At 40.5% G+C, this 144,179-nt stretch overlaps 1 protein-coding gene across 3 annotated transcripts; it reads right to left on the bottom strand.

The window, feature by feature from the left end:
* Positions 1-38,206: 38,206 nt before the first annotated feature.
* On the bottom strand, positions 38,207-142,971 carry LOC126457774 (fatty-acid amide hydrolase 2). 3 transcript variants are annotated; one of them, XM_050094353.1, is made up of 11 exons: positions 142,847-142,971; positions 135,054-135,272; positions 115,266-115,479; positions 86,680-86,897; positions 82,472-82,583; positions 69,030-69,184; positions 68,779-68,916; positions 51,286-51,381; positions 49,261-49,416; positions 41,764-41,946; positions 38,207-38,803 (listed from the first exon to the last, which is right to left on the bottom strand). In XM_050094353.1, exons 1-11 carry the CDS (start codon positions 142,892-142,894, stop codon positions 38,702-38,704), a joined length of 1,641 nt encoding a protein of 546 aa, XP_049950310.1. In that variant the 5' UTR covers positions 142,895-142,971; the 3' UTR covers positions 38,207-38,701. The 3 variants fall into 3 exon arrangements, with proteins under 3 accessions (XP_049950310.1, XP_049950311.1, XP_049950312.1); XM_050094354.1 differs by lacking the exon at positions 142,847-142,971 and adding an exon at positions 142,051-142,292; XM_050094355.1 differs by lacking the exon at positions 142,847-142,971 and adding an exon at positions 141,000-141,121.
* Between the last annotated feature and the right edge of the window lie 1,208 nt (positions 142,972-144,179).

Below are 144,179 nucleotides of genomic sequence, written 5' to 3'. Positions count from 1 at the left end.
CCTCCCGCTGCTCTTCCCTCGCATCGGCATGCCGTGAATAGATCACGCTGCTGCACAGACTGTGCTTCGCGCTCGGGCATTAGGTGGCTGTAGAGGGGAGGAGCGAGTGACAAATACCCGTGTGCCCGAATATTTTAGCTGCACATTCAGAAGGTCATAACTGCGTACTGTCACAATAATGGCCCAAATTTTCACTCGGGAACGATTTCTGGGGCCGACATTTCGCAAGTGTGCTTTTTTACTCCTTAAAATATGATATCAAGTTGGTGATGTTTCTTTGCACGAAACTCGCACGTTCTACGAAGTGTGGCAAGACGCTAGTTGTCTCACACTATTTGTGAGGTTGTGAATCACATCGCACAAAACAGCTGAGACGAATAATGTGTCCGGTTAATACAGCTTCAAAACAAATTCCTTACAGCATTCTACGCAACTGGCACGGTTTCCAGTATCAGTCTCGTTCGAAAAGTGATTAGATGCATATTCCTTATGTATACCAAGAATTTGGGAAATTTGCATGAAGCCTTCGTGTAAAAAAAAAAAAAATCCTCTCTTATCATTCCACTGGCAAAAGGACAGAAATATGTCGAGTGGATGGTCTGTTTGCTTGTTACTATTACAGGTGGCCGATACATTGCATGCCAAATATTCCTGTCACCAGGAATAAAACTACCTTTAGGTGGAGTGTCACTGTGTTATTGTGACCTAGCAATCTCGGAGGAGATTCAGTTCCCGCGCTGAGAACGAAAGAAGAATTTTTAAAGGGAGTTTGTTACAAATCAACTAACCTACTGTAATGTTACAAGGGACGTTCAATAAGTGATGCAACACTTTTTTTCTGAAAGCCGGTTAGTTTTATTCAGGATTCAAACGCAATATTATCCCCACTTTTTTGGCTACAAAACCCTATTTTTGAGCTTAATCTTCACTCAATGCGACGGTCTTACGCCACCTTACTGGGACGGCCGTACGCCCACAAGGTACCGCTCTACTGGTCGACGTCGGAGCCAACGTCTTGCTGTTTCAATAACCATCCCCTCATCCACGTATTGCTTCCCGAGGAGTGCATCATTCATTGGGCCATACAGCTGGAAGACAAGGTGCAAAATCCGGACTGTTAGGTGGATGAGGAAATAAATTCGAATGAAGTTCTGTGAGCTCCTCTCGGGTACGCAGATTTGGATGAGGTCTTGCGTAGTCATGGAGAAGGTGACAAACGTGCTGAAGTCGCCTCTTCAGTTTCCTGAGGGTAGCACAATACACTTCTGAGGCGATCGTTGCACGGTGAGGGAGGACGTCAAACAGAATAACCTCTTCAGCGTCCCAGAAGACCGCCGCCATAACATTACCGGCACAGGGTGCGGCTTCGAAGTTTTTCTTCGGAGGAGAGATGGTATGGCACCATTCCATGGATTGCTGTTTTGTTTCCAGTTCGAAGCGTTGAACCTATGTTTCATCGTCTGTAAAGATGTTCGACAAAATATTGTCACGATCGGCCTCATAACACGCAAGCAATTCCATACAGATGAACCTTCGTTGTTCTTTATGGTCTGCTGTCAGGCCGCGAGGAACCCAGCGGGCAGACACGAATGTGTCAACACTACCAACAGGCTGTTTGGCTGTCATCCGTTGATCACCCCGAATGAGAGTGTCCGCACGTTCTAACATTGCAGGAATCACAGCTGTGTGCGGCTGGCCGGCACACGGGGATCGGACAGGTTTGTGAGACCTTGTTGCGATGGTGATCGACGCCTCAGCCGACTCACCGTTCTTTTGTTCACTTCCAGGTCTCCGTAGACATTTTGCAAGCGCCTGTGAATATCTGCGATACTCTGGTTTTCGAGCAACAGAGACTCAGTAACAGTTCTCTGCTAGGGAATGCACCTCCGTAACAGACAACATTTTGAAGGCTACGTACAGCGCCGCCACGAATCGGAAATATTCACGCTGCCCCACAACAAATTCGGAATTTTTTTCAACCGTAATTGTCTGAGAAAAAATGTGTTGCATTATTTATTCAACGCCCGTCGCATTTCCATCTAGTTTACCATATCATACGAAAAAGTGGAATGAATGGACATGTTGAGAAGGTAATAATTTTGCACAAAATAGACGGAACACAGTGTGAAATCACAGACTGTATTTACCAGCTCGTTTTCCCCAGGCTGAGTTGTGAGTTGTGGGGTTTCTTCACATGCCTCATACAACTTCAAAATCAAAGTTCGCAGATCTCTTTTTTTCGAGATTTGGTGTTCGTTAGATACTTTAATCCATTACTATTAATTAGTCTTCTCGAATAATCTCCCATTCTTGAAGGACACTGTAAATATGGAACAAAATAGCACAGTAATGTCAAGAATAGCCTCATGTATGTTTTAGCTGTTGTTTCATGTCTCGCAGAATCTACTGCCGCCTTGGCGGGCTCACCTGTTAGTTTCGTAGCATTAGTGATACAGCAGGCCACAGAAGTGAGTTCGAAGCAAGTTTTCTTATTAAAAAAAACCTTATGTTAGGCCACATTACCCCTAGTATGAAGTAATTATACGGAAAAACAATACAGAGTTTATATTACACAATAATATAGAACACTGTGTAGTTTATTTCCATTTTGTCATTGGCGATACTTCGAAAATCTCACTTTGAGTAAACATGTAGTGCTTTGCATGTTTGGCACATCGTTGTCTAGTTGTAGCTGTTACATTTCTGTCTCGATTTTCCAGTTACTATGGCTATTGCACTACTTTTTCTTTGAATATGTTGTTGTACAGAGCTCATTGTTCTCTTGGATTGTAGTGGTCAAGCGGCAGAGGTTCTAACCGTGGAAATGAAGCATCAGCTGGAAACATGACGTACCATTTTTACAGTGTAACTGAAAAAAGGAAACACTGTGAAATTACAGAGTTCAGCTTCAGGAGCTGACACCTTCTGGAGCTCTTTGGGATGACAGCAGCAGTCAACAAACTGCCTAATCATTGTTGCACCACGCGCAGTTCGTGGTTTGGGGGGTCTTGGTGGTCGGTTCCTCTTTGAGCTAGGAACATGGGGTAAAAAATTTTTGGTTTAGCCCGGACCAGCGGCCATTTGTATAGCCATTCGAACATCTTCCTTACTGTAGCTATTTTACAAGGTTTGAACGACGAACCCGAGCTGTCGCCCAGGCAAATGGTGGGAATCGATTAATTCCTTTTGCAAAAGATTTTGATTGGACTGAAGTTAATCATAAGGTAATGGCACCATCTGTATCTGCACCGTATGGATTTTATGTGCAGAAACGTGCAAAAGAAAAGCGTTTTTCTGGAAGGTTTTTGAAGCGCATCACTTCTGTAATTTACACTTGTACAAAACGGTCCAACCTTTGCACGAAGGTAGATAGATGGATAAATTCAAAACGATTTTTTAAATCCAATAATCTATTTCCATTGTCGAGATACCACGGTTTAAGGTAGCTAAATGTAGCAGTAAACTTCGTTCTTTAAATTAATCAAATGAAGTAAAACACGCACCTTAAGATAAAATTGCAAACTTGCTTTCAAAAGTCCAACTTCATTCGGATTTTACGTGCAAAAAACACGTTTTTGTAAGTTTTTTTGAATACGCCACTTCCATCTTTCAGTCTTGCGTGAATCGGTTCAAATTTTATAAGAAGGTAGACAAATACATATAATTAATGGTAGTCCTGTTGTTTTGTGAAAGCTTTATCCGTTGCCGCAGTATGAGCAACAGGATTAGAAAGACAATTAAAAAACTCTATACCGGATCAGTCGTCGCCTAACTCAACAAAAATCTAAATGGTTGCCAAGCTGTGGCGATCTAAAAAGAGTTAAAGAATAAAAGTTGGGAACCAGAATCAAAAATGCTCCTATCATAGCACGAAAAAAGGTGAGTATGTCCTTCATAGAGTTAGGGATGTAAAAGAATGGACTAGCTTTCCCCTGGCAACGTCAAAGACACTTAAATCAAAACATAGTGACATATTCAAGCCTTTTTACGAGTTAACCCTACATCCCCAGTGCAGTGAGTAGTCTGAACTGCAAGCTGTTGGCACCTGCATCTTGTAGTTTATAGGGTGAAGTCCCTGGTCCTTTGCCCAAAATCTAGAAGATTCGCCAGCCATGTTAAACGACATAGAACATTATATGGCTGAAGAGCATACATGTTTTTCTGGGAGGAGGACTAAAATCCCAGCGGGTGGATTTGTTCCTGGGACGAAGCAAAAACAATTATTTTTATTTCTGTTGTGAGGGTTGATTTTTGTTCCCAGGGGAACCATTTCAACCCGAACCATTTCAACCCCCAAACCCAGCCACTGTTACATATATGGAGGGGCGTGTAAGAATTTGTAGTGTAGCGGCACTGCCGTTTAAGATGGAAAAGGTTAGCTTCAGTGCAAGATTTCTGAGCACACAAAAGTTACAGCCAGTTATGCTACCAGCAGTTGCGAAGTAGAATGGAGGCCACAGGGCTGTAGACCCGCTGAAAAGAGTAAATGCAGCGGTTTGCATGGTGCAAGTTACAGGCAGAAGGGACCCACTGGCCCAACCCAGGTGTTATGACCACATGACTCGGAGTGGCGCGTTAGCAAAACAGAGGCACACAGCCGCATATAAATAGGCGACAGTTCACTAACAAGGGATTCAAGTGTGACAGCTCTCCTGGACGACAGGGCGTGTCACACCACCAGCTACATGCAGCAGCAGATGGCGCGCCAGCATTCCAGTCCACGGCAGGTCGCTGGTTCGACCCTCTGAGGCCAATGTGGGGTCCGAGGCCAGCCAGTGGCGGGCCACGCCACGGCTCGCTACTGCGGGCAGTCTTATTGGCTCCCAACACACATCGGACGCATCCCGAGGCGAGGGCCGCATATGCGGACGCCGGATAGTAGGCGCTTTTTGCCACCGTGATCTTAGCCATGCTGGCGAGGAAGCACACCGCGGGCCATCTTGAAACTCCCAGCGGACGACACTGAAGTGGCAGGGACGGAGACTGCTGAGTCAACTGCCAGCGCATCCTGACGTCGTCACACTTCCGCAGCCATACGAGGCCAGCACACGACAGTGCACTGTGTGGGTCACTGAGGGAGCCATTCCATGCCAAGCCATTTCACAGACAGCGAAGTGGTGTCCTCAGCATTGCGGGACCCAGTGATGCACACCGAGAGGAATGGGGGCACTGTAGCTGGAAATAATAAATCACTTGGGAAACTCGGATGAGTTTTAACACGGCGCATCCTGACAACCCATTCTCATCCAACATTCCTCTACAGTAGACACAAATTTATGTGCTTTTAGATAGCAAGATGCATCTACAATAGGAAGTTTCCAAGAGTGGGTGATAATCTATAATAGGAAGTATCCGAAAGTGGGGAGGCCTGAATCCTAAACTATAATCACACATTGTGCCACTGGACGACATGACGAATGCCACATTGGATGATATGATGGCTTGTGTCGTGCTATGACATGACCTCATGTCACTTTACTTGACACTAATGCATTATATTACATGACATGGGCACTAATACGAGGGCCATTTTTTTTTTCAATCTCCGATAGGCTATAAATAAAAGACAAGTTCATAGAAAACAATTATCCTGTTACCAAATGTTTTGTACACTTTTCAACATATTCACCGAAAAGATTGAGACATTTATCGTACCTGTGGACAAGCTTTCTAATACCCTTTTCAAAAAATGTTGCCGCCAATGATTTCAAATGAGCATCGACGTTGTTTTGAAGATCTTCGTTGGTTTGAAAGTGCTGCTCCCCTAGCCACGTCTTCAGTTCAGGGAAAAGGTGAAACTCGCTCGTGCCAGGTCAGGACTATACAACGAATGATAGGCAATGTTCCATTGAAATTGTTCAAGGAGCCGTTGGGTTGTGCCAGCAGTGTGTGGACGAGCATTGTCATGAATCAATACAATTCCTGATGTCAGCATTCCTTTTTGTTTGTTTTAAATGGCTCTCCTCAAACATCATAAAGTTTCACAATAAGCAGCTGCATTGATAGTGGTTCCAGGCTACATAAACTCTACAAGCAACACACTTTTTTGGTCCCAAAACACGATAGCCGTAACCTTTCTGTTGTTGAATGTTTGTTTGTATTTTTTTGGTTTGTTTGCTGATTTTGGATGCATCCATTGTTGTGATTGTCGTTTTGTTTCCGGTGTGTCGTATTGGATTCAAGTTTCATCTCCAGTAATAATTGATTTAAAAAACTTCTCTCCTTCATTGTGGTAATGATCAAGGAAATTCAAAGCTGACGCCATTCGGTGACTTTTGTGGGCGTCCGTCAACATTTTAGGAACCCAACGAGCACAAAGTCTGTTGCAGCCTAAATGCTCAGTAATGATAGAATGTACGACAGACCTTGAAACTTCAGCAATTTCCATAGACAAAGCAGTTAAGGTGAACCTACCATTTTCTCTAACCATCCTGTCAACTCGTTCAACAAGGTCGACTGTAACGACAGACTTGCATCTTTGGCCCCCTTCATCATGCACGTCATTTCGGCCATCTTTAAACTTTCGGCGCCATTCACGCACAACACTGTCAGTCATGAAGTTATCGTTGTACACCCGGCTCATTCTCCGATGAATTTCTGCTGCACTATTCCCATCTGCTTGCAGAAATCGAATTACACTTCGTAATTCACACTTGGCGGGAGCAACAATGACGGCAGACATGTTAACGTGGCTGTAGTGCAATGCTGACTGATGCCTTGAGGTCGGCAATGGCGAGAGTTGGCGCAGTAGCCTATGGTGTTTGTCCACTTTCTGCCGCTCGCGTATCTTCTATACTAAGCGATCGGAGGTTAAAAAAAAGGCCCTCGTATTAACAAGTAAAAAACCGCGAGTATGTCAAGATGTTTTGATTTAAATGTCTTTGAAGCTACGAGGTAAGTCGAGAAGTTAGTTCCCTTCTTTTACATCCATAACTCTGCCCAGGAAGTATTCGCATTTTTTTTGTGCTATGATAGGAGCATTTTTCATTCTCGTTAGAAATTCTCTTATTCGTTGCCACGGCTAAAGGCGCTACACAATAACGCGTTAGATTTGACAAATGACAAACACCTTGTTAAGCAGTTACAAGTTGATTCTAAGAACCAATTGTAGTGCAGTTTTCTTAAGTTACACACATAAATCTACTCAGATGCTGGACCTGGGATACGCTTTACGCAAACAGCTCAAAAATATACGTAGCTTTACACACGCATTTGTCGAATTTTGTTTATGTCAGTGAATGTTAAAAGATGGAATACGTTGCCTGCGTTTTAATTTGTGTGTAATGTTATCAGTGGCATATTCTGACTGACGATTTTTATTCATGTGCAACGGTATTTCTTATTTCTGATTTTTAATTTTCGGTGTCATCATTATTAGTATATGTCTAAAAACATAATTTGTGAATATTTTAAACCTATTACCTTAACTTCTTAATCATGTTGATGGAAACATTCCGAATTAAATAATTTTTCTTTTTTAAGCCATCGGTATTTTGGCAGGTTAGATGTTGTTCTTCAGTTCTCTCTATCTTCTGTCAAAATGTTCATCTCGCTGTAACTACTACTCTAAAAATCATCTACAAGGTGTTTCAAAATTCCCGTTACAAACTTCTAGGACTTGAAGAGGAGACTGAGTACATAATATTTTTAACAGGAAACCATGACCGAACACGTACTGTTTCCATTCTACGACGGTTTCAATTCAGATGTTTAACTCATCCACGTCTGCTTGAGGAACTGAATTAGGCATGACGCAGTACAATTATTAGGTAACATTTAGAAAGAAAACATAACGAAACATCCATTTGTCACTGAAGCACATATGTTAGAATTAACACTTAAACTTTACGAGTTTCGATTATTGCAAAACAAAAAAGAACCCAGAATATTGAACATACAGAACGTAATGTTTAGTATTAACACAAACAAATTTCTTAAGTGACAAATTGATGTTTCGTTATGTTTCATTTCGAATATATCTGAATTGGAACCATCGTAGCCGGCCTCTGTGACCGAGGGGTTCTAGGCGCTTCAGTCCGGAACCGCGCTGCTGCTACGGTCGCAGGTTCGAATCCTGCCTCGGGACTGGATGTATGTGATGTCCTTGGGTTAGTTAAGTTTAAGTAGTTCTAAGTCTAGGGGACTGATGACCTCAGATGTGAAGTCTCATAGTGCTTAGAGCCATTTGAACCATTTTGGAACCATCGTAGAACGGAAATGGTACGTTTCCCAATGTGGGTTCCTTCTCAAAATATTATGTACTCATTCCCCTCTATAAGTCCTAGAAGTTTGTAACGGGAACTTTCGTACATCATGAATAACTATTATCGTACCAATATATGCCCCTACAGTTTTCCCTACCACCGTTCCTACCAACGTCGGGCTAAGGCCGCAACATTTGTCCATCGAAATCACAATCTTCTTCTGGTAAGTTTACAGTAGGACCAACCCTTCTTACTTCTACTTCCTATTTTATTTATTCACTTAGTTTATAAGATGTTTCGAGAGCATCACTTTTTAACAGCATCAGGTTTATTGTTCTCAGGTGTCCCGTAGTAAAAATTTCGCTTCCATACAGTGCTGTACTCCAGATGTAGACTTCTTCCTCAGCTGTTTACCAATGAGTGACGCCAGTAGTACTCTTTTATCGAACAAAGCTCTTTTCTCCTGCATCAATCAGCTTCTCGCCTATTTCTTTCTCCGACCACCTTTGTAATCTTGGCTCCTATATAGGAGAAAGCTTTCAATTCCTCTACGTCTAATTCCCAGTTATGACGTTATGCAAGTCTTTGCTGTTTTCTACACCACTAAACATCACCACCGTCTAAGTTTAGTTTATATTTTGGGCTAAATGTACTGTCCATGCCACTCAACTGGCCTACTGAGTCTTCCGCATGTTCAGTTAGAAGAAGTAACCTATGTCATCTGCCCCCCTCGCGCTTTCATTCTCCTTTCGAAATTTTCTTTCAGCCAGGGGATCCGTGTGAAACGTTAGCACTTTTATGGTTTTAAATAATGACAGTATTTGGAATAAGAGTAATCGTTGGGATAACAAATATGTTTGTCATTTCGGAACGTATATTCGTTTATAAAAGTCAGCTTGTAGTACGGGGAGGGATAAACAGACTACCGCAGAGGTCACGGTTATTATTTGTGCCAATGCTGTAACCATATTATCCCGTTAAAAAGCACCTAAAAGAAATAAAATGATATTTGCAATAAGATAATATGAAAAAGGAGCATCATACGTGATTAATAACTTCGTTTCGTAAAATATACGTATGAAACTGGACATCCATGGTGGCCTTTTGCCTATGACAGTTTTATGTTAAAAATTTCCATAGATAGTTTTAGCGGAAAATCGATATGAAATGTTAGGAGCCGGTTAAAAAATCTTTGTAACGATACCTCATTCATCCCTGTGCGATTAGTATGTGTTGAGAAAAAGGGATACTGACTTGAGAAATAATGTATGTAGGCCTATGATACGATGATTGTTCTTTGATCTAAAATCTAAAGATGAGAATATAATGTCAGTTTATTAACCTCAAAAATATATCTTCCACAACAACTTTAATAACACAAAAGGATGTACTGCTTACTTGTTGAGTGGGTAATTATTAGCCCCTTGATTCTTAGAGTATTACGCATCTTTAGACACGACTGTGTTACATAAAAACAGCGGATTTAGAAAATGGTACAGTGAGGCAGTTCACCAACACATTTCCCCTGGATTGGTTCGAGCAGCTCCATTACCAATCACGCACGCTCCTGAAATGCAGTGTTTTCTGAACTTAGTATGCTGTTCGTTGTCATCTGCTTATTCCATGCAAAATTGAGTTGGCTTATGCTGTATATTTTTCAGATTTCGGTAATATCGAATGGTGCACATAAATCGACAGGCAGCGTTTCTTCCCGGGACGTCGGATTTCTTATTGACAATCTCCAGGTTCCCCAGGTGACAGTATAACTTTTTCCCGACGATTTCTTCAGCTTCCCTGTCTGTCTACTTGACAGACACTGATGAACCAAAATACCGTGACCCCTGCTTACTGGCGTGTTGTTTCATTGTCGTAACGCATGACAGCAGTGATACTGTGTGGCGTTTGCTGGGCAAGTCCTTGATAAGTTTCCGGTGGTATGTGGCACCAGACGTCTTCACACGTCACACCATGCCCGCAAATTACTGGCCGGTAGTTTGGGCAAGGAGCTAGGGTTCAGACCAGGCGAATCTGACGTCCAAGACATCAACATGAGTTCTCTATCGTGCTTCTTAAACCATATTAGCACAATTCTGACCTTGAGAAACGTATAGTTAGCCTGATGGAAGCAGCTGTCTGAGTTAGGAAATACATCAAGCTTGAAGGGATGCAGTTAGTCCGCAATAATATTCACGTAGTCACGGCTGTCATGGCATCTCCGAATCTATTACCACCACAGGTCTCATGGAGGCCTAGGTGAATGTCCTTCATAGAATAATACTACCCCACTGAAATGCACCGACCAGGCGTAACAAGAATTGTGATTCATTTGATCATGTGTGACATTTCCGCCAACGGCCTTGCCGCAGTGGTAACATCGGTTCCGTCAGATCCCCGGAGTTTAGCGCTGTCGAGCTTGGCTAGTACTTGGATGGATGGCCATCCGGTCTGCCAAGCGCTGTTGACAAGCGGCGTGGACTCAACCCTTGTGAGGTAATTTGAGGAGCTGCCTGATTGAGAAGTAGCGGCAGCCGGCCTGTGTGGCCGTGCAGTTCTAGGCGCTTCAGTCCGGAACCGCGTGACTGCTACGGTCGCAGGTTCGAATCCTGCCTCGGGCATGGATGTCGGAGATGTCCTTAGGTTAGTTGGGTTTAAGTAGTTCTAAGTTCTAGGGGACTGATGACCTCAGATGTTAAGTCCCATAGTGCTCAGAGCCATTTGAACCAACCAGAGTCGAGTTAATTTCCCCATTTGCGGTTTGTACCCTGCTCGTCACTGTTACACTTACGTGCTTTCCTTACCGTGTCATGTGCACGCAATGCTACTAGGTGGCGTTCAGTCTAGCGGTGGACAGTGGTCATAATATTTCAGCTCGTCCGTGTATGTTGGGCATTCCTGCATATTGAGGTCGCTTGTTGTCTGGATTCCATAATTAAGAGCTGAAAATATTAACCTAATTGCAATGTATACAGAGAGATTTAACGATTCCTCCAGTGACCCATACTTAATATATGATACGACGTGAAGTACTCTCTGCCTTGCACTTCACAGTGGTTTCCATAGTCCAGATGTAGATATAGATGAACTGGATGTCATAACTCTTCGACCGAAAAGAACAGTTACATCATTAAAAGAAATTATTTGGGAATGAAGATATTTAAGTCACACTCCGCTACCGGGATAAAAGAGTCGCAATTTGTAATTCGCGACTGCGTGATTGTTAGTTATTACAGGCCAGTTTTATTCGTACTTGGACATCAGATTTCGTAGTGAATTAATAGCTGCCGGCTCTGAAAAAGTTTGCTGCCGTTCGTGGCATCTACATCAGATGTACAAAAGGTTGATAATTCTTCGTCGGCAAGCAGGTATCCCGTAAAACGATACCAGTACTTAACAGAAACTTGTGGTGCGTCGTCTGTGAAAATGGTGATTATTACTCTTAAAATAAACGTATGTACACCATTTTTAATTAACGCAATTATTATTAACTAAGAAATTACAAATGTTTACAAGTGCAGTGCCCAAAGCCTACTCGGCTAGCTGAAGCAGAAGAAAAAAAAGTGTACTGCTTAAGGCATCGATCTCCCATGTATAAAACAGCGTCAGCCCTCTTATTACAAACGAGTTGTGTGTTAAATATTTGCTGTAAGTATGTAACGAAGGAACGGTTCAAGAAAGTTTTGAAATTGTGCGTAAAGTTGCCAAGTGCTTTCATTATGAAACACTGGATGAATAGAAATTGGGTATTTTGAGCAAAAGCTAGTTTATCACGAGTCTCATTTACAGCCTCATACCTCCTGAACTGTGCGTCGTACAATGATACAATTATGCATGTACAGTCAGTGATAGATGCTCTTGCCGGCCGGGGTGGCCGAGCGGTTCTAGGCGCTACAGTCTGGAACCGCGCGACCGTTACGGTCTCAGATTCGAATCCTGCCTCGGGCATGAATGTGTGTGATGTCCTTAGGTTAAGTTAGGTTTAATTAGTTCTAAGTTGCAGGGGCCTGATGACCTTAGAAGTTAAGTCTCATAGTGCTCAGAGCCATTTTTTGATAGAAGCTCTTATTTTATTTATTCAACGTCTGTTGTGAATAGAGTTAATAGGAAAGACGTAATAAATTAAAACATCATGTCCGGTGTTTCAATTGTACTGTGTGAGACGAACACACAGTTTCTAACTGTAATGCCTGTCTTTTTGTGTTAAATGTTTAACACAACATTATCCTTCAATGAGTAGACTACGACACCATTTTAAATGCCATCAATAATTTTACGCGGAATATTGAAAATCAAATTTTTGTTCCCGTAGGGACCGTTAGATAGGCAACCTGCTTGCTCTGGGATTGTCGTTTAGGAATAACGATTTTCGTAACGAACGAAGGGAGGATGTCTATATAGCGTTCCGCAATATTTCCTTATACTTAAAATTTGAACGGTATAGCCGAGTCCCCCCCATGAACCATGGACCTTGCCGTTGGTGGGGAGGCTTGCGTGCCTCAGCGATACAGATAGCCGTACCGTAGGTGCAACCACAACGGAGGGGTATCTGTTGAGAGTCCAGACAAACGTGTGGTTCCTGAAGAGGGGCAGCAGCCTTTTCAGTAGTTGCAAGGGCAACAGTCTGGATGACTGACTGATCTGGCCTTGTAACAATAACCAAAACGGCCTTGCTGTGCTGGTACTGCGAACGGCTGAAAGCAAGGGGAAACTACAGCCGTAATTTTTCCCGAGGGCATGCAGCTTTACTGTATGATTACATGATGATGGCGTCCTCTTGGGTAAAATATTCCGGAGGTAAAATAGTCCCCCATTCGGATCTCCGGGCGGGGACTACTCAAGAGGATGTCGTTATCAGGAAAAAGAAAACTGGCGTTCTACGGATCGGAGCGTGGAATGTCAGATCCCTTAATCGGGCAGGTAGGTTAGAAAATTTAAAAAGGGAAATGGATAGGTTGAAGTTAGATATAGTGGGAATTAGTGAAGTTCGATGGCAGGAGGAACAAGACTTCTGGTCAGGTGACTACAGGGTTATAAACACAAAATCAAATAGGGGTAATGCAGGAGTAGGTTTAATAATGAATAGGAAAATAGGAATGCGGGTAAGCTACTACAAACAGCATAGTGAACGCATTATTGTGGCCAAGATAGATACGAAGCCCACGCCTACTACAGTAGTACAAGTTTATATGCCAACTAGCTCTGCAGATGACGAAGAAATTGAAGAAATGTATGATGAAATAAAAGAAATTATTCAGATTGTGAAGGGAGACGAAAATTTAATAGTCATGGGTGACTGGAATTCGAGTGTAGGAAATGGGAGAGAAGGAAACATAGTAGGTGAATATGGATTGGGGGACAGAAATGAAAGAGGAAGCCGCCTGGTCGAATTTTGCACAGAGCACAACATAATCATAACTAACACTTGGTTTAAGAATCATGAAAGAAGGTTGTATACATGGAAGAACCCTGGAGATACTAAAAGGTATCAGATAGATTATATAATGGTAAGACAGAGATTTAGGAACCAGGTTTTAAATTGTAAGACATTTCCAGGGGCAGATGTGGACTCTGACCACATGACCTGGTTATGACCTGTAGATTAAAACTGAAGAAACTGCAAAAAGGTGGGAATTTAAGGAGATGGGACCTGGATAAACTAAAAGAACCAGAGGTTGTACAGAGATTCAGGGAGAGCATAAGGGAGCAATTGACAGGGATGGGGGAAATAAATACAGTAGAAGAAGAATGGGTAGCTTTGAGGGATGAAGTAGTGAAGGCAGCAGAGGATCAAGTAGGTAAAAAGACGAGGGCTAGTAGAAATCCTTGGGTAACAGAAGAAATATTGAATTTACTTGATGAAAGGAGAAAATATAAAAATGCAGTAAGTGAAACAGGCAAAAAGGAATACAAACGTCTCAAAAATGAGATCGACAGGAAGTGCAAAATGGCTAAGCAGGGATGGCTAGAGGACAAATGTAAGGATGTAGAGGCCTATCTCACTAGGGGTAAGATAGATACCGCCTATAGGAAAATTAAAGAGACCTTTGGAGATAAGAGAACGGCTTGTATGAATATCAAGAGCTCAGATGGAAACCCAGTTCTAAGCAAAGAAGGGAAAGCAGAAAGATGGAAGGAGTATATAGAGGGTCTATACAAGGGCGATGTACTTGAGGACAATATTATGGAAATGGAAGAGGATGTAGATGAAGATGAAATGGGAGATATGATACTGCGTGAAGAGTTTGACAGAGCACTGAAAGACCTGAGTCGAAACAAGGCCCCCGGAGTAGACAATATTCCATTGGAACTACTGACGGCCGTGGGAGAGCCAGTCCTGACAAAACTCTACCATCTGGTGAGCAAGATGTATGAAACAGGCGAAATACCCTCAGACTTCAAGAAGAATATAATAATTCCAATCCCAAAGAAAGCAGGAGTTGACAGATGTGAAAATTACCGAACTATCAGCTTAATAAGTCACAGCTGCATAATACTAACACGAATTCTTTACAGACGAATGGAAAAACTAGTAGAAGCCAACCTCGGGGAAGATCAGTTTGGATTCCGTAGAAACACTGGAACACGTGAGGCAATACTGACCTTACGACTTATCTTAGAAGAAAGATTAAGGAAAGGCAAACCTACGTTTCTAGCATTTGTAGACTTAGAGAAAGCTTTTGACAATGTTGACTGGAATACTCTCTTTAAAATTCTAAAGGTGGCAGGGGTAAAATACAGGGAGCGAAAGGCTATTTACAATTTGTACAGAAACCAGATGGCAGTTATAAGAGTCGAGGGACATGAAAGGGAAGCAGTGGTTGGGAAGGGAGTAAGACAGGGTTGTAGCCTCTCCCCGATGTTGTTCAATCTGTATATTGAGCAAGCAGTAAAGGAAACAAAAGAAAAATTCGGAGTAGGTATTAAAATTCATGGAGAAGAAATAAAAACTTTGAGGTTCGCCGATGACATTGTAATTCTGTCAGAGACAGCAAAGGACTTGGAAGAGCAGTTGAATGGAATGGACAGTGTCTTGAAAGGAGGATATAAGATGAACATCAACAAAAGCAAAACAAGGATAATGCAATGTAGTCTAATTAAGTCGGGTGATGCTGAGGGAATTAGATTAGGAAATGAGGCACTTAAAGTAGTAAAGGAGTTTTGCTATTTGGGGAGCAAAATAACTGATGATGGTCGAAGTAGAGAGGATATAAAATGTAGACTGGCAATGGCAAGGAAAGCGTTTCTGAAGAAGAGAAATTTGTTAACATCCAGTATTGATTTAAGTGTCAGGAAGTCATTTCTGAAAGTATTCGTATGGAGTGTAGCCATGTATGGAAGTGAAACATGGACTATAAATAGTTTGGACAAGAAGAGAATAGAAGCTTTCGAAATGTGGTGCTACAGAAGAATGCTGAAGATTAGATGGGTAGATCACATAACTAATGAGGAAGTATTGAATAGGATTGGGGAGAAGAGAAGTTTGTGGCACAACTTGACCAGAAGAAGGGATCGGTTGGTAGGACATGTTCTGAGGCATCAAGGGATCACCAATTTAGTATTGGAGGGCAGCGTGGAGGGTAAAAATCGTAGAGGGAGACCAAGAGATGAATACACTAAGCAGATTCAGAAGGATGTAGGTTGCAGTAGGTACTGGGAGATGAAAAAGCTTGCACAGGATAGAGTAGCATGGAGAGCTGCATCAAACCAGTCTCAGGACTGAAGACCACAACAACAACAATAGCCGAGTACCGTCTTTTACGAACGCGATTATTTTTCCGCCCCGATAAAAATGTTTCATTTGCATATCTGTTCGGCACTCCCGGTTTCCGATTGATGTTATTTCGTAAGTGCTCAACCCAAACTGAACGCCGAAACCCACTCACTATTCACGTAAAAGAAAACAATCGTCCATTTTGAGTAATTAGCCTCGGCCACTTGCTTTATTAAACTGACGCAACAGTTCGAAGCCTCTAACATGAAGTCTGTATCCTAGTAAATCATTTCCTACTCACAGTTACAATATGTGATCAAAAGTATCCGGACACCCCCAAAGAGATACGTTTTTTTCATATTAGGTGTATTGTGCTGACACCTACTGCCAGTACTCCATACCAGCGACCTCAATACTCATTAGACATCGTGAGAGAGCAGAATGGGTCGATCCGCGGAACGCATGGACTTCGAACGTGGTCAGGTGATATGGTGTCACTTGCGTCATACGTCTGTACGTGAGATTTCCACACTCCTAAACATCCCTAGGTCCACTGTTTCCGATGTGAAAGTGAAGTGGAAACGTGAAGGGACAAGTACGGCACAAAAGCGTACATGCCGACCTCGTCTGTTGACTGACAGTGACCGCCGACAGTTGAAGAGGTTCGTAATGTGTCATAGACAACATCTATCCAGGCCATCACACAGGAATTCCAAACTGCATTAGGATCCACTGCAAGTACTATGACAGTTATGCGGGAGGTGAGAAAACTTGGATTTCATGGTCGAGCGGCTGCTCATAAGCCATACATCACGCTGGTAAATGCCAAACGACGCCTCGCTTGGTGTAAGTAGCGTAAATTGGACGATTGAACAGTGGAAAAACGTTGTGTGGAGTGAAAAATGATGTTACACAATTTTGCGATCCGATGGCAGGGTGTGGGTATGGCGAATGCCCGGTGAACGTCATCTGCCAACAGCAAAATTCGGAGGTGGTGGTGTTATGGTGTTGTGATTTTCATGGAGGGGGCTTGTACGCCTTGTTGTTTTGCGTGGTACTATCACAGCACAGGCCTACATTGATGTTTTAAGCACCTTCTTGCTTCTTATTGAAGAGCAATGCAGGGATGGCGATTGCATCTTTCAACACGATCGAGCACCTGCTCATGATGCACAGCCTGCGGCGGAGTGGTTACACGACAATAACATCCCTGTAATGAACTGGTCTGCACAGAATCCTATAGGACACCTTTGGGATGTTTTGGAACGCCGACTTCGCGCCAGGCCTCACCGACCGACATAGATACCTCTCCTCAGTGCAGCAATCCGTGAGGAATGGGCAGCCATTCTCCTAGAAACCTTCCAGCACCTGACTGAACGTGTGCCTGCGAGAGTGGAAGCTGTCATTAAGGCTAACGGTGCGTCAACACCATACTGAGTTCCAGCATTACCGATGGAGGGCGCCACGAACTTGTAAGTCATTTTCAGCCAGGTGTCCGGATACTTTGATCACATAGTGTAACTCGGAGCTTAACGACAGATGATTTACTTGGCTGCTGGAGTCGGTTTAATGTTGTTCGTCTTTGGATTTTTGTTGTACAGTTTTTAATAGTTTACCAATGTATGACATGGCACACGGGCACAGTATGCTTTACATACAAAGTTTCCGGGGGTCTAGATCGTGTTGGAGACAGACAGTTTTGTAGGAAGAACCAATGTAAACTATAAACCACACTTTTTAAGTTTCTCCCAAATTCTCTGTGTTGCCACCAGCGTATAGAAATCATCTGGAATTGGAAAGACATTTAGTTTGCGAAATCCAATTTGCATTCATTAGGTTTACACTTGGTATCCTAAGTGTACTAGGTAGAAATAACTAGGTAGGTTCACTGTTCCTAGAATTTCAGAAAGCTTTTAATTTAATAAATCATTCATACTCAGTTAAGCATAGACGTTAGTTCAGGCAGCTTGCCTATAAGGTATCGAGAATCAAGTTCAGTCGCTTAGAGCAGGCCATAGTCTCGCATTGTGCCATCACGTACGAATTCCTGCGCGTGAACGATCTCCGCTGTGCACGGAAATACGAGACTGCGGGCGGACACACCATTCTAGTCTAGCCTCAACGAAATACGTGCAAATGAAGCTTAGATCCGGACCGTGGACAGGCACTGGCTGTATATCTTTCGATTATTCCATTTTAACGTATAAATTATCGCATATTCTTATTTCCCATGTGAAATACAGAATTAATTTTACATAACAAGTACGAGTACATGTTATTGCGTACTCATCCTGAAGAGAAACGTCAGCTAAACTCAAAAAAGAAAAAATACTCGATGTGTAGTCGAGTCACTATCTTTTCTGCATTATAATTGGTGATTTTATCTATATATCATTATACTGTTATACGAATTAGTGTAATAATAATAATAATATTTCATTTCATTTCATTATCAATCAACAGTCTACAAACGGGAGAAAAATACTGACAGAAATACGACCTAAATCAATTATTACAATCAAGGTGTGTTCATCTACACTGATCAGCCACAACATTATGACCACCTACGTCCACCTTTGGCACAGATAAAAGTGGCGATGCTTCGTAGCACGGAAACCATGTGGCCTTGGTAGATCGCTGGAGGGAGTTGGCACCACATCTGCACATACAAGTCACCTAATTCCCGTAAATGATCTCTGATGCAACATTCAATCACATCCCACATGTTCGATTGGGATCAGATCTGGCTAGTTTGGGGGGGAGGAGGAGGGGGCGGGGGCAGCACAGTTGTTTTCCTCCAACCACTCTATCACACTCCTGGCCTTGTGCCATGGCGCATTATCTTGTTGAAAAATGCCACTGCTGTCAGGAAACGTGATTGTCATGAAGAGGTGTACGTGGTCTGCAACCAGTGTACGATACTCCTTGACCATGATGGTGCCTTGTAAGAGCTCTACTGGACCCATGGATGACCAAGTGAACATTTCCCAGAGCATAATGGAGCTACCGCCAGCTTGTCTCTGTTCCACAGTACACGTATCAATGAGTTGTTCCTCTGGGAAACGACGGATTCGCACCCTCCTAGCGACATGATGAAGAAGGTATCAGGAATCATCAGCCCACAATGCTCAGCCACTGTGCCAATGTCTAGTGCCAATGGTCACGTGCTCATTCCAGTTGTAGTTGCCAATGTCGTGGTGTCCACCTTGGCACATGCATGGGTTGTCGGCTGTGGAGGACCAGCATTACGAGTGTTCGGTTCACTGTGTGTTCAGACACTCTTGTACTCTGCTCAGCATTACAGGCTTAGTTCCACCACAGTTCGCTGCCTGTCCCATTTTACCAGTCAGCCTCCACCGTCCAACATCTGTAACAAGGAGAGGCCGCCCAACCCCATGATGTCTGGACGCCGTTTCAACCTGGTTTTGCCACGTGTTGAAGACCTTCACCACAGCACTCCTCGAACATCTGACAAGTGGTGCAGTTTCCAAAATGCTTGTCCCGAGCCTCTGGATCATACAATTTGCTCTCGGTCAAATTCGGATAGATTGCACGCCTTCCCATTCTACACATAAGACAGCACGCTCACTGTTACTACATGCACCATGCACGCTGCTATCGCCTAGACAGGTTTATATCGGAAAGAAGGAATTTGTGTCCCGTGTGAGCTGAAACCAAGAGACGTTGAACGGCGTTTGTGTGTTTGTGATCAGTTGCTTCAGAGGCAAAAACGGAAGGGATTTCTGCATCGCATTGTGACTGGGGACGAAAATGGGTTCATTACGATAACCCCAAACGCAAAAAATCATGGGGATACCCCGGCCAGGTTTCCACGTCCACAGCTAAACCGAATATTTACGTCTCCAGGATCATGCTCTGCATTTGGTGGGACCAGCTCGGCTTCATGTACTATGAAGTGAAATGTTAAAACCAAGTGAAACAATCACAGGTGCTCGTTATCGAACGCAATTTATGCGTCTGTGCAGAGCATTAAAAGACAAACGGCCGCAATCCAGCGAGAGGCACAATAAAGTGATTTTGCAGCACGACAACGCTCGACCTCACGTTGCAAAAGAGGTCGAAACGTACTTGGAAACGTTCAAATGGGAAGTCCTACCCCACCCGCAGTGTTCTCCAGACATTGCTCCCTCTGACTATCACCTGTTTAGATCAATGGCGCATGGCCTGGCTGACCAAAACTTCCGATCTCATGAAGAAGTCACAAATTGAATCGATTCGTGGATCGCTTCAAAAGATGAACAATTTTTTCGATGTGGGATTCGTACACTGTCCAAAAGATGGGAGAAAGTAGTGGCCAGCGATGGAAAATACTTTGAATGGTACATGTGTAACCAATTTGTTTCATTAAAGCGTCAAATGTTGGGGAAAAACGGCGGAAGCAAAGTTGTACACCTTGTACATACCTCAAAATATTGTTTTTTCTCGTACTGAGGACATGCTCTCATTGGCCTGTTGTGTGGCAGATCTCATACTTCAAGGGTTAAGGGTGAAAACTATGAGGGAATGCTGAAAATTAGTGCCTCTTAATTTTTTTTTATATAAAAACTCTTAAAGCTTTTAAAATAAGCAAACATTACTAACATTCCACATCTTTATTCTTCATGTCTACCCATTTGCACCTCTCTGCCACTGGATGGCTCTGAATTGTTGCATGAAACATGGTGGTGTGTAATGTAACTATGTTCATACATGAGAAACAGTGTGCTGTAATAAAGTTTTGAATTTGAAGAGCTCGTCCACACATGGAGCACTATTTCCTACAGCATGACAATGCCAGACCACACATGAGTGATGTGACATTAGCAACAATCTAACACCTTGGGTTCACTGTCATTGATCATCCTACAGACAATCCTGACTTGGCTCTATCCAGTTTTCATGTTTCCAAAACTTAACAAACACCTTCAAGGACTTCACTTTGATAGTGAGGAAGCGATGCTAATAGAGGTGAGATTGTGGCTCCATCAACAAGACAAACTAGTCTCTCATTGGGAGAAGCATGATTGTCACCAAGGTGATGACACTGTACTTTTCAGCATGTCATCGTGTATATATTCTTTAGCCCCTTACCCTGCATGCATCACCTCTTTAGAGACCTGGAAGATAAAGTTAGACTAATGACAGCTGTAACAGTGGTGCATAAGCCAGTGATTTTTCATGAAATCCACTGATGAATGGACTGAGAAGAAATCTCAATACACAATACAATATGAAGTACCAGTACACTCTGCTGATCACTATAAAGTGTGTGGCAGAGAATGATTGTTAATATAGATACAGAACTGTATAACAAATTCTCACCTTTACAGTACCACTGACTTGAAGAACAAAACTGTAATTATGATAGAGGTGTATCTGTCCTTCTGCTTGCAGCACTCATTCCTTTCTCTGAGCTTAGTATTGGCCATGAAACTTCATTAAATGCTGTGCTGACTAAAAGAGTCAATTATCTGTTACAGTACAGAGCTAAACGACCTTTTTATGTTGTTCCACACCTTTCAAGATTCCTCATGATGTGATTTACAGAATACAAAGTTTGTTTGTATGAATAATGAATGTAGGCTACATACATTGATTTGCCTTCACAAGCCATAGCACAAAAAGCTTACTATGGTATGCATCTTTAAGTGCAATAAATAGTATTTTGACAGTCAACTAAATTTCTTAATATCTGCAAATCAACCAGGCTCAGCAAAAATACAAGTCACTATGCATATAGCTTATATTTTTGAATCTTAAAATGTCTTCAGTTAACTGCTCACATTGCTTGCCTTACACTTGTTTTACAATTTTGAAGATAAATGCACAAAATCTGGAAGGTAGAGCTTACAGAAAGATTTTTTTAAAATTAAAGAGCTTCGTCATCAGAAACAATGCAATGCTCAAGACACAGCAAGATACAGACCACTATTTAAACTGCCAGCATGCCTGCTGAAGTCAGCTCGACATAGGCAGCCTCAACCATTTTGGTCTCTCATTTTTTGCATACAGCCTGAAGTTGAGGTCTGTAACTTGGTTGTGGCATTAAATAAGTCTAATCAAGACACTGGAGAGTGCATTCCATTGCATAGGGATAGATAGAAAGGTGTGGTTTGAGTAAGAATGTTCACAAACTCTTCTTTTTTATTTATGATAGCTATTAACAAAAATTTCCACCCACCAGCATATGGCCGGTGTGTGAAATCACTCAGACAGATCAAATCTTACATCCAAGTCCAGCTGAACTTCTAAACGCATTACGGAAGCACACCGCCATAATGTCTAACCAGCAGACAGTGGTACACAAAGTTCAAGGAATTCGGAAGCGTCATGAAGAGGACAAGTCCTGGACATCCGAGCAAGAGTGATGCAGATGTGTAACGGGTGCAACAGGCTTTTGTTGAGAGCCCAAGCAAATTAATCTGTCAAGAGTCTCAACAGTTGCAGTTAACACTAACCATGGAGCACATTGTACTACACAAGAGACTGAGGCTTGATGCCTACCAGGTGCAGCTGCTGCATGCACTTCAACCTGATGACCGGACTAAGTGCAAAGTGTTTTGCTATTGAGATTCTGAGTTGCATTGAGTATGATGCAGACTATCTGTAAAAGGTGATGCTCACCGACAAAGCTTGTTTTCAGGTGCCTGGTGTCACTGCTTAGGGGAGGGGATGGGGGGTGGGGTGGGTGGAAGGGGAGGGGGAGGAATTTGGAGGCACCACCTGATGTCACTACAGAAACGGAGCAGCTGATGAGACATCACTGTCAACTGCTGTGGGGCCACTACCCAGAGGGCACTTGTCATCGGAAACAACCTCTGACAAGACCATGTCAGATCATGGTGTATATGCTGACTCAGAGCCAATTCAGTAAGGTGTGATGCAATCTGTGGATGCACAGCAAAAGTGCTATTGGGTTGTCTAAGGTGTTTATATTGTGGACTCTATTTGTCATAGGCACAAATGTTATACAACAAGGATTGAACTTTGCTTTGGAATATGAATTTAAGGGAGCGTGTATTGTTTTCAAGTAGCATCCTGTATATATCTATTATTGTGAATAAACTGTGGTGAGGCCACATTGGCTGTGTGTGTAGATTGGCTTTTACAAAATTAAGTTAAATCATTAGGCTAGTTGTTAAATATTTAGGTTTGTTCATTGTCAACAGTTATTCCAAGATATTTTATTGTGTAAGTAACCTTAATGGGATGAATGTGGATGGGGAAGTAGAATTCAGGGTTTTAAATTGGAAGTGGATACATCTTTTAATTATTGCATGTAATTTGGGGGAAGGTTAGATACTAAATATAACATTTGATGAAACTGTTATCATGGAGTTAATGGGATCATTGGGAATTATGGACGGTTGGCTGTAAGATAAAGAAAATGTGCCTTTGGCATACAGGGGCAAGTGAAGAGAAATAGACACTTTTAAGTGATTGTAAAAATGTTTGTATTGAGCTAAGGCATTATATGCGCAGAAACAGCAGGTCAAGAAGTTTTTGTATCCTATTAACAAATGTTCAATGTGCAAACCTTTAGTCACTCAGCATGTCTCCACTCTATAGTCCAATTTGGCCCATACTCACCCCAAAGTGTTCATGTTGGTGTTAGTAACAGTTGGCCCGATATGTTCATCTTTACAAAGACATCCTGTTTCTTTAAACTTCTGTATGCATTCATAAATGGACTGTGTGGTAGGCGTAGCCTTATTGAATGTGATCCTCAATTTCTGATGCACTGCAGTTGCAGCAGACTCACTCTTGCAAAATGCCTTCTCCATTAGCTTGGCAGCCACATTGCTAAAGATCACTGTAGCAATAAAAAATAAATAAATATTCTTGATCTGATGTATCCATGCATGTGACCACATAATACCTTACCTCAAAACAAACATGTTTTGCAATCAGGTCATAGTGTCTACATCATTTTGAATAAATGTGATGCAAGTTAAGTTGTTATATCACTGAAGATGGTGTATGTTGTCCATGTTTGGTTAAGGTGTTGGTTGTAGGGGGTGTACTTGTGCTTCCTTGTTGACTAGTGTGTGTTGTTCTAGATTATAATGAGTGCTGCTTTGTGAAGTTAATCTCAGTGAGGTGAAGTAATTATACTGGATGACATACATATACCAGATTAATATTTTATGACCTGTAGGGGCTCACTGGATGTAACTCCCCTACAAGGGTACAGGACGGTTGAGCGAAGAGCTGGTTGTGGTGGTGGTGGTGGTGGTGGTGACGACCAGTGCCACATCCAAGGCGTCAGTGAGAGAGCATTATATTAACATCCATTTATTGCTCAGAATTTTACAACGAGTTAGTCTCTTCTCCAGCCTAGCATAGTAGAAGCTGGGCTGTGACCACTTTAAAGTAACGTGCTGAATGACATGTCAGAGCCTGTCATCAAATCTACAATTGTAGTTCTCGGTGTAGCACGTGATTAGTGCTGCGGCCTCATGCAGGACAGAAAGGCGGCTGGTGTCCCCCACAGTCTAGCGTGACTGTGGACACCTGTCAAAGCATCAGCACTCTCATGGAGTGTAGTTTGCATACCCTTCATGATGGTTGTCGCGATGGTGAATAAGCAGTAGTCCCAACAGCAGCACAGAGGACGACCTGAAGGGTGATCCCAGCATACAGCCTGTAAGGTGGTAAATGAACTGCTAAGGAGGGGCAGCACCAGATGCCCTGCTCCCATGTCAAATGGCTTGCAGTTGGACAGATTATTTCTTCATCTATAGAAGGTCTGCCTGGCCCTCATCTTCAGTCAGTCAACATTGTGACCTACAGGAATGGCAGCTGGAAGAGCTGAAGACCCCCTCCCTCCCTCCCCAAAGCCGGATGGCTGTGGGGTCATAGGTGTAGACTCTAAACTAGCAACAGCTGGCAACATTTCATCGTATGTCAACAGGTCATCAGCAACTAACGGAACTGACCTTCTGTAGGTAAACCATGATGTAGGCGGAAAGAACAGACTCTGAGCACTGAGTGGAAGGGAGGGGAGGTCTATATAGTGATGTGATTCCCCTCTATGGGTCAACAAATGTGCTCCTGTTTTTTAAAGCCTGTCAGCATTCTCTGCTAGACTGAAGTTTAATTTCAAAATTTCAGAGCATTCTTTTATCTAAGTCTGCAGTCTAAAAGACAGTCTTGCATATTTTTTAGGTATAGCTACACCATGCTGCCCTGTTAACAGAATATTGTTATGCATCCTTTGCAGTGATGCCATGGTGCTGAATCAGGTGTTCCTGACACCCACTTATTCACACAGTACGTGGTCATGCACTACTTACTTATTTGTGTTTTGGTGCTTGACCATTCTGGGACAGATTCTTCCCCACTTCCTTGAATACATTCAAGCAAATATCAGGCAATGCATGTGGTTCCAACATGATGGAGCATCTACTCATTTTGGAGTGGTTGTTTGAGGGCATTTCAACAGGTCATTCCTGTATTGATGGAGTTGGCTTGGTGGACAGGTTCCCTGGCCCCCACACTCATCACATTTATTGAGCCTTGATTTCTTTCTGTGTAGAGGCACAAAATCTCTCATGTATTGTGATCCTGTGGCATCTGAAATGGATCTCATCGCAAGAATCATCTGTGCAGCTGCTATAATCAAAGAAACAGCTGTTACGTTCATGTCAGGCAATAAGTGCTCTGTTGGCGTCAGCCTTGCGTGGCACCTGATGGTGCAAACTTCAAGCATATTTTGTAACATTACAGCTGTATTTCTATCATACACCATGTATACTTATTACATCCAATATGTGTTGCAAATGTATCAGTCTCTTGTTTCCCTTCTTCAACCTATGCTACCACTTACCCATGACATTTGTGGCCATCAGTTGGCATGCAGTTCTTTGTCACAACATTTCTGGAGCACCCTATTTGCTTTATACATAAACATTTTATTTAATAAATATAATTACTACTATACATTTTTGCAGAAACATTATTTACCCAAGGTAATATTAAACGTGAAACTCCACTGATTTCAGAATTGCTTCGATGTTTGGCCCAGTTTTTGTCTTAGCCAAGTGCAAAATTGAGTCCAAATTTTCATTGGTCAAGTGGTTGCTTTTTTGTTTTGTTTTTTATTAATGTTCATAATAGAGAAAGTTTGTTTCTAGATATATGTTGCTCCAAAAAGGCTAGTCCATTTTCATGCCTTACCTAGCAAAGTCACTCCATGAAACTTGGACCTCACTGAGATGGGGTGGCTTTCATGTCATAATGATATAGGTACAACCACAAAGGAAAAACCTGAAGAGGGGCAGCAGCCTTTTCAGTGATTGCAGGGACAACAGCCTGGATGATTGATTTATCTGGCCTTATAACATTGTCGCAAGTCTGCATGTTGGTAGACTTGCGAACTTGATATTGTGTTCTGGTAACAGCGAGAATTAGACATGAATGAATGTGTGGCTTGGAGTAACATTTTATAATGTTAAATAGCATGCCTTCATAGTCAACATAATAACCAGAAAATTCGATGACTTGCTAACACAAAAGCATAAGCTAGGTAACCCACTGAACAAATAAAAAAGGAAAGCAAAGAATACCGACAATATTAAAGTCACAGAATTCCGTGCTGCAGCAAGAAGGTATTTCACAGGGCTCTTGGTGGCCAGTGTATGAACCCTACTGATGTCTGCCAAACGATCAGGTGATCATCTGATGTCTGCCATGGCTGTAACCTGTCATCGTTACACAGCACCCTTCAGGAAAGGGGAGCATCATTCTTGATTGATGCCCGGAGTGCCATCCATGAATTGTGCCAAAAAGTCTATGCGTCACCCAGAACATGCCTGACATTGATCAGAGTCATTGAAGGTCTTGGTGGATGCTGCTTGGTAACAGGCAGAAGTTTCATCTGGTTGTGTGGAAGCCGTGGGTGTGAAGGTTCTTGTATGATGAATGTGGAGACAGTATTCATCTTGCTGTTTACGAAGATTTCAAATGTTTTGTCACCTCTGTTAATGATACGATGGGGACTGACATAAGGTGGTGGCATTGGCGGTTTGACAACATCTCTTTGCAACATTACATGCTTACAGTATTGTAACTCTCGATGTATGAAGATTCGGAGTACAATGGTGTGATGCTTGTTGCAGCCATATCTGCATCAACCTTTCTCTGAGGTGGTCAACAAATTCTGATGTAATAACATCATTCACCAAAAATGTGTGGATTGACGAACTCATTGAGAAGCAGTAAGACTTCCCCATATACTAGCTCTGCTGGTGAGGCATCCCACTCTGGCTTGCACATATTGCATAGGCCGAGAAAAAAACCAATGGTGAGGTGGATGTCTATTGTGATTCATGGCACATTATTGCGGATTTAAGTGACTGATGCCAGCATTACCAGCAGGGTGGTAAATTATTGTTGTGTGGTGCACTGCATTACAAAATTTATTACTTTGGCAAATGGATCAGATTTTAACTGCCATCCTCTGTCTGTTGTTACGTGAGGCAGACAACCAAAATGGAAGATCAAGTGTGACACAAACCCAGTGGCTAGTGTCTCAACAGAAATATTATCCACCAGAATGGCTTCTGCCAGCACGTGAAATAGTCTATTACTGGTGAGATATCTTGCTGTACTGGAATTGTACACCTGTGCAAGCCCATGTTCGACAGTCCATTTGTATTCTGTGCCACACAAAACAGCTAGCTATTAGTTTAATTGTTGCCTTCTCACTGGGGTGGCATAAGTTGCTGAAGGAATGAATGGCTGAGTTTTCCCATTGGAAACCTAAATACAACTTGGTGTTAGAGGCTCGAATGTCGATAGGCTTAAGTTGAAAACCAGATGTGGCATCTCCTAAAAAATCCTGAAGTTCCTGGTCAGAATGTTGCGTTCGGGCTACGTGTAAAGTCACCTCTTTTTATGATACTTCTCACTTGGGACAGGCAGTCTGCCACTACATCGTCAATTCCTGATATATACCTTACATCAGCGGTGATTTGTGCTGAAAGGAACAGGCTAGTAGTTTATTGTCTGTAAAAGTGTTGAAATCTCTCACTTCCAACTGCCTACAAAAATATTTAATGGACTCATAAACGGCCAACTGTTCGCCATCATGCACATTCCATTGTTGCTGAGCTGAAGAGTGTTTTCATGACAAGAATGTGAGAGGCTGCCAGGCCTTGTCTATATACTATTACAATGCAGCACCTATTGCTGTTTGGCTAGCGTCTACTACAAGCACTGAGATGCTGCTAAAGACAGAGACGCAAGAAGGGCTCCGTCTGTTATAATTTTCTTAGTTGTTTTGAATGCCTTTACCATTGACTCTGTCTGTTGCTCTGACATTTGGCCTTTAACCTTAGGATCAACTAAAGCCGCAGTAAGAGGCTCTTTGAGTTCTGCCACAAGATAAGTGACATTGCTAAAAAGTTAAGAATTCCTCAGCAGTTTTTAGCAGTGAATACTTAAAATAGTTTCAACTTTCTCCGGTAACGACAGTGATCTAGCTGATGAAATGAGGTGGCCTAAAAAGGTAACCTCTGCCTTTGATGTGTTCAACACTATTCCATATTTGTCAAGGTATTTAAATACCTCAGTCGAGTGCTGCTTGTCATCCTCTGAGCATGCTGAAAAAATGAGTATATCATCAAGATAGGCAAAGCAATACTGCAAGCCTTGTAAAACTGAATTTATAAATCTTTGCCATATCTGGACAACATTTCTGAATCTAATCATCATACACAGGCTTTCAAATACACCAAATGGCATTATAATAGCCATTTTTGAAATCTTTCTTTCAGCTATAGAAATGTGTGTGTATGCCTCTGTGTAATCTAGTATGCTAAACACCTTTTTCCCACATAAAGCATAATTATAACCTCTCAGCAGAGGAAAATACTAGTGATCTGGCATTTTCCTAACATTCAGAGTGCGGTGATCACTACATGGCCACCATGCATCATTAGTTTTTGGTACTAAATGTAGTGGTGATGAGCAAGGTCCATGAGACCGGCGAACAATGCCTTCCTTCAACATGGTATTAAATCCCGCTATGGCAACAGTGTCTTGATTAGGGTTGATACGTCTGGGCCTGCATGAAGTTGGTGGGCCTATGGAAGTATTGATATAACGTACAGTGTTGTGACACACCTTTTGTGGAGCCTAGAAGTTTGGCATACTCGTCAATTTGGTGTCATGTACTGCCACACTATGACGAAACAAATCAGCAGATAGTCCAGTGATGATGTCTAATAGACAAGCATTGGCAACGTCCGACAGCAAACAATAATGCACTAAAAAATTGGCTCTGATTCTAAGTTTGGTTACATCCACCATGGTGAAATTCCACACCAAGGCGTGTAGTAGTTCCAAGTCCAATTCAGTGTACTGCATTCCATACACCATGATGATTGAATTATTAGCCATTGAAAGACAAAATAAGGTGGCTGTTCTTTCAGCTTGTGAAAATTTCAATTTCATTTCTTAAATTCAGACACTGTTCGATTACCTTATCAAGACTTAATAATCCTATATCTGGATATAAAATCAAATCACCATACATGTCATCAATGTCTTCAAGAAATGTTTTGAACTGCCACGACTGAGACATGTTTTATGAATTAACTGTGGAAACCACAACTATCATGACATCTTCAAAACCTAACTTCTTTGGAGATGAAGTCTCCTGATGAGTTATACAATGTAACCACCATCACACATTCCATCATGTTGTTTCAATAACAATGCCAATCCAGAATTAATTCCTATCATGAAATAGTACCCAAAAGCTTTTTCAGATCTAAATCAATGTTGGAACACTGTTCCAAGAATCCAGTGAACATATTACTACCCTAGTTTGCTCTGATAAAGAGCTCGCCAAATACTTCAAACATGAGTGGTGCCCCATGTGCAAATACTGAAGACTGGTTTGTGCTCTTGATTGATTCATCAATAGTCAATGAAAAGTAAGCAAATTTCCTTGAGTTAATTGTTATGTGCTCATTTGTATTTTCCAAAGCTGCAGTAATTCTCATTTTCACCTCATCAAGTTTGATTGAATTTTCTCAAAATCTTTTGCCACCTCTGGACAATTTTTTTAAACTTCTATCTCTGAACAACTTTTGAAAAAATCTCTGTCCATAAATGGGTGACAACTTTTTGGTATAAGATGAGTTATTTCAAAATTTTTCCCTGTTGCTGCTTCTTAGTATTCAACAATTTTTTTAACAATGCTTGCTGACATGGCAATTCTTTTCTTAAGGATAAAATTTTATGATTATGTAGTAGTTCTGTCAGTTCTGGAAATGGAGAATCCAGGCTTTCATAGTGTCTCCTTATGCTGCAGTCCTTTGGGAAGTCTGCAAATACGGCAAACAACATTATTAAAAAAAAACAAAAACTATCCAGTAATCCTGATCCTGAAACTGTTGATTTCATTCTGCACTTTTAAGTTTCCTAAATTAGCCACTGCATGATTAATTTTTGACCTCCTTTGAGAGTTGATACTGAATCTTAGCAATAATGCCTATGAAGAAGGGGAGATGAAATTTATATGAAAAAAATTGTTATGTTTTATGTCATTCTATTGACTGATTATTCATGACAATATAAGGTCACTCACCACAGGCCAAGATGCTGCTCTTGTTGTGACTGCATTTTTACACAAGTGCAAAAGCACTACAGGATTATGAAAATTTAAAAATAATGTGCTATTAGCATACTAGTTACAACAAACAGTAAGTTGGGCCACCAGAAGATCAATGGAGGGCTGCATGTTGTCTGCTGCCTCTACGTCCCTGCACTAACACAACAATACTCTGGCACAGACCTCTGGAATGACTTGATGAAATAACAGGTATAATTATTTTATGTATAGTAAAGGTTGAGGTAACGTGTAGTGTGAAGGATTATCAAACTCTATTAAGGTGGCTATATACAAAAAAAAGTGTAACTGACTTGCACAATGTTCAGTGCTCTATATTACAGAATTTTATCACTATCCATATCTTATTGCTTGACACTTAGTTCGTAGAAGCTATTCTTTACTGGCTGATAAGCCTTCAATCTTTATGGTCATTATTGTCAATTTTGGTCTTGAGGAAGACCCTACAGTTTTTCTATCGCAATGCTTCTGTAGTGGAAAGATCAGCCGGCTGGGAGTAATTTCAACTGTTGCCCACGGGATGCCCGAGTGTACGAAAGTGCAAAATACACTCTCTCCATAGAGGCTAACATTTAGGAAGGACTACCTAAACATGAAAAAAAAAAATTATCCGCCAACAATAACATCACCAGAAAGCTCACAAGCAGCAGGTGGGGTGCCCAACTGAAAGTACTCATAATGTCGGCACTAGCATTACGTTACTCTGCCGCTGAATATGCCCGCCCTGTTTAGTACAGCACTGTACACGCTAGGCATGTGGATTTTGCCCTCAACGAGACATATAGAATAACAGGATGCCTAAGAGTAACACCTACCTACAAACTCGACAGCGTGGTGGGGATAGCTCCAACAGATATAAGGCTGGAAGTTGCCATGAACAAAGAGAAAAGCAAAATGGAACTATACACTGCTCACACACTGCATGAACAGCAGTCCCCCAAGAAGGCTCAAATCTAGGCAGAGCTTTCCAAAAATTTCCATTACAATATGTCACCGTTAGTGGCATGACAAAACCTGTGAACAAACAGAAACGCAGTTATCGGATCATGGATCCCACCTTCGGAGCCCCTCCCCCCCCCCCCTCCTCCCATGCAAAAACCTGCAATGGGAAACGCAGAAGTCCCTCAACAGACTAAGAAGTCGTGTGGGTAGAACAATGGATAATATGGCCAAATGAAACTACCTTGGGGACCTCTCAAATATATGTGAATGTGGAGCTGAACAAACAACCAAGCACCTGTACAACTGTTCTCATTGCCCAGTTTCCTGCATGCTGGAGGACCTACTGTGGGCCAGGAACAATGCTGCTGAGGTCGTTAATTTTTGGTCTGCTTGTATTTAGCGTTTGTAATCTGTTTATATGGCTGAAAGCAAGGGGAAACTACAGCCGTAATTTTTCCCGAGGACATGCAGCTTTACTGTATGATTACATGATGATGGCGTCCTCTTGGGTAAAATATTCCGGAGGTAAAATAGTCCCCCATTCGGATCTCCGGGCGGGGACTACTCAAGAGGATGTCGTTATCAGGAGAAAGAAAACTGGCGTTCTACGGATTGGAGCGTGGAATGTCAGATCCCTTAATCGGGCAGGTAGGTTAGAAAATTTAAAAAGGGAAATGGATAGGTTGAAGTTAGATATAGTGGGAATTAGTGAAGTTCGGTGGCAGGAGGAACAAGACTTCTGGTCAGGTGACTACAGGGTTATAAACACAAAATCAAATAGGGGTAATGCAGGAGTAGGTTTAATAATGAATAGGAAAATAGGAATGCGGGTAAGCTACTACAAACAGCATAGTGAACGCATTATTGTGGCCAAAATAGATATGAAGCCCACGCCTACTACAGTAGTACAAGTTTATATGCCAACTAGCTCTGCAGATGACGAAGAAATTGAAGAAATGTATGATGAAATAAAAGAAATTATTCAGATTGTGAAGGGAGACGAAAATTTAATAGTCATGGGTGACTGGAATTCGAGTGTAGGAAAAGGGAGAGAAGGAAACATAGTAGGTGAATATGGATTGGGGGACAGAAATGAAAGAGGAAGCCGCCTGGTAGAATTTTGCACAGAGCACAACATAATCATAACTAACACTTGGTTTAAGAATCATGAAAGAAGGTTGTATACATGGAAGAACCCTGGAGATACTAAAAGGTATCAGATAGATTATATAATGGTAAGACAGAGATTTAGGAACCAGGTTTTAAATTGTAAGACATTTCCAGGGGCAGATGTGGACTCTGACCACAATCTATTGGTTATGACCTGTAGATTAAAACTGAAGAAACTGCAAAAAGGTGGGAATTTAAGGAGATGGGACCTGGATAAACTAAAAGAACCAGAGGTTGTACAGAGATTCAGGGAGAGCATAAGGGAGCAATTGACAGGAATGGGGGAAATAAATACAGTAGAAGAAGAATGGGTAGCTTTGAGGGATGAAGTAGTGAAGGCAGCAGAGGATCAAGTAGGTAAAAAGACGAGGGCTAGTAGAAATCCTTGGGTAACAGAAGAAATATTGAATTTAATTGATGAAAGGAGAAAATATAAAAATGCAGTAAGTGAAACAGGCAAAAAGGAATACAGATGTCTCAAAAATGAGAGCGACAGGAAGTGCAAAATGGCTAAGCAGGGATGGCTAGAGGACAAATGTAAGGATGTAGAGGCCTATCTCACTAGGGGTAAGATAGATACTGCCTACAGGAAAATTAAAGAGACCTTTGGAGATAAGAGAACGACTTGTATGAATATCAAGAGCTCGGATGGAAACCCAGTTCTAAGCAAAGAAGGGAAAGCAGAAAGGTGGAAGGAGTATATAGAGGGTCTATACAAGGGCGATGTACTTGAGGACAATATTATGGAAATGGAAGAGGATGTAGATGAAGATGAAATGGGAGATATGATACTGCGTGAAGAGTTTGACAGAGCACTGAAAGACCTGAGTCGAAACAAGGCCCCCGGAGTAGACAATATTCCATTGGAACTACTGACGGCCGTGGGAGAGCCAGTCCTGACAAAACTCTACCATCTGGTGAGCAAGATGTATGAAACAGGCGAAATACCCTCAGACTTCAAGAAGAATATAATAATTCCAATCCCAAAGAAAGCAGGTGTTGACAGATGTGAAAATTACCGAACTATCAGCTTAATAAGTCACAGCTGCAAAATACTAACACGAATTCTTTACAGACGAATGGAAAAACTAGTAGAAGCCAACCTCGGGGAAGATCAGTTTGGATTCCGTAGAAACACTGGAACACATGAGGCAATACTGACCTTACGACTTATCTTAGAAGAAAGATTAAGGAAAGGCAAACCTACGTTTCTAGCATTTGTAGACTTAGAGAAAGCTTTTGACAATGTTGACTGGAATACTCTCTTTCAAATGCTAAAGGTGGCAGGGGTAAAATACAGGGAGCGAAAGGCTATTTACAATTTGTACAGAAACCAGATGGCAGTTATAAGAGTCGAGGGACATGAAAGGGAAGCAGTGGTTGGGAAGGGAGTAAGACAGGGTTGTAGCCTCTCCCCGATGTTGTTCAATCTGTATATTGAGCAAGCAGTAAAGGAAACAAAAGAAAAATTCGGAGTAGGTATTAAAATTCATGGAGAAGAAATAAAAACTTTGAGGTTCGCCGATGACAATGTAATTCTGTCAGAGACAGCAAAGGACTTGGAAGAGCAGTTGAATGGAATGGACAGTGTCTTGAAAGGAGGATATAAGATGAACATCAACAAAAGCAAAACAAGGATAATGGAATGTAGTCGAATTAAGTCGGGTGATGCTGAGGGAATTAGATTAGGAAATGAGGCACTTAAAGTAGTAAAGGAGTTTTGCTATTTGGGGAGCAAAATAACTGACGATGGTCGAAGTAGAGAGGATATAAAATGTAGGCTGGCAATGGCAAGGAAAGCGTTTCTGAAGAAGAGAAATTTGTTAACATCCAGTATAGATTTAAGTGTCAGGAAGTCATTTCTGAAAGTATTCGTATGGAGTGTAGCCATGTATGGAAGTGAAACATGGACGATAAATAGTTTGGACAAGAAGAGAATAGAAGCTTTCGAAATGTGGTGCTACAGAAGAATGCTGAAGATTAGATGGGTAGATCACATAACTAATGAGGAAGTATTGAATAGGATTGGGGAGAAGAGAAGTTTGTGGCACAACTTGACCAGAAGAAGGGATCGGTTGGTAGGACATGTTCTGAGGCATCAAGGGATCACCAATTTAGTATTGGAGGGCAGCGTGGAGGGTAAAAATCATAGAGGGAGACCAAGAGATGAATACACTAAGCAGATTCAGAAGGATGTAGGTTGCAGTAGGTACTGGGAGATGAAAAAGCTTGCACAGGATAGAGTAGCATGGAGAGCTGCATCAAACCAGTCTCAGGACTGAAGACCACAACAACAACAACAACAATCTGTTTATACATAACTATTATTATATGGCTCTATTTGCCTCACATTGTATCTATATTTCCTTTGTATGTATTAATTTTACATATTTAGTCGGCTTTTCTCCTTTTGTCTATTTTTTATGCAATGCTTATGACACGAATAAATAAATAAAGGATATAAATTCTCAAGTATACACAACATTTGCACTTGACTGTTACAAACTATCCTCAAAGTGAATAATACTGCTTCCAAATCAGATTTGATGAATGATTCATTGATAGTAACTACAGGGATGATCAAGTCACTGGAATGATGATTGATGGGAAATGCAAGATTAGACTTGTAAAGCATTTCTTAGCCTCTAGTGGACATCACTGGCTTCCCAAACAACGTGTATGAATAAAAACAGTTTTTCAATCGAGTATATTTTCTATGAATACTTTTTATTGAATACATCGATTTCTGTAATTCTTCAGTGCGCTTATGAATTACTGTGCAAAAAAATACCTGATAAGTTGTAAAACTGGAGCAACCTATGAGCCAACCATCATTAAAGTATAAATAATACGAGAGTGAGTCAAACGCAAACCTTAAAATTGTAATAACAATTCGAAATTTCGCACCATTATCCTGTAAGTTGATAAGCACGCTGCAAACAGCGTGCAGAATGGTCTGTAGGTGGCAGCATAGTGCAGATTCACACGTACCGTCACAGTATCAATATAAAGATGGCCGCCCCCACTTGCGACTTGCACCAGGGAAGAACAGCGTTCTGTTACTCGGTTTTGCGTAGTGAAGGTGTGAAACCTATTGAAATTCATTGACGAATGAAGGTTCAGTAGGGTGATGCATGTTTGTCACAGCAGCAAGTCTACGAATGGAGTAGGAAGTTTGCAAATGGTGTGACTTCAGTGGAAGATGCTCCTCGTCCAGGTCAGGCACGAGTTGTGACTCCACAGAACATTGCAGCAGTTAAAGCCATAATGAAGGAAAACCGCTGAGTGACACTGAATGATATTGCAGCATTTTCACAGATTAGTCATGGGTCAGCACACCACATTGTGCATGATGTGTTCCAGTTGCACAAAGTGTCTGCATGATGGGTGCCACGGCACCTGACTCCTGAAATGAGACAATGACGTGTTGATGCTTGTGAAGAACTTCTTCAGCACTTTGAACGAGAACATGGTGGTTTCCTTGCAAGAATCATTACTGGGGACAAAACCTGCATTCACTTCCACCAACCGGAAATGAAGAGAGTGAGCAAGGAATGGCGCCATTCCTCATCACCAAAACCAAAGAAGTTTGGAACAGAACTATCAGTAGGGAAGGTTATGCCGACTTTCTTTTGGGGCGAAAAAGGCGTCATTTTGGAGCATTACATGCCTAGAGGGACCACAGTCACCAACGCATCATACACACATCTCCTAAAAAAATCATCTGCGGCCTGCAATCAAATCAGAGAGATGTGGATTGCTGTCAGCAGGTGTCCTTTTGCAACATGACAATGCAAGGCCCCACACTGCCCGTACAACAGTTGCAACAATCACAGATCAGCATTTTGAGTGTCTTCCTCATCCAACATACTCACCAGACCTTGCCCCCAAGTGATTTCCATATGTTTGGACCACTCAAAGACGCAATGGGAGGAAAGAAGTTCCATTTTGATGAAGAGGTACGCCATGCGGTGCATGAGAGGTTGCACGGACTACCAAAAGAATTTTTTTCTAAATTAATTTATGCACTTTGTAAGTGCTGGAGGACTTACATTGAGTGTGGGGGAGATTGTGTTGAAAAGTGATACAGGTTTGTACCACTTCTGCACAATAAATAATATTTAAAAAAATATTTAAGGTTTTCATTTGACTCACCCTCGTAGTTGCACTAGAGTACTGCACAAGCAGTTCTAAGTGGGATGGTGGAGTAGGGCGCTGAAGGTCAGTGTGTTAGGAAAGGGCAACCAGCTTCGTTTGCTGCTGCATGCTACTCTGGCTTCAGTACAGACATGAGTATACAAGACGTTCCTTCATCTATTGTGCACCACATTATCATTAAGTTTTTAACCGATAAAGGATTAAACCCTCAGAGATTTTAACTTGTTTAAAGGCACAGTTTGGGGATACTAAACTGTCACAGAACCAAGTGTTTACTTGTGCCCGAACATTTAGGGGCGGCTGAGAAAGTGTAGAAAATGAAGATCCTACTCGACACATAGGTCAAGTATCACAGATGACAACATTCGTGCTGTTAAGGAGCTTATTGAAAGTGATCGCTGGTGCACTGCTGAAGAAATCACAGCAGAAGTGGGAATCAGCAACAGAAGTGCTCACACCATTATGAGTGAACAGATTTGCTTTAGAAAAATTAGAGCACAATGGGTTCTAAAGTCGTTAAAGGAATAGCAAAAAACATGTCAAACTGGAGATCTGTGAGAGACTTCTGAATCAATTCTGCCATGATGAGAATTTTTTGAAGTGCTTCATCACACATGGTAAGACATAGGTCCATTATTACACTTTAGAATCCAAAATGGTGAGTAAGGAGTGGCAAAGAAAGGACGAAGCCTACCCAGTCAAGGCCAACATCTGTGCCTTAGCCAGAAAACTCCTTGCGACCATGTTGTTTGACTACAGAGGAGTGTTACTCATTGACTTTCTTCACAGTTGAGATATGGTGAATGTAGCTTACTACTGCCAGTTGTTAACATCAGCGAAAGCCCCCTTACTGAAACAAAATATGTGGAATGCACGTCAGAGATGCTATCTTTCTCCATGACAATGGTAAGCCTAACACCGCCTATTTGACAAGGGACAAACTAGTGGTCATGCACTAGGAAACCCTCAACCATACACCCTACAGTCCAGATCTGCCCCCCCCCCCCCCCCCCAATGTTTTTTGCTTGCATCCATGAATAAAACCACCCAGATGGGAACAATTCAAAAATAATGAAGAAGTCATCAAGGAATGTGTGCACAATTGGTTGATGCAGCCTCAAACTTTTTATGATGAAGGAATGTCGAAGCTTCCAAATTGTTGGCAAAAGTGTGTAGAACATGCAGGAGGCTATCTAAAGAAAAAGTGAAGGTTTCAGTTGTGTAAATAATTAATCAATAAATGTACAAAAATAATTACCATTTATATTTGAATCGCTCTAATACAATAATCAAACATAGTAAGAATAATTTTCATATATTGAAAAAAAAAAAAAAAAAAAAAAAAAAAAAAAAAAAAAAAAAAAAAAAAAAAATGAAACAACTGTCTCTACTTTTTTTTTTTAAAACCTCTTGTATCACTTCATTTTATTTTCAGTGATTAAGTTTCTGTTGTAATACTTCCATGTGAAGGACGAAGACATAAAATCCGTCCAATACAGCACAATAAGAGGGACAGTTTCATTTATATCAAGTTATTTTTGTGCTTATAAATTTGTAATGGATTACATTATTATCCACTGCATATGTGTTCATATTAAAAAAATGAAGCAGATATAAAAATCAGTCTCTTATTGATTGTTAAGCTTCTTCTTCCATAATGTGTAAACATTTTTCAATGTGGAAATTTAAATAAACCTTACCATTAATACCGATAAAGATACATGAGCTCCAACTCGCATAAAATGCAGTTTGTAATACCTGTTCCACAACTGATCATATTACTAAATTAACAATCTGCATACCAATATACAACATGAATACAGTCATTCATAAGTTGACAGAAGAAACTTCACCATGATTATGGTGTGTTTCTCACATTTATGGCTTGGTTGGGAATGGGGGAACCCAACCATGAAATGCTTTTTCCAATTCCTCAGCAACCGCAAGGCACAGATGATCATTGTATGGTGCAGCAACTACCTATTAAGAATAGTACATCAGTTACTACAGAATACAACTAAAAGATGTATAGCACACATCGACGAATATGCTTATTCAAGAAATTACTGAATTTTCATGCCATGGTATAAATATTTTGAAAGGAGTATTACAATCTATTTTATGGCAACTCAATTTAGTGATAAATAATCCATTTATGTGACCTGATATTATACAATAATTCACATCAGTAAGTCTTACTCTGTTCTCTCTCTTCTATTGCTATACTAGGGTATATGATGTACTTTTCTTAGTACACCCAAATGTAAATTTCCATAGGAAATACATACCCTTAAATGGTTTGTGGGCTATAAAAAATGAAAGTTAACCAGAGTACTATTTTGCTGTTTAAATTTTTCCTTCTCAGTTAATTCTTTAAGACTGCCAGGGGAAAGACTGAATTTTATGTTTCCCCATTGTGACAGCACAAGATGAAAGTATGAAGTTAACCAGAGTTCTACGAGGGGGGACCCAAAAGAAACTGGCTTGTTGTCATAAAAAATTTATTGATGAACCTTTTTACAAAATTACTTCAGTCACCTTTAAAATACTCTCCATTACATGCGATGCACTTGTCAAGTCTCTTTTCCCACTGTTGGAAGCATGTTTGGAACTCTTCAAGTTTGCCATTGTCCAGTGCCCTTTGCGAAGCTGTTTTTACCGCCTCCACATCGTCATAACGCTCCCCTTTTAGCGTTTTTTCATTCGTGGAAATAGGAACAAGTCGCACGGGGCTAGGTCCGGTGAATACGGAGCATAGGGAATGACAGACCACCTCTGGGATGCCAAATAGTGGGTCACTCGTAAGACCATGTGTGCTGAAGCGTTGTCATGATGCAGAAACCAGTCACCTCACCTGATCGCCAAAGTTCTGGGCGTTTCCTCCTCACAACCTCTCGCAGATGGGTCACTCGTAAGACCATGTGTGCTGAAGCGTTGTCATGATGCAGAAACCAGTCACCTCACCTGATCGCCAAAGTTCTGGGCGTTTCCTCCTCACAACCTCTCGCAGATGCCTTAAAACATCCAAATAAAAGTGCTGGTTAACAGTCTGGCCAGGGGGTACGAATTCCCGATGCACAATTCCACGAACATCAAAAAAGACAATGATCATCGTCTTCGCATTTGACCTCACTTGCCTTGCTTTTTTTGGTCTGGGAGAGCTGGGAGTCCTCCACTGGCTTGATGCTTGCTTGGTTTCTGGGACATACCCGTAACACCAACTCTCATCCCCTGTAATGACTTTATTCAAGAAGTTTGGATCACGTGCAATCACTGTTTTCAAGTCCTGACACACATTCCTGCAGATGGTTTTTTGCTCCTGTGTGAGAAGGCGCAGAACAAATTTAGCAGCAACACGTCTCATGTGCAAATCCTCACTCAAAATCCTCTGGCACGAGCTCCGACTGATTCCTGTCTCTGCTGAAATTTGGTCGATCATTTGGCGACGATCCTCGTTGCTCTTTTGGCAGACCTTTTCAATGTTCTCCTCATTTCGCGACGTTGAAGGGCGTCCAGAACGAGCTTGGTCTTCAACACACATCTCACCATGTTTAAAGCGCCCAAACCACTCGAAAACCTGTGTGTGGCTCATAGCGTCCTCCTGGAAAGCTTCCTGAAGCATTTGGTGTGTCTCCGTTGCAGTTTTTTTTAAGCAGGAAACAAAATTTCACACACACTCTTTGTTCTTTTAAAGTTGCCCTAACGACTTTGCAGAGGTAACCCGCCAACAGTCAGAGAAACACAATGCCACACTTGCACGTTCAGCTCTACACTGACGCCGTCTGCACAGCTGTTTCATGAAGGTCTCTACTAACACAATCTAGCATGAGAACCCTGCACTACGTCTACGAGTGGCAGCGCCCTCTGAGTCCGGTTTCTTTTGGGTCCCCCCTCATATTTTGCTGTTTAAAATTTTCCTTCTCAGTTAATTCTTTAAGACTACCAGGGGAAAGACTGAATTTTATGTTTGCCCATTGTTTAGACTTGACAATATCACTCATAGTCACCCTGAACTCATCAAACTACTGTGACATCCCTGTGGGCTTCCACAACCATGCCCCCCTCACAAACACTTGATTCTCTCTCTTGATTAACTCTCACAGAAAGACATATGCAATGTTAATACATTTTGTCTGCAGGGGCACTGTTTTGTATCGTACCTCATGTGTTCAGTGTGGGGTTAGAGACTTTTGGTCACATACTGCAGTCATCAGTACTGTGATACTCTTAGGTATTGACATTCTGATGACCGATAAACAATTCATTCACTGAGAATATATTCCGTCTACTTGTATTCACAATGTTGTGGTGTCTTCTGTTACATAAATGCGTGTATTTATAAGAATAAGAGAAAAGAGGAAAGGGCTACAATAGCAAAAATTGCTAGTTTTGTGACATACATTGAAGGGGTAATGAAAATCATATAAAATACTCATGCCAGCAGAGCTAACATACATCTATCAGTATGAATACTAAAGATACAGTTTTTTGTGCCAGGCATTACTCTTTGTTTCACTTGTTATGGTTTATGATAACTTTTCTCTATTTCTCCACCACCTTCAAAGATGGGTACTTCCTAACTCGTTTTTGGATGTGCAAAGAAGACAAAAATGTAACCAATTGAATTTGAGTTTTACATTTTCTGAGTCTTGAATGCACCCTTTTATTTCACCCTTGTTTCTTCTCCTGTACTTGCTCTCACACTGCTTTTGAAAACAGAAAGAAGTTAAATATGTGCGGGGATAAAACACAGCAACCTTCTTTATAAAATACTAGACTTTTAAGTATTCAAAAACACAAACAAACATAAGTTGAATATTTTACAGCAAAATTTTCTATTTTATTTTTTACTTACTCAATAAAATGCAGGCATAAAAAGACTTTGAAACCAAACAAGCCTTAACAAAGTAAAGCTGAGAGAAAATAAGTTAAAAACTAACCTGTATGCCAATTGGCAATCCATCTCTCCCTAGTCCCACTGGTACCTGTGTCACTGGAAGTTTCAGAACATTGAATATCCCACAGTACATGAAGTTGAATGGTCGCAAAAATGCTGTGTAATGATATCCAGCAGTTGTTGGTTGGCTAGGAATCAGCAGGATACCATTCTCACCAAGAACTTCCTAAAAGAAGGTTTCCTTATTTAGAAAAACACTTTCTCATGTGAAGAAAGAAGAAGACTACAACCATTAGCGGCCACAAGGAGAAAATACAGATTCAGAGTAAGCTACAGCTTAATATGTTTTGTTGACTAATTTTATTTATCGATTAACATAAATCTGTACTAGATATCATTAATAATTCATATATGTAATTTGTATAGTAAAAACTTCTCACTGAGTTCAACTTTACCCCTCCAATTTTCTTTGTATTTGAAGTCAGCATAAGGTATTCACTGGTTCTTTGAGAGATTACAATCACCTTGAAAATGTATATTATTCAAAATTGCAGAAGTACTGACACAGACTCTTTGACGTACTCAAAGGTGATGCTTTCTTTAGGATGGATGGTGCAATTAAAGGCTAATGCATTGAGCCTGTTGTAAATTATAACCTATGGGATGGAGGTGCAATAAACATTGTCCATTGCTTCTGACACTGGTAGAACCACTCAACTCACTATTCTTCATTATGCCTCCCTTGGGCTGCACCTGGACACAGTTGCCATGTGTGTATGAGCTGTGCTTGAGTGAATGTATGTGTGTTAACTGTTTCAGGAGGAGGACTTCTTTATGTGAAAGCTTAAGTGTTCAGCTGTCTTTTTCACTGAGTCTGTCTGCAATTAAGGGCAACCTCTATGTGGTGAGTAGCAATTTATCCTTTTCATACTTTAGTGATTAATTTATGTTTGCCCTGCAAAATTGTGTTCAAGACATTCAGGTGCCTGAAAACACCACCTCTACTCAACCAGTGTACTTCATAAAAATAAGACAAATTGCCTATTTCACAGTCGAGTTCTATCAGGAAAGCCATAAACTTACAATACCCCAAATCATATGATATATGTATATTTACAACTATGCCCATGACACTATTTAGTTTTGTACATTTGGCAACAGATTAATGGGATCTAGAACATAATGTGTTGCTGGTATTTTCTGCTAGATATCAAAATAGGATGCAGCTGTGTCTGCACTGGGTCCTATCAAGGACTTGCTTCATTATGTTGAAATCAGCATCAACAACTCTCACAAACACAATGAGGTGAACAACCTCTGTTATGTCACTGCTTTTGTCCAAGCCCAAATAGGAAAATAATTTGGCATTTCATCAACATGTCTACAGCCTGTTTTAGTTAATCACATAAGCAGGGAAATGAAAGAGCAAGCACAAACATTTGTGGAAAGAATGCGTGTACACTTGGGTATTCTCGTGTCTACATGTTGCTTCATTGTGCAAATTGTCCACTATGAATCCTCTTCTTTGCTTGGAAGCTTGTGTTGCATGTAGTGTGATGAAAAGGTGACAGAAAAAGAAAGCACAAAATCGAATGTAGGTAAAGAAGATTCTAGACAACAGAGGCAATATTGATCAGAGTCACTGTGTCTTTTTGACACTCAGGGCAATACATACTAAATTTTTATTCAAATAATCTTCAGAAACCGCATTTCATACGACATTTTTCATCTATAAACTGAAGTGTGCTTCCTTTCGAGTCAACAGATATTACTGCACATAAATTGCTTCACAGCATAACCTGAACACACTACACAATCAAACACAAATGGACCCCAATTGCCCATCATCTGCTAAAACATGTAATCCGCTTTACACACAGGCTTCATTTCCAGGAAATTACGCAAGCACAAATGTGCATGCATAGTGTGCTGTTGGAAATTTATGTGCATGCACAAAGTTGAACACAAAAAAGCATCATGTAGATGTTCCTTAACTGTTTTGAAATGAGGAATTTTTGTTGGATTTAAAATTGTTGTAGCATTCACAAAGCATTCTTTTACAAATTCTCTATCACTTAAAGGACACACTGTTTTCACTGTTTTAAGATTTGTATGTTAACACAATTTCAGTGCAGCATCATTATGTATCACATAACTTTTTTCCTGTAAATACATTACAAGGAGGAGGTAAAATCATTACCAATGACAATAATGATTTTAACAAATTACATAAATCTACCTTTATGAATACTTATTTCTTTCTCTTTGTTCTGACTAAGCTCAAAAAGCTTGGCTTTAATTTCTTCATTATTTTTATTGTTAACTGATTTTTCATGAAACAGTTGGAAATGTCACTTCACATTATAATTCTTTAATACTGATAATTTTATATAGTAAAATGAACACAGAGTGGCCCTTTTATATTTCAATTAAAATGTAATATTCATCCTACGGTGAACTGAAGACTAAGGATTCATCAGATTTCCATTATAATGATCTTAAATCCTCATCAGCCATTTTCGTAAAAAAAAAACATAAATTGGTTACAAACTATGGTGTGCACACCCTTTGCTCAACATGTAAACGTCACTACAGATATCTAGATTTAGGTTATGACATGTCCGATATGCCTGCCATCATTCGTGATGATGTGGCACAAACAAATAGCTAAATTCTGCATGGCCCTCTAAAGTATCAGAACATTAATGCTGTTGATGACCTCCTGAATGGCTGTTTTCAGACCAGCAATGGTTTTGGGGTTTTTGCAGTACACCTTGTCTTTAATGTAGCCCCACAAAATGGATTTGCCTGTGTTCAGATCTGGTTAATATGGCAGCCAATCAAGACCCATGCTAGTGGTCTCTGGGTTCCCCCAGTGCCAGAATGTGGTCACCAAAGTACTCCTCCATGACATCAAACATTCTCCTGCTTCAACGGGGTCACGCACCATCTTGCATGAACCACATCTTGTCGAAATCAGGGTCACTTTGGATAATGGGGAGGAAAACATCTTCTAAAACCTTCACATACCATTTGGCAGTCACCGTGCCATCAAGGAACATCGCACCAATTATTTCATGACTGGACATTGCACACCACACAGTCACCCATTGAGGGTGAGGAGACTTCTTGATCACGAAATGCAGATTCTCAGTCCCCAAGATGCGCCAGTTTTGCTTATTGATGAACTCATCCAAATGAAAGTGGGCTACATCGCTAGACTAAACCATATTAATTCCAATCATGCCCCATGGCCAACCATGCAGTTTCAATGTCCTAACGCAAACCATTCAGAAGTTATGACAATTTCATTTCTTATAGTTCAATAATTGTCACGCTGTTTTTTATACACTTTAACGTGGTTGTGTAGTGAATCACTAGCTAACTAAAACCTTATGGCATGTTGTCCATGTTCTTACCTCAAAATGTACATTGGTAACATCTGTCACAAGTGATCATGGGAAGTTACAATTGGAGAACAACTATCGCAAATGGTCACGGGAAATTACAATGGGAGAACAGTTGATTTGTATGGCCAATGATGTAACGATGTTTTTGTTTTGGGAAAATATTCAGTATGTACTGTAACAACATTCTTAACAGGCTAGATGCTAAAGTGCATACGAACTGAATTTTCAGAGAGAAACATACAATTTTCTGGGGCAAATACATACAAACATGTACTACATAATTTAACACATAGTCTTAATTTTCTGCTTTTGTCACATCTTGGCATTTCTGTTACACACACAGATCAATCTGTCACTACAAGCGAGATGAAATATTCACATTCAATGGCTTCACCAAACTATCACATTCCAAGCAAACCTAGATGTCGAGTTGCACCAGTCACCACACTGTAGATTCTGCCTTTCTCATTAATATTATTTCAGCATAGGTAGTACAAAGTGCTGTCTACACAATGCAAGTAATTTGAATAACTTCATAAGCACAACCATCATTTATAACATTTCGACATACGCAAAATGTGAGTAATTCACATGTTAGCAACAAACAGATGTACCTAGTTAACAACTGTTTATTGGCTTCTGCATACTATCTTCCCATTGGCTACTGTCTACAGTGCTGAGAAGATATGCTTAGTAGACTCACAGCAAGCCTTACTTTGTGGATTAAAGACAAATAACTTTATGGTGTGACAGATCACTGAATGATGATTTCTTGGTTCTTCAAGATTTTTACGTGTAGCTGTATGGATAATTTATTATCTAAAAATGAAAAGAACATGACAGAGAGAGATGTAGCGAGAAGAAACAGCAGAAAAACCAAAAGTTAAATTCATATTAAATTTTTTGAGTGATTGAATTATGCCATTTTTTCCTTCTGGATGATTCCTGGTACTGAATCTGCCAACTGATCTGACTAAAAGCCCTAAAAAGTTTTTGTCTTATGAGGGCATCCTGAAAAGCAAAGCCTCCAAATTTGTCATCAATATTGGTTGAGATATTATGTGTCATGCATATTAATTGGTCGATTTTCCTGCTTCAATGACAAGCTGCAATCTCTGCAGTTAGAGAGTTCTGAATCGCAGCCTGTGACATGGCGATGTGTAAAGTAACTGTGTTGGTGCAATGGAAACAGTGTGCCGTAATTGAGTTAATAATTGCAGAAGACGTGCCTTCAACTGAAATCCATAGAAGAATTAAGACTGTGTACGGAGATGATTGTATCAACATCAGTAAAGTGCAATGTTGGGTTGTACTGTAGGAAACTGTTGTGCTAACCCCTTTGTATGTGACAGAGCAGAGGAGGTTGTGGCTCCAGTGACTGTATCAACAAACTGGTCTCTTATTGGAAAGTACCTTGCAGACAGAAATCAACAAGTCAGTCTCAATGGAACAAAACTGACAGATGTAAAGGTAATTTCAGGAGTACCCTAAGACCTATACCAGAACTGTTACTATTTAAGATTTACAAAAATGATCTAGTGGATAACATCAGAAGCTCCATGAAGATGTTTGCGGATGATGGTGTTATGTACAAGAATGTAGAAACACCAGAACACTGTAGAGAATGGCAGGAAGACCTGCAGACGACCGATGACTGGTGCAGGGATTGGCTGTTGATCCGGAATGTCAGTAAATGTAACCTGCTGCATGTATAAAGGTGAAGAGATCCACTACTGTACAGTTATAGTACTGGGGACAAGTCACTGGAAACAGTAACTGCTGTAAAATACCTTGGGATAACCATCCTGAGTGACCTAAACTGGAATGACTACATAAAAGAACCTGTGGGAAAAATCAGATGGTTGGCTGAGTTCACTGGATGAATTGTGAATTTTAAGGAAATTTAATTCATCCATGAAAGAAATGGCTTACAAAACATTTGTTCAATCAATTCTTGAGTACTGCTAATCAGTATGGGACTTTACCAGGGTGGATTAAACAAGAGAGGCAAGATCAAAGGAAGAGTGGCATGCCAGGGAATCATTTAGTTATGGTAAGAACATCACAGAAATTCTCAGCAGACTCCTGTGGCAGATGTTACAAGAGAGGCATTGTGCATCATGGAGCGGCTTAGAATTGAAATTCTGAGAGAGCACATTCTGGAAAGAATTGAAAATATTTCCTCCCATATGCATATCTCAAAATGAGCACAAAGAGAAAAACTGAGAAATTAGAGATCATATTGACAATGATTCTTTCCAGCCATCACTTCCGAATGGACAGGGAAGGTGAGAAAAGATTGCTGTACTACAAGTGTCCTTCCCATCACTTGCTGTAAGGTGCCATGTGGAGTACAAATACAGATGTAGATATTTTCAAGTACTGGACAAGAAGGGGTTTAATTACAATTAACATTTTATTTTACAAAAATAATGGAAAGAGTAACGGTAATAATTGACCATGTTGTTAAGACATGCATAGTTGACAGGTACATACAACTAAACACTGTCTGAAGAGGCCTTGTAAGGCGCAACTGTACCGACCATTTGCCATGTCAACCTCTGCCGATTCACGTCATTGGATGTGGATATGGTGGGGCATGTGTTTAACACATCAGACCCTCAATTTCTCAATAAAGTAGCTCCTCACTTGAGGTCACAAGCGTTGAGTGCACCCCACTTGCCAACAACGTTCAACAGAAATGGATGGTGACCCATCTAAATGCTAGCCAAGCCCAAAAGTGCTTAATTTCGGTGATCTGATGACAACCGGTGTTACCACTGCAGCAAGGCCGTTGGCTTTGACAGGTACATATACAAGACTGAAAATGTTAAGAACCTTTCAGATGATATCTTCCTTCAGAGCTCACAAGAACAGTTATCACCTCTGCAGATCAACAAGGGTGAGTGCTTGCGTCAAGTAATTGGGCTAAGTGGAGTACGCAGAGAGGGGTATGGAGGGCAGGATGAATAGGAGGGATAGGCTGCAAGTGGATGCAATAGATGGGACAGGAATGTTGCACTGACTAGATACAGGGAGGGGGAGAAGCATGTAGCACAGAGTTAGGAAGCAGTGGATTGTGAAGGAGACAGTGACATGGGTCATATCAATGTGAAAGATCCAAGTGCAAGACCTGTCCTTTGCACAGCATGTACTATATACTTCTCCATTTCCATCATATGCATGTCATATCCTATCCTACCAGAGCAAGGGTAATCTGTGAAAGCATTTAATGCCACACACTATCTCTGCTGTAGCTTTTGTACTGCCTTTTATAAGGGCATCACTACCAGCCAGCTGTTGACCAGAATTAAACTCCACTGCCAAACTGTGACCAGAGATAACTAACAGTGGTAAAACACTCTATTAAACACAACATCCTTGAATTCAATTGGTGCTTTACAACCCTTGCCATCGGTCTCCCTAATATCAATTCTCTGAATTATGTAGCTGGGACTTGTCCTTAAGTAGGTCTTTCAATTCCGCAATCCTCCTAGCCTCAGTCTCCACTAGCCCTTGCCCTGCACACAGTTCCACACATTCTCATGGCCCCAAACTCACTCGTTCTACACACACATAATCCTTACCACAGTTCCCCTCTTCCTCTGTTCTACCTCCCACTCCCACAACCAATCCACATGACTCTCTGCAACAAGAAATTCCTTCTGCCTGTGTCAAGCAAGCTTACCTGTGCCACACTCCCAACACAGCTGCTTGCTGCCTCACCCTTCCAGCCAGCAGCCATGTTTCCCTCCAACCACTCCTCCCTATCTCTACAGCCTTTCCCTCCTTGTCCACTTCACATAAAAAAAAAAAACCACCACAGTTGAGCTGCTGTGTTGGTACAATGTATCTGCCAAGCACATGTTAGGTGTGGTGTGTGGGTGTGCAAATATTCTATAATAGTCAGGTGAGGTGAAAGACATCCTCTAAAAGTGTAGCAAAGTTTCTAATCATGTTTGTGTGTCTTAAATTATTTCTGTTGCATCCAAAACTTTACATTATATCATTTAGTATTAAGGAGCCAAAAAAGCCTTAAATATTGCTATATAATTTAATTTGCTATGATGATACTATTATTCCACCTATGTCAATCAACAAAAATAAAATAAATCATAACAAATACTTACACACACTTCCTCTTTCAGTTCTGCAGTAACTGTTTCAGCCCATTTCTTATTTATAGGAGGCAACCGACTGTTCACAAGCCCAATTATTGCAGCCAATGTAAACTGACTACAGCCACATAACTTCTTTGGTAGTTCAATCCATGGTGATAATGAACCCTGGTAGTAAAGGAAATTAATTAACCAGTAATATTGCATAACAAACAAAAATACTAATGACTACTGGGTATATGAAACAAAAGAACTATTGTGACCTGATGTTTTTCCAGCATCTTTCTAACTTGTTGAATTCTCGGGTGTCTGCCTGGGCCACGTAAGTTCTCCACAATATTTTGGCAGACAGGCTTGCCGTCACCTTCAGGTGGTTCCTGATAACTACTGCCCTGCTTGGATTGGCATCCTGTAAACATTGGCAGTTACCCCTTTCATCACTCTGCTGTCCCTGGCTGTGCAGTCACTGCAGTAGGGAGTGGCACTAGAGGGATGTGAATTGTGCCGGCCCGTCCTCCCTTCTGCCCCAGACTCCATCCTACTGTCACTGGGTGCAGATCTCACTGTACGGGAATGATTTGTCATTTCTTGGCTCACTGCAGGGATCCATTTTCAGTGGCCTCTTTAATCACACACTCCCAGAAGGAGGAAGATTCTCTAAGTATTTTAGTTTCGTTGTAATCTATAGTATGGCCAGTTTTTATACTGCGGCTGGCTACAACGGATTTGTTGGTCCGGCATAATCAACTGTGGGGTCTATGTTCTCAGCATCTCTCTTCTACGGTGCACACAGTTTTCCCAATGTGTGACTTTTCACATTGGCTAGAGATTTAATAGAGATTGGGAAACTGTAAATAAGGTAGAACAGAAGTACTGTGAACACAGGCTCCACACTTAGTTACACCAGGCCACCAAATCAGCTGTGGTCAATCTCAGTACAAAAACAGGCCATATTACAACTTACAACAAAACTAAGATACTTAGGCTATCTCGCTCCTTCTGAGATTATGAGATTAACAAGGCTACTGAAATTTGAAATTAAGAATACAAGATGGTCTAATTAACAAAGATATCGCCTACAATGGACTATGGTGTAGAACCCTGGACTGAGCCTAGAAAAAGAAATGAGTTCCTGTATGGCAAGGCCTGCACCTGACAACAATAGCATCAACACTGGAGATCACAGTTTGAAGCATGGCATTGCTATTCCCACTACCATAAACTACCACCAAGGTCGTTGCAAGGACAGTGACAAAACCAGAACGGTGGAGGAGTTAAGAGCCAATGCATACATGACGCTGACCTGAGCAGAGCAGCAGTCATCAAGAACCACCTGAAGTTGGCAACAAGACTGGTTGCCAAAATATCATGGAGAACTTATTACATGACCCGTGCAGACATCCGAAAATTCTAAAAGAAAATAACTTTTAATCAACATATACTGGAGACTGCCTGATGCAGAGCGCTTTACTTATAACATATTCTTTTGTGTTACTCGGGAAAGAAAATGTCATATGAACAATCAGCAAAACTTAGTTACAGTAAATATGAATCCTGTTTACTACTACTCTAGTATACAAAAGAGTTTACATGTTACACAATATGAACGCAGTTAATTCAGATCAATGTTTTTTTTTTAACTTTTGGTATGAACTATGAAGGTTACAAAAGGGATTGATGTGTTGTGCCAATTAGTAAAATTGTATATTAAAAATTGTGGACTCCAATGAGTTCCACTAGCAACAAATAAAAACATCAGATCAAATTACAATGTAATATGCCAAACTTGTGAGTCAGCAAAAAGGTTGCACATAAAATTGTAATGTTTAAATAGCATCTCATTAATTTCAAATCCATTTACTCATATCAGAAATATGGAGAATCAATCACAGAAATATGGTAACTCGAACAATTAGAGAAGAATTTGCGTGTTCATCCTTTTAAGTTCCTAATGTTAGCAGTGAAAAAAGTGCTTCCAGGCTTTTTTTTAATTTTACAGTTTGAATACTTATTTAGCAGTACCTGTGGTGTAGTTACCTTTCTGTTTGCCAGATCTGCTGCAAAATTGGTAGGTTCTCTACTCATCCAATATTTCCACAGAGTAAAACTGTACTTCATGTGAGCAAATTTGACCTGCAAACAATTATTACAATTTTACAATGAAGCATGCAGTCTATAATATATATGAGTTTTCTTGAAGAGCTAAGAATAATAGGTCAACACGAAACATATTAATTAACAGAGGGTAATTTTTAGATAACAGACCAGTATTACAACTTTTCACAAGACTGTCAATCAAGCTGTTACTTGTGTAAATGTTTCAGCTAATGTTGGAACTTAAAGACATCCATTTTTGACATATTTGTCATAAATGCCTGTCACATGATTCAAGGCTGCAAAACGCATGATATGAAATATTTCCCATACTAAAACGGCTAAAAAGTGTGGTTCACTCTGGAACATGTTGTCAAAGTAGAAACAATGTTGTGTGCCAGCATTTCAGGATGTTTCAACTTCTGCTGCAGATTGTATATAAATACTGTATTTCTGTTAGCAATACAGAGAGTAAAGACGAGTAAAAATAAGGCACTGAGTGATAGACAGGCACATAAATAAGATTTGGAAGTTTTAGATTAGCTTCAGTTCAAACAAACAATTAAAGGAAGAAAGTGGAGGGCAGATGGGTAGCCAGAGCAGAGAACAAGAATATGGCATTAGTGAGCTCATGCTGTTACAGGAATGGGGAGGTCATATACAGTATACAATGAAACTGGATGTGTTGGTTAAGGGGAAGTGGGTCAGAATAACAGAAGGGGGAAGACAACAGTGTAGGTGTAGATTAATAAACTGAATTTAAGTAAAGTGAAATGATTGGAATTGATTGGAAGGGCGAAGAAAGGAGGGTGAGAAAAGGCAAGGCAACAGAGGCAGAGGTGGATGTAGGAGAACGGCTAGTGGAGATAGAGGTTAGGGGCAGTACAAAATTGAATGAAGTGTTGTACAGACAATTCGCATCTATAAGCACAGGTTGTAAAAGACAAGTGCTGAAGCTGAGCATAGAGTGCTCAGCAGTATGCTGTGCTATTGTTTGACCTACTTTACAGTTGTGTATGTTTGGCCGTGACCATTCAGGTGCATAATGCTTGGTAGCCTTGTCAACATAAAAGGCTGTGCAGGAGGTGCAAAAGAGCAGATGGATTACATGACTGCTTTGACAGGAGGTCTTGCCTCTGATGGAGCAGTATCTGCTTGTGATGGAAATGGAACAGGACTTGCCGGTGCACCTAGATCATAAAAACAATAATGAGAGTAGCTGGGACCTGAGATGGAAAGGGGGAAGGAATTCCTTTTAGTTTTGCGTTGAATATGTCTCCCATCTCTGGGTATACTTGCTATTTGTCAATAGCCATTACATGTTGCTCTCTTGAAACTGATATCAGATTGATAGGTCTATCTGTTTGCTGGGAAGGATGTGAGTTCAGTTTGTGAAATTTTCTTTTTCCAAGTGTGTGTGTGAGTGGGGGGGGGGGGGGGGGGGCACAGCTGCTGCCCCCATATATTTGGCTTAAGGCCCTAGATGTTTTTAGTAGACTGGGTCAGTAGCAGAACACTGCTTTGGGAAGGTGTGAAGAATTATGGGAGGGAGATTCTTCATTTCATAGCATAATGAAAGGTAGTCGCAGTCCTAGCAGACAAAATGGTTTCAGCCCATGACAATGCCTGTTAATGAGAAGAGTACTCGTTCGCAGTTTGTTTCTGTAGATCAGTATGTTTGCTTGTCACTGTTGCAGACAAATGTTACAAAAAAAGTCACTGAATAAAATTTTGAATATTTGTATGAAAAGAATTTTCTTTTGTGGTGGTTCGATACATTGATCCATGTGATATCTCTTCATGATGATCTTGATGTCTAGTTTTGTTCTGTGTTGTTACATTTTATGATCACGAAGTGAATAAAGTATATCATTATGATAAAGTGGTGTTCAATGTTATTATTTTGCCATAATATCATTACTTGCCACACTGGTGACCCAATGTTACACTTTTTCTGTGAATATAGCAATTTGGAAAATTTCTGCGTTCAAAATACCACAGGACAATGTGGCCTACAATAACAACGATTGTTATGATGCAGCAAATGACTCCATCCTCTGATTCTATGCCTACACATACATCTTCTGCTTGAATTTGCCACCATTGTGCTTCGAATTGTGTGAAAATAGAAAACTGTGACCAAATTTCATCGGGATCATCACAACTTGCTCAACGAAGTCCACGGACAATGGACATCACTGCACATTCTTCTATGCCCTGTGAACATTTTCCAGGACAATTTACGCATTACGCTGCTGTGTCAACAGGTTTCTGTGCATATGACAATACCGCTGTGTCACAAAATCCATTTGTTACTCTTTCTAATAGTAACATACAGATGATGCCATCGGCTCTGTGCCATGGTGCCATATTGCCTGTTAGGCGATAAACCACAAGTGTTTGGTTCAGTGCAACAGCAACAGTTCTTGAACAGTGACCTTTTATTAATGAACAATGTGACTTTTGCCACTGCTCGATCTGTCCCAGTGCACCAGAACTAATAAACAAACCTCTGCAGTGTACTGTGTCATGCATATCGAATCTCTTGGTGGCCATGGCTGTTTCTACCATGCTGGTCACCCCTGCAACCATGTCTGCTGCATCTGGTTATATGTACAAGCATCAAGAACAGTGTAATGTCAAGCCATCCAACATTGTCTGTGTTCACAGTTCTGGTGCTGCCTGTTCTTTCAGGACATTTACCACAACTGCCTCCACTTAACAAGGATGGTCAGACATGGTTTGCCCTTGTGGACATCATCCTCAACATCCACTGAGTCTTATCCAATGTATCTTTGTTTACAGCTCTGCACAAGCACACAGATTTGATGTCTGGTCTCATCTTCGTGGCACCAATGAGGGACCACTATGAATATGCAAAGTCTATCATTTTTGAGTGCTTGTTGAGAACTCTGCAAGAAGCAATTAATCACATAGTGCACAACATATCACTCGGTGAGCTCACACCATCACAGTTGTGGTGAAAGATCAGAGCATGGATCGATCCCTCTTTCCTGTCCAATGCCACTTTGTGTCGCTATGGATAGTGAATATACCAGAAGCTCTCCAGCTGCAACTTTTTATCGCACGCCATCGATCCATTAGAGATTTGCCTAAGGCGAGCAGATGACACCTATAAAACCATCGGACATCAACAACTCACCGCAACGCTGAGTCACGTACGTGACCTCACCAGAGATATGTTCTTTCTGGTCAACACCAGCACAGATACCAGTGACATACCTCCAGCATTGTCAACTTCACCAACGACACCTTCCACCATGACACTGTGAGCAGCAAACAATTTGTCGGTCACTGTCTACAGCTCCACACACCTTCGCCTCAAACTTAAAATGAAATTTTGTTTGGAATGAACATTCAATATGGCTGGTGTTGGGCATTGATTTTCTACATCACTGTGGCCTCACTCCAGATTAATCATCAGGAACGCTGCTCCATCACTCTTCTGACACACACATTGAGGGCTCCTTTGTCGCAACTCCCACACATTTTTGAGCAACAACAGCTGCCCCTTTGTTCCAGTTAGCTGAACTCACACCCCTCGCTTCGTACCTGGTGGATTCACTGCGCAAGCTACTCAACCAATGAAATGACATTGCTGCCCTATGTGTGGCCAATGCATTGCTGCAGGCACTGATCTACAACACTTCCACTGACCTGGCATGTGCACGAATGACCATTGCAGCACTTTCAGTGGCTACCACCATTACAACGCTGGCCACTGTTCCGGTCTTGCGCTCTACAGACAACGTTCAAGGTGAAGTGTCTTCTGGCTCCCACAGCGCATAATCCACCTCCTTCACATCAACAGATTATGCTTGTTCTACAGCTGTCAAACCAATGAGCTACACAGCCACTACAATCGATGCTGTCCTGCATGCTCACATCGAGCCCGCATGCTCTGTTGAGTGGTACTTAAGTAAATAAATTAGTGAAATCAAAGTGAACTAGAAATTAGAATATAAATGGAAAACTTGGTTTAGTTTAGAGAGTTACATACTCGCATTCAGCGGGCAAAAACAGCAGAACAGAAGAGACAATGACCATGAAGTCAGCGAGTTCCACATAAGTGGGCGCTGTCGATTCAGCCGTCAGGGCATCGCCCGACCGGCTCACGTGTTTCTCAGTTGTCGCATGAGCAAAGGCCCTCGCCTACATTCCAAGAGCCAATGACCGACGTTAAGAAGAGTCTTCGAGAAGCTTTTCAACGTGACGGAAGAGGCAATGACCGGCTCACGTGTTTCTCAGTCGTCACATGCGATCAGAGGCCCCCGCCTACATTCCAAGAGCCAATGACCCAGGTCAAGAAGATTCATCGAGAAGCTTTTCAACGTGACAGAAGAGGCAATGGCCGTGAAGTCGTTCACCTCCAGTGAACTGAAGTGTATAAATACGCGAGACGCGGTGGGCCCGAGCTGATAGACAGAGGAAGACAGATGAAGACGGGGACGAAGACGAAGACGGAGACGGGAACGGAGACGAAGACGAGAGACGAAGGAAGAAAAGAAGAGTAGCAGTAGTGTTCAGTCAGTTTCGCTGCTGAAGACCGTCATGCAAGAAGAGACTGCATCATGCACAGACGCACTAAGTCCGCCGCTGTAATGGAATAGCAAGCAGCAGCCGCGGCGCCAGAAGACAGAAGTTAAAAGGTATTGAAGTCTGGTTTTTACGTACCCGGGTGACTCGTGAGGACGGGAAGGAGACGGCCTCACATCAGTAGTTACCTGTGAGCTGGGATGAAGACCTGACAGCCGAAGACTGGCAAGCGGGAGTCCGTGGTTCGAGTTCGGGACACTGGCCTTCCCCCGCCGCGCCGCTCCGCTGGTCGACGCACAACACACGCGGCCGCTTAGAGAAGAGAAACACTGGGACGCCACATTCAAGGTATCACCATCCGATGCACGACGTCGCTCGCAATAATTAAACGGGCCACTTAGCGCTGCGCGTCTCCGGTCAGCTGGGCGAGACGGCAACACGAGATACACACCGCTACGCGTAATCAGACGCCGCCGCCGCCGCTGCCACAGCAGAAGGCTACGCAAACGACACGGCTGCCGCTCTCCGAACCAGAACGTCCCAGTAAGATACAGTTGTACGAAACTTTCAATAAAAGTTATCTTATGTAAAAATGATGTTTCATTCGACCTCATACCCGAGCCAAGGAAGAACCCATCCTGCCCACATGTTGTTAAGAGAGAAAAGTTAATTTATTTAATATTTTCACCCTGACAGAATGCTTTAGAATGCTCATCCTGACAATTGACAGCATCAAAAGAGAAAACACAGTTACATTGAGTGACAGAAGTGTCACATTTAGTAACACAACTGTTACGTTTGATGTCACACGCCGTAGTAGTTGTTACATTTGGTGTCAGAGAAAAACCCTTGGCTCAATATGAGGTGTGAATGACAGTCACTAAAGGTCCACAGTTAGTATTGTTTAATGTGTGAAAGAATAGGGGTTTGCATATCAGTCGTAATATTTTCTTTATTTAGGAGTTTGTTCTCTCTCATGATTTTAAGAGTTTCTCGAAAATATTGAAACATCCTTTTCATTCAGTGTGGTAAGATTGTGTAACTAACAGTTTGTAAAATGATGATACGAAATCGTACAAAGTCAGAGTCAGCACCACAAGCGGTTTCTACTGAGGAAGCTATTCAGATCTTAGTTAATCAGATAGAACAGCTTAAAAGTGATAATAATGCATTATTTAAACAGTTGAGTGAGGTTAGGCAAACCAGTTCAATCACTCCCACCCTAGATTCCTCAGCAGCAGCCTTAGTAACTCCTTTTTCAGGTAAACCTGGCGAGGACATAACAGCCTTTTTTGATGATTTAGTAGCAGCTGCAAAGTTAGGATCATGGTCAGATGAACAGCTCTTACAAATGACAAAGTTAAGATTGACAGGAGAGGCTAAAGCACACGTCTTATACCATGAAGAATTACGGAATGCTCCAACATTTGAGGAATTGAAGAAAGGATTGCTTAAACGTTTTCAAAAACAGAACAGCTGTAGATTCTATAGGGAAAAATTACACACTATCACTCAGAGGCAAAACGAGTCGTTAGAAAGCTTTGTAGATAGGATTAGAAAAGTTAATATTAACACCTATCAGTTGACAACTAGTGATGAAGCAAATAAAGTTATTTTACAAGAGGCAGAAAATAGAGCTCTGGATACATTTTTACGTGGGTTGCCTCCTGAAACGTCCCGTCGTGTCAGGGCAGAGTTTCCTAAAAATTTAGCAGAAGCTGTATCTGTGGCGACAGCTTTTGAAGAAATTGACATTGCCACCAGATACAAGGAGAAGCGAAATATATTTTCAGCAGGAGTACGATGTTTTAGGTGCGATCGACACGGACATATAGCAAAAAACTGCAGACAACCTCAATGCACTAATTGTCAAAGAATAGGTCACACATTCAAGGAATGCAGGTCTAAGAAAGTTTTTGGAAATAGAAATCAGTTAAACTCAAACGGGAATGTCGGAGCCGCCGCCAGGCGTTCCCAATAAAATTTCATGCCATTAAGGCGAATGTGAAGGCGGAATGCTGGTTATCTGCTACCATACAGGATAAAGAGGCAAGGATACTTGTGTATACAGGCGCAAACGTATCAATAGTAAGTAATGAATGTATTGGAGAAAAGAAATATGACCCTCCAAGGTATAGATTGAGTGGAGTAGTAGGAGGTACAGTTAAGTCATTAGGATGTACATCATTGATTTTCTATATTCACGGTGTACAATTTCAAGAAGATGTAGAAGTGGTAACAAAGGTAACTGACGGGTACGACGCGATCCTAGGGTTGGATTTCCTGAATAAACATCACGCTAAAATCGACCTCAGACAGCAAACTGTAGAACTTAGCGGAATAGTGTTTCAGCTAGGTGACACCGCTGCAAAGGGCCCTCTGCCGCAAGATTTCCCTAACCGGAAGGCGAAATCAACTATACTGCGTGCAACGTCCTTGAAGGTTGATTCGCGGGATCAGATACCATCTGGCTCAGGAAAACTTCTCTGGATGACCGTTGACCACGAAGTACCTACAGATACAGTGTGTCTAATAGAGCCTTTAGAGGAAAATGAGGAATTAGATGTATCACATTGTTTTGTACGTAGGAGTGTTGTACGGGTTCAAGACGTTGAGGGAGAAAGAAAAGTACCGGTACATATTGACAATTTCGGAGTGGAGGACAAAGAGTTGCATAAGGGAATATTAGTAGCTACAGTCAGTACTTTTGAAGAAGAAGATTTCATTTGGTCAGATATTACTGATGGTCAGAAACCAGACGCCTATAAAACCGCATTACGCCAGAAGGTTGAGCATTTGAAAGGAAAGGATAGAGACACGATAGAAGCAGTTTTAGTTGAGTTCCAAGATTTATTTAATGCAGAAGGTCCATTGCCAGCAACAGACATCACACAGCATAGGATCCCAACAGGAAATAGCCCCCCAGTTTATAGGAAGCCTTATAGAGTTCCGCATCACTTACAGCCAGTACTGGATGAATTTTTGGAACAGCATCTAAAAGATGGAATTATAGAATATTCTGATTCTCCTTATAATTCAAATATTGTAATTATTCCAAAGAAGTCTCCCGACGGTACGAAACGATATAGATTCTGTTGTGACTACAGACACCTTAACAAACAAACAATCTCAGATGTTTATCCTCTTCCAAACATTACAGATACCATTGACAGTTTGGGTAACAGTAAATACTTTTCAACAATCGATTTACGTAGCGGATATCATCAATTGGAAGTTGCACCTGAAGATAGGCATAAAACAGCATTTTCTACCCCTGGAGGCCACTGGCAATTTAAAAGAATGCCTTTCGGTTTGAAAAATGCACCAGCAACTTTTCAAAGACTACTCGATGGAGTATTGCGAGGACTCAAAACTCAGCAATGTTGTGTATATCTAGACGATATTATTGTATTCTCCAGAGACATTAATGAACATGCTGTGCGTCTGCGTAATGTTTTTCAGAGACTTAGAAAAGCTAAATTAACATTAAATATGGAAAAATGTATTTTTGCATTGACAGAGGTTACATACCTAGGGCATGTCATTAGTGAAAAAGGAATTAAAACAGATCCCCGATTAATTTCGGCAGTTAAGGACTTCCCAACACCACAACGCGTTAAGGAGGTATAAAGTTTCATTGGTCTCGCATCGTATTACCGAAAATATGTTCAAAATTTTGCTGAAATTGCCCGACCCTTAACCCAATTATTGAAAAAGGGTGCAAAATTTCATTGGCCTGAAGATTGTGAATCTGCATTTCAAACCCTTAAAGATAAGTTAACACACAGTCCAGTATTAACCTACCCAGATTATAACAAGGAATTTATTTTATCCTGTGACGCAAGTGGTCATTCAGTAGGAGTTGTTTTGAGTCAGAATATTAATGGCGCGGAACACCCCATAGCCTATGCTTCGAGACAACTAACAACAGCAGAAAGAAATTATTCCACAACGGAGAAAGAATTGTTAAGTGTTATTTATGGTATCAAATACTTTAAATGCTACTTGTATGGTAGAAAATTCAAGGTTATTACAGACCACGCAGCTTTAAAATGGTTGCTTGGATTAAAGGATCCATCTAGTCGTCTTACCCGTTGGGCCCTATGTCTTTCCGAAATGGATTTCGAAGTTATCCATAAACCAGGCAAAAAACACACGAATGCAGATTGCCTAAGTCGGAAAATAGCACTTGTGGAAGCAACAGGCCAAGATACTGAGGACTGGAAAAAGGCACAAGATGAGGATACAGAATGTAAAAAATACGCAACTCAAAAACAATTTTGCTTTGAAGATGGTGTATTATGCCGTAAAACAAAACTTGGACCGCGAATTGTTGTTCCCCAACACCTTAGACAAGAAATAATGGCAGAGGCCCACGATCATATCCTTGCAGGACACGGTGGACAGCGGACAACCGAAAGACGAGTAGCAGAGCGATTTTGGTGGCAAACCAGAAAGCAGGATGTTGCGCAGTACGTTCGTAATTGCGTTGCGTGCGCACAACGAGCTGAACTTTCTCGTTCAAAAGTACCCTTACAGAGGCTCCCCGAGGCTTCATGTCCATTTCAAATCTGCGGAGTCGATCTCTACAGGCCATTTCATAAAACACCTGCTGGTAATAAGTATGTTCTTACAATTATCGATCACTTTTCACGCTATCTAGCTATGGTGAGTCTCCCAGATCAGCAAGCAAATACAGTTGCCCAAGCTTTAGTTAACAACTGGATACTTAAATTTGGCGTACCTGAAGCTATTATCACAGATCAGGGATCTAATTTTATGTCTGAATTAATGAAACAGCTATGCCACTTATTAAAAATACGCAAATTACGCACAACTCCGTTACACCCTCAGTGCAACGGGCGCACAGAAAGAGTTCATCAGACAATTGGCAAGATGCTTAGTTATTATATTAACGAACAACATTCTAATTGGGATGCGTATTTACCCATAATCGTGTCGGTATACGACGCCAAAACGCATGAAGCAACTGGCATGTCACCTTATGAAGTGGTCTATGGAAAAAAAATGCCGTCCCCTTTTGATGTAATCAGGCAGAAAAACGGAAAAGTCAGAGAAACAGTAAGAGATTTCAGTCGAATGATGAAGGATGTATGGAAAAAGGTTCAAAAATCTAATACAAAGGCTTTGGAATGACAGGAAAGATTAGGTAATACCCAAGCTAAATATCCAAATTACAAAATCGGTCAGTGGGTTATGGTTTCAACTCCTTACATAGCGAAAGGAAAAACGAAGAAATTTGTAACAAACTACAGAGGTCCTCACCAAATTATTGAGATCACGTCACCAGTCAACGTTAAATTGCAACTGCCCACCCGAACTACCATTGTCCATGTAAGTCGTTTAAAACCTTTTAAGGGCGCTCCAGATGTAATTCCTTCAACAATAGTGTCTGCTTTTCCGAAGGGTGGAGGAAGTTCCCGTAAAGGAAAAAGAGTGGCCACGCCAGCACAACATACAGACATGGCACCATACAATCTTCGACCAAGAGTGCGAATGTCCTAGTTGAATCTTAGTAGACTGTAGTATACAAATGTAAATAATTAATAAATGATAATGGTTTATTTTCTAAGAAAAAAAAAGTTGAACGTAGAAATATGTAGATCTTGTAGTTAACAATGTATTTCCTATTTTCTTTATTTTTGTTTTTACTAGGTTCGTAGGTCTATAAACATGTTTGCTTTTTCAGAAAACGCCATGCAAGCATTTCCTATGTAAAACCTATCCTACCTCAATGACTCCCTTGACAGTTCCCTTCTGAAGTCATAAACTCACAGCAAGGCAAAATTGATGCCAATGTTATGATGCAACATGTCTTAAAATTAAAAGGTGAACGCAAAACTAAAATTATAATGCTAGGAACGGGTATATCTGGAACCTTTGTGTTGGTGTTTCTGCTTTGTACAGTTTTCTTTTATTTAAGACGAAAAAATAAGCCAAATAATAATATACCACTTCATCAAATCCCTGTTAACTGGATACCACATTCTTAACTGATGTACTTCAGTAGTTACTTTTGAGCATTAGTGTATTAATTTTGTTTATTGTACTTCATTCTTTATTAAACAGTCTCTTGTTAACATAAACAATACTGTAGAATAGATATTCTTGCATTAGTATAGGGTAGATTAAACAGCTGTTGCTCTGTAATTTTCTAAGTGCAAAACCTATTTTTTGTTTATTCATTGTCATCAAGATTTGTTACACTTATTACAACCATTTATGTAAGAACTATGTGATTCATGACCGTACAGTGCTTTTGTAAAGTGATAAAGTATTTTCCACATACTTAATGTGAAGCGTGTGTAATCTTCTAACTCGAGAGTTTTCAGTGTTTGTGCTTTTGCCGTGTGAAGAGTGGAGGAATGTTGAGTGGTAAATTCGAGGGCGAATTTCTCCGAAGGGTGGAGGAATGTTGAGTGGTACTTAAGTAAATAAATTAGTGAAATCAAAGTGAACTAGAAATTAGAATATAAATGGAAAACTTGGTTTAGTTTAGAGAGTTACATACTCGCATTCAGCGGGCAAAAACAGCAGAACAGAAGAGACAATGATCATGAAGTCAGTGAGTTCCACATAAGTGGGCGCTGTCGATTCAGCCGTCAGGGCATCGCCCGACCGGCTCACGTGTTTCTCAGTTGTCGCATGAGCAAAGGCCCTCGCCTACATTCCAAGAGCCAATGACCGACGTTAAGAAGAGTCTTCGAGAAGCTTTTCAACGTGACGGAAGAGGCAATGACCGGCTCACGTGTTTCTCAGTCGTCACATGCGATCAGAGGCCCCCGCCTACATTCCAAGAGCCAATGACCCAGGTCAAGAAGATTCTTCGAGAAGCTTTTCAACGTGACAGAAGAGGCAATGGCCGTGAAGTCGTTCACCTCCAGTGAACTGAAGTGTATAAATACGCGAGACGCGGTGGGCCCGAGATGATAGACAGAGGAAGACAGATGAAGACGGGGACGAAGACGAAGACGGGAACGGAGACGAAGACAAGAGACGAAGGAAGAAAAGAAGAGTAGCAGTAGTGTTCAGTCAGTTTCGCTGCTGAAGACCGTCATGCAAGAAGAGACTGCATCATGCACAGACGCACTAAGTCCGCCGCTGTAATGGAATAGCAAGCAGCAGCCGCGGCGCCAGAAGACAGAAGTTAAAAGGTATTGAAGTCTGGTTTTTACGTACCCGGGTGACTCATGAGGACGGGAAGGAGACGGCCTCACATCAGTAGTTACCTGTGAGCTGGGATGAAGACCTGACAGCCGAAGACTGGCAAGCGGGAGTCCGTGGTTCGAGTTCGGGACACTGGCCTTACCCCGCCGCGCCGCTCCGCTGGTCGACGCACAACACACGCGGCCGCTTAGAGAAGAGAAACACTGGGACGCCACATTCAAGGTATCACCATCCGATGCACGACGTCGCTCGCAATAATTAAACGGGCCACTTCGCGCTGCGCGTCTCCGGTCAGCTGGGCGAGACGGCAACACGAGATACACACCGCTACGCGTAATCAGACGCCGCCGCCGCCGCTGCCACAGCAGAAGGCTACGCAAACGACACGGCTGCCGCTCTCCGAACCAGAACGTCCCAGTAAGATACAGTTGTACGAAACTTTCAATAAAAGTTATCTTATGTAAAAATGATGTTTCATTCGACCTCATACCCGAGCCAAGGAAGAACCCATCCTGCCCACATGTTGTTAAGAGAGAAAAGTTAATTTATTTAATATTTTCACCCTGACAGAATGCTTTAGAATGCTCATCCTGACAATTGACAGCATCAAAAGAGAAAACACAGTTACATTGAGTGACAGAAGTGTCACATTTAGTAACACAACTGTTACGTTTGATGTCACAAGCCGTAGTAGTTGTTACAGCTCTCACGCCACCTCACCACCACCGATGCAGACTATGCCCGTCTTGCCATGCTGACACCGCATACAACCACTGGCCTGGACTCCACACCTACAGCTGCTGACACGTACCTGATGGCAGAGAATCTTCACCACCTTCGCCACCTATTCTACAAGCCAGTTCTCAGTTTCACAGTGCTGCATGTTGCATTGTTCCCTGCTCCGGAGTGCCTTCTGCTCATGTAGGCCCAGTGAGGTTCCCCATTAAAGTTAACGGTACATGTCATAGGCTACATGCTACAGAAGGACCCCCTGTCCATGCAAAAGCACACCATCTATCAACTAAGAAACTTCACGACGCAAAAGAATGCATTCAGGAACTTTTACAACTAGGAATCGTACATCTTTCTGACAGTAATTGGTCATCACCTATTCATCTCGTCCCCAAGAAGAACTCAACCTTCAGACTTTGTGGATACTACCATAGACTCAATGCCCGCACCATTTTAGACAAGTAACCCATCCCCCACATTCAAAATTTTGCGTTGCAATTACATGGTGCTAGGCATTTTAGCATCATTGACTGTCATAATGCATATCATCAGATTCCCATGCTTACATTGATGACATTTTAATTTTCTCCACCTCTGTTAATGAAAACGAGCAACATCTTTCTGAAGTACTCCGCATGCTCTCAGTTAATGGTGTGGAGATAAATGATGACAAATCACAGCAGCACTAGTCGTAAGTTATGTTCCTGAGCCTCACAGTGAATTCTGAAGGCATATGTACCACATCTGAATGCGTCGCTCACATTATGAGCTTACTACCACCTGTCACTTTTCATGACCTACATCGCTTCTTGGACATGATCAATTTTTTCAGGTGCCTCCTTGCTGTCTCCTCTAAACGATGTCTTGCAATGCAAACATACCACAGGTAATCACAAGGTTACATTGACCCAGGACATGACTCATGCCTTCAATGACCTAAAAATGGCCCTAGCTAATGCAGTCACACTAGCCCATCCCAGCACCAATACGCCTATCGCAATCACTACTGGTCACTTATGAAGCCATACGCTATTTCTGAGAGGATATCGAGGCATAAGACATCACCATTTACATGGATCACCATCCCCTGGTCGACGCACTGCGTAACCCTGCTAGTGATCTCCCTCTACATCGCATATGGATTTCATCAGCCAATACACAACAGACATACATTTCATCGATAGCCTCATAGCAGACTACATGCCATGAATTAATACCATTACAAGCCTGTTTGATCCTACGGAGCTCGTGTGACTACAAACTACTGATCTGGAGGTACAGTTGGCAGCTACTAATAACTCCACCTCTCTCCACATTCAACCATGCCCTTTCCCTGCCATCAAATTCTTTGTGATACTTAGACTAACATATAATGACCAATCGTACCCCATCCCCTTTCATAGGCAATTTTCTCTTCGCTGCATGGTCTAGCTCATTCAAGCATCAGAGTGACAGTACACCTAGTAACTGAATGTTTCTTCTGGTCACACATCAAGAAAGACTGTCGTGGGTGGGTATGTGCCTGCATATCATGCCAACATGCCAAAGTTGTTCGAGAGGCCCACCCCCCTGTGGGACACTTTAAATACCGAAGGGATGCTTCAAACACATTCATATGGACCTTGTCAATCCCCTACCCCCTTCTAATGACTACCATTACATTTTGTCAGTCACTGACAGTGTGACATGTTGGGTAGAGGCAGTTCCTTTGAACAATATCTCGGCGGATACCGTGGCTCGAGCATTCATTACATGCTGGCCACTTGTTTTGGCTGCCCTGCATCCTTTACCACAGAGCAGGGCATGCAATTCAAATCTGTACTCTTCAAATGATTGTGTGTCCTATGTGGTGCCAAGCATTTCCATACAACAGCCTACCACCCTCAAAGTAAGCCGGCCGTTGTGGCCGAGCAGTCCTAGGCGCTTCAGTCTGGAACTGCACGACCGCTACGGTCGCAGATTCGAATCCTGCCTCGGGCATGGATGTGTGTGATGTCCTTAGGTTAGTTAGGTTTAAGTAGGTCTAAGTTCTAGGGGACTGATGACCTCAGATGTTAAGTCCCATAGTGCTCAGAGCCATTTGAGCCACCCTCAAAGTAATGTGTTAGTGGAGCACTGGCACCACACACTGAAGGCAGCATTAAAGTTCCACACTGACTACTGGTTGGATGCACTTCCGTGGGTACTGCTAGGCATAGCATATAAAGAAGATTTAAAGGCCTCTCTGGCAGAGATCCTTTATGGTGAACCCCTGGTACTCCCAGCAGAATGTTGAGGACACTACTTCTCTTCATGAAGAGAGGCTACCCTCCTTAGTCGAGCAAGTTCACTCTCGTATCACGCATACCACAACCACAAGCACATACTCGCCCACCAGTTTTTTTACAAAATGAGCTTTCAGACTGTGACTTTATTATGCTGCGAGAGGACATCGTTTGTCAGGTACTTACTCCGTTCTATTCAGGACCTCACCAGTTTCTCGATCATGCTGGAAACACTATGATCATCCTGCTAAATGGAATACCACAAATGGTCTCTCTACACAGAGTTAAACCAGCAGGGGTCATCACTGAACACGTCTCTAACAACGAGGGCTCAGAGCTTCCTCCAACTGTCAACACAACAACTGAACTGGTTTCCAGTAAGTGTTCAGTAGGCACTTCCCTCCCATCCTCCTCTACTTCTTGTGATGCCAGTGCTAGTGATCGTGTCTCCACCAGTGACAGTGATGATGATGATTGGTTTGTGAGGCGCTCAAATGCGCGGTCATCAGCGCCCATACATAGTCCCAATTTTTACACAATCCAATCCAGCCACAATCACGAATGATGATGATGATGATGAAATAATGAGGACAACACAAACACCCAGTCCCCGAGCCGAGAATTCCATAACCCGGCCAGGAATCAAACCCGGGACCCTGTGATCCAGAGGCAGCAATGCTAGCCGCTAGACCACGAGCTGTGGACCCCAGTGATAGTGATGCATGTGACGAACTTCCCGTACGCTTCTTCTCACCGCCAACACTGTGCTCAACTATGACCACATTCGCTGCCAACATCTTGGCATTCCAAATGGATGACACTTCACTGCAATGTCACAATGACTGTTTGTTTGTTTGTTTGTTTTTTGTGCATCTTCTCATGTATGTTAATCTAAGGATGTTAACCTCACCCTCGTCTGAGCTATTAACTTACCCAAAGACTTTGTCAATGGCTCCCTTCAAGCTTTTATCGACGAGAATGGCATACTGTGAATTTTCATTCTATGCGGCTGTCCACAGTTCCTCCCTCTCCCTCCTATTCAGATACTTTTATCCCATGCCGGCCATCCCCTACACCAACTGACATGGATCAAAGATTATGCTGTGTCTTCCCTGATCGCCTCCCCAATACAATTTCCTTCTCCTTTTGCTGCTACACTGTGCTCTGCACTCCCAGGGAGGGGGCTCTGTGGCAGTTCGATACATCGATTTGTGTGATATCTCTCTCTATGATGATCTTTGAACTGACTTTATGTCTAGTTTTGTTCTGTGTTGTTACGTTTTGTAATCACAAAGTGAATAAAGTATATCATTATGATAAAGTGGTGTTAAATGTTATTATTTCACCGTAGTATCATTACTCACTACAACTTGCATGCAACTTCTTTCTGTGTAAACTTATTTTTCTAACTATACAACACAATAAAAATATTGCTTAATATTAATAAAATAATAAAACTGTAAACATTAGCACGAAAAGAATGCTGCTCAAATTTAAAAAAATACTGAAATGTGATTTCTTACTCTGTACACTTATTTTTCTGAGCACTCCATTACAATGACATGTTGTTTAATAAAGCAGTTTTAAAACAACATTTATGTGAGCTTACACTACACATAATAATAAGCTAGTACAATCAAAACCAACTCAGACCAAACCCTTCAAAGACACAAGTGTGTGCCTTTCATTTAAGGAACAGGGAAGCTAATCGTGAGCTACATATTGCATGGTCAGTCATCCAACTCCAGCATCATCACGCACCTAAATACTTGGGAGTCACTCTCGATAGAACTCTGACATTCAAAACTCACTGCAAGAACACCAAAATGAAAATCTCCGCTCGAAACAACCTAATTCACAAACTAGCGGGGACACAGTGGGGATCACATCCACAAACTATTCGCTGTTCTGCAATGGCGCTGTGCTTTTCTACTGCTGAATATGCTTCTCCAGTCTGGTACAGGTCATCTCATGCCAGACAAGTAGACATTGCTCTCAACGAAACTTGCAGGTTGATCACAGGTTGCTTAAGACCTACCCCAACTGATAAGCTCTACTGCTTGGCTGGAATAGCACCACCATGGATACACAGAACAGTGGCTGCCAACAAGGAGAGACTGAATGTGGAACAGGACAGTTCCCATCCACTGCACAGACATAATCCACCACAGCAACGGCTGAGATCGCGAAAGAGCTTCCTGAGAGCATCCGAGAAGCTCACCATTTCACCAGAGAAGGCAAGGCTGGAGTTATGGAAGAAGTCGACACCTCACCTGAAGACGCCAGAAGCTGAAGAACTACCACCTGGACACAATGAGAGCTGGCTGGTGTGGAAATCTTTAAACAGATTATGATCAGGAGTTGGACGATCCAGAGACAACCTGAAGAGATGGGGCTTCATAACAGAAGATACGTCCTGTGATTTTGGACAAGAACAAACCACAAGCCACATGCTACAGTGCCTTTTGTGTCCTACATCCTGCACGAAGATTGATCTCCTGCAAGCCACTCCAAGTGCCTTGGAGGTTGCAAAGTACTGGGCACATGTAATATAAATACAATTTGTGTATATATATATGTACATATTTATTTATGTGTATGGGTACTGTAAATTTGTATGTTTCTGATTCGAGAATATACATAATAAATACATCTATAATCTCTTTATAAAAGCACTGAACTTGACAATACAGACCTTTTCAATAGTGTGTGAGATCTCCTGAAAATAATCAGTGGCTCTCTGCAATGCCACTTTGATGTCTTCTGTCACAAAGCTTGTACGGGGATCATTTAGTTCTTCCATGTACATGACTTTCAGATCTTTCAGGTTTACCTAGACAAATGTAACATTTTAACTGATGTTCACAGATTACAGCATGGCATATATTAGTAAAATGCCCAGTAACTACTCGTAACAACACTTGAATGAGTTCGACAAATATATACCTTCAAATCCAGCCTTAGCCTGCTTACATTGCCACCTAAAAGTACTTTAAGAAATGGCTTCAGGTCACATGCATATTTTGTCATAGGTCCTGCTGTAACCATTGTCTGGCCTTCTTCTCCAGTTCTAAATGTTAGCCCTTTCAGTGGTGTTAAGCCTGTAAAATAAAGAACTTAATACACTTATGAATTACTCAAAAACTTTAAAGATGTTCACATATGAAATTTCTTCCAAGCAATTTTAAGGAATGAATAACAAAGACAGTTGAATTTGTCACATGTGCACACAAATTCATTTAATGAAGGGACCAGAAAGTATAGCATCTCCAGTTTTAGTCTGGTATTTGTTGTTAATCATCAATAATTAAACGAAACAAAATTTCTGTACCCTTTACTACCAACTCAGTATAAATTACCCAAAAAATAGCTATTTTTAATGTCTCTGCATAAAGTGATTGAGTTTTCATCTTGAACATTGCTATGCGCTGAAAAAGCAAAACATCCAGAAGTAATTAAATAAGTGGAATTTGAATACAAACCATTTTCTTCTCAACATCAGCTGTCATTAGGGGTGGAACATTAGCTCATTTGAGTAAAGGAGGTGGTCATGTTTTTAAAGAAGGAACCTTGACAGCATGGTGACTCAGCAACACTATGGAAAAAATCAATAAACATAGGATTCTGCAACTTGCTTCTCCACAAAGGAAGTGTACCATTTTAAATACAGTGCCACACTGATCAGTTTGTGAAGAAATGATTAATTGTCTGGTAATGTACATTTGGCAACAGCACAGTTATTTTTCTTACAGGCTTTGAGAACATGCAATTGGAAACTTCCAAGAATTTTCCTCTAATGATGTAATAATTGCTTAATAGTATTTTTACATTAATATGTGAACACCACTTTTAATTCCATAAAAATACAGTACAAATACTTTTTGACACATAACTTACAAGAGTGAAATTTTATTATTTTAATATGATGAAATCATCAATGAAGTTGAATATTTTAAATGCTTAGGACTGGAGATAGAAACTCTGTCTTTGATTAATCACATTCAGGGTCCTGTGCAGAAATTTAGTACTGTGTTATCTTCACTACAAAAATTATCTCCTGTGATCTCTGACTATGAAATGTTTCTATGACATTTTTATCTGCTATGGTATCATATTTTTGGGCAATTGTGTGTCTGCACAAGGAAACTTATTAGCTCACAAAAGTGTGGTTAGAATGATCTGTGGCATCATGGAGGAAACTTTGCACAGTCTATTGTTGAAGTGTCTAGAAATTCTAATTTTGGTCATCTTCGTATAATCTGCATCTATAACATCTCATTTTGTGACCTTGGAGGTTGCATGTCATGCCAACTGGGAGGTGTTTCATGATGTTTTCAGAGCTAGGTTCAATTTTTCTTTCAACAAACTTGTACCTAATACACTGTTCCTCAACTCTGTAACAAATGTATAGCTCTGCAGCTACATACTCAATATATATTCAGTACTATTTTGATGTTTACTAGTCATGCTGACTTCTCCATTTGTCTGAGCACCCAAAGTGTTATAGAACAGCTGTTTTTCGGTCACTGCTCCATCTGATGTCAGAAATCCTACTGAGTCCTAGTGCTGCGAACAAAGAATTAGAGGCTATTAACCCTAGCACCACTAAGCTTGGATCTGTCACATGGATGTCTAAGGGGGGGGGGGGGGGTGCAAAAATTGCCCTCACATTCATTTCACTTTTTAATGTTTTGTTTGTTTTGATTATTTAATGAATAGGAATTTCTTTACTAGGTTGCAACACACTTTCCACAGTTATCAGGAACATTATAACATAAACAAATACAATAAATAAGGTCATGAATATGAGAAATATTAGTATATTTTTATCATGAAACTAACACTTCCATAGACATCAGACTTATATTACAAAATCATAAAAGAACATACAATAGCAAACCACAAATAAGAAAACAGAAAATCAAAGTCAGGAATTACAATTGAGTTTTTCCTTCCTACTCACTTTTTATTTCAAAAGCTTTGCATATGATTGTTTTTGCAGAATGAGTGGAACACACATACTTGGAACACCAGCAACAAACTATAGACACTTCTGTCATCTTGTCTTTTTTTTTTTTTTTTATTTATTTATTTATTGTTCCGTGGGACCACATTTAGGAGAAGTCTCCATGGTCATGGAACGAGTCAATACATGAAATTATAACACGATTGTAGAAACAGATAAAATGAAATATCAGAAACATATTCAGATGACAAGTCGTTAGTTTAAATAAAGAAAACCAAGAATGTAACACTGGAATTTGCTTAATTTTTTAGCTCTTCCAGGAGCTCCTCGACAGAATAGAAGGAGTGAGCCATGAGGAAACTCTTCAGTTTAGACTTAAAAGTGTTTGGGCTACTGCTAAGATTTTTGAGTTCTTGTGGTAGCATATTGAAAATTGATGCAGCAGAATACTGCACTCCTTTCTGCACAAGAGTCAAGGAAGTGCATTCCACATGCAGATTTGATTTCTGCCTAGTATTAACTGAGTGAAAGCTGCTAACTCTTGGGAATAAGCTAATATTGCTAACAACAAACGACATTAAAGAAAATACATACTGTGAGGGCAATGTCAAAATTCCCAGACTATTGAATAGGGGTCGACAAGAGGTTTTCGAACTTACACCATACATAGCTCGAATAGCCCGTTTTTGAGCCAAAAATACCCTTTTTGAATCAGAAGAATTACCCCAAAAAATAATACCATATGACATAAGCGTATGAAAATATGCGAAGTATACTTCTTTTCGTGTTGAAATGTCACTTATTTCAGATACTGTTCTAATGGTAAATAAAGCGGCATTTAGTTTCTGAACAAGATCCTGAACATGGGCTTTCCACAACAGCTTACTATCTATCCGTACGCCTAGGAACTTGAACTGTTCCGTCTCACTTATAACATGCCCATTCTGTCTGATTAAAATGTCAGTTCTTGTTGAATTGTGGGTTAGAAACTGTAAAAACTGAGTCTTACTGTGATTTAGCATCAAATTATTTTCCACAAGCCACGAACTTATATCATGAACTACATTATTTGATAATGTTTCAATATTACACACAAGATCCTTCACTACCAAGGTGGTGTCATCAGCAAACAGAAATATTTTTGAATCACCTGTAATACTAGAAGGCATATCATTTACATAAATAAGAAACAGCAGTGGCCCCAGCACCGACCCTTGGGGAACGCCCCATTTAACAGTGCCCCATTGGGACTGAACATCATTACCACTCTCAATATTGCGGAGGATTACCTTCTGCTTTCTGTTCTTAAAGTAGGAGGCGAACCAATTGTAAGCTACTCCCCTTACTCCATAATGTTCCAACTTCTGCAGTAATATTTTGTGGTCAACACAGTCAAAAGCCTTCGTTAAATCAAAGAAAACACCTAACGTTCGCAACCTTTTATTTAATCCGTCCAAAACCTCACAGAGAAAAGAGACTATAGCATTTTCAGTTGTTAAGCCATTTCTAAAACCAAACTGTACATTTGACAGCAAATTATGTGAATTTAAATGCTGCAGTAACCTTGTATATACAACCCTCTCGATAACTTTAGCAAACACCGATGGCATAGAAATAGGTCTATAATTGTCAACATTATCCCTGTCTCCCTTTTTATAAAGTGGCTTCACTACCGAGTACTTTAATCGGTCAGGAAACCGACCACTCCTAAAGGAAAAGTTACAGATATGGCTAAGTACTGAGCTAACATATGTGGAACAATACTTCAGTATTCTGCTAGATACCCCGTCATATCCATGAGAGTTCTTGGTCTTTAGTGATTTAATTATTAACTCAATCTCCCTCTTGTCAGTATCATGGAGGAGCATTTCAGGTAACAGTCTCGGAACACTTTTTTCTAAGAGCGCTATATGATTCCCTGTTGGGACTAGGTTTCTATTTAGTTCACCTGCTATATTCAGAAAGTGATTATTAAGTACTCTACATATATGCGACTTATCAGTAACACGGACATCCCCACTACGCACTGATTCTATATTCTCGACCTGTCTCTGCAGACCAGCCACTTCCTTTACGACTGACCATATGGTTTTAATTTTATCCTGAGACTTAGCTATTCTATCTGCATACCACATACTTTTTGCCTTCCTAATAACTTTTTTAAGCACCTTACAATACTGTTTGTAATGGGCTGCTGTATTTAGATTTTGACTGTTTCTAACGTTTTGATATAATTGCCACTTTGTTCTACAAGATATTCTTATCCCTTTAGTCAGCCACCCAGGCTGCCTGCTTGTGCTAGTACCCTGTTTTGAACGTTCTAACGGAAAACAACTTTCAAAGAGCATGAGAAAAGTCTTGAGGAAAGCATTATATTTATCGTCTACTGTATCAGCACTATAAACATCTTGCCACTCTTGTTCCTTGATAAGGTTTACAAAAGTCTGTACAGCAACTGGATCAGCTTTCCTAAAAAGTTGGTAACTATCTTTAACATGTGTTGCAGCACAAAAATCTTTTAGGCTTAAAATTTGTGCATCATGATCTGAAAGGCCATTCACCTTTTTGCTAACAGAATGCCCTTCTAATAATGACAAATGAACAAAAATATTGTCTATGGTTGTTCTACTGTTCCCTTGCACTCTCGTTGGAAAGAATACGGTTTGCATAAGATTATATGAATTGAGGAGGTCTACCAGCATCCTTTTCCTTGCACAATCACTTATACAATTAATATTGAAGTCACCACATATAACTAACTTTTTGTATTTCCTATAAAGTGAACCAAGAACCTCCTCTAGCTTTAGCAAAAAAGTTGTGAAATCGGAGTCTGGGGATCTATAAATAACAACAGTAAGAAGTTTAGCTCCACTAAATTTAACCACACCTGCACAACATTCAAACACCTTTTCAGTGCAGTACTTTGAAACATCAATTGACTCAAATGGGATACCGTTTTTCACATACATGGCTACTCCCCCACACCGCAAAGAGCTCCTAGAAAAGCTGCCAGCCAACCTGTATCCTGGTAAAGGAAGCCTCTGAATTATCTCCTTATTTAAGAAGTGTTCAGATATACCAATAATTTCAGAGTCAACATCTATAAGCAGTTCACTAACTTTATCTCTAATACCTTGTATATTTTGATGAAATATACTAATTCCCTCATTAATCGGATACCCAAGCTTTGTAGAAAGTGGCTTCTTTGTTAGAGAGACTTCCCTTAAGCAGGAATACCTATCAGCTGACTTCAATCTAAAAAAGGTACAGCTCTAACACCCACAACTACCGGAATTTTCCCATGAGTGATCCCACCACCCCCACCTATGCTGTCACCTACAAGTTTTGCCAACCTCCCCTTCCCATACCTGTTGAGGTGCAGGCCATGTCTAGTGAAACCCGTCCTACTGATAGACTCCACCGACACCACTGAAATGTGACTCATGCCTTCTGTCATCAGCGCACCCCCAAGTCTCATGTTATTACGCCTGACGGCTGTATTAAGATGAGGCCGATCGTGACGCTGAAACAGTTCCACGAAATGCACATTCGTGTTGCCAGTCTGAGTGGCTATCTTTTCTATTTCCTTTTTAGAGTTTTTACGGTTTTTACTCTTGAAACAGATGTGACATCTTCCTCTTGATTAAAATCCAACAGATTGAACAGTTGCAGAAATGCTGGGCAGCATTTTCCCTGGAGCACTTTCCATCGCACAGATGATAGGCTTTTGTAAACCCATGATATTCTTTGCTCTCTCTTCCACAGCTCGCCTAATGAGCTATTGACCTAATTCTAGCAGATACAGCCTTCTTACATTATGCTGCTTCTACTCCAGTTTGGGTTATTTATCATGAAAATTGTTCCAGCACTGAGACAGGCAATATCTATCAAGGTGAAAAAGAGAGGTAATGGCCACCTTCTCATTCCTCGTTTTACTGAATGATGTTGCGTCATTTGATCAATGCTGTCTATGCCCCCTTTGGTTTCATTGTGGTAGAGATTGATGTTTGACTTCTTTTTCTCTGTCAACTCATCCACCTTGTTATCATTGTGTTGTGTGGAAAGAAGTAGGAGATTCTTAGTAGGCTTCAGTTTGGAGATGTATGAAACCAAGGTAACTGGTGCATTGCCTGTTTTCGGATCTGTGAATAAGAACTTAGAGCAATATAGCTCTCAACCCTTGTCTTCTTTAGCTGTTCTGGTACGTGTTTTCTGTTACTCTTCAGTGTATCCATCAAAGTTAACTTGTCATCATTGTAAAGCCCCTCGTCTATGTCTATAGATGTATAATAACGATCTGTTGTTATATTGTGAGACCTTAACTTTTCCCGGCAAATCGAATGTTCAAATAACTTACGGGTTTGCTGCCGGGTGACGTCATCGGACACCGCCGATATTTCGGCAGGAGCACACCTTGCCATTCTCAAGGCACAAATACAAGGAAGAAAAAATGTGCAAGCAAATTTAATACCTCGGTTCATCGAGAAAAAACAAGGAAGATACCACACACAGAACAAGTGTCAACACAACCAAAGATAACCAACGTCAGAAATATCGATGGTTACTATTAATCAACAGGTGAGGTAGCACTAATTTTGTCCCTCTGTTTTTTGAGGAAAGAGAGAGCCGGATTCCAAGCAGCATTTAAACAAAATCCACCATCTCTGTTAATAAGGTTGCTTGATAGTCTGATTTCAACAGCTTCCTTAATAACACTATCCCAATAGTTTGACGTGCAAGCCAGAATCTCCGTGTTGTTGTATTCCATAGGATGACCGGTGTCAAGGCAATGTTCTGCAATAGTGGGTTTGCTCGGCTGTTGTAAGCGTGTGTGACGCTTATGTTCAATACACCGGTCTTCCACAGTCCTGATTGTCTGACCAATATATGACTTGCCACAACTGCAAGGAATACGATAGACCCCAGCCTTACGCAAACCAAGATCATCTTTTACAGACGCCAACAGGGCCTTAATCTTGGAAGGTGGTCGAAAAACACATTTCACATCATATTTCCGTAAAATACAGCCAATCCTGTTGGAAATGCTTCCTGCGTAAGGCAAAAAGGCCATAGACTTAGGTGCCACTTCGTTGCTATCGTCCCTCACCCGTTGCGCAGAAGGCTGATGGCGCAACGCACATTTGATCTGCCTCTCACTATAACCATTCTGACGAAAGGTGACTTCGAGATGTGCTAGCTCAGCTGCCAAACTTTCAGGGTCTGAGATAACGTGGGCCCTGTGAACCAAGGTGCGAAGTACTCCTTCATGCTGAGCTGGATGGTGACAACTATCAGCTCACAGATACAAGTCGGTGTGGGTGGGCTTCCTATAAACAGAATGTCCCTACGTACCATCAGTCTTCCTTTTGACCAAAACATCAAGGAAGGGAAGGCATCCATTCTTTTCCACCTCCATAGTGAACTGAATATTCGGGTGGATTGAATTCAGATGTTCCAAAAACCGGTTTAAATTCTTGCTACCATGAGGCCACACAACAAAAGTATCATCTACATATCTGAAGAAACAATCAGGTTTCAAGGTCGCTGACTCCAATGCACGTTCCTCAAAGTTCTCCATAAACAAATTGGCCACAATAGGTGACAACGGGCTTCCCATTGCAACTCCATCAGCCTGTTCGTAGTACTGACCATTGAATAAAAAGTAAGTGGAAGTCAGCACATGTCGAATCAAATTTGTTAATTCGACACCAAACTTAACCTCAATTAGCTGCAACGAATGAGAGAGAGGAACACGAGTGAAAAGAGAAACCACATCAAAACTGACTAAAATATCAGAGTCATTCAAATGCAATCCCTGCAATCGACGTAAGAAATCTGCTGTTTATCAGGGGATGAACTCCATGAACTTGATTCATTTTCAATTGATGTGTCACTATCATATGTCACAACTGTATCATCTTCTTTGGGATCACTTTCATCACCTTCACTTGCTTTATTTATTATAGCTGACACCTCTTCATCTGTGAGAAACCTCTGATACTGGTGATACATTTTATTAGAACTGTGAGTAATGTACAACTGCTCGAACAACAAAGGAGATTTATTTCAAAACAACAATGGCAACACAATACAGTGGTCAGAAACTGCATTTCTTTCTGCCATATTGGGGAGGGGGGGGGGGGGGGGGAGGGGGCAAAAACTGCTCGCATTTAAATTAAATATAATAGGCGGATTTAAATAATTCACAAAAATTATAAAACCATGACAGCACATACTGTAGATATTTTTACACAACTACCTAAATTCTTGCTTCTTCACTCCAACAAATAGATATATTACACAAATAAAACAAATATTGTGGGCAATTTTTGCCCCCCCCCCTCCCCCTTTGTGGTGCTACGGTTAATTATATGGCACAGCAGAATGATTATTCATGTTAAGTTCTCAATGATTTGTTTCGAAAAATAAAACAAAAAAGGATTAAAGGAAAACAGATTGTAAAATCCCTTACTTCTGCCCCATATCCAATAAACTATGGAGAAGTTTGAGATCTGTCTGTGTTATTCCCATCTTTTTTGTACCTAAAAATAATGAGCACCTTCGAGGCCAGCATGAAGAGCATGTTGTTGGCCCATATCATAATGTTGATATTTTCAGAGAACATGGTACCACTCATAATTGTAAGTCAACTTTGGCACTGCTTTTGGTTCGCAATATGCACAGACTCCATAACATTAAGAATGACTTAGAAATCTCACATATACAGTAAAAAGGACTGGTCCTTAACATTTTGGAAGAGTTAAAAATCATGAAGTGCAAGTTGCAACATCCAGACACTAGCCTCACTGAGAAACTCATTAACTATCTACAATGTCTGCACCAGTCTCCACTATAGCAGGTGGTCAGATTTGGCCATCTTTGTGTTATTTGCATCCATAACATCTCATCCCCCAATCTTAGAGGTTTTGTTTCATGCATGTTGGGAGGTGTTGCATAATGTTTTTAGGTTCAGTTTTTCTATTAACAGCTTTGTACATAATATAATGCTCCTCAGCTTTGAACTAATGTGTAACTCTGCAGCCGTGTATATATATTCAGTATTTCTTTGTGTTTACTAATCACACTGACTTCTCCTTCACTGGAGATTTTGTGCTATCTGCATCCATAGCATTGTATTCTTAAGGTGAAGTGTATATATACTGGACATATCTTCCACTATTATGTTTAATTTGTGAAATGTTGGTTTGGTCTATTTCATAACATATTTTTATTATTTTTATTGTTATTTCTAGACGATTTCATTATACATTTTTATTATTTTTATTTCTTGACAATTGCATTATACACTGTATGTTTTGCTGTTACTGTTTGTTCTGTACCAGACCTGTCTTAGTTAATGCCACTCATGCGGTAATATGGTTTTAGCACTATTAAAGCAGATGGCATCTGGGAGAAAATGTGGGGTTGCAATCATGTTGTTAGCTATAATTTCTTTGGTTGTCCCTCTAACCCTCGGCATTAGTTCTGGGGATGGCCACCCTATGACATGTGTGTCCTGAGATGCCTCATTGTGGTTCAAGCGGCAGTCTATTGACAGGTCTTGTTGGATATCCATGGCATGTGGCAGGTGGGACACTTATATAGTAAGCTACTTTGGAGGTTCACAAATTGGAATTCTGCAGTATTTATGCCTTAATATTTCATTCTTAAGCCAATGCCATGTGTCTGGCCATTCATAGTCAGTTCCTAGGCTACATCAGTCTGGCAATGAGTGTTTATTTTGTTGATTCATTCATGGGTTTTTTTTTTTTTTTTTTTTTTTTTTACAGTGTGGTACTGGCTAGCTTGAAGAACATTTTCATGCCTCACCTGCACACGATCTCACTTGCTACTTGATAAATTTATTGGATTTTTTTTATATGACTGGTATGATTTTCTGTTATGCAATCTAGGCAGGACCTGATATTCATATTTGTATGGAACCTGTTAATGTTAATTTTATAGAGTTTACTTCATTTTTTGTTCTGCCTGAAGATGGAATTTACATCCTGAAACCTGAGTCATGTGTAAAATTTTATCCAAAATAAAGGATTTTACGACCATTGTGGATGCCCCACAAAGACTATACAACAGACTTTCTTGATTTGGAACTTTCACATTCTTTGTAGCTTACGAAGTATCTCTGTGGGTGCTCACATTCTGCAATCAGTGCTATGTTTTACCCTTTTCAATTGCATTCCTTCATTTTGGGGACAGTGTCAATGGCATAATTCTTAAAAAAAAACCTTTTATACATCTATAATGGTCAAAATATATGTAGAGTACTCATAATTTTTACACTATAATAACTGGAGGTGATCCAAGAGGTGAATTGCATCTTGTGAATGAGTTTTCAGTCACTTAAGACAGAAACACAAAAATAATTTAGATAGTTATTGATTTATGATGTTTAATTTGCAGTTGGTGCATCTGAGTATTATCAGTAACTACACTCCAGTTTGTAAACCTAGTTACTGAAATGGGGAATAAAACTCATTGGCCTATAATTTTGGTATTCTGACCCTCAGCAGCTAAGTCTTTGAGCATCAAGCTGTACTAACTTCTGTGCCCTCTCAAAAATCCGATCAGCTGCAGAAATGCATTCTTCCTGCTGGTAGCATAACAAACTTGGCAACAACACAGAATTTTTTGGAATCTCTGTGAGTGTAGAGTTACTTCCTGGCAGCACAGAATTATCCTGCTAAATTCAATAGATATTTTCTTGACATTTCCGTTGAGAAATATGAGTGATTTTCACTCAAGGAGTGACATCAGTTTATAAACGTATAGTTTTGAGGCCATGAAGGTCATTTTACTCAGAAATTGCAAATAATATTGCATTTACATTGTGAGTTATCTGTCCTAGCTACCACTGGGGCAATAAGGGAGACATGAATGCACTGGCTTGTTTCAGTCTCAATGGACACCAGGCTGTGATATTTCTTTGATAGAACTACAAGCAGCCATATCGGAAATCAGTATGGAAATTCTAAGATAACTTGTTCATCATAAGTCTTCTCAACACTTACATCATACCATAGTCCAAGGGCAAAAAAATTATGATACTATACAATTAGAAATGCCTTTTTTCTGTTTCTGCCAACACAGTTTTTGGTTTTTATGAATACACAATTCTATTTATGAAACTGTGGCACTGTGTAATTTATTAACTGGGTTTCTTTATGAAGCTACTCCAACCTCCACATTTCCATACTTTAACTTTTTTCAGGAGAGCACAACAACAAAGACCATTTCAAACTTCAAAGTGCCTAATATCTTACTAACTCATGTCAATTTAGGCATGCTTGTGTTACAGGTGCAATTTATTGGTGCAGTGCATATTTTAACACTGTTTTTCAATTACTTTCTTGAACATAACAGAAATCATAAGAGAGAAGTTAATCTCAAAAATATATTATCACAGATTGTCTAAAACAGTTTGACAATGCTCACCTACTCGACAAATTCCACACCTAGTTGATAGATGCCACCAAGCCAGGTTTGGAATTCATTTTCATCCAGAAAGTAATTTTCTTATGGCTGTTTGACAAGGAGTGGAAAAGGCAAACATCAAAATCAGAAGAATAAGTGTGTGAGGAGTGCCTTCCCATACAAACTCCTGGACAGTTCTGTTTGTAAAATCAGCAGAGTAAATGGGGGCAGTTATCATGCAACAGCAACACTTGATACAGTTTTGTTGGCCATTTTTCTTATACTGTGTGACTGAAAGATTTCTCAGTTATTGCCAAAAATGCCAGCTGTGATGGACACATCCCTGCCAAGTAGTTTGTAGTGCACAACACCCTTTTTGTGCCACCAGGTGCAAAATATTATCTGGTTACACTGCCTGTTGCTCAAGGAAATGTCTTTCATTACATTTCAGCCATTAATTTCTTCTTGACAAATTATCATAAAGGCATCACAATTTGTCAACAATAATAATATTGCATAGAAATGTTCAATGAGTGAACTGATGATGTTCAAGAAAATTTATATGTTGTTTTTTAGTTAGAGCATGCAGTTCTCTTTCGCCCAACTTCTGGACCTTGCCTATTGAATTCAAGTGTCACACAAAGGTTAAATGGTTACAGTTCATTACACATGTCAACTATTAGGACTTCCTGAATACGGAAAATCATTCATGTCAAAATGATCTTTCTTGAAACAAGAAAATCCTATTCTGATGTGATCTGCCCAATACCACTCACCCCATACACGAAACAAATGTTTCAAGCTGTCTCCGCTGCCTTCATTCCTCTGTTAAGTCCAGAGCGAACAATATTCCACAAATGTTACACCACTTTCCACTTTTAACTATTCTATAATGCTTAAACAATACTTAGTAGATTCAAGTATGCAAAATCAAATATATAACTGCAAGATAAATACTAGAACTTCAGAGAAACATAAATGCATGTGTTCCTGAATTTTTTTCACTTGGCTCATCAAATTTATTTCACACAGATCATCAAACTGACACAATAAACAATTTTATGCTGGTCAATGAGACAGCAGAAACTTATGCAAGGTTCATTTGTCACGATCACCTGGGCAGATGCCTGATGGCGTCAGGCAGCCAGTGGTAGGTGGCTGGTGACGACTATATGGAAAAAATGTTTCTAGTAGTTACTGGTGAGTAAAAAAGTGAAGCACATGAAGTTCCACCAGGCTTACTTTCAGTAGGCAGCCAAAAAGCAGTTTTAAGAAATAACGGATAGGGTGAACTTGAACTCGCAAATTAGTGTCTACATAGTGCAGCACTTACCACGAGCAGATACAGCATCACAATGTCTCGAGTGGATGACAAAAGTGATTGATTGATTGACTGATAGATTTTAACAGGGAAGCTAAAACAGCTTAGGTCTGATCCGCCACTGCCCGCACCGAAACTAGGTTTATTGTATGGTATCACTCCCTATATACCTAGTAAAAGCCAACCAGTGCCCTTAAATAGTGCAAGGAGTCCCTCTACCAAGACGACAAAATTACCTCTGTGAACTTCCACATCCTACCATGCTGTCAGATTATGCAGACAGCCAACAAAATAAGTTACAGAAATATTATTTAACCAGTTTATGAGGTAAATGCCCCATCTTATGTAATATTTTGCACTTGAAAACTGGAAAATTTGTTTTACTGTTCTTTTACTTGAATAACTTTGTATGATGTTCAATAACATTAATAAAAATTATGACTGTTTTATTTTTATTTCTAGATACAGTGAAAGACAGCAGGAAAAATAGGAAACTTCACACTAAGTGATAGTGAAAAATTGTATACAGTTTTTCCCAACTGCTTCACAGCAAGCTATATGATCATTTACCAGTAATTTTAAACATATTTGAAAGAATGAACTACGGTTTCTCATACTATGATTTCACATACCAGTAACTGACCAACACCACATTACATTGTTACTTACCCGTTGTTGGCTTATGACCGAAAATACCACAACAACATGCTGGAATTCGAATGGAACCACCAATGTCTGTGCCTATACCTAATGGAGAAGCAGCTGCAGCAATGAGACTTGCCTGTTAGAAATACAAAAAAAGTGTCAAGAAATTATTCATAAACATATTTATGGATTCTTCCGTTGCTTCTTGATAGAACATTTCCACTTTCTAATAACAAAATGTAACCTCCAACGAAAACACTGCTGTTGTACAACCAACAATTAGTGTCCAGTGCAACTGTTCACAACAAATACCAAAAAAATTGTAATTTTGTAATAACGTGTATTCTAAATAATTCTAATTGTTGTCATACATGCTACTGACAAACCATAACATGTGATTTATTATGTTAAAGAACAGTTTTACAGAACAAGAAGTCAAAAGACACGTTTGACAATTCCAAAGACAATATACCACAATTGAAGATCTTATGTAAGTGCGTGGTATCTTAATCCAGAATGTTTGGTTCGTAAGAACACAAGCTCCTTGTAACCAATAGCCAGTAGTTATCTGAAGATGACCTAATAAGCCAAAAACTAGTTCATACAAATAAAAATCAGTAGAACAAAAAAACCACCAAAGTGTTATTCAACCCTCAATATTAATATGCAGTTTACGCACTATTATTACACAGGGTGTTACAAAAAGGTACGGCCAAACTTTCAGGAAACATTCCTCACACACAAAGAAAGAAAATATGTTATGTGGACATGTGTTCGGATATGCTTACTTTCCATGTTAGAGCTCATTTTATTACTTCTCTTCAAATCACATTAATCATGGAATGGAAACACACAGCAACAGAACGTACCAGCGTGACTTCAAACACTTTGTTACAGGAAATGTTCAAAATGTCCTCCGTTAGCGAGGATACATGCATCCACCCTCTGTCGCATGGAATCCCTGATGCGATGATGCAGCCCTGGAGAATGGCGTATTGTATCACAGCCATTCACAATACGAGAACGAAGAGTCTCTACATTTGGTACTGGGGTTGCGTAGACAAGAGCTTTCAAATGCCCCCATAAATGAAAGTCAAGAGGGTTGAGGTCAGGAGAGTGTGGAGGCCGTGGAATTGGTCCACCTCTACCAATCCATTGGTCACCGAATCTGTGGTTGAGAAGCGTACGAACACTTCGACAGAAGTGTGCAGGAGCTTCATCGTACATGAACCACATGTTGTGTCGTACTTGTAAAAGCACATGTTCTAGCAGCACAGGTAGAGTATCCCGTATGAAATCATGATAACGTGCTCCATTGAGTGTAGGTGGAAGAACATGGGGCCCAATCAAGACATTACCAACAATGCCTGCCCAAACGTTCACAGAAAATCTGTGTTGATGATGTGATTGCACAATTGCGTGTGTTGATTGTGAAAATTTACAATTTGATCATGTTGGAATGAAGCCTCATCCAGAAAGAGAACATTTGCACTGAAATGAGGATTGACACATTGTTGGATGAACCATTCGCAGAAGTGTACCCGTGGAGGCCAATCAGCTGCTGATAGTGCCTGCACACACTGTACATGGTACGGAAACAACTGGTTCTCCCGTAGCACTCTCCATACAGTGACGTGGTCAACGTTACCTTGTACAGCAGCAACTTCTATGACGCTGACATTAGGGCTATCGTCAACTGCATGAAGAATTGCCTCGTCCATTGCAGGTGTCCTCATCATTCTAGGTCTTCCTCAGTCGCGAGTCATAGGCTGGAATGTTCCAAGCTCCCTAAGACGCCAATCAATTGCTTCGAACGTCTTTCTGTCGGGACACCTTCGTTCTGGAAATCTGTCTCGATATAAACGTACCGCGCCATGGCTATTGCCCCTTGCTAATCCATACATCAAATGGCATCTGCCAACTCCACATTTGTAAACATTGCACTGACTGCAAAACCACGTTCGTGATGAACACTAACCTGTTGATGCTACGTATTGATGTGCTTGATGCTAGTACTGTAGAGCAATGAGTCGCATGTCAACACAAGCATCGAAGTCAACATTACCTTCCTTCAATTGGGCCAACTGGTGGTGAATCGAGGAAGTACAGTACATACTGACGAAACTAAAATGAGCTCCAACATGGAAATTAAGCATTTCCGGACACATGTCCACATAACATCTATTCTTTATTTGTGTGTGAGGAATGTTTACTGAAAGTTTGGCTGTACCTTTTTGTAACACCCTGTATAATGATAAATGATCAATATATTATCAAAAATATTTCCTTCCCACTGCAAAGAATACCACACACTCACTACAGATTGGCACCATAGTAACATGAACCAAAACAAGAAGAAAGTGTCTAGTAAACCTGAGGTCTAAAATACATACGTTACAAGCTATGAGCACATGTTCAGCAGAAGAGATATGATTCACTGTGGAAAAGATGAACAAGTATTTGTAGCTCTTAAGGTATGCATTTCAGAGCCTGTTTTGCTGGGCATAAAGTTAAGAATTGGTGGGTCTCATTCACGACAAGAAAAATTACAGAAATTCAACAAAGAATGCTGAAAAAAGTGCAGTTTTATTTTAACATTCTGCTGAAATGATGTCCACTCAAATGAGATTTGCAATAACATTTATTCATTCACCAAGAACAATTTTTGTCAAATTCTTGTACTTATAGTCAGTCATTTAATTAACTTGTTAGCTCTGCCAATAAATGGAATGGCCTGAATATTTATTTATAACCACCTGCAACACCAAAACAACCAAGTAATCCTAAGAGACAACTAGAAAAGTGAGAATGATTTTTTTTCCCTTTTGTGCATTATATTATGCTTATGTTGGTGAAAATGTTCCATGTATCACACAAATTGGGTATACATAAACCAATGTCACATAGATATTTGCCTGATGACAGTCCCACAATAAAGGCCAGCAGGTAACTGACACCAACAGTTGATATTCAATAGAAAAAATATGCAGGTATATAATTTTGCTTTTGTTTGCAAAAACCTTCCAAAGAAGTTTACAAACTACTGTATTGCTGCAGATATATCATGAAAATGTTCTTCCACACGCTGTTTGTTCAGAATTGAGCAATGACCTTTATTATAATGGATCACATTCACCAGTCACAACAGTGAACATGATCATGAACAACACAGCACTTTCCCCTATGATAGTAAAGATCACAGAGTACTGATCGGTACACCACAGATATACTGGATATTTAGCATGGCATTAAATTTCCAAATTTCTGTGCACAATGAGTGAGAAGACTCTTCATACATAAACAAAAGATGTAGAAAGCTCCAAATGAATATTGAGGTATGGCCAAGCCAAAGCCAATTTTACAATTAATGTTGACATTTGCTTTGTATGAGGCTGTCAAAGCAAACAATGCAAGAAAGAGAATGAGCATACAGTTTAAAAAAGTTAAAACAAAATGCAATATTTTCAGTATCTGAAAAATAATTCAGCTCAATGTGGCACATTACTCTGTTACTCAGAATGAATCAATTTGCCTAGACAAATGACAAATTTTTCTGAATATTAGTTATTCTGTAAATTTGCATCATCTAATTTTGTTTTTCTGAGATGCTCTACCTTCTGTATGGGTCTATGGAATGAACATTGTATCTAATGTAATCGAAATACCTTTTATGACACATCATAACTTACTAACATAAATTATCAACATATCTGAAAGTGCCCAACATTAATTCTGCTTTACAGCAAAATGCAGTTATCAATTTTTTTTTACTGTGTTGCAGGGTTTATTGTCCATATAACATTTACATTCTGAAGGGATAACTGCAATCACTTAGCAAGAATAAAAAAAAAAATGTGCAATAGTATGGCACAAAATGTCCGTACACTGCATAAGTGGAAGTCTGGCATCTTTCTTTATTTCCCCAATTTTTCATTCAGTCTAGTCAACAGCTTTCCTGTGTTGTTGAAAACAAAAGTTGAAAAAAATCTACATATCACACAGTATTGCATGCAATAATGCATTATTTCATTTGGAGCTACAGGAGATGATATTCAGACACAAAGGGAACAGTAGCGCGCGCGCGCGCGCGCGCGCGCACGCACACACACACACACACACACACACACACACACACACACACACACACACACACACACACAGAGAGAGAGAGAGAGAGAGAGAGAGAGAGAGAGAGAGAGAGAGAGAGAGATAGATATCCTTCCATGTATTACCTCACCGCCAGATGATCCACCAACACTTCTTCTCGTGTCGTATGGGTTTTTGGTTTGTCCAATAACATTATTACGAGTTTCAGACCATAAGTTTAATTCAGGCACATTTGTAACTGCCAATAATATTGCACCAGCATTTTTCATCAGTGCTACTACATCAGCATCTTCAGTTGCCTTCACATCACTGCGAGACACTATGCCCATTGTATGCAACAACCCTAAAAGGAAAGATGTTTCTTGGTATATTTAAAAGATTTAATATAACAGCACATGCTACAGGACTGACATACATAATATAATAAAAACAATAAACTCTCTTAAGAAAAAGCAAGAATCTGCAATTTTTACAATTACATAACTCAGGTAATATGCAGAATAAGCACATTATGAAGTCTGGATCCACAGAGTTGACAAGTAAGATGACCAATGAACCCTTCAGTGCAGATGCACATTCAGCTGAAATTCTGATGGGAATCGGTGAGATGCCATGAGTAATGAGGCCAATTGGCAGGGTACTACATCAGTAATGTGTGGAATAAGTCGAAAATTTGAGTCCGACAGGAGACTTGATAGGGTAGTCCATGCTGTTGTGGTGACCACTGGGTCCTGTTGGCATAGTGGTCAGCACATCCACCTACCTTTTTTTATAGAAAGCAGGAGACCACTGTTTGAATCCCAGCCCGGCACAAATTTTCAGCTTGCCCCACTGATATAAATCAATGCTCACTGGCGTCTAATGTCTTTAATTCTGTGTGTCTTGATTCATAGTGGCTGCAGGATAAAAATGGTGCCCGTTCTTTTGCACACATCCAAAATCCTCTATAATTGTCACGGTTAATACCACAATGCAGTGTGAGAGTGATGAGGATGATGAGGCAGACACTGTACCAATAATGAGTCACACCGATGGCTATGCTAAATGTGAGGCTGCCATGCGTTACGTGGAACAACAACCTGCGGTAAAACCAACACTACCACGAGGGAAAGTTGTAGCTTCACCAAACAAAAGGCACTCCACCATTATTTCATGAAGTAAACTCTTACCAGACTTAAGGTAAAACCTTTATTCTGCCAATGTAAATGTTTACGTGAAAACTTGTTTTAATAAAGTTCATATTTTGACACCTGGATTCTTTTCAACATTTCTTTTTCAGACATAAATTTCGATAGTCTGAGTTTTCAATAGTTTGAGGTGGCCTTGGTGTCATTTATTTTGAACTATTATGACTCTACTGTAGTTATATGAAAGTGAAACACTAAACAATGTCAAAAATTAAGACTATTGCTACACATAACATATGAATGTGAAAAGAAGTATATTGTACTGATGGCCAAATATCTGACTGCAACATGCAACAGCTTTTCCATATAATCAAGTGAGATATTCACTGAAAGGTATATTAAGTGCAGAGTAGAATGGATTTTTTTTTTTTTTTTTGTTTTTTTTTTTTTTTTTTTTTTGTTAATATGATACATTATAGTGAATGATACTTAGTAAACACAGCAGTAGTTTATAATATTTCCTTTTTTCTGCTTAAGTATTCCTTGATTTACTCCAGATCCCTGAACGTCATCCTTCCTAGTGGCATACATAGAATACGATAAATGAACAAACAAATAGTGCTTTCTACACAAGAAATTATATTAACTGGATGATACCAAGTTTGTGTGTAATGTTATATATGATATTGCCTTTGGATGGTTCCCAAAGCCACTGTTTGGTGCACTGTGTGGCTTATTTTTACTTTTAATTATTGATAAAATTATTTAATTGGATAGATAAAAGTGGGGCTGTGTGTGTTCTGCCGCCACTTGGTGAGTAGATCTCTGCCCAAACTCTTTGCCTTTAAATATGTCTGCTTGTGTCTGTATAGGTATGGATGGAAATGTGTGTGTGCGCGCGAGTGTATACCTGTCCTTTTTTCCCCCCTAAGGTAAGTCTTTCCGCTCCCGGGATTGGAATAACTCCTTACCCTCTCCCTTAAAACCCACATCCTTTCGTCTTTCCCTCTCCTTCCCTCTTTCCTGACGAAGGAACCGTTGATTGCGAAAGCTTGAAATTTTGTGTGTGTGTTTGTGTTTTTTTATTTTGTCCATCTAAAGGCGCTTTCCCGTTAGGTAAGTCATGGAATCTTTGTTTTTAATATGTTTTTCCCATATGGAATGTTTCTTTCTATTTTATTCATACAATTAAATAATTTTATTTTTACTTTTGTATTTGGAGACAACCTGACTCCAAATACCATTCACAAAGGAAAGGGCCACCTACTAATAATTGACCACTTGAATAAGATGCTGCAATGAGTTTGAAATAATGACAAAGCTAAGCTATGCAATGTTCTATATTTTTAATCATTTTGTGCTAAGGTCATCAAATTTCATAACACAAAATGAATTAGCATTATTTTGAAGTGACTTAGCATTCAACAGCCACCAAACTGCTTCAGAGTTCTTGTGGCCATTAATTCATATTTATTAACAGTAGTTATTGAACTTCTATAATTTGTTTTCTTATTGTGTTTTTGCAAAATTAAAAACACGTATTCAAAAAAAAAATTGCATTTACACCTCTGTTGTTTGGTGTAATATTTACTTAATCCAGTACTGATCTTCCTCACAGTGTGGAGGGTACAAGAAGCCCCACTTCTCCCAGTCTGCAGTGCCTTTTCTATTCCGTTTCTTCCCATCTTTGTTGGACTAACTCATCTATTTTTGCCTTCTATCATGATCTGCTTCATTACCTTTGGCAGGTGAACTTTTGACATTTGCTGTGTATGTCGAAATAACTTTGGCTGTTGTTATTTGATAGACTGCTCCACATGCTTTATATATTTTCCACTCAAAAAGCTGTGTTTTGGACCCTGTTCCCATAGTTTATTTGGTATTTTCTGAAGATCTCTCTCTCTCCTGCTACCGTGATATGACTTTTTGTTTAATTATTCACTATTCTGGATTCACAGCAATAGGTCAATGTCTGTACACAGTTAACTTTATCAATTTCAGTATCTCTTGCTCATCCGAGTAAGTAAACAGACAGCATGCTGCTGTGACTTTTTCCCTAATTTCTTCCCCCACCTACAGTGATGACAGGGACAAACCTGTTCAAGAGGCTTACATTAAATTGTTATGTTATTTAGCAATGCACTAGAACCCAATCTTAAAAATTTGGAGTCACGAGAGTAAACAGCAAAGCTGTGAATATAAACACCTGCCTCTCCGACAGACTGCTTCAGTGACCACAGCACTGTACACGGCACCAGTAAGAGAAGCCAAAGTCGCCAAAGTCACCATACATCAAACATAGAGTTCCAACAACAAACAAAAAGATAAAAAAGAGAATAGCTAAGTAAATCTCGCACATCTCATATGATACACAATGGTTAGCCTCACACAGAATGTATTGACTGTTAGTACATTGCGCAGCTGGCTTTATACCCTGGTCTCTGGTTGAGAATGTTGCTAATGCAGCTGATTTTTGTCTCTCCTTGCGGCACCCCTAGATCACTGTAGCTCGCAGATGTTAATAGTATCAACTGTATTCTGCAGCTGCAATACAAAATGTGGGCCTTTTTTCCCTTTTGTTTGTAATCATTGTTTTTGCTTTTTAATTTTTACCTCCAGTCCTTTCTTCTTCAACAATTCCATCCAGTTGCTGGATGCTCTGTCATAGATTTTGCTTACTAGATGTTACTATTACAAAGTCATCGACAAAAGCCAAGCTGGTCAACTCAACCAGATTTCATCCAGTAATTTCCAATGGTAAGGTTTTTTTAAAAATTAATATTTATCCATAACTTAGCACTATTTTCGTTCATCAATTTTTCTTTCTAACAATATGCAGAAGCAATACAGGAAATTTTACCATAGATCTCAACTCCTACTTTAAAACTGGTACTGATGATGTTTCTTTTAAGGCCTTACACAGGAGACTCAAGAAATTGAGGCTCCTGATAGGCAACTGAAAGTAAGAAATTTTACACCAAGGATGGAGGCATGGTTGTCAGTGTCTTCATAAATATCAGGCTAAACAAAAACTGAGAAATCTGTTGTTGTTATGGTTTCCAGTGCAACTACTGATTTGAAGCAGTTATCTACACTAGTCTATCCTATGTAAGCCTCTTCATCTCTGAATAACTACTGAAATCTACAGCCATCTGAATCTGCTTACTGTTTTTATGCCAGGGTCTCCATTGAAAACTTTTACCCCTCACTCAACCCTCCATTACCTATGGATTGGAAAGTGCACAGGTCACACCAATACACAATAATGGAAATAAAAGTAATCTACTGAATTGCAGACCCATATCACTGATGGTGATTTGCAGTAGGGTTTGGAACATGTACCATATTTGAACACTACAATTACCTCGAAGAAAGCCATCTACTGACACATAGTCAGCAAGGATTTAGGAAATATCATTCTTGTGAAACACAATTAGCTCTTTATTCACATGTTGTAATGCTATCAACAGGGGATCTCAAATTGATTCCCTATTTCTAGATTTCCAGAAGGCATTTGAAAATGCTCCTCACATACAACTTCCAATCAAACTGCATGCCTTCGGAATATTGTCTCAGTTGTGAGACCAGTTTTGTGATATCCTTTTAGAAAGGTCACATTTTTTAGAAACTGATGGAAAGTCTTAGAGTAAAGAGATGGAATATCAGCATTCCCCAAGGAAATATTATAGGCCCTCTGGTGTTTCTAATCTATATAAATGATTTAGGACACAATTTGAGCTGCTCTCTTAGATTGTTTGCTGATGATGCTGTCACTCACTGTGTAGTAAAGTCATCAGAAGATCAAAACCAATTGCATCATGGCTTAGACAAGCTATCTGTATGGTACGAAAAGTGTCATTTGATCCTAAACAATAAAGAGTATGAGGTCATCCACATGAGTACTAAATAGAATCTGTTACATTTCAGTTGTATGAAAAATCACAGAAGCTCAACTAAATACCTACAACTATAACTGTAGATAACTTATGGATTGATCAGACAGCAAATGTTTTGAGAAAGGTGGTCCAAAGACTGTTTCACTGCCAGAAAACTTAGAAAATGTGTCAGATCTACAAAATGAACTGCCAACACTACACTTGTCCATCCTTTTCTGAAGTTTTACTGTGTGGTATGATATCCTACTTGATAGTACTGATGGAGTACATAGAAAAAGTCCACAGGAGGACAGTTTGTTTTGTATTATTGAGAAATAGGGGAGAGAGTTTCATGGATATAATACACAGGTTGGGGTAACAATCATTAAAACAAAGATGTTTCTCACTGTGCAAAATCTTTTCATGCAATTTCAATCATCAACTTTCTCCTCTAAATGGGAAAATATTTTGTTGAAGCCAATCGACATGGGGATAAATGATCATTGGAACAAAATGAGAGAAATAGGAGCTTGCATGGAAAGATCGAAGAGTTTATTTTTCCTGTACACTGTTTAAGAATGGAATGGTAACAGAAATAATCTAAAGATGGTTTGATGAACCATCTGCCAAGAACTAAAGTGTGAATTGCACAAAAGTAATGTTCAGTGTCCAGCCACATTAATGTGATCACCTGTCAAAAAATTCCTGAATAGCCACGTTTTGCAGTGTGGACTACTGTGAGATGTGCAGGAAGACTGTCAGTGAGGTCAGACAGGGACATAGAGCCAGGCTGACTACAGTGCTGTGGCCAGCTGCACTAGGTTTATTGGCTGAGGATCCATAGTACGAACAGCCCGAACAAGATGGTCTCCTGATTCTCGACTGTGTTCAAATTTGGGGAGTATGGTAAACTCTATCCTGGCGCTCTCAAACCACACACATACACTGCAAGCTATGTGATACATTGCATTGTCTTGCTTGTATATGCCATCACACTGAGGAAAAACAAACTGCATTTAGGGGTGGACATGGCCCCCGAGAATAAATGCATACTTGGATTGATCAACTGCAGCTTCCAGAATGACAAGATCACCCATTAAATGCCATGAAAACATTCTCCAGACCATTACACTCCCTCCTCCAGCCTGGACCCTTCTGACAATTGTTTCAGGGTGTTTACTTACAGGCATTTCACATCATACATGCCATCTGTCTGAGGGAGCATAGAATGTGATTCATCTGAAAAGGCAACCTGTCATCACTCAGGGGATAACCAGTTGCGGTGAATGGTCCAAGCAAGAGGCTTCACAGGTATGAGACTATCTGAAGATAGCCTGACCTACACTACACAGTGGAGTTACCTTGGACAGTTCAGGTGTGCTATATACAATGGAAATGGTCACTCTGCTGACTGAGTATGTGTGGAATGTATTTTTTTAATTACTGAGCATCTCTGAGACCCCAGCAAGAAAATCAGTATCAGAGAAACCAATTTTTGCAACAGACAAGACAGTAAATGCAAGAGTGAGAGTCTCAAAACATTACTTGCTAACTGCCACAGTATTTGCAGTGAAGACTGGGAGCTCACATCTCTCCTAGAAAAAAGCAGGAACTGAAATTGGGTTGAAACCTAAAGCAGAATATATAGAAATTCTTCACAGGTGGAATTAAATCTGGAAGATAGATTAGGTTCTCCAGGAGGAAAAATCTTTCAAAGTCAAACATGGAAGTTAAAGTTTTTCTTAATATCAAAAATTCACTGTGATTTTTTCTTGTTTTCTTTTTTATATTTAATTACAAAGAAAATTACTTCGTTGTTCATTTTGCATAGAAACAAAATAATGTACTTCAGTGTAACACATTAGTCTCATACTATTACATAAAAGTTTGACAAACAGAAGTGCAAAACAGCAACAATGTTATTGAAATACAAAATACTGGATACCACCATACTAAACTGCAAATCTACTGATCAACCATACTGAAATGGAAATCTACTGATCACTTTCATCAATGTCCTCACAAACTCTTCTGCTCCTTCTGTTACTTTAAAATTCCTCATAAGTTTAAACACATTCTTCTTCTGTCCTTGCTGACCATGTTCTCCTTTTATAATGTGGTTGCTTTTCACAACTCCTCACTGCCATGTCTGGATTTCTGTACCTCAACCAATATGGGACCTCCATTGTAAGTGTCCAATACTGCCAACAGTATCTTCTCTTTAGACTTTTCATAAACCACCACTTGCTGAGTAGTTATTTTGAAAGGCATGTTAGATTCTAGGATTTTAACTGCACTGGATTTGAGACCCTTTGCTTCCCAATCTTTATTTTATTGATGATGTCACGTTGTTCCAACACTTTATAATATTCACTTAGTGGAAGAATATCTTTCTTTTTTCAGTAGTCTTTTTCTGCTCTACCAAACACTGTGTCAGAAGGCATATAGCTGTGACCATGACTAGTGAAAGAATGTACCAGCTTATTAAATTTTCTTCTCTCTTTTATGAGGGCCACTGATGTGCACATCATTAACATATTTTTATTTTGACTGCAACAAGAGTCAGAATATAAATGAATTTCATTTGGACTCTTTTCTGGCTGGGACACCTCAAGGTTTCTGAGAAAAACCAATAGAGCAGAGACTATGTGGTTGCATCCTTTTGGTCCTTCTTTTTCAAGTCAAGTATAAAAGCAGTCCTTTCCTTTGTGCTTGGGAATGAATCATAATGCACAAATTGGATAGCAATACCTGTCTTGAATAGAATACTTCACCTAAAGAGTGCTTAGGTATTGACTGATCCTGTAGCATATCAAAACTCACTTAAACCACATTTGGAATTTCCTCCTTCATTATTGCATAGAACTCTTTTGCATGAAGTTTGTGTAATCTGTAGTTTGTTATTTATTGATTCTTTTCAATCACATCTTGTTCCTTTTTTAATTTCAGTAGACCAATCTTGCATGCTGATCTTGTAACTGTATGGGGAGCTTTAAATGACAAATTAAAAAAGTTATAGAAAATATATTTGTACTTTGATAAAGAGCAGGTACAAAGGCCTGACAATTACCTGTCTTTACAGAAACATTTCCACATTCAGCCTGGATGGTAAATATCCTCTTTTGGACTTTTTCCTTGAACAGTGGCTCCCTCTACACCTATCTGTTGTGATATCGTTCTTTATAACTTGAGCAACTTCCTTATCCATCATAATGTTGCTGTTTCCCCCTCAGTTTTCAGTTGGTAACTTCCCTGTTACATGAAATTTCTTGGCTAAAATTGAGAGTCTGTCTTTGAACATCCCTGATGTGGGTTGAAATGATGTGCCACACACAGGCACTGTCTGGCCATCTTTTCTGCTTGTGCTGCTCTTTCTTGAAACAGTATTCTTGCTTTCTGCTTCTTTCTTGGTGTTCCTGTGTTTTGGTGATGTGATTAACATGTTTAGTAATATGAAACAATGTTTAGTAATAGTTTATCCTGGTCCATTTTGTTATACTATTCACATGATGATGAAAAGTTGTGATATCACAAGTGAGAGCAGCTACTCCGCATTCTTTTCTTTCTATGGCTCTTTGGTTCACTAGTATGTCTGGTGGCCCACGTGAACAGTCAATAGCTGGGATTTTCTTGTTATTGATGGACTTTGTGGATGCTTTCATTCTCTATCTCGACTTCCTACCACCACCTGTGCACTCAATTATACATATGCCATTTTTTGAATCACTTGTATTAACCTCCATTTTTTAGTTTAACAGCCTACTCCTTTACTGCAAACTTGTCTCCGATGAAGCTAATTGAAACTGAGCAACAGATAATAGGGAGTTAATGTTACTGCGTAAATCACTAATTTATTTCTATTGTTGGTTCTCATGGCAAGTGCTTGCCTACAGGGTTTATTTTTTGCAGAAACCTCTCACATTATCACTGACAATCATGTCCTACATTGCTATTTATGTCTTACATTGGTATTCTCTCTTCCAGTCTCTCAGAAACAATGCACAGATTGCATTTATCGACTTTTGTTTAACTGGCTGGAGCAAATGTCAAATTTTGCAAAAACTTGTAGTCTTCATTACTCTATAACAATAACAAGTATTAAAGGTGCTGACCAAACTGTTTCAATAGGTCATACATTTGTAACTACAAAAATCTGAGCATTTATCAACTATTGGAAAAACACTCCTCAACAATGGTTAAGTCTGGTTATAAACCACAATATGGATAAGCACATTTCAAATAATAAAAGGTGGCAAAGATCCATTCCAGTTTAATGGCACCATTCAGAGACTGTTGCGAAAAGAGAGACCATTATACTGTAACTACAGAAGAGACTGCAGGGAAACTGATAGAGAAAAATACATAGCAACTCATGCAACCATAAAAAGGGCTGCGTGTGAAGCTGGCAACTATTTTCGCACTCAGACATTGGTGAAAGATCTATCAGAAAATTCTAGGAAGTTCTGGTAACAAATAAAGTCAATGAATAGGTTGAAAGCTTCCATTCAGTCTCCCATGGACCAGTCTCTTGTTGAAATTGAAGACAATAGGCAAAAACCAGGAATTTTAAATTCCCTATTTTCAAATGTATTCACACAAGAGGTTACAACCACACCAATATTTTACCATCACACAAACTCACAAACAAGAGATATCAATATTAATAGCCCCGATCCTGAAAAACAATTAGGGCTACTTAAAGCAAACAGCACACCAACCCCTGAGGAAATTCCAGTTTGGTTTTATATTGAACTAGCATCCCACCTTCTCCAAACAACTTGTTTATAGTATGTACTGATACACAGTCAATCAGTCTATCTATTAGTGGAAACCATATCAAAATCCCCACATTAGTTCTGGAGATTAGCCCAAACAAAGACAAAAACTGCCACGGGGGGCTTGAACCCATAAAATGTATAGGATTAGCTCCTTTCCTAGTTCACATTTATCAAGTATGTCTTGTACTGCAAAGAGTTCTGTGTGCATGGAAAAAGAGCACAGGTTACTCCTGTTTACATAAAGGGTAAAAGACTGGATGCCCAGAACTACAGACCAGGATCCCTGACATTCATCTATTGTAGGATCCTAGAGCACATTCTAAGCTCAAACATTGTAATACTCCTGGAGGACATTAAGTTTCTCTCAAAGAATCAGTATGGATTGACGAAAAAACACTCATGTCAAACGCAGCTGGTTTTATCCATAGCCTCTTGCAAAAAGATGCAGGCGAATGGACAGATTCCATCCCCCGGTTTCTCAAAAAGTGTTCGACTCTGTGGCATGTCATAAACTACAATGAGGTGACAAAAGTCATGGGATAGCGATTTTCACATATACAGATGATGGGGGTATGGCGAGCATGAAGTATAAAAAGGCAGTGCATTGCGGAGCAATCATTTGTACTCTGGTGATACATATGAAAAGGTTTCCAATATGATTGTGGGCCTACAATGGAAATTAACGGACTTTGAACGTGGAATGGTTGTTGGAGATAGTTGCAGGGGACATTCCATTTCGGGAATCACTAGGCAACTCAGTGTTCTGAGATCCACAGTGTCAAGAGTGTTCTGAGAATACTACATTTCAGGCATCACCTCTCACCATGGACAATGCAGTGGCTGGCGGCCTTCATTTAATGACTGAAGGCAGCAGCTTTTTCATAGAGTTGTCAAGACTAACAGACAAGCAACTTTGTGTGAAATAACTGCTGAAACCACTGTTGTGCATACAATGAATGTATCCGTGAAGACAGTGCAATGAAATTTGGTATTATTGGGCTATGGAAGCAGACAACAGATGTGAGTGCCTTTGCTAACAGCATGGTATTGCCTGCAGTCCTTCTCCTGGGCTCATGACCACATTGGTTGGACCCTAGATGACTGGAAAACTGTGGCCTGTTCAGATGAGTTCCGATTTCAGTTGGTAAGAGCTGACGGTAAGGTTCAAGCGTAGTGCAGACCCCATGAAGCCGTGGACCCAAGCTGTCAACAAGGCACTATGCAAGCTGGTGGTGGCTCCATGATGGTGTGGTTTGTGTTTACATGGAATGATCTGGGTCCTCTGAATGTTTGCCTACTTAGGGATCATTTGCAGTCATTTATGGACGTCATGTTCCCAAACAATTGTTCGTGATTTGTTTGAACAATATTCAGGACAATTCAAGCGAATGGTTTGCCCACCCAGATTGCCCAACATGAATCCCATTGAATATTTACAGGACATAATTGAGAGGTCAGTTTCTGAAAAAAAATCCTGCATCGGCAACAGTTTCACAGTTAGGGTTGGCTATAGGGGCAGCGTGGCTCCATATTTCTGCAGGGGACTTCCAACGACTTGTTGAGTACATGCCCTATCAAGTTGCTGCAGTATTCCAGGCAAAAAGAGGTCCAACATGATATTAAGAGGTACCTCATGACTTTTGTCACCTCAACATAATAACCAAGATACCATCACATGGAGTACCTTCACAAATATGTTATTAGCTTCAGGATATTTGATAAACAGAACCCAGTGTGTTATACTGGACAGTAAATGTTCCACAGAAGTGAAAGTAACATCGGGTGCTCCAAAGGCACAGCAGTACTACAAGACTGTTCACTGATAATGCTGGTGTGTACAGGAAAGTACCAATGTTGGATGACTGAAAGGAACTGTAGAAAGTGTCAACATTTCCATCTGTTGTAATGAATGACAGCTCTCTTTAAATGTGGATAAATGTTAGATTAATGTCTACACTGATGAGAAAGAGCCTGATAGTACCTGATTACAAGATTAGTGGTGAATATTTTCAGTGTGTTATACGATATACTTACTTAGAATACTAGGAATTAACATGACAAGGAGATCACATAAAAACAGTATTAGGAAAGGAGAATAAAACCCTTAGATTTGTTGGAAAGGTTCTGAAAAAATGTAATACTTCTACAAAGAAACTCACGTACAAGAGAAAGTATTGTTCCCATGTTCAAATTTCACACCAAGCAACATGACAATTGACAATGGAAACATTCAGCGACTCTGTTTGGACAGGTTGGTACAGCCCATACAAAACAGTAACAAAAATGCTTGGAGAACTTAAATGGAAATCCTCTGAAGAAAGACGATTTAGTTCTCATAAAACTGTGTTGGATAAATTTAGAGAACCTGTACTTCAAGTAGACTGTGCAATCATTCTGCTGTCTCCACTGTATATCTCTTGTGGGGATCGAGAATAAGAAAGGAGAGATTAGCGGTTTCAAGGAGGCATACAGACAAATCATTTCTCCCCTCGTTCAATAGACAAATGGAACAAGGAAGAAAATCAATAATAACTGTATGATGTACCCTTCATCATGCACTGTACAATGGCTAGCATAGTATGCAGATGTACATGTAGATGTGTCACACAGTTGAGTGATGAAAGGCTGCTGTTACCTCATGACTCATTATCTAATTTTATCTTATTTCAGTAAAGAATAGCATCTAGATTTTTAGAAGTATTTTCTTCTATTACTCTGTTTATTACTGCTTATGAATGTGCCAATACTTTTCTAAAATATAGGGTGAAAAGTAATGTTTATATCACAAACTAAATAGTCACCGGCACATTTTAGTGCATCATTAATTGATAGGTCAACAGACTTAAGTAGTGGCAAGTTTGAGAAAGTAATTGGCCAGTCTATTAGTTTTCTGGTGCAGTCTTGGACACCTTGCTTCCAATTCCTTAACACATGAAAAACCTAGGAGTAGTACATGTGCCACATAAGTATGCAGAAAATCCTGTCCCATCACATCCCAGTGAAAGGAACCCATACAATTATTCATCTCAACTTTGATTTCTGCATTTCTATTTGTGCACCGATGGCAACCAGCAAACTACGGTACTGCCTGTATCAATGACCACAATCAAACTGGCCAGGTACAGCTTACACCACCCAGTGACAGTACATGCTGCTAATCACCATGCACTGATGTGACAAGTCATGGGATACCCCTTAATATTATGTCGGACCTCCTTTTGCCCAGTGTAGCACAGTAACTCCACAAGGCATGGACTCAATAAGTCGTTAGAAGTCACCTGCAGAAATACTTAGCCCTGCTGTCTCTACAGCCGTCCACAATTGCGAAAGTGTTGCCAGTGTACGATGGGTTTTGTGCGTGAACTGATCTCTCAGTTATTTCCCATAAATGTTCAACAGGATTCTTGTCAGGTGATTTGGGTCGCCAAATAAGTTGCATGAATTATTCAGAGTGTTCTTAAAACTCATCGTGAACAATTGTGGCCCAGTGACATGGTGCATTGTCATCCATAAAAATTCTATCGTTGTTTGGGTACATGAAGTTGATGAATGGCTGTAAATGATCTCAAATCACTTGAGCATACCCATTACCCCTCAATGATTGGTTCAGTTGGACCAACAGCCTACACCATTATGGAGCCACCACCAGCTTGCACAGAGCATTGTTGACAACTTGGGTCCATGGTTTCACGGAGTCTGCACCCTATCTGAATCTTACCGTCAGCTCTTATGAACTGAAATTGGGACTCATCTGACCAGGCCATGGTTTTCTAGTTGTCTAGGATCCAACTGACATGGTAATGAGCCCAGGAGAGGCATGGCAGATGATGTCGTACTGTTAGCAAGGGCACTTGTGTCACTCGTCCGCTGCCATAGCCCATTAACACCAAATTACGCTATATTGGCCTAATGGACAAGTTTGTCGTATGTACCACAGTGATTTCTGCAGTTATTTCACACAGTGTTGCTTGCCCATTAGCACTGACAACTCTACACCAATGCCACTGCTCTTGGTCATTAAGTGACAGCCGTCAACCACTGCATTGTTCATGGTGAGAGGCAATGCCTGAAATTTGGTATTCACAGCACACTCTTGACACTGTGGATCTTGGAATATTGAATTCTCTAATGACTTCCAAAATGGAATGTCCGGTGAGTCTAGCTCCAACAACCACTCCATGTTCGAAGCCTGTTAATTCCCTTTGTGTGGCCAGAAACCTTCTCACATGAATCACTTGATTACAAATGACAAGTTAACCAATGCACTGCCTTTTTATACCTTGAGTACACAATACTGCCACCATCCGTGTACGTGCATATCGTTATCCCATTACTTTTGTCACCTCAGTGTACACTTTACTGGCTGCTCCATAACCCCTATATCTAGAGCCTTACTCCAAACAACAGCCTCTCTTGACTGCATGGTTGATAACCATCACTGTGTGTGTGTGTGTGTGTGTGTGTGTGTGTGTGTGTGTGTGTGTGTGTGTGTGTGTGTGTGTGTGTGTTTTCCATAAAACACACTTCCACTTTAAAGTGAGTGGTTACCATTATTAGTCAGTCACAATATTATTGCATCTGGGAGTGAAGGTGCTTTGGTCGGTTTACCATGAGTCCGTGTGTAACAGAGGTTAATAAGTATAAGCACGACTGACCTGAAAGCACTGACCTGTGACAAGTTTTCTTTATTTGAAACTTGTTTAATGTAACATCATTGTGTGTTTCTGATACCAGGCAAGTGCAATACTATCATGGTTAAGTAGCATTTATTCCAGTGTTTTTAAAGTGCTTTAGAATCAGAAAATGAACTGAGTTGTTTTACTTGAATTCAGTGGTGTTAAGTGACTTATAAGGTTAGGTAATGAGACACTTAAAGTAGTAGATGAGTTTTGTTATTTGGGGAGAAAAATAACTGATGATGGTCAAAGTAGAGAGGATATAAAAGGTACACTGGCAATGGCAAGGAAAGTGTTTCTGAAGAAGAGAAGTTTGTTAACATCAAGTATAGAATTAAGTGCCACAAAGTCTTTTCTGAATATTCTAAGGCATCAAGGGATCACCAATTTAGTATTAGAGGGCAGCATGGAGGGTAAAAATCGTAGAGGGAGACCAAGAGGTGAATACACTAAGCAGATTCAGAAAGATGTAGGTTGCAGTAGGTACTCTGATATGAAGAAGCTTGCACAGAATAGAGTAGCATGGAGAGCTGCATCAAACCAGTCTCTGAACTGAAAACCACAACAACTACAAGTGACTTAAGATTAGAGGTCAAAATAACCATGCAAAAGTGGAGAGGTCTTAGTGTACAGTATTAGTGAAATAGTTTAGCAATGCTAGATTGTGACACAAACTTGCATATGAGCAGAACACCTGGGAAGAAATTGGCAACATCCCCTGGTCTGTGGCTAAGCTGTGTCTCGCCCATACTGAACAGAATTTGGCATAAAAAGACCATCTGTGGAGTGATCATGATATACATAATTTTTATTTATTTATTTATTTAGTATTTGCCTTCATCACAAAATTTTTTTAATAGAACGACCTGTTTCAGCCATGCAGTAACTATCTTCAGAATCTGCAATGGAAGTAAAAGTAGTATATGGGGTGATCAAAAAACTTCCTTTTGAAGACCGTACAGTTCAGAATCAGTATGCCAATCAGGCAAAATCTGCATGCACACTGAGGCATTCATACCACTGACATATCAGGTTGAGGATATCTGTTTGGTAAAATGCCATGTCCTGATATGTGAAGAAACCCATAATTGCCTGCTGCACATCCCCTTCCAACCCGATTTGTTGACTCTTCAAGGCCTTTTTTAAGGGACTGAAAGCATGATAATCACTTGGGGATAGGTCAGGACTATATGGCAGGTACTCAAGTGTCTACCACTTGAGTTGGCATAACTTCTGTGTTATGAAATTTGCAATATAAGGATGTGGGTCTTGTGCTGAATTGGATCAGAGTGGCACTTGGCACACCATCCCACAACAGTGGCTTTCCATACAGATGCTATCCCATACACAGTCCTCAGTCTCTCTCAATTTGGTGAAAACACATTTGCAGACAATTATTAGTTTGGAAGCCTAATGTGAGATGCAATTGTCAATTTTTTGAGACACCTTGCTCTGATATTCAATCATGACATATTTTGTTTTCTTGTTGTTGTTGTTCCGACATTTGTTTCCATGTGCCATCATTCGCTTTTTGGTCTTGTAGTAAAATGTCACTACATCTTTATTTCTGTAGCCATTAGTGCAGTCTATTTGTTTCATGGTGTTATCTATTTCTTCTTGTAACAAAGCGAGCCACATCATGTAGTGGATCACTGAAATAGGGAAGGTTTCTATGTGTCATTGGGACTGGCATGATCTGACGAGAATTGTGCAGTCTGTGATGGTGAGTTTTCTCAAAAAAACCAATAAGCACTCATTTAGTATTTCATAAAACAGTTTTGGGTGATCATTTAAAAAAATAAAAAACCCAGGATAACGGACTTAGCACAAAATCTGAAGACTTTGCAAACTACTCCCAAAAGCAGATACCTCAACATTTTGGAGGAACTGAAATTTTTGGTAGTAACAGACAACAGACTCATCATGTTCTTAAAAAGCAAAATGTCTTCAACCAACACTTTCATTTCAAAACCTTTGAATAACTTATTTCCGGACCTTTGAGTTCCAGGTAAGAAGTGTCCTCATGCACCGTAGAAGGCATGCTGAGCCACCATCATCTATGGAGCTTTGCAGATGCCAAGCACAAGGGACAGTGTGCCTTTCCCTGCAGGAACATCCGCTGCCTTGAATAGTACAACAAGAGCTGTAGCCAAGAGAAAGTAACATGGAACTACAAATAACCCATGCCATTTACTGATGACTGCTGTACTTCAGCACCTTTCCATGATAAATTATGCTGTTAGTTACATTACTCAACTACTCTCATAATTTATTTCTTCTCCTTTCTTTGCATCCATTCCTGTTTCATTTTTATTACTTTCTGTTCTAATCAAAATGAAAACTGGTATGTTAGAAACAGGATAATATGCATATAGTCAAAGTTTATTGCCTCTTCTTCCTTTAGAAGATTAATTTTACAGCCATCGCAACGTATTCAGTTTTTCAAAAATCTGTAATCAATTTTTATTTTTTAACATTTTGTTAAATTCTGACCAGCTTCAAACTGACTGAAGATGAATACATTTTTCATTTGGTTAAACATTCTTTAGGAAATCTTGCTTTCTTACATACAACTGAGAATATTTTAAAGAACTGTATTTTTAAATTAACTTCCTTTTGATGACTTTGTATAATTATTTGTACATTACACATGCATCAGTGTCCTTTAGGACAGCTTTGCATCCAATAAAACTGGGTGACGCATGCATGACAGTTTTGACTCGGGTTCTTCTTACATGTTATGACCTGTTGCAGCACACGAGAATGTGAGGTGTATCATGCTTTTGTTATAAGCTCTGTCATTTGTCTTAATTTCTTAATGTAGTAACTAGTAATACACTCTCTTTAACTTCCACTGCAGATTCTGAAAATGGCTATTGCAAAGCCTAAACTAGTAACTCTACACAAATACTTCACTTTCAATACGATTAAATAAAAGTTAACTTCACCATATAGTTTGTTCCAGGAGTGTTAGTCCTCCAAGTTTGGCAGAAGTTCTTTGTTTAAAAGGTAGAATATGGACTGGCAGAAGTAAAGCTTGGGTTGTGAGCCATGTTTGGGCATTTCAGTTGATAGAGCACATGTCTGCAAAAGGCAAATGTTCTGGGTTCAAGTCTTGGTCAAGGATGCAGTTTTTAATCTGTCAGGAAGTTTAACATGTACAAGGTGGTCTGGTACATATTGCAAATTTTGTAGGGAGCCACAGGGTAGGTTGTGCTGAGAAACAATTGTTAAGAAAAAAATTCTATATGCTGTGCTGTTTCCAAGTGAATTAGAAGATAAGTTAGCCAATCAGGCCAATGTATGTCCAAATTCAAGTGGTCCACCAGAAACAATTAGTGTCAGCTGTTCTCAAAGCTTACATAATAGTGCACAAGACTACTCAGCCTTTGGCTTGGGTTTGATCCTTATAACTGACCCATGTCCAGTTTTTGTATCACTCTTTTGGTGATACTGTCTCTGGAGGGCTGCTTGAATTTGCGCCACAAAGGCCAGATTGGGTACTTTAATGCTAATTAACTCAGAAATGGTTCAATGTATCAAATTTTTTTCTTAACAATTATTTTTCAGCACAACCTAACCTGCAACACCCTTACAAGCTATTCAGACTGTTTCTGGTCACTGTTTGTGGATTGTGTTTGTATATTTCAATAATGTTACTTGACTGAATACATAATATGTTACACTCACAATGGCCAAAAATCCATTGTAGACATTCTAGCAGTTCATCAAACACATAACTTAATATTAGTTCCATGCATGAGAGGTTTAGAGAGTACCATCACCATTCTTGGAAAATTACCTTAAGAAAGCCCCAAAGCAACACATTCTCCACAAAATAATTCTGTAGGTTGAAACATTCATTCCATAATTTAACTGTCAGTCCTTTGCTGAAAACATAACCTGAAATTGATATTTTCAGTTCTTTATTTAACAATTCCGTCATACTGGAAAATACAGGGTGTTTATAAATGAATATCGGGGTTTAACACTTTATAATATTTACTATATTAAACTTACAGTTATAAATGATATGTCAAATGAAAGAGCAACTCAAATAGTTTTACCAAGAACCTTATAAATGTTCAATGTGAGCACCATTTGTCAGACGGCACACATCAAGACTATAGCCGCGTTCTTCCCAAACGTTGATAAGTGTGTCTTCAGTGATTGTAGCAACAGCTACTTCAATCCAGTTTCTTAATTCAGAGAGGCATGGCATTAGGTTGGGTGAATGTGGATGCCATCCAAAGCAAGCCCTGTCATTGGACCCTTTGCGGCCTATTTAGCACTTGGGTATAGCGAAGTTCAACTAGTCTAGTGGATTGCGGCAGAAACATTGCACACTGCACATGTGCACTGGTGCCAAACACAACTGTTTGAGTTGCTCTTTCATTTGACATATCATTTATAACAGCAAGTTTAATGTAATAAACATTACAAAGCGATAAAACCCTGATATTCATTTATAAACACCCTGTACTATCACAAGAAAGCTCTTAAATGCTGCACTCAGTATTTTCTTTACTGAGAAAGTGTGTGACAAATTATCAGCACTACTTTAATGTACAAATGTGGAAATGTGGAAATAAAGGATACTTGAACATGCATCCTACTTCTACAACACAACTAAAATTGATAAATAGGGAAAATAAAATGATAAAAACTGACTGAAGTAATATTAAACAATGGAAAATACAGGTTGGAATTGAGTAATATTATGTAAAGGACAGATTGTTACTCGCCATAAAGACGACACGTTGAGCTGCAGACAGGCATGAGGAAAAGACTGTACACAATGTTTCCAGCAAAATGACAGAAAAACATTCACTCATTTACAGAAGCAAGCACACACACAAGACTGCTATCTCCAGCTGGATATAGCTGTCATGTGTGTGTCAGGTGTGTTCAGTTGTGTGAATGTGCAAGTGTTTTCCTATTCTGAAGAAGGACTTGGGTGAAAGCTCTGCATACTGCCTTTTTGTCATGTCTGTCTGCAACTCGACATGTTGCCTTTAGGGTGAGTAGCAACCTATCCTTTTCATAATACGGTTGAAGTGATATTATGTACATGTTGAATTCACAGTAGAATTGAGATTTACTCTGAGCCACTTTGGTACTACCATATAACCATTATACAGAAAATAGCTTGAAATGATATAAGAGTTATTCAATTATAGCCAACTACACACTGCATTTACAGGGAGAGACAATGAGATTGAAGGTAGAATGAAGTTAGTTTGTGAATCAACATTACACAAAAGATGAAAATCTTACTTCTTACACGCAATGATTTGAAACTGTAATTTACTTAGCACACAGGTAAAATTGTTTCATATTTAAATCTGTTGGCTGCTCGCTGAGTTGTATTGGATGATCCCGTCATTCTGTATTTCATTTTACAAGGTGGTCAGAGACATGAATGAAATCTGTTGTACTCTAACTTTTGTAACAAGAGGTTTCCTCATTTGGTAAAAGGAGAGAAAAAAGGATTTGTGATGAAGCAAGCTGGGATAATTTTAATTTTTTAATTCCCTTCTTGTTTTGCCATCTTCCTCCTTAAATTTTTTTCACTTTTAACAATTTACCATTAACATATGTGAATATTATCTGTACTTCCATAAAAGAGAAAGACTGGCCCTCAGTTTTAAAGAATATAACACCAGATCTAATTTTGTGCTTAGTTTCAGGTATGTAATTGACTTTCTAATTTATTTCAACTATTTCTAGTTAGTATCTTTCATTATAGGATGAAATCAGTAATTATTTCGTAACTTAAATTCTATTGTTGATGTATAAACAAATATAAATTCTGTATTAATTATAAACATTTGGAAGACGAAATGCTAGTATTCTTTAAGTATTTATTTGGCTCTCTTCAAAAACATGTTAGCAAAACCAGCCCCTCATTAATTCCAAAGTCATTAACAGTTTTGTCAAAAGTATTGTTTACATATCTATATACGTTAATTTCATGATTTAAACAAATAATTCAGCCAAAACCTTGTAGTAGAAGAAACTGTTAAAAAGACAGAATCTTTCGATGTATTCAGTTATTTTAATTGTAATGTGTAGTTTCAGCACCTACTATTGTGATGATAAATAAGGGCCAGGGTTTTGGTCACACAACAGTCAGTCCATGGCCAAGTTTCAGACAAGGAACCTGTGTTGCTTAGAACGACAACAAGTATCAACTCAACAGTGAAATAAGTCCTACACCAATAGGACATGTGTTAAAGCAATGACAGTGACTGTTCAATTTAATTGAAGGACTGTGAAGTACGTGCTTATGTTTTTACTGCTCGTAGATGTTCAACACAAAACTATTGTAGCAGTATGTGGAGATTCGCCTGCGAACTACTAATGAGGCTTATGGAAAATTTAAACAATAGTGCACTGGACATACATACATAACTGTGTATTAATGAGGGGTTGTGCAAAGTGAAAGTAAAAGACAGTGAAATGCAACTGAGCATCTGTCAGCTACATTATTTACCATAGACAGTGTCCAAACTACAAACCCCATATTTCAGCAAGTACGTCGACACCAAGGATCAACAAACGAAGAAAAATAAAGCAGGCAGAACCACTACAGGTTGAAGAAATAGAATTGTAAGGATTATATATGAACATCACCTATGAGTCACATCCACAAGAAAAACATGGCCAAGAAATCAACAATAAAATTTCAGCAATGGATAAGTGATGGAGACAGTAACTGCCAGTCCACAGACAAGAAAAGGAATAATTATGAATAGAAGAAACCAAAGTCTGTGACAAGACATTATTGCATACTGTGACCATCATAAATGCAAAACTTCTCACACACACTTACTGTTCTTTATACAAAATTCATTAAATGGAGCAACCACAAGGCAACTCATGGTGCATTTTAACTTTTCCTTTTTGACATAACAAGTGTGAAGTTGTGGGTGAAATTGAACTGACACAAAGATACCATACTACTCCTTTTTCCTGGCCTTAGTCAGTACCTGTATGAGGTCGCAAAGTTAATTTGAATTTGGCAATGTTAATAGTAGATGGTGCCCAGATGGCCTCCCTGTCATCCCCTCCCCCCAGCATGGAATATGTTTACCCCATCACCTTTCATCTAGTGTAATCCCATGTGAAAGTGTGAGAATGTTTGCAGATCATATAACTGAGGGGGGACATGGGTACCAGCCTCATAATCACCTAGTCGGATGTGGGAAACTGCCTAAAATCCACATCCAGGCTGGCCAGCACGTCAACCCTCATCATAAATCCACCAGGCAGATTCAATCTGGAGCCAGTGCATCTCTGTCAATCCCAGAAATGGCATACTAATGTGTCCAGCTATCTGGGCAGATGACACAGTCACTATACTGCACGACATAATGTCTTGTCACAGACCTTGGTTTCTGCTTTGTCACAGAGACCATATGTATGTTTCCCTCTCAGTACCATATCTTGAACTTTCACCATTAGTAATTTCTTCTACAACATGTACACCTAAGATACTTTAAATTCATGAGTGTTCTTCCATAAGAACATGTAAAAATAAGAGTGTTCTTTTTAGTTACACAGTAAAGTCTTTAGGAAGTTATGTAACACTCCTTATTAACATTATCTGTTTTCCAATATTCAGCACCACAGAATACCGAGATACATATCCACTTTGTTTTCTTCTGGTTTTCACACTGTAACTCTTAGATACTTTAAGATTGAGACTCACTCCAGTCACTGGCTATGCAATCAGTGATCAAATGATACCAGATCTTGTCAGTTATTTATATGCATTATAAATTACTGTACATTCAAGACCAGCTGCCAATCCTTACACAAGGAAAGTACCATCTGCAAGTCTTTCTGCATGTCATCACCCTATACACAACTGTGTGATCTGTGAACAGCCAGATCACTTATACAATGTATGAGGTGTGAAGAAAAAGTAATGGGAATTTTTTAATTTCGCGGGCTTTATACGTCTCATTTTCAATTTTTTTTATCTCGCTGGGGCCCATGTTCTTGATGTATGTTTGCATTTTAAGCTGTTTTGAATATTTAGTTTATTGTATACAGTCGAAAAGATTATAAGCGTTTTCTAGTGCTCGGCGAATGTTTACTTTTGAAAAAGATGGATCAAAGAATTTGCATTAAAATTTGCTTAAAAAATGAACTAAAGTGCAGCACCACATTTGAAATGTTGACTGTGGGGTTTGGCAAACCTACTATGAGGAAGAATAGAGTTTACGGGTGGTATAAATGCTCCAAAGATGGTCGAAGATACTGAAGGTGATGTCCACTCTGGACACCGTAGCACATTAATTACAGACAACAATGTGGAAGGAGTAAAGAAAATGGTTCTGGAAAATTGCAGAATCACCATCAGAGAGGTGGCTGATGATGTCGGCATATCCTCTGGCTCATGCAAAGCAATTGTTTCAGATGTTTTGGGCATGAAATTTGCAGCAGCAAAGTATGTTCCCAATCTGTTGAATTTCATCCAAAAACAGCATAACATAGACATCACTCGGGGATTGCTGAATGAAGTTGACAATGACACAGAACTAAGAAGGTTATAACAGCTGATGAAACATGGGTATACTGGTACAACATCGAAACCAAGGCCCTATCCTCCCAATTGAAACTACCTGAAGAGCCCCTCACCATCTCCGCTAAATGGTGAGTAGTAACTTCCCTTTTCATAGAATTATGGAAAAACCACTCATGTAAACTGCATCAGGATAATGTTGCCACTCATTGCTCAATGCTTGTTTGTGATTTTATGGCGAGAAACAAAACCATTATGTTGCCTCAGCCACTGTATTCACCAGACATGGGGCCCTGCAACTTATTCCTATTTCCAAGGCTGAAGAGAGCAATGAGAAGACTTCACTTGGCCACCACTCAGGAAATAAAACAAAACTGCTGAAGGAGCTGAACAACCTATTGAATAGCGAGTTCCAGAAGTGCTTCCAAGATTGGAAAAATTGCTGGCACAAGTGTGTTTTATCTGAGAGGGTTAATTTGAAGGGCACAAAGTTGATGTTGATGATGAGTAAACAAAGATTCTTTAAGAAAACAAAAATTCTCATCATTTTTTTATCACACCTCGCATATATGACGAACATCAGTGGCCCTATCACACTACACTGAGTTATGTCAAAACACCAGCTTTGCTTCTGATGATGTCTCTCCACTTACGGCAACATTCTCATTTCTGTTTACCAGGAAACCTTCAATCAAATTGCATACCAATCAGGATATTACACATACATGTATTTCATTTATTGGGCAATGGCATACTGAAGGTTTTATGGAAATCAAAAAGCATTGCATCAGCCCAACTTCATATATTGCCTTTAGGATCTCGGGACTGACAAGAGAAAGCAGGGTTTCACTTGACTGAGGCTCTCAAAAAGCATATTGATTCTTACATATGAGTTGTTCAGTATCCAGAAAATTCATCACGCATGAGCACAATAATGTTTCTTAACAATGTAAAAAAAAGTGACCTAATATAGCTTTATAGTTCTGAATGTTGATCTTACAAACTTTTTAATAGGTTGGAATAATCTAAATCCTTTTTCACTTTTCCAGTCATGTGGCATGCTCCAATGTTTCAACATGCTACTGTAAGCTTATTCTGGGTGGGTGGGTGGGTGGGTGGGGGGGAATTCTATGCATTTTCAATACAGAGCCTAACTGGTACTAAATCATATCGTGTGGCCTTTCCTGCATACAGTAATTTTAATTATTTTGCAATTCTGCACTCACTTATCCTATATACAGGGCTATTACAAATGATTGAATCGATTTCATAAATTCACTGTAGCTCCATTCATTGACATATGGTCACGACACACTACAGATACGTGGAAAAACTCATAAAGTTTTGTTCGGCTGAAGCCGCACTTCAGGTTTCTGCCGCCAGAGCGCTCGAGAGCGCAGTGAGACAAAATGGCGACAGGAGCCGAGAAAGCGTATGTCGTGCTTGAAATGCACTCACATCAGTCAGTCATAACAGTGCAACGACACTTCAGGACGAAGTTCAACAAAGATCCACCAACTGCTAACTCCATTCGGTAATGGTATGCGCAGTTTAAAGCTTCTGGATGCCTCTGTAAGGGGAAATCAACGAGTCGGCCTGCAGTGAGCGAAGAAACGGTTGAATGCGTGCGGGCAAGTTTCACGCGTAGCCCGCAGAAGTCGATGAATAAAGCAAGTAGGGAGCTACACGTACCACAGCCAACGGTTTGGAAAATCTTACGGAAAAGGCTAAAGCAGAAGCCTTACCATTTACAATTGCTACAAGCCCTGACACCCGATGACAAAGTTAAACGCTTTGAATTTTCGGCGCGGTTGCAACAGCTCATGGAAGAGGATGCGTTCAGTGCGAAACTTGTTTTCAGTGATGAAGCAACATTTTTTCTTAATAGTGAAGTGAATAGACACAATGTGCGAATCTGGGCAGTAGAGAATCCTCACGCGTTCGTGCAGCAAATTCGCAATTCACCAAAAGTTAACGTGTTTTGTGCAATCTCACGGTTTAAAGTTTACGGCCCCTTTTACTTCTCCGAAAAAAACGTTACAGGACACGTGTATCTGGACATGCTGGAAAATTGGCTCATGCCACAACTGGAGGTCGACAGCGCCGACTTCATCTTTCAACAGGATGGTGCTCCACCGCACTTCCATCATGATGTTCGGCATTTCTTAAACAGGAGATTGGAAAACCGATGGATCGGTCATGGTGGAGATCATGATCAGCAATTCATGTCATGGCCTCCACGCTCTCCCGACTTAACCCCATGCGATTTCTTTCCGTGGGGTTATGTGAAAGATTCAGTGTTTAAACCTCCTCTACCAAGAAACGAGCCAGAACTGCGAGCTCGCATCAACGATGCTTTCAAACTCATTGATGGGGACATGCTGCGCCGAGTGTGGGAGGAACTTGATTATCGGCTTGATGTCTGCCGAATCACTAAAGGGGCACATATCGAACATTTGTGAATGCCTAAAAAAACTTTTTGAGTTTTTGTATGTGTGTGCAAAGCATTGTGAAAATATCTCAAATAATAAAGTTATTGTAGAGCTGTGAAATCGCTTCAATCATTTGTAATAACCCTGTATTTACTATTTACATCTTTCATATCCACATGGTAGTTGGACATAAGAAATGTGCTGCAATTTTCTTTAGTGGAGCATTTTTGTAAAACAGAATTTAGTACTTTGTGCTTTGTTTTATCTTCTTCCACTTAATTGTCATCATGGTCAATGAGGATTTGGACAGTTCAAATTGGTTCCATTTATTGATTTTCAAAAAGTCCAAATGGTTTTCGAGTTTTCTGACAACTCAGCAAATAAGATATTTTTTCCAATCCAATAAGTACTTCTTGCATAGGTGTTCTTATGTTTGTTTTGAGTTGGTTCGGGTTTCATTTGTCAGCAGGTACTCAGTTTCACCTCCATCTTCTATGCTCTCTTTACTTACGCAGCTCTCTTTACTTACGCAGTCCCTTTCTATACAATCATTGAACCACAGTCGGCCCTTCCCATACCTTGCCATCTCCCATGGCACCAATTTATGAAGCCCATGACCTAAAGTATGTGTGAACTTTTGCCAGAGATAATCTACATTCTGTTCCTATGAACTGAATGTTTGCTGATGAACACTCAGATAGTTTCTAACCATTTCTTACTGCACCTGTCAAGCAGAAATATCTTTTGACATTTCTTAATTTTTACGGCAGTGATCAATCAATGCCGTAATAAGTTTTTGGTTGCTTATTTTTATCTCTTTGTTCAGAATTAAAAAATTCCATTCTGGTTGAGTCAATCTAAATAGTTTTATGGAAAATGTAGTTAGTACGTGGTTGTGAAATTCTTTGTCCTGGCATCCAGTGTTAAAGGTTAGCATTTCCCAGTCTACACATGGGAGATTGAAATATATCACCCTATTATTTCAATATGGTTGGGGAATTTGTGTGTGATATTTTCCAAGCTTTATCTAAAGTATTGCAACACTTTGACACTTGATGAGGAGGGACAAAAGAAATCTGTAGTGCTTATCTTCACTAACATTATGTTGCATTTAATACTGTGTTTATGTCATTAGGCACTAAGGAGTTCTTTATGGCAATAAATACACCTACACCACCACAGCTCATCCCATCCTTTTGATAAATATTCAATATTGATTGTTTCACTATTACTTACATCTAATTTCAACCAACTGCTCGCATTAATGAGTGAGACTAATTCTGGTAGTTTACCCTGAACATTTCACCAGTTAACAAAAATTAGGATTAAATTATCTCTTTCTGACTTATAATGAGCCGGCCGCGGTGGTCTCGCGGTTCTAGGCGCGCAGTCCGGAACCGCGCGACTGCTACGGTCGCAGATTCGAATCCTGCCTCGGGCATGGATGTGTGTGATGTCCTTAGGTTAGTTAAGTTTAAGTAGTTCTAAGTTCTAGGGGACTGATGACCACAGCTGTTAAGTCCCATAGTGCTCAGAGCCATTTGAACCATTTTGACTTATAATGATGTTCATTTCCCTTTATAATAACTGAAGTGACCTGGTAAAGATTCTCTGTTGTATTGCACAAAATTTCCCGTGCAATCTACAGAGTTATTTCGCTAATCTAAAAAACCTAGGCCACAAATACTTCACAACTTGAGTAAATGATTTCAAGGTATAGTGCATGCCCGGCTTAGTAAATGGACCCTACAACCCTCCACTTAATTGTGCAGGTCATAAAATAAGCAATGAGATTACTGCAAAATCAAAGGGGCCTCTAATTAAAGCCCTCCTTCTGGCTGCAAATCAGAGTGTCACAGTGTTTCAGGGGATGAAGTTGAAAATCATGAGGTGGAAGAACTGTCACGCTGGTAGCCTTCACCATTACTTCAACCAACTTCCAAAACGATAAAATGACATTCACTGAATCCATACAAGAGGCATCACTGGAGCTGACATGAGCAAGAATTTGGATTGGGTAGGACAGATTGATCAAATTTCTGAATAAAAGATCTCTCCATCCTAAAAGCAATGAGATGGGCAACCTAACTGCCCCTTAGTATTTTCATCCAAGGTGGAAGGAGGAAAACAGGCAAGTAAAAGAAGGGAAGTGTGAAATCAACTATAAAAGAAGAATAAAATAACTTATAGTGGGGGTGGGGAATATGCTCGAGGGGGGAAATAGTAGGACACACTCCTAAGCCCAATTGGAAGCCTCTCCCCCCTCCATTTTAAAAAAACAGTACAACAGTTATGCCAATGAAATTGGAGGATTAAAGTGATGAGGAATGAAAAGGCATACACGAACTGAAAGTTTATGATGTCTGACTAACACTCCATCAAGCCCTAGGCAGATGCCCTCTGGGGCTGAGACTGTGGCAATAGGTGATCAACCACCCAGCCTGGAGGCCAGCAAGGCAGTCCTGTCTGACCATCAGATAAAGATTATACAAGTTTCACTGTTGGATAAATTCCTGTGGAGTTGACAGCTCACCCACGAAGAGTGCAATCCCCACACTGCCAGGAGGCTACAACTGCACAAGTATTTGATGATCCCTCCCCCGCAAAAGGTACAACTACTGTGTTGGGTTTTGAGGGCCTTGACATATCAAAAGCGCTCGGTGGATAACGTGGAATTTCATATGGGGTGGGCAACCTTTCCCACACAGTGTGCACTACTGAAAAACTATTCTGGACAGTGGAGAGTCAAACCAATTAATGGGGACTGCACTTGATTAGTCCAAAGATGACAATAAGAACAGACAAACAGAATCAAAGAATAATTAAAATCGGAGTCTGGGCAAGAGAAGTGTGAAATCAGCTATAAAAGAAGAATGAGATAACATACAGTGGGGGAAGGGGTTGGTTATATAGGAAGGACAGTAACTGGGAAGAGGAAAACAGGGAAGTGGTTGGCTGGATGAGTTAAGAAGAAATGCTGCAACTCAGGGCCCTGTGCACACTATACATGTGCTGACAAATGAGCTGCAAACGCCCGGGGATGGTTGTGGGTGTCAGCCACGATTTACAGTCACTAGCACCCAGCGCATTCTGAAGCCACCACTAGAGTCCCCTCTATGTCTCAGATGAGACCACCTCCCATTGCTTCCAGCAAACATAGTAAGTCTACACTGGACTTCTTTTCCACCCTAATGCTATTTCCCTGAGGGGCACCATTGTCCTCCTCATACTGGAACTCCCAATACAAAAGGCATTGTATCAACTGACATATCTCTAGTTCTATAACTTACCTTTGCATGCTGTACTGTCTTTGGTTGTAAAAGGAACACCGAGAAAAGGTTTATTCTGTTCAACATCACTTGCAGTCTCAGAACACAAAATTTTATCCACTTCTTTAGCTTCAGTGAGAGCTTCTTCAAAACGTGTATCCACAACAGCATTTAATATTGGATTCACTTCCTGTATGCGTTCCACAAAACACCGAACCACTTCCTCAGATGTTATCTGAAACAATATGGGATGAAATGATTATTAAGGGCTAAGTAACACACCAGAATAAAATTTTAACTTTACAGTAGAGTGAACACTGTATGGACACAACTTGAAAAATTACTACAGTGTACATGCTGGTGGCTTGAATCCAGGCACTCGCATTTCATGGAAATGCTCTAGCCAACTGATCAATCCAGGCACACCTCATGACCCAATTCCAAACTTCAGTCTGGCTGAAGCACTTTCTTACTTTGCAAATACCAGAGTGGCTTTTCTGACCCTACTGCACAAGCTCCCTCATGTAAATGGAGTGTTCCTCAGCCACTGTGACACCAATAGTTCTTTGTTATGACACAATTGTAACATGAGCCATGTCAGGGTGCAGTCTTGCTGAAGGTCCTCTTAACATGCAGAGCACTTTATGCAAACAAACTGCAGCACATGATTGGACTATGTGTCACTATGACTGACACATTTCCAACATCTACTACCTACGTGTATCTCCACCACTTATATGAATAGTGTCCTGATAACAATATATGATCAAAAGTATCGAGGCACCCCCAAAAACATATGTTTGTCACATTAGGTGCATTGTGTTGCCACCTACTGCTAAGTACTCCATATCAACGACCTCAGTAGCCATTAGACATCATGAGAGAACAAAATGCGGTGCTCTGCAGAACTCACTGACTTCGAACACGGTCAGGAGTCACTTGTGTCATACATTTGTACGTGAGATTTCCACATTCCTAAACATCCCTAGGTCCACTGTTTCCAATGTGATAGTGAAGTAGAAATATGAAGGAACACATACAGCATAAAAGCATACAGGCTGACCTCATCCGTTGACCGATAGTCCGCCGACAGCTGAAGAGGGTCGTAATGTGTTATAGGCAGACATCTATCCAGACCATCACATAGCAATTCCAAACTGCAACAGGATCCACTGCAAGTACTATCACAGTTAGGCGGGAGGTGAGAAAACTTGGATTTCATAGTCGAGCGGCTGCTCAAAAGCCACACATCACACCGGTAAATGCAAAACAACGCCTTGCTTGGTGCAAGGAGCGTAAACTTTGGACAATTGAACAGAGGAAAAATTTTGTGTGGAGTAATGAATCACAGTACACAATGTGGCGATCCGATGGCAGAGTGAGGGTATGGCGAATACCCGGTGAATGTCATCTGCCAGTGTGTGTAGTGCCAACAGTAAAATTCAGAGGCAGTGGTGTTATCGTGTGGCCGTGTTTTTCATGGAGGGGGCTTGCACCCCTTGTTATTTTGCATGGCACAGCACAGGCCTACATTGATGTTTTAAGCACCTTCTTGCTTCCCACAGTTGAAGAGCAATTTGGCAACAGCGATTGCATCTTTCAACACATCGAACATCTATTCATAATGCACGGCCTGTGGTGCAGGGGTTACAAGATAATAAAATCCCTGTAATGGACTGGCCTGCACAGTCCTGATCTCCGATGGAACACCTTTGGGATGTTTTGGAATGCCGACTTAATGCCAGGCCTCACTGACTGATATCGATACCTCTCCTCAGTGCAGCACTCCATGAAGAATGGGCTGCAATTTTCCCACGAAACCTTCCAGCATCTGATTGAAGATATACCTGTGAGAATGGAAGCTGCCATCAAGGCTAAGGGTAGGCTAACACTATACTGAATTCTATCATTACCGATAGAGGGCACCACGAACTTGTAAGTCACTTTCAGCCACGTGTCTGGATACTTTTGATCACATAGTGTATCACCTTATCTTGTTTTCAACATATCATTCACTCATGCCATCAAAGTGTATCACCATCTATTGTAACTCATCAGTCCAAGTGATTTTTTCCTCACAGTTTGAACAATCAATGGTTGTGTTCCTCTGTTTAAGGGCCCGTGGCTTTGTTTAATAACCTATTTTACCTTGTTTGGCAATCTAATTTCTTTGTCTTACGATCTTCTTCCTTTGCAAGACATTTATCTTTGTCTGATGATAATGCTTCCCTGTTAATAACCAATTTTTGTTGTTTGGCTACTCTCTGTGTAGGATTCTTCCACAATCTGTGAAGTTTTATTTATCTTGTTAATCAGTTTCACACTTTATAGAACGACTATTTCTTCTAGTAAAATTATAGTATTGCCAATTACAGTCTATCACACATCCTCCCAACAATCAATTTACCTGCCAGTAGAAACACTTCACATTTTTCTTGCTCTGGTTCCTCTATACAGTGTAAAACTTTCAGTCCTAGCTTACACAGTTGTATGGGTGTGTTTTATTTAAGTTGCAGCACTGTATTATTGTGCTAAGCAGTTGAGGGAGGGAGAGAGGATACTAACTGGTAAAAGTAAAAAGGAATTTGTAAATGACAAGCCGCTGTCAGTAACACACACAAGAGTTACAGCAAGTTGGAATGCTAGTAAAAAATAAAAAAGATTCTCTCTTCTTTCCTAGCAATAAAGGCAATGAATGACATATGTATGTTTAAATGTAAACTTTTACTAACTTCTAATATCAGGAGTACCGTCCCATCCCTTGTTTTAATCAGTAAATTATACATTCTAGCAGTATAAACTAAAAAGTACCATTCTTATAAATGCTCATATTTTGGGCATTTAAAACTGCTTTGTGGAAATTCCTGGGCAAATGCCCATTTACAAATGTCCTGCCCACTGAGCATTTGCCTGGCCCACATCCCTAGGCACAGGTATGTGTACCATGGCAACGCAGTGAAGTCGGCAGACCCGCACAGCAACAATTAGATCTGTTTGAAATTTCAAAAGCCCATTTCTGCCCTGTACTCACTTATTCCATCAGCCTACTTCTGGAATCAGAGGGATTCAAGTGTTTACTGTTAATGATTGACAGAGTTTTCCAATGGGTGGAAACAGCCCTTCTCAAGGAAATCACAGTCGAGTCCACCATCTGCCCCTTCATAGAACCATGGATAGAGCTTTCCATCATGTTGTCAGACATGATATCTACCAATCAAGGCCACTGATTCATGTTGGTGCTCTTCAGAGCCCTGTGTAACCTCTGCAGAATCAAATGTAACCACACTACAGCCTATCACACCCAACATAATGAGTTAGTTGAACAGTGGCACAGGACTCTCAAAGCCATCCTTATGTGCCACAGTAGATTGTGGACCAAAGCTTTGCCATAGGTACTTTCAGTGTCTGAACTGCCTTCAAGGAGGACCTACAAGCATCCCACACTGAAATACTATACGGGGAATCACTGGTGCTTCCCGCCGACTTCATTGTACCCCGAAGCATACGGACCTCCCGGCACTAGTTCAACAAGAGCTAGACCACATTACATATATTCACATGCCACCTCCCGCTCCACATTCAGTGTCCGAGGTCTTTCTTTATAAAGTACTCTCCAACTGTGAACATGTTATGCTACAGAACGACACAGTCCAAATGGCACTAATACCATCGTACACAGGATCCTTGAAAGTGCTTCTGAGAGGCACACATGCATTTGACATTCTGATTACTGACAAACCAATGACCATTTTAATTAAGCGCCTAAACCAACATGGGTCCCCCAGGACAACATTGACCTCAACACCATGGACAGCAATGATCACAACATCTGCTCACTACCCAGTTAATGGACAGCAAACCCCAACACAGACTTCCCTGTCAGTATTAGACATGATCTCAGTGACTTCGACCTTGATGACATCACCATAAAATTGGTCAATAATGTACTGTGTCTCTCACCTTGCAATGAAGACACTCTGACAGGTGATGCTGCAGACATCTGATTCCTGAACCATACATACAGCCTACCTGGCAACACTGACTACACTCCCACATCAACCCGCCTTTCAACAGATGACATCTTCACCATCACCTGTGGAAGGATCCTACCATGATACCCACCTACACCCTCACCTACGGTTAGAGGCTGGGGCATATCCCGCTGCAGAGGTGACCACACTTCAGCCTTATCAAACTCCTCAATAAATAACAGTATCTCCACTTTGACACCTCTCATCCCATCCACATCGAATGCTCCTTTTCCATACAACAAAGGCATCCATAGAAAACTAATCTGCTCCAGCATCAAATCAATATCTGTACCAATAGTCTCTTCCAAGTTTTCTTCTTCCACTACTATCTTAGATGTGGAGGGTCTCCACATGTGGTGTTTTTATTACAACAAAAATTACTTGGCACCCCCTGGTAATGCCGCACCACTTCCCTTTCTCCTGGTTGCCCAGCCACTGTCCTGGTTTGGGCACATCAGGTGTCTTCTATGCCACCTGCTCCCCTAACAGCTATACAGCACCATTGCCATACTTGACGTAGCTCTGAGAAACAGTGCAGCCAGCCACGACACAGCTGGTCACATGACTGCACATCTGTGCATAACAGCCCAACCAAGTGACGGCACAGTTTATATCTTCCCTTCAGTGATCCACGCTACAAGAGGGAGCTCTGTGGGGACATTGACCATGACATGCGTCACTTGCGATTGAGGAGAGGAACATCTGTGGATAAGTGAAAGACTTAAGTGCATTCTGAGCTATGATATGTTGTGCACATGCTATTGTCTCACACTTTGTGAATAAAGCATATGTGCAACTAACCACTTCAATTCCATTATTGGGACATTCCTTGTCATCTGGCAGGGAATACTTCCACATTTTACAACAATTAAAATGTTGTGTGATACATGTGTTATTACTAATTAAAATCTGTGAGGCTGTTTTGCTGCTCCCTGTACCTCGAAAGTGGTGTCCCTCAAGCCCACCAAAATGACAGCCACCCACAAAAATGTTCTCAAAAATCCCTTACTAATCAACAAACTCAGCTTTGCCTCCCTTGTTAATCTTCCACTCCTAGCCCATTATTCACCCAGGCCAAATAAGAGCCAAAATCAAACCCCAGCATCTCATAACCCTAGCCCCATTCAGATCTCAACCTCTCATCCAGATCCCTCTATGGCCCTACACCAACATTTTAATGGACCACGTGAAAGATGAACTCTTCAACACCCAGAAGCTGCGCTTCTTGATTTTGTACAGATTTACTGACAATATTTTCGGTGGTGCAGACTCAAACTGAACAACTCCTTCAAACTTAAATTCTTCTCGTCCTTCTCCAAATCCAAAGCTACCTTCCTGGATGTCTACTTGCATTTAGACAAGACTCACAATCAAGCCTCAGTCCATATCAAACTCAACAACAAATAACAGTATCTCCACTTTGACACCGGTTGCTCCATCCACATCAAATACTCCTTTCCATACAGCATAGGCATCCATAAAACTCTGTATCAGAACCCATGGGCAACCTGGAAAAAGCATCACATGCTTTGTGGTGGGCTGAAAATGGATATCATAAAAATAATTGCTAAGAAATAACACCCAATGCTGTAATTGTCTTGTCAGGGGGTCCAGCCTTGGGATTAAACCATGATACCAACAATTTATCACCCATAAAAAGTGAAATTTGGAGCCATAAAGGAAAATGTGATACTTTTTCTCACAACTAGTGGCTCTTTCTGTTGTTGTTGTTGTGGTCTTCAGTCCTGAGACTGATTTGATGCAGCTCTCCATGCTAATCTATCCTGTGCAAGCTCCTTCATCTCCCAGTACCTACTGCAACCTACATCCTTCTGAATCTGTTTAGTGTATTCATCTCTTGGTCTCCCTCTACGATTTTTACCCTCCACGCTGCCCTCCAATGCTAAATTTGTGATCCCTTGATGCCTCAGGACATGTCCTACCAACCGATCCCTTCTTCTTGTCAAGTTGTGCCACAAACTTCTCTTCTCCCCAATCCTATTCAATACCTCCTCATTAGTTACGTGATCTACCCACCTAATCTTCAACATTCTTCTGTAGCACCACATTTCGAAAGCTATTCTCTTCTTGTCCAAACTATTTATTGTCCACGTTTCACTTCCATACATGGCTACACTCCATACAAATACTTTCAGAAATGACTTCCTGACACTTAAATCTATACTCAATGTTAACAAATTTCTCTTCTTCAGAAAGGCTTTCCTTGCCATTGCCAGTCTACATTTTATATCCTCTCTACTTCGACCATCATCAGTTATTTTGCTCCCCAAATAGCAAAACTCCTTTACTACTTTAAGTGTCTCATTTCCTAATCTAATTCCCTCAGCATCACCCGAGTTAATTTGCCTACATTCCATTATCCTCGTTTTGCTTTTGTTGATGTTCATCTTATACCCTCCTTTCAAGACACTGTCCATTCTGTTCAACAGCTCTTCCAAGTCCTTTGCTGTCTCTGACAGAATTACAATGTCATCTGCGAACCTCTAAGTTTTTATTTCTTCTCCCTGGATTTTAATGCCTACTCCGAACTTTTCTTTTGTTTCCTTTACTGCTTGCTCAATATACAGATTGAATAAAATCGGGGAGAGGCTACAACCCTGTCTCACTCCCTTCCCAACCACTGCTTCCCTTTCATGCCCGTCTACTCTTATAACTGCCATCTGCTTTCTGTACAAATTGTAAATAGCCTTTCGCTCCCTGTATTTTACCCCTGCCACCTTTAGAATTTGAAAGAGAGTATTCCAGTCAACATTGTCAAAAGCTTTCTCTAAGTCTACAAATGCTAGAAACATAGGTTTGCCTTTCCTTAATCTTTCTTCTAAGATAAGTCGTAAGGTCAGTATTGCCTCACGTGTTCCAACATTTCTACGGAATCCAAACTGATCTTCCCCGAAGTCGGCTTCTACCAGTTTTTCCATTCGTCTGTAAAGAATTTGCTAAGTATTTTGCAGCTGTGACTTATTAAACTGATAGTTCGGTAATTTTCACATCTGTCAACACCTGCTTTCTTTGGGATTGGAATTATTATATTCTTCTTGAAGTCTGAGGGTATTTCGCCAGTCTCGTACATCTTGCTCACCAGATGGTCGAGTTTTGTCAGGACTGGCTCTCCCAAGGCCGTCAGTAGTTCTAATGGAATGTTGTCTACTCCTGGGGCCTTGTTTCAACTCAGGTCTTTCAGTGCTCTGTCAAACTCTTCACGCAGTATCGTATCTCCCATTTCATCTTCACCTACATCCTCTTCCATTTCCATAATATTGTCCTCAAGTACATCGCCCTTGTATAGACCCTCTATATACTCCTTCCACCTTTCTGCTTTCCCCTCTTTGCTTAGAGCTGTGTTTCCATCTGAGCTCTTGATATTCATACAAGTGGCTCTCTTTTCTCCAAAGGTCTCTTTAATTTTCCTGTAGGCTGTATCTATCTTACCCCTAGTGAGATAAGCGTCTACATCCTTACATTTGCCCTCCAGCCATGCCTGCTTAGCCATTTTGTACTTCCTGTCGATCTCATTTTTGAGACGTTTGTATTCCTTTTTGCCTGCTTCATTTACTGCATTTTTATATTTTCTCCTTTCATCAATTAAATTCAATATTTCTTCTGTTATCCAAGGACTTCTACTAGCCCTCGTCTTTTTACCTACTTGATCCTCTGCTGCCTTCACTACTTCATCCCTCAGATCTACCTATTCGTCTTCTACTGTATTTCTTTCCCCCATTCCTGTCAATTGTTCCCTTATGCTGTCCCTGAAACTCTGTGCAACCTCTGGTTTAGTCAGTTTATCCAGGTCCCATCTCCTTACATTCCCACCTTTTTGCAGTTTCTTCAGTTTTAATCTACAGTTCATAACCAATAGATTGTGGTCAGAGTCCACATCTGCCCCTGGAAATGTCCTACAATTTAAAACTTGGTTCCTAAATCTCTGTCTTACCATTACATAATCTATCTGATACCTTTTAGTATCTCCAGGATTCTTCCATGTATACAACCTTCTTTTATGATTCTTGAACCAAGTGTTAGCTATGATTAAGTTATGCTCTGTGCAAAATTCTAACAGACGGCTTCCTCTTTCATTTCTTAGCCCCAATCCATATTCACCTACTATGTTTCCTTCTCTCCCTTTTCCTACTGTCGAATTCCAGTCACCCATGACTATTAAATTTTTGTCTCCCTTCACTACCTGAATAATTTCTTTTATCTCATCATACATTTCTTCAATTTCTTCGGCATCTGCAGAGCTAGTTGGCATATAAACTTGTACTACTGTAGTAGGCATGGGCTTCATGTCTATCTTGGCCACTATAATACGTTCACTATGCTGTTTGTAGTAGCTTACCTGCACTCCTATTTTTTTTATTCATTATTAAACCTACTCCTGCATTACCCCTATTTGATTTTGTATTTATAACCCTGTATTCACCTGACCAGAAGTCTTGTTCCTCCTGCCACCAAACTTCACTAATTCCCACTATATCTAACTTTAAATTATCCATTTCCCTTTTTAAATTTTCTAGCCTACCTGTCCAGTTAAGGGATCTGACATTCCACACTCCGATCCATAGAATGCCAGTTTTCTTTCTGCTGATAATGACGTCCTCTTGAGTAGTCCCCGCCCGGAGATCTGAATGGGGGACTATTTTACCTCCGGAATATTTTACCCAAGAGGACGCCATCATCATTTAACCATACAGTAAAGCTGCATGCCCTCGGGAAAAATTACGGCTGTAGTTTCCCCTTGCTTTCAGCCGTTTGCAGTACCACAACAGCAAGGCTGTTTTGGTTAATTTTACAAGGCTAGATCAGTCAATCATCCAGACTGTTGCCCCTGCAGCTACTGAAAATGCTGCTGATGCCCCTATTCAGGAACCACACGTTTGTATGTGTTGTGACTCGCCGATCATTCAAAGCGCCACCGCGCAATTACGCACGTCCTCTACGTGCGGTGCTGTCTGCCAGCCATGCAGCAGCTGCGCCACCTAAGCGGCCAGCTGAGCAGCAGCCGCTAGACTGGGACTCAGTGCTCATTCGAATGCTAACGTGTACACATGCCTTGCTTGTCAACTTACTCTGTGACTTACATGTGTTGTGTCGTTCTGAAATATGTGTGTTAAACTTGACATTATAACAATTGGTGACGAGGTAGTGGGTTTTTCCTTTTCACCGTTGACCCACAGGGTTCCATGGCTACTGTCGAGCAACTATTGCAAAATCTCCTTGAACAGCAAACGCTTCAAACAGCGGCAATTCGCGATTTCGTCGCGGTGTCAAATGCGGGGCGTTTCTCGTCATTGGCTATACCTCCTTTTCCTCCATACGACGAGACAGCGGAAGACTGGTCTGATTATGAAAAACATCTTCAACAGCACTTCTTGGCATTTCATGTCACGGACGAACAACCATGCAAGTCTCTGTTCCTTTCCTGGATTTCACCTCAAATGTATCGGTTGTTGTCGCAATTGGCTCCTTTGAAGGATCCTGCGTCTTTGTCCTTTGCTGAAATGTGCTCACTTCTGTCTGTCTATTTTCAAAAGCAAACCCATGTGGTAGCCTCTCGTGTTGCCTTTTATTGTTGTCAAAAACAGCCACATCAATCCTATCGCGCCTCAGTCGAAAGTGTCAAATTGTTACTGACGTTCACAAAGAATCCTATGCCGATTCCATGGTACGGGATGCTATTATCCGGTCGGCGCCCGACAAAGAAGTTCGGCAACGTGCCCTTCAGTTGGCGAATCCAACTCTAGATGAAGTTCTCTCCACTGCGCAGTCTTTTGAAATTTCTCGCGCCGCTGGGGCGCAAATAGAGGCGTGGGGTGATGTCGGGGAAATACAACCTCTGTGCGCTGTTGACGACGCGTGCGGCGCGTCCACGCCAGCCAACGTGGCCGCAGTGCGCTCCCACGCGCAGCCTCGGCCTAGCCGTAAACAACACGCTAAGAAACTGCAGCAAAACCCCCGGCAACTTCCTTCGTGTCCGCGGTGTTTTACAAAACATTCACGCGAGGATTGTCCCCAGTGTTGGGCTGTGTGTCACAATTGCAAAAAGAAAGGTCATGTGTCTTCCGTTTGCAAATCCGACCGCATACATGATGTTCATGAACATGATGCTGATTCTGATTCTATGTTGTCTGTCAACTGCACTTCTTCCCTTTCAGGGAAGTTATTCCTCACTGTCCAAATCCTTGGTCGAGATGTTCGTATGCAAGTGGATACCGGCTCAGCTGCCACTATAATTAGTTCTCAGACGTATCTTCAGTTGGGTTCTCCACTCCTGTCACCTGTCACTCAGCAATTACGGACGTACAATAAACAGAAGATTTCTCTCTTGGGACAGTTTAATGCTGAGGTATCTTACAAATCTGTTGTTCGCACTGTTCCCATATTTGTGGTCGACCAGAGTAACGCAGAAAATCTTTATGGTTTCGATGCCTTTCGCGTTTTTGGGTTCTCCATAGATGACTCTGTCAATATTGTCTCTGATGCTATTCCTTATGTTCAACTGGATTCCTTGTCAACGACATTTTCGTTCCTTTTTTCTCCTGGGTTAGGCCATGCAAACGACTTTGAAGCTCATATCACGCTCAAACCCACTGCTCGGCCTAAGTTTTTTCGGGCTCGGCCCATTCCTGTGGCCCTTCGTGATCGGGTGAAACGGGAGTTGGATCGTCTCACTACTTCAAGGGTCTTGCTTCCTATCATCCAGTGAGTGGTCCTCTCCTGTCGTTGTCGTTGCTAAGCCAAATGGTGATATTAGTCTCTGTGGCGATTTCAAAGCCACTGTAAATGCTCAATGCCTCATCGACACTTACCCTAAGCCCTGTCCTGAACAACTGTTCACTAAACTTGCTGGAGGCCATTATTTTTCTAAAATTGATCTGTCAGAAGCTTATCATCAACTTCCTCTCGACGCTGCTTCCCGGCAGTTTCTGGTCCTTAACACGCCTTTCGGCCTCTACCAATACCAACGCTTGCCATTCGGGGTTGCTAGCGCCCCTGCTCTCTTTCAGCGATTCTTGGAACAATTATTGCTCCCTGTCCCTGGGTGTATCAATTACATGGACGACATTGTTGTCACTGGCTCCACCACTGAAGAACATCCTCAAAATCTAGGTACACTTTTTCATGTCTTACAGACTGCCGGTCTTAAGTGTAATCTTCAGAAATCACAATTTTTTCAGGCATCTATCACGTACTTGGGGTTTCGACTCTCTCAGGATAGTATTTGCCTGCTTCAGCAAACTGTCACTGCAATCGATGCCCTTCCTCGCCCTACATCTGTTAAGAAACTGCAGGCCTTCTTGGGGAAAATAGCATACTATCACAAGTTTTTACCGTCTGCGGCTTCGGTGGCTCAGCCGTTGCATCGCCTGTTGCATAAAAACGTGTCTTTTCACTGGTCCATGTCATGCGAAGCGGCTTTCCAGAAATTGAAGACTATGCTGAAACAGGCCCCGTGCCTGGCTACTTACCGACCTGGCCAACATCTTGTTCTTGCCACAGACGCCTCTCAATATGGGGTCGGTGCAGTCCTTGCGCACCATTTTTCTGACGGTTCGGAACAACCCATTGCTTATGCCTCCAAAACACTCACGGATGCCCAACAAAAGTATTCTCAAATTGAGAAAGAATCTTTGGCCATTATTTATGTTCTTCATAAGTTTGGTGTTTTTCTCTATGGCTCAAAATTTCATGTTGTTACGGATCACAAACCACTTGTTTCCTTGTTTCATCCATCAACGTCACTTCCCGACAAGGCTGCACACCGCCTCCAGCGTTGGGCTCTTTACTTGTCTCGTTTCAATTATGAGATTCATTTCTGGCCAACGGCTCAACATGCAAATGCTGATGCTCTGTCTCGCCTTCCCAAGGGTCCTGATCAGGCATTCGATAGGGACGAACTTTTGTGTTTCCACCTGGATGTTGCCGAGCAGCGGGTTGTGGACGGGTTCCCCATCACTGGGGACAGGCTGGCGGCTGCTACTGGTTCTGACCCTACCCTCTCCCGGGTTTTATGCTGTATTCACAGAAGGGTTGGCCAGATCGCCCGTCCACTAACACTTCTGATCCGTTGCGGAACTACTATGCTTTGCGCTACCGCCTCACGGCTAGGGATGGTGTTATTCTCCTCTCCACTGACAATGCTTTGCCGCGTGTTGTGGTACCTGCGTCTTTGCGTGCTTCGGTCTTGCGCCTCCTTCACCAAGGGCACTGGGGTGTGTCTCGCACAAAATCTCTGGCGCGCCGTCATGTGTACTGGCCTGGCATCGACTCTGAAATAGCACACATGGTCACTGCCTGTGGCCCTTGTGCGTCACAGGCCGCTGCCCCGAAGTCATCTTTGTCACCGTGGCGTTCGCCTGAGAAGCCTTGGGAGCGCAGTCATGCTGACTTTGCGAGACCCTTTTTAGGTACTTATTGGCTCCTCGTAACTGATGCCTACCCTTCCTTTCATTGTCCGTTGCACGTCGCCTACCACCGCGGCAACCACCAGTGCTCTTGCCCGCATTTTTTCTTTGGAAGGCCTCCCCTCTACTCTTGTTACTGATAATGGTCCGCAATTTGCCTCTTCCGAATTTGCGGATTTTTGTACTTGTCATGGCGTTATGCATGTCACGGCCCTGCCGTTCCATCCACAATCCAACGGTGAGGCTGAACGACTGGTCCGCACATTTAAGGCTCAGATGCGGAAACTTCTGACTTCTTCTGCTGCTGATGATGCGCTTCTCCAGTTTCTGGCATCTTACCGTTTCACCCCCATGGGCGACCACAGCCCGGCTGAGCTCTTACATGGCCAACAGCCCCACATGCTACTTCATCTTCTGCGGCCTTCCACCTCACGGCCGCGGGTGACTTCACTTGGCCGGTTCACCGCCGACGACCTCGTCTGGGTACGGGGATATGGCAGGCGGCCAAAATGGAACCCGGGCCGCATTTTAAGACACCGTGGCAGACGCCTGTATGAAATCCAGACGGACACGGGTGTTGCAGTGCGTCATTCGGACCAGCTTCGGCCTCGTGTGCCAGCAACGCCTGTTCCGAATGCCGCTACACCATCTTTGGCTCTACCTGACGCTCGGGATCTTGGCATCTCTCAATACTTACAATGCAGCCCTCTCACCGTCATCGCGATGCCAGCACAAGAACAAACGTCACCAGGAGACGTGCCCATGCAGGAACTGGATGACCATCCTCTGTCAGAACAAATCTACTCGCCTCCTCCTCCAACGGACGCCGACACATCGCCCATGTCTCCTGTCATATCAACTGAACTGGCCGCAACGGGCAGACTGGTGCACGGGGCCCCAGCAGATTCGACCCCTACGTCTCCTGTCATCTCGACCCGTTATCATCGGGGACACTTCCCTCCGTACGGGAAGCCTCCTCCTCGAGACTTTACAGCAAGTCAAACAACGCCTACGGACGTTAGCCATCTCCAGGACACCTCCATCAAGACCAGTGCAACAATTTCAAAAGGGGGAAGTGTTGTGACTCGCCGATCATTCAAAGCGCCGCCGCGCAATTACGCGCGTCCTCTACGTGCGGCGCTGTCTGCCAGGCATGCAGCAGCTGTGCCACCTAAGCGGCCAGCCGAGCAGCGGCCGCTAGACTGGGACTCAGTGCTCATTCGAATGCTACATGTACACATGTCTTGCTTGTCAACTTACTCTGTGACTTATATGTGTTGTGTCGTTCTGAAATATATGTGTTAAACTTGACGTTATAACAGTCTGGCCTCTCAACAGATACCCCTCCATTGTGGTTGCACCTACTGTACGGCTATCTGTATCGTTGAGGCACGCAAGCCTCCCCACCAACGGCAAGGTCCACGGTTCATGGGCGGGCTCTTTCTGTATCTGGGAGTAATTCTTTTGGGCAGGCAAGGGGTTCTTAGATGTGAAAGCAATTGGTTGTTCTGATCTGTCTAGATTTCTGGGGGACAGTATGGCACCAGTCCTATACTGTGATGTGTCAGCAGTCAGTATTAAGTTTGTCTTTGAGTCAAAGCTAGCAAGGCAGGGACCAATGGTTACCAAGCTTTTAGTCACAAAAAAGCACACTGACAAGTGCCTGACCAAACAAATTTCACACCCTTCTTACAATGTTGACTGAGAGGTTGTAAGACCTCCAATTCACACGGTGTGAATTTCTTACAATAGTTAACCTTGCCAAGGAATGCCTGCAGCCCCTTTAAGTTCTGAGGGATGAACAACTTATCAATTACTGCGACACGATCATCAAGTGGTTTAATGCCCTCCTTACATAAGGCATTCCCTAAACACTTCACACTGGGTGCAAAAGAAATGTACACTTTTCCAACTTACAATAAAGACCATTGTCCTTCCGTGCCTGAAACACTGCCTGAAAATTTTGCAAATGTCCTACCCTGGTGGCCCAAGTAACAATTAAGTCATCCTGATAAATTGCACACTTCGGAATATGGTGAAATCTCTGCTCAATAATCTGCTTAAAAATTCCTGTGGCTGATGCAACAGCAAAAGGTAACATGGTAAATTTATAAGAAGCCAAACAGTGTATAAATAATGAGCAACTGATATGACTTGGCATTGAGGGGCAACTGTAGACAGGCATCTCACAAATCAGTTTTTGAAAAATGGCATCCACCGGCCTTGGTGCGAGGGATTGGATAAATGTCCAACTCACTTTGGGTGTTAATAGTGGATTTAAAATTGCCACACAACCGAATCACCCTATAGGGTCTTTTAACCACCACAAATGGTGTTGCCCAGAGACTTGATGCTACAGGTGAAATGTCCCCTAATTGTGTAGTCTGTCTAATTCAGCTTTAACTATGTCTCTCACAGCAAACGACAAAGGGCAGCCACCACGAAACTTAGGGGTCACAGATGGTTTAAGCTAAATGTGGGCAATAAAATCACTTGCTTTACCCCACATTGGCTCAAGCAACTATTTATGGGTCTGCAAAAGTGACTCAAGGTCGTGAAGAGGATGACTACAAATTTAAAAATTACATGATCAACCTTTGGAAATCAATTGCCATATAAAAGTGTTCAACCCAAAAAATATTCAACATTGCAGCACAATTGACCACTTATAATGTTACTTGCTGTCCCATGTTATATTTTGTCACCACAACCAGTTGACCCTTCAACAGAATTTGTTGGCAACTACACTGTTTTTGTAACTACTTGTAACAGAGGGCTGCCTAGTTCATGACATGTAGACAAACTGATTAATGAGGTCACAGCCCCAGTATCAAGCTGAAACTCAACTGAGTGTCCCAAAAGAGAAAACTGTAGCACAAGCTTATGAACCGTTTGCAAAGTGCGTGCACCTGTTATGGAAAGTGCATTAATACCCAACTAGTCAACATTGTGAACAGGATGCTATGTAGCACACACAGCAACTGTGGCCTCCCTGTGGTTGCACTATAAATAAATTTTATTTAAATGCAGACATTTCCACAAGTTATGTTGGGTGTGACACGTCCAGCCATCTAACGAACTCTCCAACACCAAGAGAGGACAGATGTTACTGCCTGCCACTCCACTGTTTGCATGAAGGCTGGTCCTATGGTGGAGAAACCTGATTCCTGGTATATCCCTCATGAAGCTACTTAACACAGCTGCAGTGAGACTGCTCTTCAGCAACTAAGTGAGACCTAGGCATGTTATGACTCTGGGGAATGAGACTCTGCTGTATTGTATGATGATGTACTATGGAATAAGCCACACTCCACTTCCACTGCATGGCACTCATCAGCAAAGGTTTTCCGTGCCACCACAGACAACTCATACAACCATGCTAACTGTGCCCCATTGGCTAGAGACGAGTCAGACAACCCAAAGGCCCTCACTTGAAATGACTTATCTGGAGCTAATCAAATAATTACTTTGTGGATGGTTAGCTCTTAGTAACGTATGCCACACTGACTATAATCACACTTATAATCTCTAGCCAAACACTGTAACTCTGCTATCAACTCATTAACCCCACTTTCATAGCTGATTTAACTTAAGATGCACTGCCACAGCATGTGATTTATGCACAAAATGTGCAATCAAAACCACACACAAATCGTCAAATTTCAACAAAGCAGGGTCCATGTGCAGAGAAAGCGTTTGTACCAAATTATAAAGAAAGGAACGAGAAGAAAGGAAGAGTGCATTTACATCTACAGTTTCGGCAACTTTTCTTACCTTGCAGTAGAAATCTCTGTACCTATGTCAAAATGTCTTAAAGCCTGAGGGGTGGCTGGGGTGGGTGGTGCCTGTTGCCACAGTTGCCCATCACTTGCAGCACTTAGTGTGCTGTATTTGCTGCTGCTGCTGCTGCTGCTGCTGCCACAATTCCATAAAGAGGTAATCCATGATGATGCAACCCAACTGATGCATGCGCGAGACAGACTCGTCACCACTTTGGCAACTCATTCCTGGGGTTTGAAAAGATGAATTCGCAACCTGGGAGGAAAACACTGCACTGTGTCTAAGCCTGACCAAGTTGTCAACAGTGAGACTTCTAACGTCTCAAGAACTAAATCACACAAAGCCGTACACAAGCCAGAAATGTCAGCGGCACACTTAATACGACAAGAGAGCACGCCGAGAAAAGAGATTAGAGGCTCTCTTTACAATACACACAGCACTGGCCCACCCTGTCAGTAGCCACTGTAAGCAGTTTGCTGGCTGCCAGCACCGCTGGTTCTGCATCCTCTTTTGTCATGACATTATCAGCAATAGCATATACCAAACTCCCCTTGTCACTCAGTACAATCCACACCCTGAATACCTCAATAGTTTACTCCTCTATGCCTATGACACATTTAAGTCACGCCATAAAATGGTAGTCTCTCCCTGGTCAATTCACCACAACACCTTTTGCTATCTTCCATTGCTCTACTAATCTTTATAACAACCTTGTCAAACCACACGACACTCCCAACAACCTACCCACTAACACTTAATCCACCCTCTCCACTAATAAATACTGTAACATCAAAGGCAGAGCAAAATGTGAAAGGAATCATTCTGTTTGCCGACTGGTGTGTTCATTGGATGACTTTCTATATAACGATAACAACAACTAACAGAAGGATGGCAGAGTTAAATTAGTCATTTATCTTTTCTTAGATTTTCACCTTTCTCTCTTAATTTAAAAATTGTCTCTCTCTCTCTTCCCTCTTTTTTCCTTCTTCCTTTTTACACTTTATAAACCCACATGTGAATCCCTGAAGGGAAGACAGCATTCTTTTCATGAGGCATTATTGAGATTGAGGAACTTTAGAGAACCAACATTTGAAGTCAACAACACAATGGTTCCACCTCTGCCAATGTACATTTTAAATAAGGACCACAAAGATAAGAGGAGAAAAATTTGGGCTTGTACGGTGGCTTATAGACTTTCATTTTCTCTCACTCTATTTGTAGGTGGAACAGGAAAGGAAATGGCTACTAGTGGTATGTTGTACCTTCTGCAGTCCACTGTACAGTGGCTTGGGGAGTATGTATGTAGATGTATAATTGCAAATAACTTTCCATCTTTCATTTCTCTTACCTTTTTAATTGATATTTACTTCTTAGATTGTCCCTCTGAACTCAAGCTGGTGCAGTTTTCACCAGTGTACCGTCTTGAACATCATACTTTCTGATGCCTTTTCTTTCAGTTTTGCTTTGCCTTCTCCTTATAACAGGTGGGTCCTCACAACCAAGGGTCTGAGAAATCTGCCCAAGCTTTCCCAACAAATCGCTCTTTCCTCCTTTAAGATGTTCCAAAAGATAAGATGTTTGAATGTATCATAGTCTTCAGAAGGTACAAATTCACTTTCTGAAGCAGAAAAGTCACTCACATCATTTATTCCTACCATAGTAACAACAACCGACTGATGTGTGATGCTCCTGCTAGCACTGTGTCTTTGTGTACTACTAGCCACCATGCACAGTCACCTATGGTAACATACACAAATCATTTTGGTGAAGTAACCAGGCAGCTCCTTTCACTCTCTAGCAGCATGATTGTTCTGTGAAACCACGTGCTTTTTACACCAAAGAGAGAGGATCAATATGCAGCTCATTTTAGTCCAAAAGTGGAGATATCTGGTTCTTCCACAAAGCCCTTCAACTGCATATTTTAACATGTCTGGATAATTCCCTATACCAGTGATGCATTACATATATCACTAAGCACAGTACTTATTAAGTTAGAACTACTTTTCAGAAATCTGTTTGAAATTCCATGAACTTTTGTTTTTAGAATTTTTAGAAATATATTAATTACAGTGAAGGATGTTGGTGCTACTTCTAGTTGCTTAAAGTTTTGTGGAATGACATTTTCAACATATTCTCTTGGTCCTTAAACTGAATCATTTAATAAAAATTTTTCTGCTGCATTTAGAAAGTGATTGTTAAAAGTACTCACAAATCATGATTATCAGTAGCGACATTGTGATTTAGTTTAACTGTCATGGTATCTTGTACACTCACTGGCACCACGCGGGATTAGCCAAGCAGTCTAAGGTGCTGCAGACATGGACTGTGTGGCTGGTCCCGGCGGAGGTTCGAGTCCGACCTTAGCAGCTAAGTCCCATAAGATTTCACACATTGAACATTTGAACACTCACTGGCTGTCCTATCCCACATGGTTTTAATCTTATTATCTGCATCATTAATTTCCGGCAGGGTATACATACTTCTCGACAGTTTAATGACTTTCTTTAAAATATTACAATATTTTTTTTGTAGTATGCACGTGATGTCAGTTCTTGAATTATTCTGGTATTTTTATAAATATCCCTCTTCCTCTTATTTGACATTTTATTTCCCTTTTTTATCAATGGCTTACTTGGTTTTTAATAAATTTTCTGGAAAACTTTTTAGGAAAGTTACTTTCAAATACTGACACAAATTCACTATGGAATAAACTGAATTTGACATCCGTCCTCTTTCTACAAACCTCATCCCATACCACCTCTTTTAGCTTACTCTAAAAATACTGTATCCTCTTCTCGTTAATAAGCCCCACCGTTTTGTACAAGCCTGTCTCAGGGCTTGAGGTGCCATATTGTTTATTTCCATTAATTGTGCGTTATGATCAGATAGTCCATTAACAATTGGGTGCACATTAACTGTTTCATCCTAAAGACTGTCTACAAAAATGTTTCCGATTAGTGTCCTACCACCTTCCTGTACTCACGATGGAAAAACTGACCACTGAAATTCGATTGAGGCACCCACATAATGTTTTGGTTCATTTTTCCTGGGTTCATATTTTAAGAAATCTACACTGAGATCTCCACAAACTACTTTTTCTTCTTGTCTAATATGTAGCTCAATAATGCATCTAGATTTCTCATAAACAGCTGAAAGTTTCCTAGAGGGGATCTCTAAGCTGTTAAAATTATCAGAGAACTATTCTGCAATAGCAACCCAGAAGAAATTTTGGGTTTCACAGCTGATATAGCTATTTGTTCTAAAACTACAGCAGCAGCTCTGTCGCATCCTAATGATGCTGTAGTATAAGGGGAAGTATCATCATTGAGTGACTATACATGGATACAGGATGATTAAGGCAGAATATCTATTTGATGTGAAGAATGGCAGCTTGCTCTAAACGTAGAAAAATCTAAGTTGATTATTTAGGTTGATTACTTGGCTTCTTTTCAGATTACAAAGACTCCTTTCCATAAGAATGACGCAATGTAATGGTGATGATTCATATTCTGACAATTTGAGGTCAATATGCCAGTCTTCATAAGTGTAGAAAAGCACTATGATTATTAACTTACTTCTTTGTTCCTTATTTTTTTCGCCAAGGAAAGTGCACTTTCCATCAAAAGAGAAGTTTTTGCTTCAGGCACCGCTATCTTCTTGGTGTCATCATAATACAGAGAAAAGCAGAAATCTATTATTCGGTCAATGATTATGCGGACTAGTGCCAACAACTGCACAATTAATGGTATCACAGTGTTCTTGAAGATCTTGATTGATTTTTTGTACATACTTTTCTGTGAACAAAGAAAAATACAGATCCTATCACACAAGAGAAAATTCCAGAATACAAACAATAAAAGAAAAATGAGGAAAGGCTGCCACTCACCTGCAGCTGATGGGATGGATGGTGTGGGAAAGGGGCAGCTGAAGACAGGGACCAGAGAACATCTAGGAAAGGTGGACTGTGAGGACAGGCTCCTGTGCTTAAGGGATGTCTCCTCATACCTTCTCAGTTCAGGAAAGTTTGTGCTGTTATTGGCAGCAACTGGATGGTTGATTTTGACATTAGCCTCATTTCGACAGTGTCCATTCATGCAGGAAGATATGTACCTTCTTGTCATATCCACATTTGAGGGTCATCCACAAATTAAGTTCCCTTTTTTCTTTTAACATATTTATCCTGAAATACAGCACCTGGGTGACAGAGCTACGATGTGCTGCTGCAGCAGTGGCTGAAAGTGCCAGCTCTTATTCTTTCTCTCCCCGACCATGAGGATCAGTCTGTAATAAAATTTCTTAATGCACAAAACAAGTGTCAATTGACAATCACCATCAGCTGTGGCAGGTGTAAGGCCCAAAGATCATGAGCAAACAGAACACCGTCAGGTGGCTTGCGGAGTATGGATGTAGATGTAGATGTGTTAATGGTGAAGGCAATTGTCCAAAGATTGTCAAAGTGTCCTTATTGCACAGGGCTGCAAGTGACTGCCCCTCATCAATGATGACCTTATGCAGCTGGTGCAGCAACACATTATGGAGAGGATTTGCTCCACAGTTATAGATCTCTTTAGACATTTTCTGCAGATATTGTGAGCCTTGCTGCATGAAATTATCACTAAATGGCTGCTGTTACAGGAAGCGTATGCTAGGTGGGTAATGAGAAACCTCACACAATAACACAAAGTAAACTGCTTAGAAGTAACAGTGGGTACCACAAGGACGGTGATGAATTCCTCGACCAGACTGTCACAGGTGATGAGACATGGGTTTTTAAATTTACCCTGGAAACCAAGTAGCAATCGATGCATTGGTGTCATAGTGGACTCCAGTCAAGATAAAGTTAAAAGAGACAGTTCAGTGTGGGTAGTCATGTTCTGGGACAGGATGCACATTCCGCTCATTGACTTCTTAACAAGAGATGAAAAAGTGAACACTGACTGTTTTTGTAAAACACTGAAGAAATTGCGATCAGCCATTCAAAATAAGACGTATGAAATGCACAGTGCAGGTGTTGTGTTAATCCATGACAATGATTGCCCACATACGGCTTGGTACAGAACACTTCTTCAGAAGAGGTTTGATTGGGAGCTATTTGACCATCAGCCAAACAATGCTGATCTTGTTCTCCGTGATTTCGATATTTTCTTGGACCTCAACAAATACGTACCTGCCAGTCAGCATTTTCACAATGGCATAGAACTGACAATGACTGCTGTACGCTTGTTCCACTCCTACTCTATGACACAGGAATACAAAAGGTGATCCCACAATACGACAAGTGTCTCCATTCTGTGTTGATTATGTTGAAAAATAGCTCAAGCATTGATGTATCTGTTATCAATAAAGTTTTTCATGTAACTATGATTTATTAAAAAATAAATAAATAACAGCAAAACTTAATTTCCAGATGACACTCATACAACACTGCACAGTAATTGCAGAACAGCCAGCATACAGCATGGCTGATATCAAATTTCACTGTACCTTTTTCTGGGAAGGAAACAGCTGTTTTTGGACTGCAGTTGGACATTGTGCCTTGGTGTAAGGTACAAGTCTTGCCCTAGATTATCTACATGGGGCTATAACAGGGGTGGATTCTGGCCAGGGATGCCACATAGACATGGATTACAATATCATAGCTACTGAAAGGATAGGTTAATGGGAAATGGAGGTAAAGTATTTATCACCATAGACAAGAAACTCATATCCACTGAGACGGAAATGAAATGCATGCAAGACTGTATGGGCTAGCCACAGTACCAAGGGTGGGAAATAAACTTTTAGCGGGGTACTTCTGTCAACCGCCAGACCCATCTCCAGATGCACGGAATACTTTACAGAACTCCTTAGTTCACTAATACATATTTTCACCAATCATAATGTCGTTATTGGAGGATATTTTAATCATCTAACAATCAACTGGTAAAAATTACAACCTTCTCTGAAAATCACCTGCATAAGGAAGTTCAAAACCCCACTCATGATGAAAATATTGCACCGGATATTACTTGAAAAATAAAACATTGTTTCAACGTATGTTAGTATACTGAACACCAAACAGACAACTTCTGTTGGATTTCACCTAGGGGGGGGGGGGGGGGGAGGGGAAATAAAAAAAATCGGAATTGAAAAAGAAGTCTGACAGGAGGCTCTCCATTACCAAGACTATTACTAGCAGTCCTACAGAAAATTTTCAGGTCCCTAAAATGGGAAAAAAAGGAAGGAATATGTTTTAATGAAATGTGTTTAAACTATCTCCATTTTAGTCATGACAGTGTATCATTTAACTCTAGAGCAGAAAAACTTTAACAGCTATTGGCAGAAATTATCACAGAAAGGCTGAAAGTAGGCTTTAAAAACAATTACAATAAGATTATAAAACAACATAAATTGAACACATTGACAAAAAAAATCAAAAAGAAATCACAGAACCATAAATTCCAAAATACCTAGGAATTACAATTACAAACAACTTAAATTGAAATGAACACATAGAAAATGTTGTGGGGGAGGCAAACCAAAGACTGTGTTTTATTGGCAAGATACTTAGAAAATGTTACAGATCTACTAAAGAGACTGTGTACACTACATTTGTCCTTCCTCTTTTAGAATACTGCTGTGTGTTGTGGGATCCTTGCCACATAGGATTAACAGAGTACATCGAGAAAGTTCAATGAAAGGCAGCACGTTTTGTCTTATCACGAAATAGGGGAGAGAGTGTCACTGACATGACACAGGATTTGGGGTTTTTCGTTGTGGTAGAATCTTCTCACAAAATTTCAATCGCCAACTTTCTCCTCTGAATGTGAAAATATTTTGATGATGCCAACCTACATATGGAGAAATGATCACCCCAATAAAACAAGGGAAATCAGTGCTCGCACAGAAAGATATAGGTGTTCATTTTTTCCGTGCCCTATTCGAGATTGGAATAATAGAAAATTGTAATGAAGTTGATCGATGACCCCTCTGCCAGCCACCTAAGTGTAATTTGCAGAGTATCCATATAGATGATGACAATAAACAGGTGGACTGCATAATCAACAAACAAGGGCAATAGTCTGTATTATTTTTGGTAAAATAAATACAGGTTTTGATGGGTCTGAGACAAAGTCTAGAATGAGTGCGGACCCATTCTGATTTGCATAATGAGGCATGCACTTTAAATGCGTACACCATTATAAACATGGTGTTTTCCAAGAACTGCTTGATGGGAATTACTAGGAGAGACAGAAAACAAGCAGATAAGGGTACAAATTGGAGTGGCTGTGGTAGAACAATGAAAATTAATGAAAGCTAGGTGGGGCTTGTAGCCATACAAATGGATGTTCTATACTGAATTCCAAGCAGTAAGAGAAGGCTGGGACAATGATCTAATTGGGAGCGGAGGGGGGGGGGGGGGGGGGGGGAGGTGCGGTAGATAACATAAGTAAACATGCAGGAGCAGTATGAATATGGACTGCAGAAGACCCTAAACCACAAAAAATTTAGCAGTGGCCTTTATCCAGCAGCAGTTGTCAAATGGTTGCTGATGACAGATTATTATTATTATTATTATTATTATTATCATCAAGTAGTACTTATATTATAAGAGAAAAATACAGTAATACCTACTGATTGTGAATGACTTCATTCCAGGTACATTGAAAACTTAGTTTGAAAACTTCATTTAGTTTAACAAAAGGACTTCTATCCATTTTTAACCTTTGTTTATTTCCTTTAGTGGCTATCCACAACATTTTCAAATGCCCTAAATACCAAAATGTGTACTGCAATTTTGCCTCCTGAAAATAACTGATAGGCAGTTATTCTCCCTCTGATAACTACAGAATGTTTTCAAAAACCAAGACTCATGTCACGGCATATGCTAGTGTAGATGAATACGAGTCAATTAGTGTCAGTTGTAAGTGGCTGTTAAATCTCCTTATGATAGTAGCCTGCAGTGGCTGGTTCTACCTGTTAATGTGCAGCTTGACTTGTTCTACATCCCTTTAGACTCTCCTTTACAATGGAGTTTACAGAACAGAATACATAATGAAATGAAAAAACAAGCTTTTCTTTTACAGTGCCCAGCTTATCCAGTGTTCTAGTGATCAAGTACAATGTCTTAGAGTCACTGCAATAAGTTTTCAAGTGTTTCAGAAAAGGTAATTAATCATTGTACTCCTCCACAGTTTCATGTCCTGCAGATTCCATCATGAAGAAATACCTTCAGGAATGTGAAATGAGTCAAGGTACCTATTAAGAAAATGAAGATGAAGTAGCGGAAATACGGAAGCGTCCGATCCCGCCCGTCTACTTTGACCCATGACGTCACAAATATGGCAGAAACGACCATAAACCACGATTCCAATATGGCGCATATAAAGTCGCTATGTACACATTGTGAGGACGAAAATACATCGAAAAACAAACACACACACTTTCCACAAGAAGCCTAATGACACTAACGGGACAAGCGCGGGAAATGGGGTGTTTTGGGTGGGGGGGCAAACTAAATATAAACAAATTTAGACGCCCACCCCCATACAAAACCACACAAAAAGAAGAAAAAACCGACAGCACAAAACTCCCCAAATACCACTAAACAATATCATCTGGAATCGGACACTTCCCTTGACCTATATAGCTCAACAGCAGCTCCCGATCCCATAAATTACGATCAAACACTTCCCTTGGTCTACATAGCTCAAAAACATCTCCTGATACCAACATACACAGCCACACATTGGGACCGAACACTTCCCTTGACCTGCGCACTTAATTTTATCCGTCATATCCATTCCTGAACAAAAACAACCGATTAATTTTACTAAAATTACCACACGACGTACAGCGAACACTAAATTAACCTTCACACAAAATCGTTAACTCACTGAAACGAATTCCACTACAAACACAGCTGACACACTAACAATTCTGGATAATGCAAACGGAGCCCATTACACCACACAAACGAAAACCCTGAACATACCACCAGAGAGCACAACAAACCACAACACGACGACATCTACAAACACACCACACTCAAACCAAGCTCCGCGCCGTCATGATGTCACACACGACAACACCCTTACGTCACGGGTCAAAGCCGACGCGTGGGATCGGACGCTTCTGTCGACCCGAAGTAGCTACTAGAAACTGCATTAATAGTTAATAAACATTAAAATACTTTAAATTATTAGTTGACATTCAAAGAAATAATTAACAGGAAAACCACTATTTTGAAAAAAGATGAAATTATCTCAGTAATACGAATATAGCCCTTTTGTATGAGTATTGCAACTTGTAACGCAGATAACAGGAAACTTAAATTATCGACTCTAGATCCAATCAGGCAATGTGTAGTTGCTTTATGTAAGACTTCAAGATTTTTGCACCTCAATACACAGAACATCACACTGAGACCCAAATAATGAGGAAAAGCCTAAAAGAAATTTTTCTTTCCTTACTGTTTTGTGGTTGCATAAATCAAAATTCAAAAGGAATTTATTTTAATTATTAGAAACAAATACCATTACCGAATTAATGTCAGCCATTGGCAAGTGAATGTAGCAATTCCAAAATCACTGAACATGTCTTTGCAAGATGTTCAGTTGCCTATCTTACACAGTATTCTTCTTATTCACTTTTGGTGAATGAACACTTTCCTGACTTCAGTTTAATTATCCCAAATGATATGCAAAGGATTCAGTTGAACCTAGTCAATAATATATTGATGCAGAATGAGTACTAGGTACAGTACAGAGGAAGCAGGTAGGCCTATAGAATATTTAGAGAAGTGGCTTGCAATATTTTTTATGTATTGTTAGTGATGTATTATGATTGACTGGAATGGGTGAACAGTTGTATTGGCACAAATGTAGCACCAAACGGTTTCTCTTTTAGCCTATGCTATACTTTTAATTGTTTGTTAAACCAGCTAAAATATTCATTCCATTTAAATAACTATGGCGAGGCAAAATACCACGAACAACTACCACACTTTAAAAACAATTTAAGTCGTGCAGTTTTCTTTAAATCATGACTGACGGTGTACAGACGGTAGTAAAACTTTATCAGACATGAGGGAAGCCCACATACATGAATTACAAACTCATTAATTTAAATAAAAAATGAATGAGGAATACTTGTACCGCGATTATAAAATTTAGACGGTGGGAAGTTACATAAAATGTGATAATTATCATACTGTAGTCACTCTGTTCGTGTTGTTTCTCTAAATAATGAACAATTCTCTTAGGGATGTCAACAGGCACAAGAGTAACATTGCTTGTTGACTGTCTCGATAATGCTGGTTAAAAATATACTAAAGCGCATAACAAAAGTGTGCACTTTTTCCCATTGATCTGCGAGGAACTACGAAAACCCGAATGAAACGTAAAAGCTAACAGAAAAAAATAGACAATTCTCTGCAGTAAAAATTACTTAAATTTGTGGTATTCCTTAAAAAAACACACACACAAGAGAAGATGATATACAAGAATTAGTTTTCTGGAAATTTTAGCCGTGTCTGCTTAGTATCTATCTCTAAATTAAGGGAATAAAGTTTATGGGCCGATATCAACTTACGCGTTTTTCTTTCCTTTGACACATTTCTTTTCTACAGAAACGTTTAATCTGTAAATGTCGCCAAGAACAGTTTATTCTTATGTGTCTGATTGGTTATACTGGTTTACTTCATGTGACTCAAAACGTTAAACCCATTTAACTTTCACTCTTCACCTGTGACGTGACTATGTTTACATGATTCAGCAGCTTTTACGCACTGTCACCTTTTGATGGCGATTGTCTGTAAAATGAAGGAAGAATAGATTTACAATTCCTTTGTAGAATTTAATTTCATGCTGCGGAAATCCTGAATCATTGCCATCAATCATTCCCCAAGTAAACGCGTTTTTATTCAATGTGCAGTCAGTTATCGGTTTCACAATGAAAATGTTAAATTATCGGTAGTTTGGTAATTTAAAGTTGTGTTTAATCGAGGTTATTTTTATGGAACAGAATTACAGTTTTCCCGAAGATTTGGTAAACTTTTATTGGCGTTAGAATGCTTACGAAGAAAGATGCTACCCATAAATGAAAAGTGCACCACGGTCCAATTGAATTCCTAACGGATTATATGCAAATTTGCACCGGAGTGGTATTCTCTCTTAAACATAAAATACTGTAGATCCTTAGAATAAGAGTCACATGTATTCAGAAAAAGGATAGCAACCATATCCTCCTTATCTTTATGTTTTATATATTATTTCTGTAATGTTTCTGACATGCCCGATACTGTTGTACTGAATGGTCCAAGGACGGTTAAACAAATAAAATTAATGGATAATCAAGTAAACTATAGTTCAGTTTCATTGAAATCTACCTCTTGTAGGGTCTTAAACGGCCGGTAAAAGCGTACAGCTTCGACCATACTAGGTCGAAAGCGTACAGTGATTTACTTGCACACATTCGTTCAGCGCATATGGTTCTCAGCGTGTACACAGGAGATTTGCGCAGATTCGTTGCAGCTAAGGTCGGTATACTGTATACAATTTGTGTGGATCAAATCACATTCTGGCATTCTATAAATGATAAATCCGACCAACTAGTGAGAGATGCGATTAGTAGCGGAAGACCTGTGGTCATTGGGTCGTGAATAAAACATACAAGAAATTTCGGAGAACATTGGGTCGTATGAATAAAACGGAATATATACTTCATACTCGAAATTTCGATGAACATTCTCAGGTTTGCATGAGTAAAGCGACTCGGAGAATATATTTCACCCGCGAATGTCCTCAGTATAAGTAAATGGGTGGGGGAAGCTGTTCAAGACAAAGAACACTCTCCGATTTCGTATGAATAAAACTAGTAGAGCTTCTCACAAGCGGAGAACATTCTCCGTTTTTTTTAAGTGATCTCTGTAGCATACATCGGGCTGAATAAATTCTGTTGAAGATATTCTCCGGAGGATGTTCTCTTTTATATTCATATGATCTGTTCTCTGTCGAAGTATATTCTTCTACATGAGAAATGGTTTGTATGATTAAGAAAGACAAAATTCTCCGAAGAATATTCTCAGAGCAAAAGAACATTCACTGAAAAAGTTCTCTGTATAAAAAGTTCGAAGTATATTTTTTGGCGAGGGAGTTCCTTTTCGCTATCTCCCTCCTTCTTGAGAAGGTTCTCGGTGTGTGTCGTCTGCCATGTCCGGCACAAAACGCACTCGTCATGTTACATTTCAATCCACTGTTCAGTGTACAAATATGGAACGGTATCAGTGTATTCTGGAAGAGTTGTACCACGTTTCGATTTCACTTTTATGTGCGGCAACAAATTATTACAACGATTACGGACATTTTATGAAAATGGATTTTCTTGTGATCTTACCGAATTTTCGACATGTGGGACACTTTTTTGTTCAATTATTCAAAAACAGTCTTAATCGCATTTATTATTATTACACCGTCAATCGGTTTCAACCCGACGTAGGGGTCATCTTCTGGGCGTTTACACTGTGAAATTATAGATATCTGTCAGAAAGACGGACTGTCACTTAAATTTATGTTAAACCAAGGTGACTAGTAATTACATCTAATAAACTGTATTAAATGCCTTGATCACCACTGGGGGTGTTGCCGTCTATTCACGTGATCCCAGAACGCTATTTAAGCCCATACGAAGGGTTAGGCTGCGTTCACACTGCCGGCCGGGCC

This window comes from Schistocerca serialis, chromosome 2 (assembly GCF_023864345.2).
Source record: "Schistocerca serialis cubense isolate TAMUIC-IGC-003099 chromosome 2, iqSchSeri2.2, whole genome shotgun sequence".
In the NCBI taxonomy this organism is placed as follows: Eukaryota; Metazoa; Arthropoda; class Insecta; order Orthoptera; family Acrididae; genus Schistocerca; species Schistocerca serialis.
This window is presented reverse-complemented; position numbering and strand designations above follow the sequence as displayed.

Bases quoted from the DNA above. Each gene is read 5' to 3' on its own strand.
- LOC126457774 (XM_050094353.1), bottom strand. From the start codon at position 142,894: ATGGTCGAAGCTGTACGCTTTTACCGGCCGTTTAAGACCCTACAAGAG. The intron at 69,185-82,471 runs GTAAGTAACAAT...TTTATTTTACAG, and splicing joins CGGTCATAAGCCAACAACGG to GCTTAACACCACTGAAAGGG. The intron at 49,417-51,285 runs GTAACTACACCA...CTTTACTACCAG, and splicing joins CAGATCTGGCAAACAGAAAG to GGTTCATTATCACCATGGAT.